Here is a 144,179-nt window from a genome sequence, read left to right on the forward strand (position 1 = left end):
TATATCAGCACTAGATAATAAATGCTTAATAAATGGCTCAATGTAAATTGCAAATAGTAAAGGGGATAGCGGGCATCCCTGCCGCATGTCCCTCTGGACTACAAAACAAGCAGATGAACGGCCATTTAGTTTGATTGCAGCTGTTGGGCTCCTATATAGCTTTTGTACTGCCGAGATGAACCTTTGACCGAGACCTATAGAAGACATCGTTGCCCATAGAGCTCCCCAACTTACTCGGTCAAAGGCCTTCTCAGCATCCAACATTAGCATCCGCAGCTGCTGGCCTAATTGTCCCGAGACATCGAATGCCGCAATCGCAGTATTAATATGTGCAGCCGTGTCTCTTCCGGGAACAAAACCATGTTGCTGTTCTGAGACTAATAAATGAATGATGGGGGCAAATCGCATAGTGAGAATTTTAGAAAAAAGTTTTGCGTCAGTATTTATCAGAGCTATCGGCCGGTAAAAGTTCATTTAATCTATGTGGTTCCCCTTTTTAGGAAAAACGACAATGTTCGTAACGTTCCAAGAAGGAGGAACTTCCTCGCCTTGCATAGCTCGAGGTAAATTGGGGTTAGTGTACTTTTGAGAACTTTATAAAATTACAGCGGGATCTTATCCCCGCCGACTGCCTTGCCAGCAGGCTGAGCCTTAATTGCTTCATCGACCTCCCTCACCCCAACATCTTTATGCAGAGGCTCGGAAGCACGTTATTTTTTCAGTAGTTGCAGGGTTTTGTCTTTGTGTGCCTCCTTACCCGGAGAGTATATACGTTTTTCACAGGTTGTCCCTTGTTTATGGTGGGGGCAGGACATTGGGTTTTAGTCCCTTTAGTTCTCACTACATGTCTCCTCACACGGAGAGCTCCCTACACGGAGAGCTTATACGTTTTTACTCTGTTGTCCCTTGTTAATGGTGGGGGCAGGACATTGGGTTTTAGTCCCTTTAGTTCACACACGACTTGTCTCTCTACATGGAGGGCATATACGTACGTTGTTGTCCCCTGGTTATGTTGGGGGCAGGATATTGGGTTTCAGTCCCTTTAGTCCACATGACATTTTGATGTATTTTTATTTTCAGTATTTGAGGAGGGGGATGGGTATCGTATTTTGTATCCATCTTTCCTTCTTGTATTTAGTTTCTTTCCCTCTTGTGGTGCGGTGTTCCCGTCATACCTGGGTTTGGGCTTTTGACACTGTTTTAAATAGTTAATTTCCACTTTTATGATGTGGGCTTTGTTTCCATCATCGTTGGGTTGTGGACTATTTATTATTGCTGTATTTTTATGTTTATAGTTTAATGCATTGGTTTTGTTAATTTTTCTGTTCAATAGGGAAGAGATATGTAGTATTCTTGCATGATGTTTTATTCCCTATGTTTCTCTGCCTTAGCTGCTCAGCCTGTGGTGTGTCTTCGGTATGGAATGTTGGTGAGTGGACCTTGAGTAGAATGCCTGGGTGACTGGATGAGGAGTCGACAGGGCCTTTTTCAGCTGGAGCAAGAACAAAAGCGCTGTTTAGATCTTGAGCGCCAACATGCTACAGCCATTGCTTTAAAAGATGTCGCTGAACAATCAATTTATCAGCAGGTTATCGAGGCCAGAGCCAAGATAAAGAGGCAGCTAAGAGATCAAGTCGCAAATAGCTAAGGGTGTCTTATGCACGCAGGGAACTACAATCTGCATCAAAATCTATCATGCGGCACAAGGTGTCTTACGCACGCAAGGAAAGTGTCTCCTTCCAACATGTTTAGCAAAAATGGGACCATGACCTAATGTACCAACCCTGCGTAAGGGTTAAACGTAATGTTAAACCCCAAAAACATACCCCATGCAAAGGTTACCAAAAACGAACTTGGATAAATGGATACAGAATCTATGAACTTACCCCTGTGTAGGGATCAGAAAAGGGACTGTAACCCCATGTCAACCCCCATGTAAGTAACACTGTGAATATACACCACACCATAGGAAATCTACCAAAGGATGAGAAAGCGTTGACAGTGGCATCACAAAACAAATCAATAATACATTAATAAACTGTGGACTCACCGGTGAGCAACCTCTGACCCGAGCAAATATGCACAAAGCACACCCACTTGACAAAACAACACCCCCAGATGAATCACATTTTTCATAAGAAAACATACATTAGAGGCACAGGACTGTACGTAACACTGGTCTCTCCAGAAAACATCCGTTCCGTCGTAACTTTGGATGAAGAGAGAAATACCTTTTGTCACAAATGTCTCCAGTAAACATCCGTTCCGTCATAAATTTGTGTGAAGAATGAAGTACCTGTAAATATCTGCTTGAGGATAGAACAAACCAAGACATGTAAGCAGAGATGAAATGCAGCCGATCTGCACCTAGCAACGTTCCAGCACAGCCTCAACAATCAATTAACTTTATCGGCACAGCAATGTTCCAGCACAGCCTCAACCATCAATTAACTTTATCGGCAGGACAACGTGGTTGGCAAAAACGTACAAAGCGCCAAACCCAAAATGGCGGCACGCACCATTGGCGTCACGCCGGATGACTCCCGGCATCACGTGCTCCAAAACGTTTGAGAGAATCCCCGGAGCTGAAGAACTTATGACTGTCACAGTGGAGATTCGGAAATGGACGCAAGACTCATCGCAGGAGAATCTGCACGCGACCATGAAGTTAGACTCAGGTAAGCGCGTGCGTTACTTGACACGCGCCACATTTTTTAAAAGTTAAAGCAGCAGTTGAACTGCCAATAGTCCAGAGGGCACCCGGGGACCAACATAAAACTAAAGATTGAACTTGCCCTCAAGTTCGATCCTTTACCAACCGGCCACCAAACCAAACCGGCATTGTTTGAGACACAAGCGCAAACAGTGTCCAAAGTGTCCACAGCTGGGAGAAATGTGAAGGCCCAGTGCTCATCCATGGACTAAAACACACATTATAGACATCTTCCTTGCAGCTTGTAGTGACGATTAAAAGTCCATGAAAATCTGTGCGCTACATCAGGTCTCAGAAAAGTCCAAAAATCAAGGACAGATCTAGTCTCAACTCTCTTTGTCCCCAAGAACACGAAAGACATTGCTGCTGTGTGGCCTCAAATACATCCTTATACTTGTTACCGTTCTATCAGCCACTGATAGTGAAATCACATGCTGCAGTTCGTACACTGCGCAGCATCCATGAAAAAAAGTAGTGGCTAACTGTACTTGAAGGCTCACTCTGCGCAGCATCCATGAAGTAAAAGAAGTGGCTGACTTTATTTAAAATCTCAGAACTTGATGTAGTTGCCACTTGAGACTTAGTACAGCACGCTTGAGTAGGCGCAGCATCACACCAAACAAATGTCCTTGAGCAGCGTTCATATGATTTAATTGAGACAAATACAAGTAAAAAGATGACGCTTACTTCTCTTGAATGCGCACATTGTGTCTATATGTGCCAGGTGAACACAACACAACACGCTTGGGATGGTCTGTCCGATGTAAATGGACCCTGGTGGGGCTGCTTGGCATGCTGTTCATGTTCCCTTTGTGGCTCCTTAAGTTTCTGTGTTGCATCTTGTGGTTCATGCTTGTTGCATCTTGTTCCTGTTGTCTGCGCCTGTCATTTTCTCCCTGTTGTAGCGTCTTCCCAACACGTTGAAGAAGGCATCTTGAATCTCCTCAGGCTACTTGTACCAACTGTAGATCGTGGGAGGTCTCCAACTCGTCACCAAAACTAATGTAGTAATGATGACATGCTGTAACTTGTAATCCAAGTAGGTTTATTTACAGGTAGGATCAGTAAGTCCTTATCAATAGGTAGGTCATCATTAACAGGTATATAAGTCCTGTAGGGCAGCCTGTAGGTAATAAATAACCGCCCCACCAGGAGCAGCCTGCTAGCTGCACAGCCCCTCTCACCAACTGTCACTCCCCAACATTCCATACAGCAGAAACACCACAGGCTGAGCAGCTAGAGAAGAGAAACATAGGGAATAAAACATCATGCAAGAATACTACAAATAGCTTTTCCACATCTCTTTTCCTGAAGTCAAAATATTTTTGTCTGACACTCTTGGCCTTTCCAACATTCTGCCTTGCCAGCTCATCCACACCTTCGCCCACCTCGACATCCACCCTGGACATATTTTGGAAAAAGGTTTTCTTCCCCTCAGCCATTCGAATGGGGAAACCTTAGTGGAAGAATGTGGAGTGGTACGGTAAAACAAAGGCATTGAACGCACAGCATTTTGTACCACACACTTACTTGCAATGGCCCACTGGACACAGTTGTTCAGCACTCTATTCATTTGCTCTACAAGTTAGTTTGTTTGAGTATGTTACCACGAGCATTTGAAATGGTCAATACCTCCTTGTTGTAGAAATGTTTGAAATTCTACGCTGACAAATTGGACTCCGTTGTCAGACACAATGGAAGTTAGAAAACATTCTCTCAGAAAATATCTTTAAGAAAATCTATAACACTTCTTGAAGTTGGTTCACTTAAAAACCGAAACGTCATACGGAATGTAATTGAATAGTAATCGATGACCACCACAGCAAGTTGAGAAGATGGAGGCAACAAGTTAAAAGGACCACCCAAGTCAATGCCTACCTTTCTACCTTTTCCCATGGTCTAGTGGGAAGTTCTATTGGCTGCATGGGGGGAGTTATTACCTTTTAACCCTTTTTCTGCATTTGTACAAACCATGCAATCTCCCACAAGATCATCCACATCCTTATCCATTAGTGGCCACCAGAAAGCCTCACGCACCCTACGTTTAGTCAATGTCTTGCCCAAATGTCCTCCATGTGCACCACACACCAATCTTACTCTTAAACATTCGGGTGGTATCAGTCTATCACCATGCATCAATATGCCATCTACCACAGAAAATTCCAGTGAAACTTTAACAAAGGTTTGATACTAGTATGTTGCATTCTTTTCCTTTGACCAGCCATTCTTTATAAACCTCATGACTTTAACTAGTAATTCATCCTTGGCTAACTCACTCCTCAACTCCACTTCACTTATATCCCAAATGTCTTCCAAATCAATGGATGTAATAAAACATCTATCATGGTTGTCGTCTTCATCTAATCCTATTTCCTCATCAACAACAGGACATCTCAATAAAAAAATCAGCTTGTTACCTGGCAAATATGACACTTCAATATCATATTGCAAAAGTGTGGTAGACAACCTGGTGATTCTTGGTGTGTGCTCTTTGATTTTACTCCCAGAAAGGATAGAAACCAAAGGACTGTGGTCTGTGCGCAGGATAAAATGATTTCCCCAAATGTAAGAGTGAAAGCCCACCACCAGGCCAACAGTTATTTCTCAATGACTGAGAAATTCATTTCTGGACCTCTTAAAACTCTCGAGGCATAACCCAAGGTATTCTCAACACCCTCCTTGTTCTGTGTGAGGATTGCACCCAGACCAAACCCACTGGCATCAACAGTGATATGTACTTAACCTTAGGATCAAAAGGTTTCAAAATTCTCGGACCAACCAACTGAGACTTCATCCATTCAAAAACGTCTTGACAAATGTTGTCCTATATGAACGGTACATTTTTTTAAACGTGTTAGTGAGAGGTTGAACTCTGGACATGTAATCTGGCACAAATCTGGAATAAAATTCACAAAGACCTATGAAAGACTTCAACCCAACCTTGTCAATAGGGGCTGTAGTATTAACAATGGCTTTTACTAAACCTGGTCTAGGTTCAACACCATGCTCTGACAGCACGTGTCCCAACTATTCAACCTTTTCTTTTAGGAAAAGACACTTCTCATTCTTAAGTACAACACCCTTTTCCTGCATAACGGTTAGAACTTGGAATAATGTTTTGTCATGGCGCTCCTTGGTTTCTCCGTATCAGGACATCATCCTGAAAGACAGCAATACCACTGACCCCCTTCAACATGTGGCACATAATCTTTTGAAAAACAGCCGCTGCTGACGCCAGTCCGAACAGCATTCTACAGTATTGGAATGACCCGATGGGAGACACAAATGCTGTAAGGTAGCTTGAAGATGGGTCCAATACCACCTGGTGGTAAGCTGGGACCAAATTTATTTTGTTGAACCATTTGACGCATTAATAATTGTCAGCAGCTCTGAAATCTTTGGCAGTGGATGAGAGTCCGCCCAAATGTTTTTATTCAGGCTGCGTAAATCTACGCAAACATGCAAATCCCCATTTTATTTTCTCGCAACAACCAAAGGTAAAGCCAAAAGGATGACTACATCGGTTCTATTATGCCCTTCGCACATTGCCCATTAAGTTCTTGTTCCAAATGGTCCTTAACGCTAAACAGAACACTTTTAAGCCTGAGTTTGACTGGTATGGCACCATCTTTCACTTTAATCTGATGTGAAAAACCTTTAATCATCCTAAATGGTCACTAAAAATGGTGGGAAACTGGTGTAGAATGTTTTCTGCATAGGCAGTAAAGTTGACAATGGAAACTTGTTCTTTAGTTTCGGGCCTAAGGACCATTTGAAATAAACCCTGGTGGAACAATCTCAGAATTGACAACCCCTTGATAGCTACATATACTTTAACAAGTATTTTCCTGCCTTTGAACTCAAAGATTTCCTCAAAAAATCCAGCCAGTTCTTTTTTCCGCCCTTCATATGAGACAGGAGCCCTGTCAGGCGGTTCCAAAGGTCGCTCACCCCATGTTTTCTCAAACAACTTTGTGATCATGGGTATTCTCGCACCGGAATCTACTAACAAATTCACTTTTTGTCACTAATTCCAGTCTCTACATAGGGATCCCCGCATTCAGAGGTATCACCTATAAAGACAGGCTATTCACTCACAACCATAACCATTTCTCTCAACTCATCTTGAATATTCTGGATACTTTGTGAATTTTCATGAACCAGATAAGACACATTTGCAATGCCAGTTGTATTGCCAAAACATTTGCTCGACTGAGCAACTCCCCGACCACGTTTTCCACTTTGGCATACTCTTGCGAAATGGCCTATTTTGCCACAACCCCTGTACATCACAGTCTTTGCTGGACAGCCTTTGCTGCCCTTGACATAAGAAAAATTGCCAAACCTAAAACAGATGTTGGTTTGCTTAAAGAAAGCTCTACTTTCTGTACGTGGACCTATGTTAAACTTGAGTTATTTGGTCTTAAATGCAGCCTCACAACTTTTGTCTACTAACTCTTTGACAGATGCTTTGGATAATTCTATACTCTTTGCAGTAAGGATAGTTTCTGCAAGAGACAGGTTTCCCATAGATATCAATTTCTGTTGGATAGACTTATCTGAACACTTACAGATATATTGGTCTCTGACCAATTGCTCTGTGAAACCATCAAATTGACAGTCTGCACTCAATTTCCTAAGTGCTGAAACAAAGCGTCCACATCCTCCCCTGACTTTTGTTCTCTGTTAACCCCTTCGCAGCGTAGGGGGGGTTTGGGGGGTTTGCGGTGCCGCTATGCACATGACGGAACCACGCCGTCATGAGTCACGGCGAGCTGTGCTCATGATGGCGTGGTTCCGTCCTGACTCCACCCACTTGCGCTAATCGCCCGCACAGGCGGGGAATTAGCGCCGCGTATGCGGAGCGGCCGCCAATGGCCGCAGCATGACGGAACCACTCCATCATGAGCACACGGTGCCCGTGGCTCATGACGGAGTGGTTCCGTCAAGGGCATGCAAGGGGTTAAAGAACTTATGTCTGATGACAACTAAACTAGGCAGAACATCAAAACGTAACTCTAGTTTCTTTACAGTTTCCACTTCCTCCTCAATATCTTCTTCACCCTGACCTCTCACCAACAGTGGTAAATGTTTGAAGACCGATCTGCCTTCAAATTGTAGAGAATGTAATAATAAAACGTTATCCTCTCCAGTCTATAACGTGAAGCTCCTATTGCTCCCACATTTGGCACAAAGCATTATATCAGTTTTTACATGCAATAGGAGGATTATCAGGTACCTCAAGGAAAGGTGGCAGTGGTGGTGCTACTGACGAATGATGTAGTGTTGACTAGGCCAAAAAAAAGATGAAAAGGAAATAAAATAAAAAATAATAATAATGATAATGGTGGTACGATACAGCCTAACGTAAAAGCAAAAATGAGAAAAACAGACTCTGATGATCAAGGTGACTGACAAGTGAGAAGCAAATTTCAATAACAACTAGGTGTGCGCATCACCGCGCTGGACAAGAGTTAGAATACTCAAATAATGGAGTACGTGTCACTGTGGATGTATACCTGGTAGAACGCACCTGAATGTACGGAGGAGTGTGTGTGTCACTGTGCTGATTCGTAAAATGCCCCGGATAACCAAGGTGTGTTCATAACCGCACTTAAGATCAGTCGTGACACACACCTTTTGACATTTTCCAGGAAATAAGGGTGTGCGCATCACCATGCACACTTAAACCCGCAGACTTTGGACTGTGGGAACTGCACTGTGACGAATGACAGCTGTAGGCATATGCACTTTCATTGCGTGAGACAGAAGAAAAAAAATCTTCTGTAGTGCGCGCGATGTGAGTGCGTCCGATCTCTGACGCGAACTGGGCTGTAATACTCACACTCAAATCCATAGAATTGTTAGAAAAACAAAACCGCTGCAAAGTGTGGTACATCCGCTAGACAGCAACTGCACGCCTCCTCCCAACACGGAGGATCTGCGCACTGACCGTAACCTTTTGTTTCTGTCGGGTTTCCCTATTATTTTTTGCATACGATGCTTAATACTTCCCGACCTCTATGACAAGTTGGAACTTCTTGATGACTTTCCTTAAGATGCATCATTGTCTCGGAAAATTCTCGTCTAAAAGGAAGGTGACACTGCGCGGACTCCAGGTGGCCTCGTGAGTTCTGCAGTCACCTGTCAGGCATTTCTATCATATTTGTAGTAAGGAAGGACACTACAAATACATGCAAAGGTAAGATTGTAGGTTTATTGACTCGAACAGGGACTGTGCAGCAGTCTGCATAAAAGCGTCAGTCAGCCCAACTGTGGCTTCAAACCCCTACCCAAGTGCATTCTAGCATGGAACCCATGACACGACAAGGGGCATTTAACTACAGTAGGTTTATGCTCTTTTCTTTGTATAATATTTAGAAGTTGCGAACAAACATTCGCCTTAATTGGGTTTACTATGAGATGACAAAACATAGAAAACATATGCTCATACACCCTAGCCTGGTTTCCCATCTCTTATCTCTATTCTGGAACATGTAACGCTGTCTCATTTGGTGAAGACTTGGGGGGATAGGGCTTACAAGAGTTTTTTCCCAAATGGTACCTTGCTAGAGTGCACTCTCTGCAAGTAAATGACAACAGGCAAATATCAGGTAGCCCCTTCACAGGTGAAAAGCCAAGCGGAAATGTCGGGTGGTTACATAGGCCGAGGTACAAACACTTCCATTTTAATGCTCATGTTTAAAGTTTACATCTTTTGAGACGATTAATTTTAACACACATTTGCTTGAGCAGTTATAGTACTCAAAATTGGTTTTGCTTACAGTTACACTGCTTCTTAGGCACATTGTCAGTCCTTACAACATTCTGTATACAAGGTTTTAGTACACCGAGCGAAATGTTGTTTGTTGTCCGTTTGGTGACAGCCCTGTATGGATAAAATAAACAATGAAAACAGGACCGAGACTCAGGCACGGAACAAATGGATCACATTTACTATATACACTGTGGCAGCCTTTGTTTAGGCAGAGTAGCATCTCGATGAATTGTCAGAGGTTGCCCATGCGTGAATTCTAGCCCAGCTGAATTCCAAAGCCATCCAGAAGAGGACGGTAGCCTGTTCCACATCAAGGCTGGCTGCCAGATGACACACGCCCACAGGTAAATGGAAAGTTAGACCACTTTGAGGTATTCTGGCAGACAGGCTCTAGGGCGGTGTGACTGGTGCTGCCAGCAATTTTCAGGCATCAGTAAAAATGTCAAGATAATCCCGGTGATTAATGTTCTTCCTCGAGTAGTGTCTAGTAAAAGTTTTGACTCATCATAAGGTAGCGCAGAGGGTTATTATGCCTGCTGCAAAGAACGTGCACCATGCAGATCACAAAGTGCATATAATGTAAATAGGTCAGTGGGTTACTGCTTTTTTCAGAGAGATCCTTTTTGACTTGCAGTTTATATGTTAAAATCCTAATGAACAACAGTGAGCTATTAACTGTCATGAAAGAGCTGCATGCAAACTGCAAGATATATATTAGAGCTATACTTTTTTTGCCTAGACTTTCATTATCCTAATCTTGCAAAAAAGGTTTACCTGGGCAGAAATCAATTCTTATTATTAAAGAGAACCCCTTGTAAAGGTATTAGTTTTTAATTTCTGGATTTGTGCTTTTCCACACCAAGGACTCAAACTATACTGCCTACCAGTATGGATGACGTGACTCCTACACCTTGTAGTCCTCTGTCTTATGTAACGTTTCCTATACACTGATTTACACACGTATGATTGTCTCTGGGCAATGTGTATGTTATGTGAAGTGCTCTGACGCCTTACAGTGGTATAACTGGTGCTATAAAACTAAATTAATCTAAGAAGGATTGGCTATGGAGACTTGAGAGGCACTGGTAAATGGTAGTAGTGAGGGAATCCGTGACTGAGGTGGTCCTCGGGGGGCGCCAACAAACATTATCGCACAGAGCGACATCTATGCTAATGCCGGCCCTGTTGGCAGACCCGCATACTCTATGCTTTATAGGATAGGCAGTGCTAGGTAAGAGTGCAATTTTATGTATGCATATAATCCAATGCAAAGGCAGAATGGTTGAATTATTCATTCTGTTCACCATTCTTGTAATGCTGGCAACATTATTTTCCTCCATTCTAATAATATTGCAGCACACGTGTTTTACACAAGAGTACAATTGCTTCAATACATTTTTGAAATGTCAATTTGGATATTTTTTACGTCTCCCTTTGGGCATGCCTGAGTTACTAACAAAAGGGTATAATCTGTTTCCACGATTTTCTTGGGGGGATTAGGGTTGTCATGTTCTGAGGATGCAGACACTACCCGGTGCCCTGTCAGTTCAGGGGCACAGATGGTGCACTGTGAGTTAGCCAGGAATTAAGTCAACATATCCTGGTAGAGTGCACTGACTCAGACCCGCATAGTTTAGATGTTTATGCTGCCTAAACGCACAGTCTTACTGAGAAAGTAGGAAGCATAGGACAGGAAGATTATATAGAAAACCCACTAAGAGAAAATGGTGCATCAGGTGACTCACCAACAACTGAAGGCACTTAGGTAATAGCCAACTGGGATATGCACACAAGACCCCCACCCAGTGCTTAATTTGTGTAATCAAAAACAAAAGAAAAGTGCGAGGGCCCTCATGAGGAGGCCACTGCAACTTGCATGACCAATGCGCCTGCCAGTGCTGCTGATGACAGAACCGGCACAACTACTAACCATCATACTCCTACACTTGTGATAATTCACAATATGCCAGGCCCCCAAAGCTATTGTAATGGCTTGGGAGAAAGGAATTACTCTGTTGTTCTGCTCATCTTTAAATTGGACAAATAGCGCTACCATATGGCAGACTGTCATAAGTGCAGGTGCCACGCACCACAAGTCACTGGTTCAAATTAAGCACTGCCCTCACCTGTGTTGGAGATCAATGTAGGGAAACCTCCAACAGGAAAAAGCACACCTGGTATCCCAATGAAAAAGAAAAATGTCGCAGGGAACCCGCCAACAGTGAGACACATGCTAGGAAACCACCAACAGGAAACAACACTCAAGAAATTGTAACCAAGAAGGAAATCTGTGCTAGGAAGAACACAACCAGGTGGTTTTCATGGAGTGGGGACAGTGGCTGGTAGCACTGTCTCTACACTTGTTTGGTCACGTGTAGTGCTGGTGCCAATGCTCATTAATTCATTGACAAAAAACAAAGAGACCAAAAGGGGGTTCAGATGCTTCACAGTAACCCCAAACATTATATCACATGAGCAGACCGAAAGCTGTGTGGAAAGAGCTAGGATTGGCTAGACAACTTAAAAATCTGTCATAGGTCATCTCACACAGGGTGGCCTCAATCTAGGTGGCGTTATTGCCTGCAGTACTGGAACTGGGGGTCAAGTTGTGACAGTAGAATAGGAGTGGAGTCACGAGGGGCTGAGTCATGAAATCTGGAGTCTGACAGTCAACATATACATTTATTAAATACTCTGTCACAATGAAATTGGCAACAAGGACAAAGGTGACAGTAAATCACTTCCGTCTTAGCAAATCTTCAGAGGAATCCTAGTAGTGCATACATGCATGTTTTTCTATATCCTGAAAACCACTTGACTGAATTCATGAGGCAGACACTGGATTGGACATGAAGGTTTGGAGGATTTTTCTAATAACAGATGTCTAATTATTTGTGGATGAAAATTGACGTAACTAGGTAATTTATAAGATAGAAAAAAACGTACTTCTGAGTTAGTTTCAGCCGTGAATTTGTAGTCACCAACATACCCACCTCCCCCACCACCACCCCCGCCCTTGCTTAACCGTACGAAATCAAACAGAAACCCCACCATTCCTAGGCACGCCACTATATCCATACACTGGGTTAATTTCAACAGGTGTCTGCCGGAACGCTTATCAGCAAAAAGTATTCAAACATGCAAATTGCCGGGTAAAACATAAACCATCCCATAGCACAGTTTATAAATGGGCCCAGTGACACTACACCACCTTTACTAGCTAGACATCTGTATTTTACTAAAGTCATTTAAACACTCTGTAGAGTGTATAGCAGGGGATGGGGAGAGTAAACAATGTTGTAATTCCCAAACTTTTGATATACCAACCCTTTACTGTATGTATATTGAGGACATTAAATGGAATGAAAAAATTGACGAGTGTCTCAAAAGGGATAGTGAAGCTGAGCACCGGTAAAACCCGGACCACTTAAACACCTACGTATATTCAGCAAAGGGACACAGCCTGACAATTAGTATCACTTATAATCACATGTAGTTTACTAATGTCAAGAAAGTCATACAGAAAATATACCAAACATTTTCATTTCTTTTTTATCTCTCACACATTTATAAAACATCTCTTCTAATGAAACACTCCCCAACCACTTCTATTTCATAAGAACAGACAATCATTAATACGTTTACTACCATATATTTTAGTATATCTACCTTTTTATTATTCACTAGTCAGAAACTACTAAAACTATTAACTATACCCAAATGCAAACCAGAAACCATGTTCATATTATATCTCAACCTATGATCAAATGATTCAAACTATGCGTACATATAAAAGGAACGTATCACTTTTACTATCTCCATCTCCTCTCCATTTAATCTCCAAACACTGTAGACGGCCTCACAGTACAACAACCTACTTAGGCTTATATTCAAATCTACCTCTCAGTGTCAAAAATGAGACCACAACCTGTCCACATAACATTTCTGGGTTTGGTTTTATCGCTTTTAACTTAATAACACATACATCTCCTACCCCCCCTTCCCCACTATTTCTACTGAAAGTATAATTTTCAAACGTGGGACATTTTATGTATCCCACCTGAATACATTAGCAAACCCAAATTAACGCTGTACCTCATTTTCAAATCCATACAGTCCTTTAAAGATGACAAACTACACTTCTTCTTTGTGGAAAATTCCTAAACATATATAAAGTACTTATTTAACAACAGGTCAAACTGTATGCATATTTTATAACCAATATGAAACACCACACTTTACTACAGTATATTATTTTGAAATAAAAAATATTTTCGAACTTTAAAAAGATCACCTCAAATACTTAATCACTACTACAGAACACATAACACACCTTGTTCATTTCTACTTCACCTTTGTAGTTGGTATGCAGCTTTCAAATGTCACACACGCATGCAATTTTTTCTTTGTCACACAGTACATGTAATGCACCGCTTTCATCAAGAATGGAACCAGTAATGGCACAATTTCTCTGTCGCTCCACATATAAATACATGTAAAGAACCAATCAGAATACTTCATTCCTTCATCGACATTCCAAAACTTATCTCCATTGGTTATTTTTTAATTTTCCATATGAAAAGCTTCTTGATATTCCGCGCCACATACAGGACAGAAGTTCAACCTATTTTATCACCACACTTTCTGAAACATTCTACGAAACCTGCAGGTTAAAAGTTCATAATTTTTTTTAATGTAAGGTTTTTTTTTCTTCAGCATATTCTCGAACATTTAACAGCACCTGCGGGTTAAAAGTTCACCATTGTTTTAAGTTCCAAATGTATCTTCCAAATGCAAGTAGCACTTCTGGTTGAGCTGAGCACATTTCATCCTATCGTATGTATACCACGTTTAGACTGCTCTTTATTACCAATGACAAACATGCTTTTTCACGCAACTAATATGCACCCTAGTTTTTAGTACCCAATGCTTCTTATCTTCCAATCAATTATCATTTTCTGTGGAAAAAAAAAAGATTTTTCCCCATCTTTAAACATATCTCTTAATCTACGAAGAAACTGCATGAGCTACAGACATTTTTGCATACCTTCCAGCCATACCTTCAAAATGCTAGTGTGGATCATAGGACATAGCTATGTTTTCTGGTGCAAGAGGTATGCAAAACAGAGGTGTATTGACTTATAACTAGGTTTACAAAATGTGGACATTAAATGGTTTGCAGAGAGAAGATTGAAGTGGCACCAATTGCTACCTTTGGTTACAACCTCTTTGCATCTTCCACACCCTGACCGCATGATTGTGCATTGTGGTGGAAATGACCTAGGCACATTGACTGGGGGTAGGTTTGGAAATGCTTATGAAGGACACCTTTGGACAATTGATGTTGCTTTTGCCTCAAACTGTTTTTTAATATTCCAATATATGCCAAAGACAGAAGTGGAAATGGTCAAGCCAATTTTGTCCTCAGATTGAAAAATCTAAAAAGAATGTCAGCAAAGCTCTGTCTGCATACCTCAGAGACCATAGAATGGGGTGGATCTACAACAACAACATATGTTTTGATATGCCTCATATCTACAGAAGTGATGGAGTACACTTCACAGATCAAGGAAACAGAGTTTTTCTGAATAACCTAAAGTTGTGCATCCGCACCTACATGTAGCTCCAACTAATGAACACAAGGGCTCTTTTTAGAGCCACCCTATAACTGACAACTTAGGCCCGATATTTTATGGTCAGGTAACGGCAACTCCCGGACCCTCTCCAAAATTTATTCTCCACACAGCTGTGGCACAGCGACCAGACCATCTGACTTAGGAGCACAGAGCTCGTGCTTTGATCACCGGTTCTAGCGACAGCTCAGGATAGCACCATGTGACTCTGGGCAATAGCTCACTTTATTTCCACGCCGGCCCCCAGCGCCTGCAGACCCGTACGAGTGAGTAGTTTGCACTTTACAAATACCAGATTGATTCGAAACAGCAGAATTGAAATTCACACTCCCTCTGTAGCACCCCCAATCACCCTACAGACATCACACTGTTTAAAACAAAAGTTCCTCCTAGTACGTATGCACACATGCTGACACTACTTGGACAAGTGTGCCGCAGCGTCCAGAAAACATGAGTTCAGAGCACAGGGCTCACGGTTTAATCCCCTGCTCCAGCAGCAGCTCAGCTCAGCACCATGTGACTCTGGGCAATAGCTCACTTAATAGCTCACATAATTTCCACGCCGGCCTCCATGGCCTTCAGACCCATAGGGGTGAGTAGTTTGAGCTTTACAAATACCGCATTGATTTACCTTCGCACTCCCTGTATAACACCACCTAAGCACCATATACAAGTTACCGTGTTCCAAACAAAACTTCCTCCTACTACGTATAAAATATTGCTGATACTACTTGGACAGGTGTGGCACAGCGCCCAGAGCACATGACTTCACAGCATAGGACACACAGTTTGGGCTCACGGTTTCATCCCCGAGTCCAGCAGCAGCTCAATTTAGCAGCATGACACTCTAGGCAATACCTCTCTTAATTACCGTACCCCACACTTTCAGACCGGTAGGGGTCAGGGGGTCAGTAGTTCAGCGGCTTTATCCCCGAGCCCGGCAGCAGCTCAACTTACGCCCCAGCGCCATCAGACCCGTAGAGTGAGCAGTTTGTACTTTACAAATACCGAATTGATTTGATACGCGCAAATTTATCTTTGCACTCCCTGTATAACACCCCCTAAGCACCATACACAAGTTACAATGTTCGAAACAAAAGTTCCTCTGAGTAGGTATAGCTACATGCTGACACTACTTGGACAGATGTGACACAGTGGCCAGAGCACAAGACTTCACAGCATATGACACACAGATTAGACTCACGCTTTCATCCCCGAGTCTGGCAGCAGCTCACCTTAGCAGCATGAGACTCTAGACAATACCTCACATATTTTCCGTACCCCAGCACTTTCAGACCAGTAGGGGTCAGTAGTTCATCCTAGTAGGTATAAACACATGCTGACACTACTTCCACAGGTGTGGTACAGCGGCCAGGGCACATGACTTCACAGTATAAGACACACAGTTTGGGCTCACGCTTTGATCTCCGAGTCTCGCAGCAGCTCACCTTAGCAGCATCAGACTCGAGGCAATACCTCACTTAATTTCCATAGCCCAGCACTTTCAGACCGGTAGGGATGAGTAGTTCGCTTCGCACCCCCTCTATAGCACACCCTAAACACCCCACAGAGGTTACAATGCTCCTACCCTCCTCTTTCCTACTTTTCTTGCCCTTTTTTCCCCTTACTCGCTTCAACAGAATCACAAAATGGCTGCCAACAATTCCTAGTTGCAAACGCTCGCACCGCTCGCAGCCAATAAGCAGCAAGCTTGTGTTCATAACGCCTCAGCCAATCAGATGGCAGAATTCCCAAATAATGATATCTGTAAATTTCGATATTTCTCCAAAACTACTGAACAGATTTACACCAAATAAACAAAAGTGTGCTTTCTAGACCAAGACCCTTCTCCCTGCCAAATTTGGGGTAATTCCGTTCACCCGTTCGACCTGTAGCCTTGTCTCCTTGTTTCCTATTGAAATTAACATGGAGCAAACACGTTTTGAGACCTCTTTTTTTCTTGGGCCCCCTTGATGAATCGCCCCCAAAGTTTCAACATAGGAGCTGATATGAACAAAGAATATGTTTGGAGAAATGTCATGAAGATTCATCAAACGACGCCAAAGTTCTAAGCAGAACAAAAAATGCTCTTCCTATGGAAACTTGGTCCTAACTATAACTACCTACTGGCGACCGCCAGTAGGTAATATATATATATATATATATTCACTGAAAAAACCATAGGTTTCACACACGTTATAGTTAGGAATTAGCATTTAAAAAACCTCGCAAATTCAATGAAAAAACCAAAGGTTTCACACATGTTATAGTTAGCTGGACATTTCACTCGTAAAAAACCAATGAAATTCCCCCGTTATAGTTAGTTAAGCTAACTATAACTCGCGCACCCGCAATCCACTGCTGATAACGTCACATATTACATCACTCATGACATGGTCAGTGACATCACTCATGACATCACTGATGACATCTCAAATGACATCACTGATGACATCATCCAGTGAATGTGTATTTTTCTGAAAATTAAATATGTTTTATATATGTATATCTCATGGACGATGGAAGAATAAATGGGTATATAAGTGTCTAAATGGATGATTTGTTTTTGAAAAATTGATTGTATAACTGACTGATTAAGTGTATCTTAGTGAATACATGGCTTACTGAGTAATGTTTAAATATGTAAATATCTTTATCAGTCTCTCACTTTGTGTATAAGTGGCTGCATGGGTTGGTGAGTAGCTACATGGGTGTTTATATAGGAAATTAGGTGGTTTTTTGAGTATCAGTGTGAGTGTCTGCATGGTTCGGTGGGGGGTATTACGTAGTGCATAGGTGCATGAATGAGTGACTCACTGTTTGCATGTGTTGAAGACAGCATGTGTGCAGGACTGTATGGGTGGATGAGTGTGTGTATGGGTGTGTTAGTGAGTGAATGACTGTCTCAATAGTGTCTTTATGAGTAACTACATATGTTTTAAACTAGTATATGTGACTATTGGTGTATATAAGTGAGTATATGTGAGAGTGAGTGATTGAAAGAGTTCCTGTATGAATAAGTATTTTGTTTCTATAAGTGATTGTTAAAAAGACTAAGTATGTGTAAGTTTCCGTAGAAGTAAGTGTGGTGGTGTGTGTATAACTGTATATGCAAATAAATCTATGTTTGATTCTTTATTTTCATGAGTGAGTATGTGTGTCAGTAACTCTGTGGATGAGTGGCATTGTGTAGCAGGATGTATAGGTGTATGAGTACATATGATGAGTGAGTACATGTATGAGTGACTGTACAGGACTGTTGGTGAATGAGTGGATGTGTATGTGGATCTTAGAATTACTCAAGAGGTTGTTGTAACTGGTATTGGTATGTCCATTTTTTTGAAAATTTTAGTCTCTATTTTTGAATGTGTGTTTCAAAGGTTATATTAGGGTGAGAGGAGGTCTGCCACTCTGTCACAAGGATGATGTCATCAGTGATGTCATTTGAGATGTCATCAGTGATGTCATGAGTGATGTCACTGACCATGTCATGAGTGATGTAATATGTGACGTCATCAGCAGTGGATTGCGGGTGCGCGAGTTATAGTTAGCTTAACTAACTATAACGGGGGAATTTCATTGGTTTTTTACGAGTGAAATGTCCAGCTAACTATAACATGTGTGAAACCTTTGGTTTTTTCATTGAATTTGCAAGGTTTTTTAAATGCTAATTCCTAACTATAACGTGTGTGAAAACTATGGTTTTTTCAGTGAATTTGCAAGGTTTTTTAAATGCTAATCCCTAACTATAACGTTTTTGAAACCTTTGGTTTTTTCAGTGAATTTGTATGGTTTTTTTATATGCTAAGTTATGTATTTTTAATTAAAGATATTTTTTTTATTAAAATAAAATTACTATATATTCATTTATATATTATCTGTATTTTTTTATAAATTATTTAAAAAAAAAATTCAATTAGGATATTTTTTTTTTTTTTTTTAAATTATTTTATGTCCACTTTTTTTTTTTTTTTTATAAATTCTTGGGGTGCGCGCTCCTAGTACTATTTCGTAAGTTTTTTATGAATTCCGGCGTACGTTATTTACGTGCGCAAATATACTTCATGGTGCGCGCTGGGAGCGCGCACCCAGTACGTATGCGTACGTACGTACGCATGCGTCCTATGCGCTCGACGCGGTTTACTTCCGCATACGCTAAAATTATGCGCAATAACGGTCACGTATACGCGTGTTCAACGTATGCGCGCTAGGTACGCGCATATGACGTATGCACCTGCGCGTTTACGCGTTCGTGCATACGTCATCACGGGGTGCGCGCTCGGAGCTTGCGCAGTGCGCGCACCTCGGGTTTATACATAATAAAACAATATTTCTTATTGGTTATCATTACTTTCAGTTTCTAATTGTTTCAATACCACACCCAATCCCCTCATGGCAAGTCATGTGATCAAGAATCATCACTTTTGATTGGTTTGAAGTACTTTCTGTTCCAGATTCTTCCCAAACCACACCTACTCCCCTCATTATTAGTTCTGATTCCTTTGGAGAAGGAGCTATTCTGTTGTTGAGAGACAATGGCTGAACAGCAACCTACTTCAGACAGTGACCAGGACACTCTTGAGAGGCAGAGGAACAGGAAGCAGAAAGACCGCTTTATATGGCAGTTTTTCTCTTTTCCAGATGGTGAGAAAAAGGTAAATGCACCGAAAGTTACATGTTTACTTTGTAAAAAAGTCTTATCTCGTGGGAATCCTAACAAGAAATATTCTTTTAGCATTCACACTATGTTGAGACATGTTTACAAAATGCATCCAGTAACTTATCGTCGAGCTTCTGGAGAAAACCCTCCACCTGCTCAGCCGACGACATCAGCAGCAGCTCAGCCGAGCACATCTTCGGCAGCTCAGGGGAGCACTTCAGCTGCGATGGTGCCTTCACCTGTTTCTATACCTCTTGTTGGTCCACCTTGTTTGGCGAGGTTGTCTACACGGTGCACTGATTGCGGTTCTCTTATTTCTGTGGGGGAGACCAGTCTTGATCTCCTTCAGAGAAAATTTGATGCGCATCCGTGCACTAGGCCATAGATGTTTTTTCTTTTTTTGCGTTTTTCTCTTCCTGTTTCCCTCCATTAACTCAAGGGCTCTTTTAAGAGCCACTTATAAACGTAACCAAACAAATTTTTTTTTTAGAAATTTTTTTTGAAATTTTTTTGAGGTGCGCGCTCCCTGCGCGCACCCAAGGTTTTTTTTATTTTTTTGAGAGACTACAATTAAAAATTGAAAATGTGATTGTAGAGAAGTAGAAAAAAAGGAACCATGATATTGGTGACTTACCATACCCACTCAAAAAAATATTTTTTCATTTATTTTTCTAAAAAATTGCTTTAAAAATGGTTCTAGTTTTCGAAAATTTTCTATATCAATCTGAAAAAAAGAAAAAAGTATTAATATTTTTTAATACATTTTATAATACAGTACACATATTTACATATTTATCAAAAAATATTTTTGCCTTATTTTTGCTGTTTTCAGAATATATTGCATTTCACTATAAATTGTGAAAGCAATTCCATTCATCATTTAACAGCGGGCAAAAAAAAATAACAATCTCAAAGATTGTATTAAAAAAGCCCAGAATCTCTTCTCACTTAAACTTAACATTATAGAAATGCATAATATTCTAAAAAAATATCATCTAAAAACAATACTTATTTATTTAAAATACCGTCTGATATTTTTGTTTCAGAAGTATAATCACAATATTATATCTCAAATAACTCCACAATACATCTGATTCCATTTCCTTTAGGCCAAATAGTAATTTTAAAATTCTTTTTTGATTAAATTCCCAATGGTAATCCAATAAAATTCTAAAGTTAAATTTGTACAGATCTCACCGATTCTCTGTAACATTTTGGTTCCCGAAAGATTTATTAATAATTTAATAGGTCCACAATAGAATTGGTTACTTTTCCGCATGGCCAAATAGTAATTTTAAAATTCTTTTTTGAAAAAATTTCCAATGGCACTCCAATAACATTCCAAAATTTGAATTGTGCAGATGTTACCAATTTTATCTAAATTTTTGGTTTTTGAAAGTTTCATAAAAAATTATAAAAGTCCACATTACAATTGGTTATCTTTCCATTAGGCCAAATGATAATTTAAAAAATCTTTTTTTTGAAAATTCCAATGGTAATCCAATAAAATGGTTTTATTGTTTTGTCCAGATTTTGCCAAGTCTCTCTAAAATTTAGGTTTCAGGAAGATTAGATAGGAATTTGCTAAATCAAAAGGCAAACGTTGCTTAAAAACCAATTGGGAATCATTACACAGTGTCCAGCCTTTCTCACATTTAAGATAAACTGTGTAATGTCCAGAAGTAACAGTAGGTCCTTCATGGAAAATTATTGCAACAGTTACAAAAGTTTTTCCTGAAATTGATAATTGCTGTCCTGTAAACTTCTTTATTAAAGTATCCAATTTTGAACCATCAGCTCTACATCGTTGCATCATTAAAATTACATACTGTCCGTATTCCTTTAAAATTAATGTTGAAAACATGTCAGATTGACACTCACCGCATTGCATGCTATGATTAGCATCTTTAACTAATTTAGCAAAAGTGACTGTTTTACTCTCTGGTAATGTCAAATAAATAAACCTTTCATTATCAACATTAGAGCCACATATATTATAACAGTTTTCACAAGTATGTTCCCATTTATAAGAGAGACCAAATAAAATATCAATTGCAACTTCTTCTTCTTCCAGTACTTGAAGAAAATACATCAAAAATTCATGTGCATCTTGCTGTTCATTTTGAGAAAACTGTGTTCGTCCTGAACATACATCTAAAAGTTTTCTAATTTCAGTAGCACTTTCTATTTGACTTTTATCATTACTCAGCTTATGAAAAAGGAGACTCAGCTCAGAACAGAATCTTTTTCCCTGATTTACTATTATCTGCTCTTGCAAACTTTCAAGATAAAATGCAACATTCAGCACTACATTAGCGTAGCAGTTGACACCAGAGCTATTTTCAAAATGACATCCTACAACCTGTTCTTCATTTTCCTTTTTCTTTTTGCTTGCAATTACATCACTCCTCTTTTTTTTCCTCCTCTCTACATCTTCATTACAGATATTCTCATTTCTCCTTTTACGAGAAACTACATGTTTCTCCAACACAGGATACTGACCTAAATGAGGAGCATAGGTTCTTCTTAATCTATTATACTCCTTTACACAATTTGCATCAGCACTAACTTTTGAGTCATCAAAGTCTATCATGAATAAACCAGATAATGTTTTCACTCGTGACAAAGCTACATAAGCCATACCTTCTTTGAACACAGTTGAACCAATGTTCACAAATGCACAATCTACAGTCAATCCTTGAGACTTGTGAATAGTTACAGCATATGCTAGAGAAAATGGAAACTGCTTTCTACGTACATATAAGTCTTTCACAAGCATGAAACGAACTGAACAACGACAAATATCTTTAACTTCTTCTATCTGATCACATTTTATTTTTAAACATTCAATTCCATCTTTTTTCTGATAATTAATAAAACCCACAACTCTTCCCATAGCTCCATTAACTAAACCTTTTTCAACATCCAAATTTCTCCTTAAAAATACTCTACAGTTCATGCAAACATATAGATTTTTTTCTAATCCAGCTGTTTTGGAAATGTTCTTCTCTAGTGAATTCAATTTATTTTTCAGTGTGCCTGTTACTGTGACAGTAATTCTTCCATCCTCAATTTTGTCAACTGCTTCCAATTTCCTGATCTCCTCCTTTTCCAATTTCAAAAGCTCCTCATTGAATATTGAGCATTCACGTAGAGTTGGCATTAAGCAGATGACACTTTTGTTTTCTGCAATGTTCTTGTATATCTTCTCTGCAACTATTTCTTCCTTTGGAAATAAATTATGTAGCAGCCGACTCTGTAATGCTTTTGTGCCAGCTTCAGTGAGTAGTCCAATTCTGATATCTTTCAGAATACTTCCATATTCTTCATCGTTTGCTTGCCTCATATTAGTAGTAAGTTCCTTGTACTCAAAGAAGGACCAAATATTTGTATTACCGATGCTTCCCAATGACTTCTTCGTGTCTTCATGTGTGACAGTATTAAACACTGGTTGTCCTTTAACTGGAGTAAGTTGCAAAAGATCTCCAAAAACTGACGTGTTTTCCACCAACAACATGTCATAGTCTGTCTTCAAAATTTGCTGCATTCTTAAATGCACAAAGGCAAGCATTAAGTTTGATACCATGCTCACCTCATCAATAATGAGAACTTTCATCTTCTTCAATACTCTTGAAACTTCCAAGGATGCTTCTCCAGTTAGCTTGTTGTATTGTATTTTGTTCTCATGCTCCACTGGTAACATTAGCAAATGATGTAAAGTGATTCCTTTTATGTTATATGCTGCTAACCCAGTTGGAGCAGTTACCACACAAGACAAAGTAGAATCCGTTTTTTGCTGTAGGTAGCTTCTGATGACTTTTATAAGGAAACTTTTCCCAGTTCCAGCTTGTCCGCTTACATACATCCTGATTGGATGAAATGATGTGCATGAGCACTCTTTTTTTTCATGTTGAAATCCGTGATCAATTTTGCTTCTGATCTCTTCATAAATTTGTTGCTGCTCTTCATTCAGTTGTCTTTCCAAATTTTGTAAGTCTATAAATTCTTCTTGAGCTTGATTCATAGCCGTTTCCACTTCATTCATGGCTATTGATGCTTCATTTTCAACGATTGGTTGTCCTAGGGGATCTTGACTGAGTGTTCCTGAACTTTGGCTGTCTTGAGAACTGTCTCTAGCTACTTCTGCTGCAATTGTAGTTTCCTGTTCAATTTCTTCATTTAACATTTGCAGATAAGTTGTGAATGTACTGCATTGTATGCTGTCTTTGCAAGCATTAAAAGAATCTTCATAGCTTTGAAATTCTCCCAGTAGTTCGTCCTCTGAACGCCATGGTTTAAACAGCTGTAAAAGAGCCAAGTAGTAAAATTCCTTTTTGTCAGTAGTGTCGCAACTCAGCTTCCTGTGATTTATCAAACTTCCTTTTGTTTGCTTCACCAAACATCCTTCCTCACCAATCACTTTATATTTTCCATTGTTGATGTCTTCTGCGGCTTTCCGTGAATAAATGTAGTTCTGCAGCACTTCATAGAGACACATGTTCTCCAGATGTTGACTTCTTTTTGGATAATATGTGTCCAACATGTTTGATTTCAAAATATCTGTACTTTGTGGGTCATTCTCAGCCAAATATTCAATTTCTCCAACAGATTTCAGTACCCGATTTCTCATTGCTGCAAGGCCTAAACTTGCCCAAATTCTTCTTCTTGATTTCGAGTAGAGACTTGCAGAAGATAACCTATCTGAACATTCGTAGGATCCAATTTCTCGATGCGATAACATCTTCAAACTGAAACTGTACAGCTTCTTACTGACAGTCTTCTCGTGAGAAATCTCTTCCCACATTTCCTTCAATTCTGTTTTTTCTGATTTCGTAATGTAAGACGTTACATATCGAGCAACAGCAATGGAATTGTCAGCTACATACTGTATATCCATGTTAGCGTTCCACATGGATAAAATGACTGGGTTGTAGTCATTTATATTTTTTGATTCTTCTTTTCTTTTTAGGTTGTAGGTATTCTTGGGTGATTTTCTTGTGATAGTATGTCTCACAGCTGACATAAAACTGTTTACTCTTCCATTTGAAAGAACAGGTCTAGGAAATCCAAATCGACATTTAGTGTAGTATTTATCTTTGCTCTTGTATTTCCGTCGACAGTACTTTCCACACCGATGACTTTGGAAACGTAAAACTTGCTCCTTTAACTTTTTCCCTTCTGTGCTTTTTGGTATAGCACATGTTGCATATTCTTCAATGTAAGATAACACTGCTTCATCAGCATCTGTTCCAAACTTTGGGGCATCCTTGATCCACAACAGCATATGAATATGAGGAGCACCTCTTGCCTGGTACTCTTTTCTCCAAAAGAAATCTACAACTTCTCCAAGAGGTGGATTTTTTTTATTGCAGATGAAGGACATCATAGCCTCAAATCTATGATTGAAATATCTGCAAACATTAACTGGATCCAATGAGCACAGTTCTCCTGCTGTTTTGTATTCGATGTTTTTAATGTTTGAATTTGCCTCTCGTAGAAAATCCAGTAAATCATCCCAAGCGTACTCGGCACAGCTTAGGGTAAGGAACCATGTTGGTGTTCCTAAATTCCGTAACATGCATTTTAATTCACCATGGCGTCGGTACCAATATTCATTTGTCCCACGCTGACAAGCCATCAGATTGATCAGTTGTGTTTCCAAATGATCATCTCGGTGCTGCACTTTCTCCATAAAATCCTTAGCAGACACATTTTGTAAATGTACTCCACTTTTTAAAATGTGATTTACTGCATAAGACAGTGCAGACAAGTCGCTTTCAAATAAAAGATGGAACAAATAAGGAATACTTTGTCGAAATCTGGGATCTTCAGCATATAGTCTTGTAGTCCGATACTCAGAAGCTGGAATCTGTTCCGGACGTTCATCGTATCGTCCTCCTTTTCCTTTAGGAAACAGCTGGGGAAAACATCGAGCTTCCAAGCTCTCCTCCCATACACTCACGGGAGTTCCTTTTGCTTTCTTCATCTGAAACAGATCAATATTGTCTCCCATAACTTCTTTTGAATGGAGAGGATGTATGCTAAAATGTTCATATATTTCTTCTTCCTTTGACTTGTCCACTTTTTCAATTTGTCCAGTTGGTGTTTCTGTGTCTTCTTGTAAATCTTCTTCTTCTTCTTCTTCTATATAAATTGATTCATACCATTTGTTATTCCTTTTCAAATACAAATTTGCTCTTTGTACTTTCCGCACATCTACCAGCTCCTGCCAAATCTTCTTATTCTTTGTAGGTACACCATTAACCAGAATAATTAATGGTTCAGTTTCCAAAGTATCCGCATCAATAGTTTCCATATTTTTTTTCAAATCCAAGGGCAAATACACCACTCTACCTTTTAAACCTCTCAGTAAATCTGAAGGAGGTAATTTACCAGTTTTGGGCTCCATACGTACTATGGTCTGGAACGGATGAACACATTGAATGAGCATAGACTCATATGTATTTAATTCAGAAAGTTCAGCAGGAATAGCATCCAATTCTAAATTATTATGTACAGCTCTGGTCGGCATTCTATTTTCCTCTAACTTGTTGTAACAGTATTTACAAATACGCTGATCTTCACCCAAATCAAAACAATTTTCAAGAAATATATATGTGGCAAAATCCTTCCACTTATAATTATCTTCATTTTCACTCTTTCTGTAGAGATCAACATTCCTAGTTTGTTTTCTATAATGAGTTCTGCGGCAACAAATACAAGTAAAATTTGGTCTTTCATTAGAGATTATTGCAAATTTTGTTATGTGATCATTAAATGTGTTACTTACAGAGGGTTCTACATTCTCTTCCACTTATTCCTCATTTACTGTGTCCTTCTCTGCACTGTTTTGTTCAGGACCAAAGTAACAAAACTGAATTTCATCAACCACCTTCTCTACATCTGATACCGTTCCTCGGAACAGAGCCCTATTCAATTCATTTAACTTTATTGCTGGACTTTTTGCAAAATACAACCGTCTCACAAACTTTCTCATTTCAGTATGATGAACAGCCAGCATCCTAAAATGATGGAAAACACTATTACACACTTTTCTAGAGAGACAAGCCAGAGAATGACCCTGCAAACCAGTATTCTCTCTCACTCTGCATGGATCCAGACTTTGAAGCACCTTAATCTTCTGTTTTATACTTTTTTTACTATATTCTCTTAGAAACTCACGAAATTTGTCAATAGATTCCTGACGCACAGTGCAAATACTACTACAATTCCAAGTGTACACTGGGGCTTTAGGACGTCTCCCCATAGCCTCATCCGCCATCACTTGTACCTCATCTCTTGGAACCATTATCTCCTTCTCCATTATGCAACCATTTGTCACTTCGTAACCACGACCTCTGGTGTCAACTGCATGCAGCAAACTATTACTTTGAAAATAGCTCTCTTCATTAAAAAAAGGTTCACTACTTGAACTATGCATCCACTTTCCTAAAAACACTTTACAAAAGTTTGTTCTGTTCACTACTCTTTTCCTTTTGCTATGTGATTTCAGTACATTAACCATTTTGTCTAATGTACGCATCCTATTCAAAATTAAAATGAATAGTTTCCTTTTTAATTCTAATGCCTTTGCTGCAATGACTTCAATTTCTTTTTTTCTTTTATAAAACTTACTCTTTTGCTTATATTTCTTCACATCCTTTATCAAATTGGACATAACTCTTCTCTGAAACATTTTTCTACGTATCTCTTTAAACGCTGTTTTTCTGTTTATGTAAATCTTTTCAGTTGCAGAAGGTATATTTGCATTAACTAAATTCTCAATTTTTTCCTGTCCTTTTCGTTTCATAACATTCTTTCCAGTACAGACATTTTGTACATTTTTCCTTCTTTTGAATATATTTTTAAGAAATTGTTTTTTCTGCTTACCAGAAGATTTTTTCTTTTTCCCAACATGAGCATCTTCTACTAACTTTGGTCCTCCAGTTGTCTTCAAATATACGTTTTTTTCTGGGTTTTTTTAACTCTGGATTTTGTAGGCATCTTAAATTTTGTTCACTGCTCTTCAGCAATACCTGAAAAAAACTAAAAAAAAAATCCTTTATTTTATTTAAATATACTACTACATTTCTTTTCACATTAGTCACAAAACGAAATTTCTTTGCCAATTTCAAAGCACACTTACTGCTCTTTTTTTTTTGACAAGTAATAATCACTTTTACAGACTGACACATTATGAATCCACTTTTCAGATTTTTTAAAAAGCCCATGTCCAGACTGCTTTTTCAGACCACCACCATATGTATGCTGGGTGACTGCCTACACTCCAGCAAGGGCAACCAGCCTTAGTGATGCTGAATGTATTTGCATTACAGACTGAAACCTCAAACCCCACTCGCTTGTGAATACTGTGCATGATTATACATGGAAAGGAGCTGGGTGTGTGCTAAGAGTCTGCTTCTGCACCAAAAAAACGCTCCCCCTTTTTCCTACTAATGCAACTGTGAAATCACCAGAGCAAAACGCAATAAATCTCTGCCTGTAATTCCTATTTGCACACAGAGTCATGTTTTCACATTAGTCACAAAACGAAATTTCTTTGCCAATTTCAAAGCACACTTACTGCTCTTTTTTGTTGACAAGTAATAATCACTTTTACAGACTGACACATTATGAATCCACTTTTCAGATTTTTTAAAAAGCCCATGTCCAGACTGCTTTTTCAGACCACCACCATGTGTATGCTGGGTGACTGCCTACACTCCAGCTTGGGCAACCAGCCTTAGTGATGCTGAATGTATTTGCATTACAGACTGAAACCTCAAACCCCTCTCGCTTGTGAATACTGTGCATGATTATACATGGAAAGGAGCTGGGTGTGTGCTAAGAGTCTGCTTCTGCACCAAAAAATGGTTCCCCCTTTTTCCTACTAATGCAACTGTGAAATCACCAGAGCAAAACGCAATAAATCTCTGCCTGTAATTCCTATTTGCACACAGAGTCATGTTTTCACATTAGTCACAAAACGAAATTTCTTTGCCAATTTGAAAGCACACTTACTGCTCTTTTTTTTTTGACAAGTAATATTCACTTTTACAGACTGACACATTATGAATCCACTTTTCAGATTTTTTAAAAAGCCCATGTCCAGACTGCTTTTTCAGACCACCACCATGTGTATGCTGGGTGACTGCCTACACTCCAGCAAGGGCAACCAGCCTTAGTGATGCTGAATGTATTTGCATTACAGACTGAAACCTCAAACCTCACTCGCTTGTGAATACTGTGCATGATTATACATGGAAAGGAGCTGGGTGTGTGCTAAGAGTCTGCTTCTGCACCAAAAAATGGTTCCCCCTTTTTCCTACTAATGCAACTGTGAAATCACCAGAGCAAAACGCAATAAATCTCTGCCTGTAATTCCTCTTTGCACACAGAGTCATGTTTTCACATTAGTCACAAAACGAAATTTCTTTGCCAATTTGAAAGCACACTTACTGCTCTTTTTTTTTTGACAAGTAATATTCACTTTTACAGACTGACACATTATGAATCCACTTTTCAGATTTTTTAAAAAGCCCATGTCCAGACCAATACACCTTAATTTATCGTGAAAACATAGTCCATATTATTTTACATGTTCCTCACATTTAAATTTCTCCCAAAACAGAAAATAATAAACACAACTTCAACAAAAAGAATTACATTTCTATTATTCATTTCTTAATTTACCATATACATCTCCTCTCAAACTCTAACCTCACCTTTAAAATTAGTTAGTTGTGATAGAAATGTGGCACTCAAACAGCAGATTATCAGAGCCAGGACCTCTGTTCTCTACACCTCTCTCCTCTCAGCAGAACCAGATAATGGCAAACTTTCCCTCTCTTTTTCCACACATATACATGTTAATTTCAAATCTCAGTGCTTCCCCCTTTTTTTCAAATGTAATCACACATTTCTATTGGTTGAAAACCAACCCTTTTCCAAAAGTACCCTTCCCCCTACTTGACTTCTGCCTAGTACCCTTCCCCCAACTTGACTTCTGCCTGCTACCATAGCAACAGCTCATGGAACACTGCTGTGTGGAGTTAGGTCAGAAGTTCGCCACACAATGTTTCAATTCCACAGAGCAAGAGTGCTTGACTTTTCAAACCTTACAGCAAATCCATAGTACTGTTCTTTGGTAACACATTTTTCTGTACCAATACAAAACATGCTTCTATTATTTTACACATACAGCCTAGTTTTTAGTGTAGAATGGTATGAAACAGCCAATCAGTTCTTTTTTTTTATAAAAAAATATGTATGCCTCCATTTCCAAACTGTCTTTCATTTCTTTTTACCATTCTACTGAATTACACCTCCTGAGTGCATCCAGATCTCCTTTGAAGATGTTCACAGTGTGGATTGTAGGACACAGCTATGTCTTCTGGAGTGAAAAATTTGCAGAGAAAAGAGGTATGGTGAGAGACCTTGCTTTGCCAAATGTAGACATCAAATGGATTGGTCAGAGAGGGTTAAAGTGGCACCAATTAATGCCTTTGGTGAAAACCTTTCAACATCTCCCACAGCCTAACCTTATTATTGTGCACTGTGGTGGTAATGACCTAGGCACTTTAACTGGGGTAGGTCTGGAAATGCTTATTAAGGACACCTTTGTGCAATTGATGTCGCTTTTTCCACAAACTGCCTTTGTATATTCGAACATATGCCAAAGGCAAAAGTGGAACTGGTCCAACCAATTTTGTCCGCAGATTGACAAAGCAAGGAAGCACGTCAACAAATCTATTTCTGCTTTCCACAGAGACTATGGTATGGGTTCCATTTACCACAACAACTTGCGTTACGACATGCAAGACATTTATAGAGGAGATGGTGTGCACTTCAATGATGAAGGGAACAGAGTCTTCCTCTTGAACCTCAGACTCTGCATCGGTACTTACTTGTAGGTACCAAAAAACAAACAATAAACACAAGGGCTCTTTTTAGAGCCACCTTATATCTAAACACTTAAATGCGATTTTTTTTTTAAATTTGTTTTATTAAGTTTTTTTTCGGGTGCGCGCTGGGTGCGCGCACTCGGCGATATTTTTTAACAAAATATTAATCTTTTTTTTTTGCCCTACAAGGTCCTACTTTGACCCCCTTACAATGCCTACTGGGTCTATTTCTACCCACTCTGCCCCCTTTTCAAGTTCTCCCCCTTTGTTTATCACCCCCTCTTTATGCGATAGACAAAATGGCGGCCGCCGCTTCCTGATTTCCACCGATTCGAATGTTTACTAAGATCTAACAACCAATCAGAATTGCGCACGGCGAGGTGCGCGCACCCAGCGCGCACGGAGCGCGCTTAGATATATATATATTGATTTAAAGGCTATTTTCTCATAATCTACTGAACAGATTTACACCAAACCTACAAAAGGCACTTCCTTGACCTGGGGACTACCTCTCTGCCAAATTTCTAGTAATTATGTTCAGCCGTTCGGGCTGTAGCCCTGTCTAAAGGTCCTATGGAAAAATGCATGGGGAAAACACGTTTTGGGACCCCCCCTTTTTCTCAGCCCCCGCTGGACGAATCCCCCCCGAGACTTTCAGGGTAGGAGCGGAGCGTAGCGCCCCACCTATTTTGAAAAATTCGCGAGGATTCGTCGACCGGCGCCAAAGTTATTCAAAATAGAATGTTGAGGTTTTCCTATGGAAACGTGGTCCTAACTATAACTACCTACTGGCGACCGCCAGTAGGTTTTATATATATATATATATATATATATATATATATTACCTACTGGCGGTCGCCAGTAGGTAGTTATAGTTAGGACCGTGTTTCCATAGGAAATCCGCAACATTCTATTTTGAATAACTTTGGCGCCGATTGACCAATCCTGGCGAAATTTTCAAAATAGGTGGGACGCACCGCTCCGCTCCTACCCTGAAAGTCTCGGGGGGGATTCGTCCAGCGGGGGCTGAGAAAAAGGGGGGGTCCCAAAACGTGTTTTCCCCATGCATTTTTCCATAGGACCTTAAGTCCAAGCTACAGCCCGAACGGCTGAACAGAATTACTTGACATTTGGCAGAGAGGTAGTCCTCAGGTCAGGGATGTGCCCTTTGTAGGTCTGGTGTAAATGTGTTCAGTATTTGCTGAGAAAATAGCATTTAAATCAATATATATATCTATAAGCGCGCTCCGAGCACGTACGGTAAGCTTACCGTACGCGCACGGTGCCGTTCGCGAGCTTAATTCTGACTGGTGGTTACATGACTGTAAACATTCGAATCGGTCGAAATCAGGAAGTGTCGGCCTCCATTTTGTGTGTCTCACACTGATAAACAAAGGTGGAGAACGTGGAAAGGGGGCAACGAAGAGAGTTGCAGACCCCCTAGCGTTTGTCAGGGGGTCCAAGAAGGTCATAAAAGTATGAAAAATACATTTAAATTTTATTTTTTTTTAAACGCGGGGTGCGCGTACGGTAAGCTTACCGTACGCGTACGGTAGAAAAAAAAACAATAAAAAAAATAGAAGTAAAAAACAAATTTAAGTGTTTAGATATTAGGGGGCTCTAAAAAGAGCCGTTGTGTTTATGAAGTGTTTTTGGGTACCTACAAGTAAGTACCGATGCAGAGTCTAAAGTTCAAGAGGAAGACTCTGTTGCCTTCATCAGTGAAATGTACACCGTCTCCTCTATAAATGCCTTGCATGTTGTAACGCAAGTTGTTGTGGTATATAGAACCCATACTATAGTCTCTGAGGAAAGCAGAAATAGATTTGTTGACGTGCTTTCTTGCTTTGTCAATCTGTGGACAAAATTGGTTGGACCAGTTCCACTTTTGCCTTTGGCATATGTTAGAATATACAAAGGCAGATTGAGGAAAAAGCGACATCAATTGCACAATGGTGTCCTTAATAAGCATTTCCAGACCTACCCCAGTTAAAGTGCCTAGGTCATTTCCACCACAGTGCACAATAATAAGGTTAGGCTGTGGGAGATGTTGAAAGGTTTTCACCAAAGGCAATAATTGGTGCCACTTTAACCCTCTCTGACCAATCCATTTAATGTCTACATTTGGCAAAGCAAGGTCTCTCACCATACCTCTTTTTTCTGCATACTTTTCACTCCAGAAGACATAGCTGTGACCTACAATCCACACTGTGAACATCTTTCAAGGAGATCTGGATGCACTCAGAAGGTGTCTTTCAGTAGAATGGCAATATGAAATGAAAGACAGTTGTAAAATGGAGGCATACATATTTTTTTTAAATAAAAAGTCCTCATTGGCTGATTCAAATCTTTTTACAGTAAAAAGGAGGCTGTATGTGTACATTTTTAGAAGCATGTTTTGTATTGGTTCAGAAAATTGTGTTCCCACAGAAGATTAATTTGGATTTGCTGTTAGGTTTGACAGGTGAAGCACTCTTGCTCTTTGGATTTGAAACTTTGTGTGCTGAACTTCTGACCTCTCTCCTCACAGCAGTGTTCCATGAGCTGTTGCTATGGTAGCAGGCAGAAGTCAAGTTGGGGGAAGGGTACATTTGGAAAAGGGTTGAAGTTTTCAACCAATAGAAATGTGTGATTTCATTTGAAAAAATGTGGGAAGCACTGAGATTTGTAATTACCATTTATATGTGTGAAAAAAGAGAGGGAAACATTGCCATTTACTGGTTCTGGAGAGAGGAGAGAGGTGTAGAGCTCTGATATTCTGACTCTGATAGTATGCTGTTTGAGTGCCACATTTCTTTCTCAACTAAGTAATTTTAAAGGTGAGATATGAGTTTGAGAGAGGATGTATGTGGTGATTTTTGATATAAATATTAGAATTGTGATTCTTCTTTAAAAGTTATGTTTTACATTTTGTGGTTTGGGAGATATTTAACTGTCTTTAACTAGTTAAATATTATGGAGTGTGTTTTTACCATAAGTTAAGGTGTACTGGTATCACTGAGGAAAACTGTTGTGTGCCTAGAATCAACCCGTGAGTATGTGTGCACACAGGAATTGTTGTTAGAGATTTTAATAGTGATGGTCCGGTTCTGTAAGAATGGCATTTGTAGGAAAGGGGCAGCTTTCTTTTTGTAAATATGATGGTTTCCATTCAGCATAAATCAGTAAGACACAAATGGGAGGCAAATGCTAACACATTTGAAATTGAAATCGCAGATTTTGCTTCTAATCATGCAATTGCTGAGCTTGGTCATACATATACAAAACTGCAATTAAACCTTGCCTCACATGTACTTTTACATACATTACTACAATGTTTAAGCTGTTATGGATGCATGCATGAATATGTCTCTTGCAACTGAAAATACACAGTCTAAATAAGCAGACTGTTAGCACACATCCAGCAGTTTATCCTGTACAATCATGCTTAGTATTCACAAGTGAGTGGTGTTTCAGGTAGCAGTGAGTAACGCAAATACATTCAACATCACTAAGGCTGATTTGTTTTGCTGGGGTGTAGTCAGTAACCAAGGTCACACATGTTCATGGTCTCAAAAAGCTGTTTGCACATGTGCTGTTTTCTGTTTCTGAAAACTGTAATGAAAATGTATCAGACTATTAGAGTACTTATCACTTGCAGAAAAAAACAGCAGTAAGTGTGCTTTCAAATTGGCAAGCAAATTTTGTTTTCTGACAAGAATCACAGCATGAGTCTGTGAGCACACAGGAATTTTTGTCCGAGATGTATTTCGTGTCACTCTGGTTCTTTTAGAATTGCATTGGTAGGAAAGGGGAGGTTTTGAATGTTGTCAGAGATTTTATTTCTGTTGGCCTGGTTGTGTAAGAATGCCATTTGTATGAAAGGGTCAGCTTTTGTTTGGGTACTGTGATGGTTTCTATTCACTATAAATCAGTATCAGACAAATAGGAGGCAAATGATAACACATTTGAAATAGATATAGCAGATTTTGCTACTAAACATGGAATGGGTGAGGTTGGTCCTACATATACAAAACTCCAATTAAACCTTGCCACACGTGTACTTTTACATACATTACTACAATGTTTATGCTGTTATGGATGTATACATGCATATGTCTCTTGTAACTGAAAATACACAGTGTGCATAAGCAGACTCTTAGCACACACCCAGCAGTTTATCCTGTAGAATCATGCTTAGTATTCACAAGTGAGTGGTGTTTCAGGTAGCAGTGAGTAACGCTAATACATTCAACATCACTAAGGCTGATTTCTTTTGCTGGAGTGTAGTCAGTCAGCAAGGTCACACATGTTCATGGTCTCAAAAAGCTGTTTGTACATGTGCTGTTATCTGTATCTGAAAACTGTAATGAAAATGTATCAGACTGTTAGAGTACTTAACACTTGCAGAAAAAAACAGTAGTAAGTGTGCTTTGAAATTGGCAAGCAAATTTCGTTTTCTGCTTAGCATCACACCATGAGTCTGTGAGCACACAGGAATTGTTCTCAGAGATCTATTTCGTGACACTCTGCTTCATTTAGAATTGCATTCGTATGAAAGGGGAAGCTTGTTTTCTGGAAATGTGATGGTTAGCATTCAGCCCAAAACAGTATCTCAAATAAGAGGCAAATGCTAACATATTTGAAATCAACATGGTAGATTTTTCTTCCACTCTTGCAATGGGTCATGTAGTTGCTACATGCTAAAAACTCATATTAACCCTTACCACACATGTAGTCTTACATACATGTTTACAGTGTTTAAGCAGTTATGTAAGGGTCCATTCAAGTCTCTCTTGCACCTGACAGTAGACAGTCTCCAGAACCACACTCTTAGCAGAGAGCTAGCTGTTTTTCCTGTACACTCATGCTTACTAATCAGCACTGTGTGGTGTTTTAGGTAGGAGTGAGGAACGCTAATGCATTGAACATCACCAAGTCTCATTATCTTTGCTGGAGTGTAGTCAGTCAGCCAGGTTACACATGTAAATGCTCTGAAAAAGCTGTTTGGACATGTGCTCTTTTCTGCCTCTCTAAACTATAAAGAAAATGTGTCAGACTGTTGGAGTAATTAACAGTTGCAAAAAAAAAAAGTAAGTGTGCTTTTGAATTGCAAATCAAATATCGTGTTCTGCCTAGAATCACACCAAGAGTCTGTGTGCACACAGGAATTGTTCTTAGAGATTAAATTCGTGTTGGTTTTGTTGTGTTTTTCACTTGTAGGAAAGGGGTAGATAGTGTTATAAGATTAGAAAAGATCATAACAAATATGGTAATATATTTAAATTACAAAAAGGTATTTTTTTTAGTTTCTTTCAGGTATTGCTGCAGAGCAGTGACGAAAATATAAGATGCCTATAAAATCAAGAAAGCGAAAACAACAGAAAAAACATGTATATTTGAAGACAACTGGAGGACCCAAGTTAGTTGAAGATGCTCATGTTGGGAAAAAGAAAAAGTCTTCTGGTAAGCAGACAAAGGAATTCTTTAAAAATATATTCAAAAAAAGGAAAAATGTAAAAAATGTCCCCATTGGAAAAACTGTTTCAAGTAGAAAACAACAGGACAATAGTGAGAATTTACTAAATGCTAATGTACAAGCAGAAGCAATAAAAATTGACTTGAAAAGAAAATCAGCATTTAAAGAGATCCGTAGGAAAATGTTTCAGAGAAGAGTGATGTCCAATTTGCTAAAGGATGTGAAAAAATATAAGAAAAGAGCAAAATTTTACAAGAGAAAAAAAGATATTGAAGCCATTGTAGCTAAGGCTTTAGAATTAAAAAGAAAACTATTCATTTTAATTTTGAACAGGATGCGTACATTAGAAAAAATAGTCAATGTAATGAAGTCACAAAGCAAAACGAAAAGAGTAGTGAAAAGAAATAACTTTTGTAAAGTGTTTTTAGGAGAATGGATGCATAGTTCAAGTACTGAACCATTTTTTAATGAAGAGAGTTATCTTCAAAGTAATAGTTTGCTGCATGCAGTTGACACCACTGGACGAGCTGATGAAGTAAAAGATGGTTGTATAATGGAAAAGGAGAAAATGGTTCCAAGAAATGAGGAAGTAGTGATTGCGGATGAGGTTATGGGGAGACGTCCTAAAGCCCCAGTGTATACTTGGAATTGTAGTAGTATTTGTACTTTGCGACAGGAATCTATTGATAAATTACGTGAGTTTTTAAGAGAATATAGTAAAAAGAGTGTTAAACAGAAGATTAAGGTGCTTCAAGGACTAGATCCATGCAGAGTGAGAGAGAATACTGGTTTGCAAGGACACTCTCTGGCTTGTCTATCTAGAAAAGTTTGTCAAAGTGTTTTTCACCATTTTAGGATGCTGGCAGTTCATCGTACTGAAATTAGAAAATTTATGAGAAGATTGTATTTTGCTAAAAGTCCAGCACTAAAGTTAAATGAGTTGAATAGGGCTCTGTTCCGTGGAACTGTATCAGATGTTGAGAAGGTTACTGATGAAATTCAGTTTAGTTACTTTGGTCCGGAACAAGAAAGTGCAGGGAATGATAGTTATTGAGGAAAATGTGGAAGAGAATGTAGAACCCTCCGTAAATAAATTTGAAGATCAAATAACAAAATTTGCTATCATCTCTAATGAAAGACCAAATATTACTTGTATTTGTTGCCGGAGAAGCCATTATAAAATCCAAACAAGGAATGTTGATCTCTACAAAAAAAGTGAAGAAGAAGATAATTATAAGTGGAAGGATTTTGCAACATATATATTTCTTGAAAATTGTTTTGATTTGGGTGAAGATCATCGTATTTGTAAATACTGTTACAACAAGTTAGAAGAAAATAAAATGCCAGCTCGAGCTGTACATAATAATTTAGAATTGGTTGAAGTTCCTGCAGAACTTTCTGATTTAAATACGTATGAGTCTATACTCATTCAATGTGTTCATCCATTCCAGACCATAGTACGTATGGAGCCAAAAACAGGCAAATTACCTCCTTCAGATTTACAGAGAGGTTTAAAAGGAAGAGTTGTCTATTTGCCGTTGGATTTAAAAAAAAATATGGAAACTATTGACACAGATACTTTGAAAACTGAACCATTAGTTATTCTGGTTAATGGTGTACCTACAAAGAGTAATAAAATTTGGCAGGAGCTGGTAGATGTACGGAAAGTACAAAGAGCAAATTTATATTTGAAAAGGAATAATAAATGGTATGAATCAATTTATATAGATGAAGAAGATTTAGTAGGAGACACAGACACACCAACTGGGCAAATTGAAAAAGTGGACAAGTCAAAAGAAGAAGAAATTTATGAACATTTCAGCATACATCCTCTTCATTCAAAATAAGTTATGGCAAACACTATTGATCTGTTTCAGATGAAGAAAGCACAAGGAACTCCCGTGAGTGTATGGGAGGAGAGCTTGGGAGCTCATTGTTTTCCCCAGCTGTTTCCTACAGGAGAAGGTGGACGATACGATGAACGTGCAGTCCAGATTCCTGCTTCGGAGTATCGGACTACAAGATTATATGCAGAAGATCCCAGATTTCGTCAAAGTATTCCTTATTTGTTCCATCTTTTATTTGAAAGTGACTTGTCTGCACTATCTTATGCAGTAAATCACATTTTAAAAAGTGGAGTACATCTACATAATGTGTCTGCTAAGGATTTTATGAACAAAGTGCAGCAGCGAGATGATCATTTGGAATCACAATTGATCAATCTGATGGCTTGTCAGCGTGGGACAAATGAATATTGGTACCGACGCCATGGAGAATTGAAGTGCATGTTACGGAATTTAGGAACTCCTACATGGTTTCTCACCCTAAGCTGTGCTGAGTGCGCTTGGGATGATCTTCTGGATTTTCTTCGAGAGGCAAATTCAAACATTAAAAACATCGAATACAAGACAGCAGGAGAACTGTGCTCATTGGATCCGGTTAATGTTTGCAGATATTTCAATCATAGATTTGAGGCTCTGATGTCCTTCATCTGCAATAAAAAAAATCCACCTCTTGGAGAAGTTGTGGATTTCTTTCGGAGAAAAGAGTACCAAGCAAGAGGTGCTCCTCATATTCATATGCTGTTGTGGATCAAGGATGCCCCAAAATTTGAAACAGATGCTGATGAAGCTGTTTTATCTTTCATCGAAGAATATGCAACATGTGCTATACCTAAAAGCAGAGAAGAGAAAAAGTTAAAAGACCAAGTTTTACATTTCCAAAGTCATCGGTGTGGAAAATACGATGGAAGTACAAGTGTGAAGATAAATTCTACACAAAATGTCAATTTGGATTTCCACGACCTGTTCTTTCAAAAGGAAGAGTCAACAGTTTTATGTCAGCTGTGCGACATACCATTACAAGAAAATCTCCAAAAAATACATACAACCTAAGAAGAAAAGAAGAGTCAAAATATATAAATGACTACAACCCAGTCATTTTATCCATGTGGAATGCTAACATGGATATTCAGTATGTGGCAGACAATTCTATTGCTGTTGCTCGGTATGTCACATCGTACATTACTAAATCTGAGAAAACGGAATTGAAGGAAATGTGGGAAGAGATTTCTCACGAGAAAACTGTCAGTAAGAAACTATACAGTTTCAGTTTAAAGATGTTATCGCATCGAGAAATTGGATCCTACGAATGCTCAGATAGGTTATCATCTGCAAGTCTGTACTCGAAATCCAGAAGAATAATTTGGGTAAGTTTAGGCCTTGCAGCACTGCGAAATCGGGTACTGAAATCTGTTGCAGAAATTGAATATTTGGCTGAGAACGACCCGGAAAGTACAGATATTTTGAAAACAAACATGTTGGACACGTATTACCCAAAAAGAAGTTGTCATCTTGAGAACATGTGTCTCTATGAAGTGCTGCAGAACTACATTTTTTCACGGAAAGCCACAGAAGACATCAAAAATGGAAAATATAAAGTCATTGGTGAAGAAGGATGTTTGGTGAAGCAAACAAAAGGAAGTTTGATTAATCATAGGAAGCTGAGTTGCGACACTACTGACAAAAAGGAATTTTACTACTTGGCACTTTTACAGCTGTTTAAACCATGGCGTACAGAGGACAAATTACTTGGAGAATTTGAAAGCTATGAAGATTCCTTTAATGCATGTAAAGATACGATTGAATGCAGTACTTTCATAAATTATGTCCAAATGTTAAATGAAGAAATTGAACAGGAAGCAACAATTGCAGCTGAAGTAGCTAGAGACAGTTCTCAAGACAGCCAAAGTTCTGAAACGCTCAGTCAAGATCCTCTAGGACAACCAATTGTAGAAAATGAAGCTGCAATAGCCATGAATGAAGTTGAAACAGCTATGAATCAAGCTCAAGAAGATTTAATAGACTTACCAAATTTGGAACAACAACTGAATGAAGAACAACAACAAATTTATGAAGAAGTCCGTAAAAAAATTGATCACGGATTACTACATGAAAATAAAGAGTGCACATGCACATCATTTGAACCAATCAGGATGTATGTGAGTGGACAAGCTGGAACTGGAAAAAGTTTCCTAATTAAAGTCATCAGAAGCTACCTACAGCAAAAAACAGATTCAACTTTGTCTTGTGTTGTTACTGCTCCAACTGGGTTAGCAGCATATAATATAAAAGGAATCACCTTACATCGCTTGCTAATGTTACCAGTGGAGCATGAGAACAAAATAGAATATGACAAGCTTACAGGAGAAGCATGCTTCGAAGTTTCAAAAGTTTTGAAGAAGATGCAAGTTCTCTTTATTGATGAGGTAAGCATGGTATCAAACTTAATGCTTGCCTTTGTGCATTTAAGAATGCAGCAAATTCTTAAAGAGAGACTATGACGTGTTATTTGGAGGAAAACAAGTTATAGTTTTTGGGGATCTTCTACAGCTTACTCCAGTTAAAGGACAACCAGTGTTTAATACTGTGACACATGAAGACACGAAGAAGTCATTAGGAAGCATTGGTAATGCGAATATTTGGTCATTCTTTGAGTACAAAGAACTTACTACCAATATGAGGCAAGCAAACGATGAAGATTATGCAAGTATTCTGAAAGATATCAGAATTGGACTACTGACAGAAGTTGGCAGAAAAGCATTACAGAGTCGGTTGCTACATAATTTATTTCCAAAGGAAGAAATAGTTGCAGAGAAAATATACAAGAATTTTGCAGAAAAAATGACTGTAATCTGCTTAATGCCAACACTACGTGAATGCTCGATATTCAATGAGGAACGTTTGAAATTGGAAAAGGAAGAGATTAAGAAAATGGAAGCAGTTGACAAAATTCAGCATGAAGGAATTACTATTACATTAACAGGCAAACTGCAAAATAAATTGGATTCTCTAGAGAAGAACATTTCGAAAACAGCTGGATTCGAAAAAAATCTATATCTTTGCATGAACTGTCGAGTATTTTTAAGGAGAAATTTGGATGTTGAAAAAGGTTTAGTGAATGGAGCTATGGGTAAAGTTGTGGGTTTTGTGAAATACCAGAAAAAAGATGGAATTGAATTTTTAAAAATAAAATTTGATCAGATTGCAGAGATTAAAGATATTAGTCGTTGTTCAGTCCGTTTTTTGCTTGTAAAAGACTTATATGTACGTAGGAAGCAGTTTCCATTTTCTCTAGCATAAGCTGTAACTATTTACAAGTCTCAAGGATTAACTGTAGATAGTGCTTTTGTAAACATTGGATCTACTGTGTTCAAAGAAGGTATGGCATATGTTGCTTTGCCACGAGTGAAAACATTATCTGGTTTATTCATGATAGACTTTGATGACTCAAAAGTTAGTGCAGATGCAAATTGTGTAAAGGAGTATAATAGATTAAGAAGAACCTATGCTCCTCATTTAGGTCAGTATCCTGTGTTGGAGAAACGTGTTGTTTCTCGAAAAAGGAGATTTGAGAATATCTGTAATGAGGATGTAGAGAAGAGAAAACAAAAAGAGACTCATGTGATTGCAAGCAAAAAGAAAAAGGATGTTGAAGAGGTTGTTGGTTGTCATTTTGAAAATAGCTCTGGTGTCAACTGCTACGCAAATGTAGTGCTAAATGTTGTATTTTATCTTGAAAGTTTGCAAGAGCAGATAATAGTAAATCATAATAAAAGATTCTGTTCTGTGCTAGGTCTCCTTTATGAGAAACTGAGTATTGATAAAAATTAAATAGAAAGTGCTAATGAAATTAGAAATCTTTTAGACGTATGTTCAGGATGTACACAGTTTACTCAAAATGTCCAGCAAGATGCACAGGAATTCTTGATGTATGTCCTTATGGTACTGGAAGATGAAGGCATAGATATTGAGAATATGTTCGGTCTCTCTTATAAATGGGAACATACTTATGAACACTGTTTCTACACATGCAGCTCTAATGTTGATTCAGAAAGGTTTATCTATTTAACATTGCCAGAAAGTAAATCAGTGAGTTTGAGTAAATTAGTTAAAGATGCCAATCATAGCATGGAATGCTATGAATGTAAATCTGACATGTTTTCAACGTTATTTTTAAAGAAATATGGACAGTATGTAATTTTAATGATGCAACGTTGTAGAGCTGATGGTTCAAAATTGGACACTTTAATAAAGAAGTTTATAGGACAGCAATTATCAATTTCAGGAATTCCATGAATATATACATAGGTAGAATAGTGTTTAAAGGAAAAAATAAAATGGAAAAAAATGATGTAAAAAAGAAAAAAAATCAATAAAAAATCATACGTTTCACACACATTATAGTTAGGAAATAAAATTCAAAAAACCATGCAAAAAGAAAAAAAAATATAGCTTTCACACGCGTTATATTTAAAAATTAGCTTTTAAAAAACCTTGCAAATTCACTGAAAAAACCATAGGTTTCACACACGTTATAGTTAGGAATTAGCATTTAAAAAACCTTGCAAATTCAATGAAAAAAACCATAGGTTTCACAAATGTTATAGTTAGCTGGACATTTCGCTCGTAAAAAACCAATGAAATTCCCCCGTTATAGTTAGTTCAGCTAACTATAACTCGCACACCCGCAATCCACTGCTGATGACGTCACATATTACATCACTCATGACATGGTCAATGACATCACTCATGATATCTCAAATGACATCACTGATGACATCATCCTTGTGATAGAGTGGCAGACCTCCTCTCACCCTAATATAACCTTTGATACACACATTCAAAAATAGAGACTAAAATTTTCAAAACAATGGACATACCAATACCAGTTACAACAACCTCTTCAGTAATTTTAAGAACCACATACACATCCACTCATTCACCAACAGTCCTATACATTCACTCATACATGTACTCACTCATCATATGTACTCATACACCTATACATCCAGTTACACAATGCCACTCATCCATAGAGTTACTCACACACATAATCACTCATGCTAATAAAGAATCAAACATACATTTACTTGCATATACAGTTATACACACACCACCACACTTACTTTTACAGAAACTTACACATACTTAGTCTTTTAAACAATCACTTATAGAAACACATACTTATTCATACAGGATGTCTTTCAATCTCTCACTCTCACATATACTCACTTATATACACCAATAGTCACATATACTAGTTTAAAACATATGTAGTTACTCATAAAGACACTATTGAGACAGTCATTCACTCACTAACACACCCTTACACACACTCTTCCACCCATAGAGTCCTGCACACATGCTGTCTTCAACACATACAAACAGTGAGTTACTCATTCATGCACCTATGCACTACGTAATACCCCCACCGAACCATGCAGACACTCAGACTGATACTCAAAAAACCAACTAATAACCTATATAGACACTCATGTAGCTACTCACCAACCCATGCAGCCACTTATACACAAAGTGAGAGACTGATACAGATATTTATATATTTAAACATTACTCACTAACCCATGTATTCACTAAGATACACTTACTCAGTCAGTTATACAATCAATTTTTCAAAAACAAATCATCCATTTAGACACTTATATACCCATTTATTCTTCCATCGACCTTGAGATATACATAGATAAAACATATGTAATTTTCAGAACAACACACATTCACTGGATGATGTCATCAGTGATGTCATTTGAGATGTCATCAGTGATGTCATGAGTGATGTCACTGACCATGTCATAGGTTTCACACACGTTATAGTTAGGAATTAGCATTTAAAAAAACCTTGCAAATTCACTGAAAAAACCATAGGTTTCACACACGTTATAGTTAGCTGGACATTTCACTCGTACAAAACCATTGAAATTCCCCTGTTATAGTTAGTTCAGCTAACTATAACTCGCGCGACCGCAATCCACTGCTGATGACGTCACATATTTCATCACTCATGACATGGTCAGTGACATCACTGATGACATCTCCAATGACATCACTGATGACATCACTGATGACATAATCCATTGAGTATGTGTTTCTGAACAGTTTTAATATGTTTAATATATATAGGGAAAGGCCTGTTGAAGAATAAGTGGGTGTACAAGTGTGTGAATGGATGATTTTCTAGGTGCGTAACTGACTCTATAAGTGAGTCATTAAATGTATCTTACTGCAGACTAGTGACTAAACTGTGTGAATGTCTGTATGTGTCTGTGTGTTGGTGTATAAGTGGCTGCATGGTTTTGTGAATAGCTATATGAGTGTCTATATGGGTTATTGATTGGTTGTCTGAGTATCTGTATGGGTGCCTGAGTGTTTGTGTGGGTAGGGTGTGTGTGACCTGATGTGTGAGTGGGTGATTCAGTGGGTGCATGATTTTAAGAGTGCATCTGTGATGGACTGTATGTAAGGGTGACTGTATGTAAGGGTGTGTTAGTGATTGAATGTATATCTCAGTTGTACATGTGTCAGTAACTACATATGTGAAACGCAGTGTATATGTGTGTAAGAGTATATAACTATCTATTTGTGAGAGTGTGTGATTTTGGGAGTGGCTGTATGCGCCATAGTGCAAGGATATCTGTGTCATGTGCTGTTTGTTTTTCTGCAGGAAGACACAGAATTTGTTAGTATTTTTATGAGTAAGTGAACTTGAGTGTGTTTAACTGTATATGTGAGTAAATTGGACTGTGATTAATTATTTGCATGACTGACTAGATGTGTCAGTACCTCTATGGATGATTGGCGGTGTGTGAGTGTCTATATAGGTGTATAAATGCACAGAGTGACTGTAAGTATGAGTGACTGTACAGGTGAGTGATGGACATGTATGTAGACCTGAAAGTCAATGAGTGGGTGTGTAGTTATTGGTATTGGAGTATCTATGGTTGTCAAAATGGCCGTTTGAAATTTTGAGTCGGTGTATCAAAGGTTATATGAGGGTGTGAGAAGGTGCACTGATTTATCACATGGATGGCGTCATCAGTGATGTCATCAGTGATGTCATTTGAGATGTCATCAGTGATGTCATGAGTGATGTCACTGACCATGTCATGAGTGATGTAATATGTGACGTCATCAGCAGTGCATTGCGAGGGCGCGAGTTATAGTTAGCTGTAATGTGACGTTTACGTGCTTCCATGATGCGTCAGCTGCGTCTATGACGCGGTGGGTGCGCAGATCCCGCGAAGTATTTAACATTTAAAAAAACATATTTATGTATTTCATGTGAATATTAATTGAAGACAAACTCTAAACTAGTCTTAAAATTAATATATTTTGACATCTAATCCTATATTTCTTTTTAATTCAATTTTGCAGATGCGCGCTGGGTGCGTGCTGCGTAAGCGCACGGTGCGTGGATCCCATGTGACCTGCAAAAAAAGAGATTTGATTGGTTCATTACACTTCCTGTTCTAACTACTGAAAGACCCCACCCATTTCAATCATTCTTCTTTGAGCTTCTTTGGAGAACCACCTCTTTGGAGAGAAGAAGATTTTTTAGACTAAGTTTAACTTAGCTCTAACTTTTTTCAACCAAAAATGGCTTCAGGGCAGCAGGCATCACCTGTATCACCTCATACTTCTGAGGATGAATTTTTGCCGGAGTTACCACGCAAAGAACGTTTCTCTTCAGTGGTAGGGAAATTTTTTACTTTTCCCGAGGGGCAGAATAAAACCAATGCCACCTTGGTCACATGCAAGATTTTCAAAAGAGTCCTATCGAGAGGGGATCCTAACAAGAAATACTCTTGCGGCACGGCAAGTATGATGAAGCACATGAGGACCCTTCATCCAAACAATCTTGCAAAAGAAGAGTGCCGACGGATGAGAAACGCTTCTGCTCCTGTGCCATCCACCTCATCGCAGCCGAGCACATCAAGAGTGCATCCATCAGACCAAACCTTGGACATCCGTCCTCAATTTCAATTTTTAAAAGTGCTCTGCACTAAGTGCAATAAGACTTTGTGCTATGGCGAGCAGTTGATCGATCTGATCTGCCGCCGCCAAGAAAGTCATATTTGCTAGTTTTTTTTTGTTTTATTTTATTGTTCCCTGAAGTTCATTCTTTGGGTTCTCCTGTTTTGTTTTTTGTTTTTTTGTTTTTCAGAAAAACCAAAAAAATCACAAAATTGTTAGAAAAACCAAAAAAAATATAAAAGAAGAAAGAAGAAAAAAAAAGTTCTTGTAAGAACTAACTTTCCTGGTTTAAAAAAAGAGCTAAATTTCTTTGTTAGTGTGTGAAAGTTTAGATGAATGTATGTGTAGTACGTAATTGACGGAATGAATGCATTAGTAGCGTATGGTGAATGTATAAGTGCAGAACTATAAGGAAGTGCTGCAGCATCACACAGTAACCTCTTTAACTGCAGTGTGCTGTAGTACTTCCGAAGCACAGGGATGCAACATATGTACATAAATATGTTGCAAATCTATGCTTCTGTCTGCACGGCTGCTTAAACTGCAGCCATGTGGTGACACAGGCACCCTTGCACCATAGTGCAAGGATATCTGTGTCATGTGCTGTTTGTTTTTCTACAGGAAGACACACCTTCCTGCACAAAAACAATGAGAACATGCATTTTTCTCCTTCAATGTATGATGAACATTTCAGCATGCATTGAAGATATAAAAATGTGGAGAAATTAAAACAATTCTCTTTGTTGTGCTTTCCTACACCAATTGTAAAATGGTGCACCATTCACACACATATCGAAATTTGTGATTTATGATAAATCTAGACATGTGTCTTGTTCTATGAGTATTAAGTGCAATCATGCACAACAACACTTATAGAACACCCTTTCAACACAAAGTAGTCTAAATGATGAGGTTGTATTTACATGGAGTATAAAAAGTGCACAGAGTGCCTTTTCCTCTCTTTGTAAATATAAAAGAGTATCTTGCACAATAACTATGTTACAAAAAGTGACATATTTCCGTTTTTAAATTTCCTTGTGAATGATTAAAGTAAGCACAGAGTTTTGTCTGCAAAGATGTTCAAAGAAGAATGATTGAAATGATTGCGGTCCTTCAACAGCTAAAAACGTGAAATATTATGAACCCCTCAAATCTCTTTTTTTGCAGGTCACATGATATCTGATTATGGTCAGATTTCAATACTACATAAACAGAGTGTTTTTAGAAATGTGTTTCAACTTTGTAGCTTCTTGCAGGCCTCTTCATTCTGCATATTGAGACTTAGTTAAACTTACCTTCACAGTAATAGGAATAAGAAATGGTATTAATTTTTTGCTGTTTTTCATTCAAATTTAAATTGTTAAAAATTGCTTATTTTAAAATTTGGATCTGTGAAAGAAAAAAAATAATAATTATAACATATAATAATACATTTTTTACAACACAACATAATTTCCACAAAGTAATTTGTTTGCCTTTTTTGCTTTTCACAGAATATATTGAATTTTACTAGAAATAGTGATTTCAATGGTACTCATCACTTAACAGCGGGCAAAAAAAAACAATCAGTAAGATTGTTAAAAAAAAAAAAACATACTATTCTCAGTAAAATACCAGAAAATACAAATCATACATATATGAAATGCTTACAGATTACAAAATGTTATAACTTTAACTTATAAAAACTGTAAATGTTGCCGCATTAAAATAATCACCGAATAAATGACCACCAAAAAGTCCATAATTCAAAAATATATCTTTCCTTGAGGCCAAATGGTATTTTTGCACTTCTTCTTTATGTAAATTGTCAAATGGTAGTCCTATTAACTTATAATAATAAATTCCTCAGAGAGTGAATTATCTTCCTAAAACTTTGGCTTTAAAAATATTAGGTAGGAATTTTGTAATTCCCTAGGCAAACGTTGTTTGAAAACCAACTGGGCATCATTACAAAGTGTCCAGCCTTTGTCACATTTTAGATAGGTAGTGTAATGTCCAGAAGTGGTGGAAGGACCATCATGGAAAATTATTGCAATTGCTACAAAAGGCCTTCCTGATATTGATACTTGTGTTGCTACAAACTGCTTTATTAAAGTCTCCAATTTTATTCCATCAGCTGTACAACGTTGCATCATTAAAATAATGTATTTTCCATATTTTGTTAAGAATAATGTGGATAACATTTCTGATTTACATTGGCTACACTCCATATTTTGAATTGCACCTTTCACTAATTTAAAGACACTGATTTACAGTCTGGTAATGTTAAATACAGAAATCTCTCAGTGTTTACATTGGTGCTACATGTATACATGCAATTTTCACAATAATGTTCCCATTTGTAAGAAAGGCCAAAAATATTTTCTATTTCTACACCTTCATTTTCAAAAGTTGTAAGCATATACATTAAAAATTCCTGAGCATCTTGTTGGATATTTTGTGTAAATTGTGTAGAACCAGAACACACATCCAAAACATTACGAACATCTGAAACAGATTGTATTTTACTTCTATCTGTTGTCAATTTTTCATAAACAGAATGCAACAGAGAACAAAATCTTTTTTCCCGATTCTGCATAATTTGTGCTTGCAAACCTTCCAGATATAAAACAACATTGACCACTACATTAGCATAGCAGTTGACACCAGAACTATTTTCAAACTGATAACCAACAATCTCTTCAACAGTGTCCAATTTCTTTTTACCTGCAATCGCAACATTATCTTGTTCTTTTCCCTTCTTGACATCTTCAGTACAGATATTCTCTAACCTTCTTTTTCAACCAACCACACGCTTTTCAAATACAGGATATTGACCTAAATTTGGAGCATACACCCTTCTTAACCTATTATACTCTTTTACACAGTTTGCATCTGCAGTAACCTTTGTTTCATCAAAATCAAACAAAAACAAACCAGATAATGTTCTGACTCGCGACAAAGCAACATATGCCATACCCTCTTTAAATACAGTAGATCCAATGCACTGTCTACACTTAATCCTTGAGAATTATGAATAGTCACTGCATATGCCAGAGAAAATGGAAATTGTTTCCTACGGACATATAAATCTTTAACAAGCAAAAAACGAAGTGAACAACGACCAATTTCTTTAACTTCATCAATCTGATCAAATTTAATTTTTAAAAAACCAATTCCTTCTTTTTTCTGATAATTCACAAAATCCACCACTTTACCCATTGCACCATTAACTAAACCTTTCTCTACATCCAAATTACGCCTTAAAATTACCCGACAGTTTACACACACATACAGTGTCTTTTCCAAACCAGCAGTTTTAGATATTTTATTTTCTAAACAATCTAGTTTTGATCTCAACTTACCCGTCAAAATAATAGTGATTCCTTCATGTAGTATTTTATCGATGGCTTCCATTTTAACAATTTCTTCACTTTCCAATTTCAATAATTCTTCGTTGAATATTGAACACTCACGCAGTGTCGGCAATAAGCAAATCACTGACTTATTTTTAGCAATTTCCACGTACACTTTTGCAGCAACTGCATTTTCATTTGGAAAGACATTGCAAAGTAATCGACTCTCCAAAGCTTCTTTCCCTTTTTTTGAAAGAATTCCAATTCTTATATCTTGAAGAATACTTCCATATTCAGCATCATTTGCCTGTCGCATATTTGTTGTCAGTTCTTTGTATTCAAAATTATTCCAAATGTTCACATTACCAACACTGCCAAGAGACTTTCTGGTATCTTCATGGGCAAGTGTTTTAAATACCGGTTGTCCTTTTACCGGTGTCAGTTGCAGTAGATCTCCAAAAACTATGACGTGTTTTCCTTCAAATAACACGTCATACTCTGTTTTAAGAATTTGCTGCATTCTTAAATGCACAAAGGCAAGCATCAAGTTTGAAACCATGCTCACCTCATCAATAATGAGAAGTTTCATTTTCTTCAGCACTCTTGAAACTTCACAACAAGCTTCTCCAGATAGCTTGTGGTATTCCAATTTGTTCTCATGCTCTACTGGCAGCATTAGTAAACGATGTAAAGTAATTCCTTTAATGTTATGTGCTGCCAACCCAGTTGGAGCAGTGACAACACAAGACAAATACGACTCAGTTGTATTTTGCAGATAAGTTGTAATTACTTTAATTAAGAAACTCTTTCCTGTTCCAGCTTGACCACTCACATACATTCGGATAGGTTGAAATGATGTACATGAGCACACTCTCTCTTTTCATGAAGTAATCCATGGTCAATCTGCTCTTTCAGTTGCTGATATATTTGTTTCTGTTCAACATGTAGTTGCTCTTCCAAGTTTCCTAACTGTATTGCATCTTCTTGTGCTTGATACATTGCTGTTTCCACCTCATTCATTGCAATCGCTGCTTCATTTTCAACAATTGGTTGTCCAAGTGGATCTTGACTCAGTGCAGCAGAACTTTGACTGTCTTGAGAACTGTCTCTAGCAATCTCAGCTGCAATTGTAGCTTCTTGATCAATTTCATCATTCAACATTTTCACATAATTTGCGAAAGCACTGCATTGTATGCTATCTTTACAAGCATTAAATGAATCTTCATAGCTGGGAAAATCTCCAAGTAATTCCAGTTCAGAACGCCATGGTTCGAACATTTGCAAAAGGGCTAAATAGTAAAATTCCCTTTTGTCAGCAGTGTCGCAGTTTTCTGTGATTAATTAAATTTCCTTTCCTTTGTTTCACCAGACATCCTTCAGAACCAATCACTCCATATTTTCCATTGTTGATGTTCTCTGTAATATTCTGTTTAAAAGTGTAGTTTTGCAGCACTTCATAGAGACACATGTTCTCAAGATGATGACTTCTCTTTGGATAGCATGTGTCCAACATATTGGTTTTCAAAATATCTGTACTTTCAGGGTCATTTTCTGCTAAATATTCAATTTCTTGAACAGATTTCAGTACCCGATTTCGCATTCCTGCAAGACCTAGACTCACCGAAATGATTCTTCTACTTTTGGAATATAGACTTGCAGATGATAACCGATCTGAACATTCATATGCTCCAATTTCACGATGCGATAACATCTTCAAACTGAAACTGTATAATTTCTTAGTTAGAGACTTCTCGTGAGAAATCTCTTCCCACATTTCTTTCAATTCAGTCTTTTCTGATTTAGTAATGTAAGACATTACATATCGAGCAACAGCAATGGAATTGTCCGCAAAATACTGAGTATCCATGTTAGCGTTCCACATGGATAAAATAACTGGATTGTAGTCATTTATGTTTTTTGATTCTTCGCTTCTTCTTAAGTTGTAGGTGTTTTTCGGAGACTTTCTTGTGATGGTATGTCGTACAGCTGACATAAAACTGTTCACTCTTCCTTTGGCTAATACAGGACGTGGAAATCCAAAACGACATTTGGTATAGAACTTATCCTTTGACTTGTACTTTCGTCGACAGTATTTTCCACACCTATGGCTTTGAAATCGTAAGACTTGTTGTTTTAAGTTTTTCTCTTCTCTGCTATTTGGAAGAGCACATGTAGCATAATCTTCAATGAAAGACAAAACAGTTTCATTTGAATCTGTTCCAAATTTGGGGGCGTCCTTGACCCATAACAACATATGTATGTGAGGAGCACCTCTTCCTTGATACTCCTTTCTCCAAAAGAAATCCACAACTTCTCCAAGAGGAGGATTCTTTTTATTGCAGATGAAAGACATCATAGCTTCAAATCTATGATTGAAAAATCTGCATACATTGACAGAATCCAAAGAGCACAATTCTCCAGGTGTCTTGTATTCAATATTTTTTATATTTATATTTATATATTTTATATTGGAATTTACCTCTCGAAGAAATTAAAATAAATCATCCCAAGCATACTCAGCACAGCTTAGTGTAACAAACCATGTAGGAGTTCCCAAGTTCCGTAGCATGCATTTCAGTTCTCCATGTCGACGGTACCAATATTCATTAGTCCCACGCTGACATGCCATCAGATTTTTCAACTGAGATTCTAAATGATCATCTCTCTGATGCACTTTATCCATAAAATCCTTTGCAGTTACATTTTGAAGATGCATTCCAGTTTTTAAAATGTGATTTACTGCATATGAAAGTCCAGACAAGTCACTTTAAAACAGAAGATGAAACATATAAGGGATACATTGTCAAAATCTTGGATCTTCTGCATATAATCTTGTTGTCCGATATTCAGATGCAGGAATCTGCACAGGATGTTCATCATATCGTCCACCTTTTCCTGTTGGAAACAACTGAGGAAAACAACGAGCTTCCAAGCTCTCTTCCCATACACTCATGGGACTTCCTGTTGCTTTTTTTATTTGAAACAACTCAATTGTATTCCCCATCACCTCTTTGGAATGAAGTGGATGTACACTGTAATGTTCATAGATCTCTTCACATCTGGACATGTCCACTTTTTCAATTTGTCCACTTAATGTTTCACTATCTTCTGCTAAATCTATTTCTTCTTCTCCAACAAACACATTTCTATAGTACTCATTATTTTTTAACAGATACAATGATGCCTTTTGCACTTTTCTAACATCCACCAACTCTTGCCAGATTTTCTTATTCTTAGTAGGAACACCATTAACTAGAATGACTAGTGGCTCATTTTCTGCATGATCTACACCAATAGTTTCAACATTTGTCCTTAAATCTATTTTTTATTATTTTTATTGAACAGGCTGGTGAGTAAAACATACATTAATACATGTGTTTGTTCACAAAAGGGAAGAAAAGAAAGAAAAGAAAAAAAAACCAAACCGATAGACAAAATTAAGCTCAAAGGAGGAGCAGCACTATTCCATGAATGAACCCCAATTCTTTTCGTGTTTCATCAAGGACCGGGTCCCCCTAAGATTGGCTAGTGAAGCTTCCATTGAGTAAATCTCAGTTACCAATGTCCACCAATCCCACACCGATGGTGGATCAGGGCGAGTCCAGGCTCTGGCCAAAGTTAATTTAGCACAAGACATGAGGATTGAAGCCAGAGCATCCTGGGAAGAAGGGGTGGGATTGATATCTAATAGAACAAAGGAGGCGGAGAATAGGGGGACCTGGATTGACCTGATTTCAAGAACCTTACGGATGTCTGACCAGTAATCCTTAAGAGTGGGACAAGAGAACAGCATGTGTACCAGATCAGCTGCATGGGCCGAGCATTTGGGGCATTTAGTATGGTCATTCGTAGTGTTGTTAAGAGACCATCTGGAAATGATTTCCGGTGTGTTATATAGCATGCAAGTCGTTCTAAATTGCTGTAGCCTCAGGCTAGAAGAGTGGACACTGCTGTTAATATTAGATAGGGAACGTTCTATGTCTTTCAAAGTGACATTTGGTCCTAGCACCCTACCCCATTTGGCAGCTAATTTAGAACAGTCGTTTAGTTTGAAGTTGATTAAAAGACTATAAGTGTTACTTATTGCTGATTTAGTTGTTGAGGAGTAAAAGTGAGTCCAGATATCGCAGTCGGTAATCTCAAATAGTCGTTTTTTGTTCACCAGATAATCATGTATCTGTCGATGTTTATATCTCATAGATTCCGGGAGGCCATAGAGTAGTTTAAGTGTATTAAAGTCTAAAAAGCCTTGCATGCCGTATAAGTCCCCTAAATGCCTAATACCCCATCTTGCCCAGCTTTGAGCGTTGTGTTCGTTAAAAATTCCCGGAAGACCCGGGTTGCCCCACAACAGTAGTTTTGAATGAAAAAAAGTAGTTTTGCAAAAAATAAGTATGTTAGCCCATATCTTTGCTATATCTCTTGCGGTCTTGAATTTTACTCTTTTAAAGTAATTGGGGTCATTGACTCGTAATAAGAACATATTAGCATCTTGTTTTAACATAAAAGAATGAAAAAAAGATGCTCCACCCTGGTTTAATAACGAACGAATACGAGAAACAAAAGCAGACCAAAAATATAATTTAAAATCGGGAAAATTAAGCCCTCCCAAGTTTGTTATTTTTCAAAGAATTCAATGACCTCCTCGCTTTTTTATAGCCCCATATAAAGCTACTAAATGCGTCGTCTAGTTGTTTGAAAAACAAATTGTTTAGGGCCAACGGAATAGAGCGGAATAGGTACATGAATTTGGGTAGTACCTTCATCTTGATTAAGTTAATTCTGCCGATGATATTCAGTGGTAATCTGTGCCATTTCTTTAATAGTGAGATGGTAGATTTAACTAGTTCATTGTAGTTTATGTTGTTGATTTCTTGAATTTTAGCCGTTAGCTTAACACCTAAATAGGTGGCGCTTTTACAAATCTCAGGAACTGGGACGGCAGGAGTATAGTTGGTTATGATTTGGGTCTTCTGTAAGTTGAGCCTGTAACCGGAGACAATCCCGAATTTTTCGGCCTCAGAAGCTATGCCTTGGAGTGCCGCCACAATATCCTGTGAGTAAACCGCGATATCGTCGGCATATGCGGTTATTTTTAGTGTTTGATTGCCTGACCTGAAAGGAACAATTTGGGTTTGTAACTGGAGAGCATGTAGGAATGGTTCCAATGAGAGGGCGAATAAAAGAGGCGAGAGAGGGCAGCCCTGGCGAGTACCTCGTAAAATTGGAAACTCTTGAGAGGACAGGCCCCCATAGGATGTATAGGCTGTTGGGTTATCATACAGAGCCTGTATAGCTCGTAAGAATTGCCCCCCGAAGCCCAGCTTAGAGAGGACACACCAGAGGTAGTCCCAGCCCACTCGGTCAAAAGCCTTCTCGGCATCTAATAGAATCATGCCGAGCGGAGTGGATTCTATCTCTGCTACGTCAAATGCCGTGATAGCCATATTTACATGTGCTGTTGTGTCCCTCCCTGTTATAAACCCGTGTTGTTGGGGGTTAACAATTAAAGGCAGGAAGGGAGACAGTCTTATAGCTAGTATTTTAGCAAATATTTTAGCATCGGTATTGATCAACGATATAGGTCGGTATGATCCTCTCTCCTCCTTTGGTTTGTTCTTTTTCAGAAAGAATATTATTTTTGCCCTGTTCCATGATTTTGGGGCCTTTCCATTACGACCAACAGCTTGTATAACCTCCAGTAACAAAGGCCCCAGTTCGGCTATGCAAATTTTGTAAATCTCCAAAGGGATTGTGTCCTCCCCTGCAGCTTTCCCTGCTGGTAGTAGTTCTATTGCCTGGTGTAATTCAGCTCCTGTAATAATGTCTGACATCGATTCTTGCATTGTGTTAGACTCTGGATTGGTTAAGAACTTATCAACGTAGTCCTGGATTGCTTCTAAATTGGGAGTGCTTTCTGGAGTGTATAATGTGCTATAGTAATCCGCGAATTGTTCTACTATTTCTCTCTGTTGGTTGAAAATTTTACCATTGCTGCCCCGGATGCTTGTGATCAGTGTATGGGCTCTATCCTCAGCAACCTTATAGGCAAGAATTTTGCCAATCTTGTCTCCGCTTTCATATTGTGAAATCTTGTATTTGTGAATGTTTGCGCTGCTCTTTTGGATGAATTTCTTTTTAGCCTCGTTCTTAAGTGAGCAAAGTTTGAGGCTGATGTCTGTAATCCCAGGTGAATTTGATCGAAGTGCAGAAGCCAAGGTTTCCTCTTGGGATGCAATTTTTGAGATGATCTGTGCCTTGTGCTTTCTGTGTTCGGTGTTTTTCCTGATCACATAAGCTTGGGTGAAACCCCTAATACCCGCTTTGCAGGCATCCCAGACCATGAGACAAGAAGTAGTTTCGATGTTAATATAGAGAAATTCGGTCAGGTGTGATTTAAGCTGTGACACATATTGTGCGTCTGAAAGTAAGTACCTGGGGAAGGAAAATGGTCTGGGAGGGACCCTGATATGTGGTATAGTGATTGCTAAGATTATTGCGTTGTGATCCGATGAGATTCGAGGACATAGGGTCATCGTGCTATGTTTTAGTAGGTTGTCACTAATTAATGCCATGTCCAGCCTAGAGCAAGATCTATGTGGTGCCGAATAGTACGTGTATCCTGGTGTGTTCGGATGTAGATATCGCCAAGCATCCTTAATATTGTGAATACGACAGATGTCATATATGGATGACCTAGTTTTGCGCATCCTATGAAAGCTTCCTGGATAAGTTGAGTCTATTTTATAATTCATTATGCAATTAAAATCCCCCATAATAATGGGTTCCCCGTCCCAATCCAGGAGTTTTATGTTCAGTAAATCGTAGATACTTGGATCATCTGTATTAGAGCCGTATACTACACAAAGGACATACATATAATTATCGAAGCGAAGTTGGACCATCGCCAGTCTTCCGTCTTGACTATGAAAGGTCTGCAGTGTTTCAGATTTGAATCTTGTCTGTGAGGATAGCCACCCCTCTTGTGGAAAGCCCAAAAGTAGAGCAAACCAGAATATGGTAACCCAATTGTTTAAGTAGTTTTTTGTCCTTGCCGGCAATGTGCGTTTCTGAGAGTAAGGCAAAATGAGGGTTGTGCAATTTGAGTTCTTCTGAAATCAACATTCTCTTATTCTTGCTGTTGAGCCCTGCTACGTTCCAAGCCAGTATCTTTATTTCATGCATTTGTGAGTGATTAGATTTTTCAGCCTAAAAACAGGCATCTTTAAGTGTTCATTGTTACTCGTATGTGAGGTCATGTATAAGGACCGAAGGGACAGATCTGATTTGTCCTCAAAACACTCTTTCTCAGCAGCCTGAAACATATTTTTATTGATTTTAACCCACCCAAACCCCCCCACTCCCCCCCCACCCTGATTCTCACCCCAAAGGGGGAAGAACCGCCCTTGAGTAACAGCTGCCGCTGGAAGGGCAGCGCACAAAACAGGACAGCCAAGAGTGCCCCCCCCCCACAAACCCTCTCCCCCAGTGCTTTGCCGTATAGCCTACAGCATTTCTACAGAAAACCGGGCCTGCCAAGTGCAAACAGATTTGCTAAGACATTGCAGGATCTAAACCGTGCCAAATCTAGAGATGTATGCTTCAGCTTCTTTGGCATCGTTAAAGAATTGAGTATGCCCATTTTTAATAACCTTGAGGCGGGCCGGCTCCTGTAGAAAAGCCTGGCCCCCTCAAGATTTAATGGGATCTATCAGTTTACGTAGCGACCATCGCCTGTCCATTGTTTCCTTGCACAAATCTGATCGGACAAAAAATGAAAACTCCCCTACAGTTACAGGGGCGTTAGGGCGGGCTCTCTGCCAGACAGCTTGGCGTAAAAGAAAGTTGCCAAAAAAAATTATAAGGGGCCGTGGGAACTGGTTTTCTCTCTTTCTATTTCTCATAGCCAAGGGAAGACGATGGGCACGTTGAATTTGTGAAGATGGCGGAGTGAGGATCTGAGCTGAGCAGTTCACCAAGAGGCTCGCCCCCTCTCTCCCTCTCCTTCTACCGAAACGCCTGTAAACGCCTGTAAACTCTCAATCGAGTATGCCTCCACTCGACTTAGCACATACTGAACTTAAAAATTAGACTTAAAACGCTGTCAAACCTTCAGACTTTCATATTCTGTATCCTGCCTCTGTGGACGCCGTAATTTTGCTACACAGCTACGGGGAAAGAAACAGTGGCCGTTTTCCATGTTGGAGCTCCCGGGGACGACTCGAATCCTGCGGCGGATCATACAAGGATTGCTACGGAGCTCGGGGGTCAATTGGTTTGGTCTGTATTTTCGGACTGTCTTTCGTCCTCTCCCCCCGGCTTCCCAGATGAGCAAGATGCCTGCGAAACACCAACCTCGCGCAACCCGACACAGCAAGCACCCGACCGGAGTCCTTCCAGCCGGAGCTGCTCGGGAGACAGGAGCGACGATCTCTGGGCTTCCCCAGACTGCCGCGACCTACGCTGACACCGATGAACCTGCGAGCAACGGCTGTCCCACTCCGGAGCGCGTAATGACTGAAGGGGCGAGCAAACAGGTATTGAGACCGCCGACTTTGCTTGTTGATTCTCGTTCTAAGGGGACTAGCAAAAACCTTGCTACAAATCTGGCTAAGCCCTCGGACAAAAGCGGGGTGGCTGCTACAGGCAAAAACAATCATTCATTCCCGTCAATCCTAGAACATATTGTCCAGGACGCTCCCATCGATTCTGAAGGGATACTTTCTAGCGGCAGACAAATTAGTAGCATGCTGGGGGCTGAGCAACCGAAACACCGACAGCCCTTAATCTGTGATACTTCTTTGGGTCACAGCATGATATCCATTAATTCTTTGACCAAGCTGTCTGCAACGCCTATGCTGTCTGTGTCTGTGTCTGAAACTGATATTGGAGCTACATTAGAAACTGCGGCAGTCACATGTAGCTCAGACTTAGCTTTGCCCATTCCGGGCTCCGCTTGCTACTGCATCCACTATCACCCCGTCCGGAGGCCCACAACTACCCATAGTAAAGACATGCCCCACCAAAAGTCTTAGCCCTAATAAACTCATGGTTCCTCCAGATATAACGGTACACACGGAATATATTGAGATCAACGAACAAAATCTTCTCGAGGACTCTGATGCCGAGATCAGTACAGAGGATGAGGCCATGTCTGAAGACGACTTAGGGGGAAAATTATCAAACGGGCCCCGCGACCTTAAGACAAAATCCCGAGCAGGGAAAGCCCACAAACTTAAAAGTAAGGTTCGAGTCAAAAGAGGCCGCAAAACAGCCCTATTAACTCGACCCCTCTTAAACAACATTTTGGATCCAAAAAAAGGCTTTCGTGGACAAAAGTCCCCTAAGAAAATGGATTGTAGCAAAAGGCTTAGTCAAGAATCTGTCACAGAGACTATCAGGTGCCAGCTTAATAGAAACCTCCGAGCCCTCAGACTTGTCTATTCTACCAGCTACGTCTCCTCCTTCGGATACCCTCGGCTCCGCGGAGAACAATGCCTTAACTGCTCCACCTAAATCGCCATCACTAGTTGGGCTAGAATGTCAAGAACCTATCTCGACTCCTTCCACTGAGAGTCCTTCTAACACCATCACCTCTGCTCCCCCTCTATCTCACCAAAAGGAACACTTAGGTGCTTCCCCCAAAAGCATACCCGGGTCAGGGCAAATGCCAGCAGATCCCGCCTCAGTAGACACTATACTACAGATTCTGAGAGATCAACGTGCTGAAGCTAAAGAACACTATATTCAACTGAGGGTGGATAACAGCAAAATGCATACCTCACTGCAAGAACTTGCTTCCAAATTAGGCGGGATTACCCAAGACATTGTGGGACTTCAGCAACGTGTGGTTGAGATCGAGGAGGCTAATCTAAACACAACTGCTTTAACAGAGAAACACGACACCCAACTGCTGGCACTACAATCTAAAGTTGAAGATTTGGAGAATCGACAAAGACTGTCCAACCTGAGACTTTTTGGGATTCCGGAGGGCTCTGAGGGGTCTGACCCGAGGTCTTATCTAGTGGGGCTGTTTCAAAAGGCTTTTCCAGATCTAGCAGACTGGGACTGGGATTCACAAATTCAACATTTGTCCTTAAATCTAATGGTAAATACACAACTCTTCCTTTCAATCCTCTTTGCAACTCTGATGGAGGTAATTTACTTGTTTTGGGCTCCATAAGAACAATAGCCTGAAACGGGTGAACACATTGTATCAGAATAGACTCATACGTATTTAAATCAATCAGCTCTGGAGGAATAGCAACCAACTCTAGATTATTATGAACAGCTCTAGCAGGCATTTTATTCTCATCTAATTTATTATAACAATATTTGCAAATACGCTGCTCACATCCCAAATCAAAGCAATCCTCTACCAACAAATAAGTTGCAAATTCCATCCACTTATCATTATCTTTTATCTCACTTTTTAAATACAGATTGACACCCCTAGTCTGATTTTTATAGTGACTTCGCCGACAACAAATACAAGAAACATTTGGTCTTTCACCTGAAATTACCTTAAACTTTGTGATTTCATCCTCAAATTTTTCTGTAATTACAGGTTCTACATTGTTTTCAACATTTTGTTCTACTAATGTGTCAGTTTCTTCACTCTCTTGCTGAGGCCCAAAGTAACAAAACTCAATATCCTCACAGACCTGCTTCACATCTGAAACTGACCCACGTAAAAGAGCACTGTTCAACTCACTTAACTTTAGTGCTGGACTTTTTGCATAATACAACCTTCTCACTAACTTCCGCATTTGAGTATGATGTACTGCCAGCATTCTGAAATGGTGAAAAACACTTTCACAAACTTTCCTAGAAAGACAAGCCAGAGCATGACCTAGCAAACCAGTATGTTTTCTCACTCTGCAAGGGTCTAGTCCTTGCAACAGCTTAATCTTTTGTTATACACTTTTTTTAGTATAGACTCGTAAAAAAACTACATAATTTTTCAATAGATTCCTGTCGTACACTACTGCAATCCCAAGTGTACACAGGGTTTGTAGCACGTCTCCCTAAAACTTCATCAGCTATCACTTCTTCTGCATTTCTTTCAACCATTTTCTCTTTCTCCATTGGACAACCATCACTAACCTTATAACCTCTACCACTGGTGTCCACTGCATACAATAATTTTTCACTTAGTGAATAACTCTCTTCATTAAAAAAAGGCTCTGAACTAGAACTGTGTTTCCATTCTCCCAAAAAAACATCCTACTTTTGGCCTTCATTACATATATTGGTTTATCTAGTGATCGAATAAAATAAACAGTTTCCTTTTTACTTCAAAAGCCTTTTCCACAATGCTTTCAATATGCTTCTGCTTTTTATAAAATAAAGCACTCTTTTTATATTTCTTCACATCTTTCAGCAAATTATGCACTACTCTCTTGTAAAATATTTTTTTGCGTAATTCCTTATACTGATTTTGTCTTCTTTTACCATACTTTATCTCCTTTGACTGAACATTTGCTTTTTTACTTTTCCTCTTATTTTGATTTTTTTTCTTACTTAAAAAAATTTCTGAAGTTGCAGCATTCTCTACATTCTGTTTGCTCCTACAAACATTTTTAATAAATTGCTTCGTGATCTTACCAGAATTTTTTTTCCTTTTAGCCACATTATCTTGTTCATTCAATACTTGTGGTTGATGTTTCTTCAAATAATCCTCCTGTCTCTGTTCTTTTCTTTTTCTTTTTTTTCTGGCATAATTTCTCGATTTTAACGTTGAAAAACAGTATCTTCAAAAAAGAATCACAAATAAATGTATATTAATAACTTTCAAATTTACAGTATTACTGTACAAACACATTTTATATAAAAACAGACTAAGAAACTATAGCCCTGAACCACAAGTGTGACGATGATTAAAAAACTCCATACATAGTGCATACTACTTTGAAGCAGTTCATGCCCTAAAGCCTACCTCACTAAAAGACTACATGCTAAGTGACTGAATGATTACACTACTAAAAGGAGACACACTGGGTGAGTAACAGGGTGTTTGCTAGAAGTATATGAATACTAACTGGGGAATTGAAGGTGCGAAAGACAACTGCGTAGCTGATTTGAGAACTGAATGCATACTGGATAGGCATTTAAAGCAGTCCATGTGCTAAGGCCCGGCTCACTGCATGAGTACTTGGGTACTGACTGAATGATTAGACTACAGCAAGGAGACTGCCTGGATGAATTTATAAGTGGTACGCTTTTCGCACAGGGAATGGATTAGTACTTGGTACTGAATGGGTCACTAGAAGAGTGCAAAGGGAGTGACAGGATGTTTGCTGGACTATATGGATACTGACTAGGGAATTGAAAGTGTAAAAGACAAGTCTGTAGGTGGTTAGAAGACTACAAGCATAGTGCATAGGGGTTTGAGGCAGTCCATGTGCTAAGGCCTGGCTCAGTGCATGAATACTTAGACAGTGACTGAATCTTTAGAGTACTGTAAAGAGAGTGCCTTAGTGAATTTATAAGTGTTTGGGTTTTGGCACAGTGAATCGATTACTACATGGTGCTGAATGGGTCACTAGAAGACTGCAAAGGCACTGACAGGGTGTTTCCTAGAAGTGTATGGATACCGACCAGGGAACTGAAGGTGTGAAAACACTTGTGTAGGTGGTTAGAGAACTACATGCATACTGCATAGACATTTGAAGCAGTCTATTTGGTAATGAATGGTTCACAACATAAGTACTTAGAAACTGGCTAAATCATCAGACTACTTCTAGGACAGTGCCTGGGTAAAAATTTTAAATGTTCATTTCTGGTGCAGTGAAGACAATACTACACTTTAGTGTCAAATCATGACTCATTTTATCAATGCATAAGCAAACACTGGCTTCTAATGCTACTAAAACTTGACAACATGACATGTTTTATAACAGTTATCTGTCAGCAAACACACGATGTTACCAAACGCTTCTCTCACAGTGGTTCCCAAATGCACACAGACTCACAGTGTGATTCTAGACAAGCAGCACAATCCCTAGGAGTTTACCAAAACTCATTCACTACAGTGGAAGAGGTAAGGGAACTGCACACAATCTACATATTTCACGACTGCACTTTAGTGTCAATGCCTGACTCATTTAATCAACACATAAGCAAAGACTGGCTTCTAATGCTACTAAAAGTTGACAACATGACAGGTTTTAAAACAGTTATCTGTCAGCAAGTACACGATGTTACCAAACACTTCTCTCACAGTGGTTCCAAAATGTACACAGACTCACAGTGTGATTCTAGACAAGCATCACTATCCCTAGGACTTTACCAAAACTCATTCACTACAGTGGAAGTGGTAAAGGAACTGCACACAATCTACATATTTCATGACTGCACTTTAATGTCAATGCCTGACTAATTTAATCAACGCATAAGCAAAGACTGGCTTCTAATGCTACTAAAACCTGACAACATGACATGTTTTAAAACAGTTATCTGTCAGCAAATACACAATGTTACCAAACGCTTCTCTCACAGTGGTTCCCAAATGCACACAGACTCAGTGTGATTCTAGACAAGCACCACTATCCCTAGGAGTTTATCAAAACTCATTCACTACAGTGGATGAGGTAAGGGGACTGCACACAATCTACATATTTCACGACTGCACTTTAGTGTCAATGCCTGACTCTTTTAATCAACGCATAAGCAAAGACTGGCTTCTAATGCTACTAAAACTTGACAACATGACAGCTTTAAAACAGTTATCTGTCAGCAAATACATAATGTTACCAAACGCTTCTCTCACAGTGGTTCCCAAATGCACACAGACTCACAGTGTGATTTTAGACAAGCACCACTATCCCTAGGAGTTTACCAAAACTCATTCACTACACTGGAAGTGGTAAGGGAACTGCACACAATCTACATATTTCACGACTACACTTTACTGTCAATACTTAACTCATTTAATGGAAGCATAAGCCATAACTGTCTTCTAATGCTACTAAAACTTGAGAACATGACATGTTTTAAAGCAGTTATCTGTCAGCAAATACACAATGTTACCAAACGCTACTCTCACAGTGGTTCCCAAATGTACACAGACTCACAGTGTGATTCTAGACAAGCACCACTATCCCTAGGAGTTTACCAAAACTCATTCACTACAGTGGAAGAGGTAAGGGAACTGCACACAATCTACATATTTCACGACTGCACTTTAATGTCAATGCCTGACTAATTTAATCAACGCATAAGCAAAGACTGGCTTCTAATGATACTAAAACTTGACAACATGACATGTTTTCAAACAGTTATCTGTCAGCAAATACACAATGTTACCAAACGCTTCTCTCACAGTGGTTCCCAAATGCACACAGACTCACAGTGTGATTCTAGAAAAGCACCACTATCCCTAGGAGTTTATCAAAACTCATTCACTACAGTGGAAGAGGTAAGGGAACTGCACACAATCTACATATTTCACAACTGCACTTTAGTGTCAATGCCTGACTCTTTTAATCAACGCATAAGCAAAGACTGGCTTCTAATGTTACTAAAACTTGACAACATGACAGGATTTAAAATAGTTATCTGTCAGCAAATAAGCAATGTTACCATATGCTTCTCTCACATTGGTTCCCAAATGCACACAGACTCACAGTGTGATTCTAGACAACAACCACTATCCCTACGAGTTTACCAAACCTTATTTACTACTATGGAAGTGGTAAGAGAACTGCACACAATGTGAATATTTCAAAAGTGCACTCTTGTATCATTGCCTGATTAATTTAATCAACGCATAAGCAAACACTGGCTTCTCATGCTACTAAAACTTGACAACATGACAGGTTTTAAAAGAGTTATCTGTCAGAAAATACAAGATATTACTAAATGCTTCTCTCACAGTGGTTCCCAAATGCACACAGGCTCTCTGTGTGATTCTAGACAAACAACACTATCCCTTGCACTATACCAAAACACATTTCTTCATCTACAAGGAGTACTACATTTTAGTGCAGAAACATAACTCATTTCACAAATTCATAAAAAATGACTGGTTTCCAATTCTACCAAAATATAAAAACTGCATAGTTATCTGTCTACAAACTCATGAAAAAAACATATCCTTATCACAAAATGGTTTCTACATGCACACACACTGTCAATAAGATTGTAGAGAAAAAAAAGTACTCCCTACACTTTAGCAGAAGAAATACATTAGTCTGATTAAAATAAAAATAGTCTACATACATTCCCTCACAATTAAATAACTCACCTTTCAAGATGTTTTGTAGATTAAGAAGTATATCAGTCACACACCAGATATCAGTCACACATCAGATTTTCTTATACAGAATCTCTGCACTGTGCATCTGTCAGCAGAACCAAAGAATGGCAACATTTCCCTCTAATTTTCCACACATATACATGTAAACATCAAATCACATTCCTTCCCACATAAATTCAAAAGCAAACACGCATTTCTATTGGTTAAACATTTCAACCCTTTCCAAATGACATAAACTTCAACCCTTCCCCCAATCTGCCTTCTGCCCGTTACCATAGAAACAGGTCATGGAACACTGTCCTGAGCACACAGGTCACAAGTTCAGCACACACAATGTTGCTAATCAAAACAGCAAGTGTGCTTGACTTCTCAACATATCAGCTTATCATATATAATGTTCCTTTCACGCACTTTTTGTTAACCGATAAGAATCATGCGTTTAAAAAAACAGAAACATGCACCCTACCTTTCAGTGTAGAAGGTTGTTAAACAACCAATGATTTCTGTCTTTTTTCAAAATTTCATCTTAGCCACCATTTTAGTAACATCTTACTTTCCAAACTGCCATTTCATTTACAGAGACCATCTGAGTGCATCCAGACCTCGTTACAAGATGCATACAGTGTGGATTGTGGGACACAGCTACATTTTCTGGAGCCAAAGGTATGCAGAAAACAAATGCATTCAAAAAGACCTAGGTTCGCCAAATGTAGACATTAAGGTGCCGATTCCGATCCGGTAAAAAAAAATACCGTACGACTCGCATCCGTATTTTTTTACGTACGAGTCGCACAAGTACCGTACAAACTGCCAAGTACGATTTGCATGGGACAAACTCCATACGAATCACATCCGGAAAACTCCCCCACACGTCCTCGGGTCGGAAAATGTGTCCGACACATCCCCGGACGATTTACCGTACGAGTCGGAAAAATGAAATCCGACCGCGCTAGTACGATCACTCCCATCCTTTAGATTTTACAACTGTATGCAAAAAACACCGTACGGACCGAACTCCCACAGCAAGCATGGAGACACGTGTCCGCATACGCGCCGAACACCCCACCACAGACCCCGCATGTACGCGCAAAATGCCCCCGGCTGCGGATGTACGCGCCCAACCCCCACCGCACCCGTGCATGTACGGACCGTACCCCCACCCCACCAGTGTATGTACGGACCGTACCCCCACCCCACCAGTGTACGTACGGACCGTACCCCCACCTGTGTATGAATGGAGCGTACCAACACCCCACCAGTGTATGTATGGACCGTACCCCCCACCCGTGTAGGTACGGACCGTACCCCCACCCCACCAGTGTATGTACGGACCGTACCCCCCAACCGTGTATGTACGGACCGTACCCCCACTCCACCAGTGTATGTACGGACCGTACACCCAACCCACCAGTGTACGTACGGACCGTACCCCCACCCGTGTATGAATGGAGCGTACCAACACCCCACCAGTGTATGTACGGACCGTACCCCCCACTCGTGTATGTACGGACCGTACCCCCACCCCACCAGTGTATGTGCGGACTGTACCCTCACCCCACCAGTGTACGTACGGACCGTACCCCCACCCGTGTATGAATGGAGCGTACCAACACCCCACTAGTGTATGTACGGACCGTACCCCCCACCCGTGTATGTACGGACCGTACCCCCACCCCACCAGTGTATGTACGGACCGTACCCCCACCCCACCAGTGTACGTATGGACCGTACCCCCACCCGTGTATGAATGGAGCGTACCAACACCCCACTAGTGTATGTACGGACCGTACCCCCACCCATGTATGAATGGAGCGTACCAACACCCCACCAGTGTATGTACGGACCGTACCCCCACCCCACCCGTGTATGTACGGACCGTACCCCCCACCCCACCAGTCTATGTACGGACCATACCCCCACCCCACCCGTGTATGTACGGACCGTACCCCCACCCCACCAGTGTATGTACGGACCGTACCCACACCCCACCCGTGTATGTACGGACCGTACCCCCACCCCACCAGTGTATGTATGGACTGAACCCCCACCCCACCCGTGTTCGTACGCACCCTACCCCAGGCCCACACACCAGCACCCTCACCCAACATCGGGCATGTACGAGTCATACTAAGCCATAGCAAAGGACAGCACTGTACAACAACATGGCCCATGTACGCACCGTACAGATGCAAAAAACACTCCTACTGAACCATAACTAACCAAAAAAACACAAGGACAGTCAATCCGAGGCACACAACACCATAAAACATATCCAACAAGGCCAAATACATCCTCTACACTGACCTGCAACTGACAAACAGATAAACAGAGGCCCAAACCACTACCACTCCTTATAACACACCCACCCAAAGTTCAAACACAGCCACACCCACAAATGGACCAATAAAAAGGCCCAACACACACAAACCATGATCCTTTGCAACAGATCCACTGCTGCCAGACCCCAGAGACAACGCACTGCACCATACTTCAACCATCAATACACCTTACACTTGCACTCCTTCACACAACCACCATCACAAACACACCCTCATCACATTCACACACACACACACCCACACACCCACAATCATCCACACCCACACAACCATCCACACCCACACCCCACACCATGCCCACCAACAAGAATCCAAAGTTCACAAAGGACGAGCTGGAGGCCCTTGTCGATGAAATCATCAGAGTCGAGCCACAGCTCTTCGGAACATTGATCAGACGGACCAGCATATCAGAAAAAACTGCCATGTGGGAGAGGATAGTCAATTCCGTGAATGCTGTTGGGTCCACCAGAAGGACCAGGCATGAGTGCCAAGCCAGGTGGTACGATCTGCGGAGGACGGTCCGCCGCAAAATGACGGACGAGCACAACCAGGCCAACATCACTGGAGGAGGGCCATCCCGCAGACCGGTACACTACCATCCCTGGGAGGAGAAGGTGATGACCACGCTGGAGCCGTTGGGAGTAGACGGACTAGAAGGAGTCTGAGAGCCTGGTGAGTACACAAACAACTCACCTCACATGGGGGAACGCCATATACAACCCAAATACCAATCATGCACGCAACCCCCACAAAGCCAGCACCGGACACAACCACACTCCAAAAACACACACATGCCACTAGCGCCTCCATGCACCATGCACCATGCCCCAAGCAAGGCCAGGCCAAGTCACAGGCCACACAAAACACAAACACAAGACAGGATGTCCCCGATTCCGGGAGGGTGGGCCTCAAAACTAACATAGAGCAACTCTGAAGCACACAACAATGCCCTCAGCCCATATGGCTTAGGGCACAGCCATACCAACAGTGTGTCCCCACACAGTACTGTTTTGCCTGCTAATGGTGGCCGCGTTGCAGGACAACATGGGTATGAAGGCACAATTTCCACATAACAGCAGCCAATGAAGACGCAGCACACTGAAAGAGTGTCAGCACACACCGCCACAGCAGCAGTGCAGACTCACACACTCCGCCCAATGGGTGCCCGCAGAGAAGAAACAAAGCCACATGAACAAGCCAATGCCCTTTGCAAGACCTGCAAACTCCGGGTGCCCAGGAAGCTGGGCTGAGGTGACAGAGGGTGACACACAGAGGGAGGGAGAGGGGCAGAGAGAGGGACAGAGACAGAGGTGGACACAGGGAGACAGACAGAGGGAGGGAGGAGGCTGACAGAGGGAGGGAGAAAGGGAGATGGACAGAGGGAGGAGGCTGACAGAGGGAGGGAGAAAGGGAGAGGGACAGAGGGATGAGGCTGACAGAGGGAGGGAGTAAAGGGAGATGGACAGAGGGAGGAGGCTGATGGAGGGAGACGGACAGTGGGAGGAGGCTGACAGAGGGAGGGAGTAAGGGAGACAGAGGGAGACCAAATCACCCTTGGGTGGTGTGGCCATGTCCGCTCGTCAGCAGGTGGATTGTGTGCATGTAGACAAGGTTTGGCAGTGCCTTAACCCCCCCTTCAACCTTTGATAAACACTAGGCCATGTGTCAATCTGTGCACGAGTACATCCGTGCTGCAGGCACAAACAGAACCGTACACCCAGTATACCTACCCACTGTGTTCGTCAGAACCCTGTCACAAATTCTTAAGTTACCTTCCTGCATTCTCAAATAGCATTGAAAAAACACCATTTGGCCACGTACAGTGCAACACGTAAGGCGGCTCTGCATGGCTTGCTACGCCCGCTCACTACACTGCTGACTGCGTTCCCAAAAGATGCATCAACTAAGATTGTGTCACACATAGGTCAAGTGTCGAAAGCTGTGGCCAAGGGACATACCCATGCACAAGTGCACTGTGTGAGGAATGCTAGCCAAATCCAACCACCCAGAGGAACTGTGCCAAATCAAAAAAGAATGAAACATGGATGTCGCATGTAACACAATTAACACTGTCTCTCTCACACACAGGTCAACGTTGTCGATCTCCCCCCAACACTGGGGGGGGGAAGACTCACAGGACCAGGCTCTGCGTGAAGAGGACCCCAACGCCAGCGACGACTCTCACCACTCCGTGGATGACCCAGACCAACCTGGCCCCTCTGGTGTCCAACCACCTGCAGCACCTGCGTCAGGTACAACTGTGCCAACCACCACCCCCATTCCTGCCACATCCCAGGAGACACCCAGGAGCCCTGCCCGCACACAACAACGCAGCCAGTCTGTCCAGGAGGGACAAGGTTCTTCGGGCACCCAGGAGGAGGCAGGCGACACCGCAAATGCCATCCCTCAGGGGTCCCGGAGACTCGATGTGCCCACAACGGCAGGCCAGGTGCAAGTGGGCAGGGGTGGTGGGAGTGGAGGATGGCGGAGGCCCCAACCTGCCCAGTTGGCTCAGGACCCGGCTATGGCACACGTCAGAACCATCCTGGACGCATACCGGCGTGACTCCAGAGGCATCGCCCAGGTAGTGGAGACCCTCAATGAGATGAAGGCCCTGCAGGTTGAGCATCATGCCAGATGGAGGCAAGACATGCAGAGCACTTGGCGGTGCAGAGGGACCTGAGCCAATCCCTCCATCAGATCGCCCAAAGCCTGGCAAACCCTCCCTGTGCCAGCAGGCGTAGAGCAGCACCAGCCCCAGGGAGGGAGGAGGAGGAGGAATCATCTGACGGAGCGTCCCTTGCATCGTCAAGCCAGGCGTCTGAGGATCCCCGCAGGAAGGTGGGTCGTCCACGCAAGAAAATGTGAGAGTCAGCGGAACATCACCATCTCCCAGGTCACCTGGCCTGGCACCTGGCCCTATGGCCCAACAGCAGCACAGCAGCAAAGGACATTCTCTGCCACATGGCCTTGCTGGTCACTGTCTGACCAATGTTGACAAAGACTGTGGCACAGACTCTGATGACTGTCAATGGCAAGGACACCAACTCCCCCTGTGAACTTTGGATTCAACACTCCCGCCAAGCACCTCTTGTCACCCCCCCAAACACGTACCCCAGCACTAATAAAATTCATCACAATCACAAGATGATGCCGTCATTTTGCATTATTCCACTACATGTGTGTGTTGTAAAGTCAAACCATGCCTGATTTCTGAATTGACTCCGAACCACCATACCCTGGGGTCTGAGTCTGGCACAGGACACACATGGGTCACAACGTACCATCCAAGACAGACATGGAGCACCATACTCACCCGTGATGGGCCCAACCAGCTGAGGGGGTGCCCGCACAACTGTGCCCACAGACCTATTTAGAAGAGCAACAGTCATGCGCAGAGGTCAGGGATCATGTGGAGGGTCCTGTGCTGGGAGTCCCAGGTATGTGTAGACACGTGGCAGAACCATGTCCTGCATGCTTGAGTCAGGTGGATGTGGCGAATGGTGGGCCAGCCAAGGTTGGATGCATGGAGATGGCACAATAGGGTGTTGGATCACAGTGCCACAAGGTTGTGTTGTGGGTGTGGGCTGCATCCTGAGGGTGTGCGTGGATTGAGAAGGTCATCCTGCAGCTGGCAGTGATCCACTCCCCCATCTCTGTTTGACGTTGATGTGGCCTGGTCGCCGGATGTAGTAGCAGAGCTGTGCAGATGCACCCTGGATGTGGCCAAGTATCATGGGATTTCTAACGCACATGTCCGTAGAGTGAAGGGTAGGAGTAGACACAGATGTCATAGTTGACCTGGGGGATGGTCTCCCTCTTGCCTAGAGGTGGATGGAACTGGGGATCTAGTGCATGATGCAGAGTGTGCTGCCGCATGAGGCACAGATGCTGCTGATCAGCATAGCACATGTCAGCAAGCAATCCATGATGGACACCAGCTCTTTGCGTGGACACTGGGTGCCCTTGCAGCAGGGCCTGCAGCAGCATGCGCCATGTCAAGGAAACAATGCCACAAGTAGCACACAAAGACAAGGATCTCAGGAAGGAACCATGCAAAAGGTGCATGTCAAGGAAGGAATGTCTGGTTCAACATGGCACACACACAATGGATTCACATGCGGCACAGTGGCCGTCGTGGAGACTGACAGGCCACAAAACCTACACAGCCATGGACATCATGCACAATACAGAATCTAATCCCTGACCAACAGCTTGCATCTTGCTACTCTACACATAGACTCATATGCACCATCTCAGAGAACAATGCCAGACATGCCGCATGCACATTGGCAACAGACCACCATTGACAGAGATGAGGCACCTTGGAGGCAGAGGGACACCTTTATTACTCATGTGTGTCGGAATGCCAATGCAACTCTGTCTACACATACACAGGTCATGTGGATGAAGACATGGGACCAACACTGGCACCCCCCTTAGCACCACAGATGCTGGAAATCCATGGCACTGGCGCACAAGTGACGGGTGACAGCTAAACACCCCCTGCTGCTCTCGGAGAGCCTGCTATACACCATTGAGCCCCTAATGGGGAATTCACACACCATGTCAACCCGGTGCAACCCGTATGTTTCCGAGGCCAGTGTCACACACATTGATGGCTCCATCACAATCCCATTACAGATGACTGTCACCAAGTCTGACCATCAATTCAGGTGAATTCTGCTCCAGGTCATGTGCCCCATGGTGATTCTACATGTATGCCAAGTAACCAAACATGAACAGGAGCAGTGCACACACATTCAAAACAAATACCACTCCCAAAAAGCCGTGCTGCATCCCTTACCCGAAGGAGATTTTCTAACTTGTCCGTGCATGTAACGCTGAATCAGCACATGTTGCTGTGATCATGAGGAATAGCAGGAGCACAACAATGCCACCAGCAGACAGCATGCGCAAGTACCTGTGGATGGGAGACACACCAGAAGTCAGCCAAAAGAAGTACATCCGCATGCATGTGCATGTACTCGACACGTATTAGGTTGTCAACATGCTAGGTGACAATGACGACTCAGGAAAGACATTCTTCTATTGCACCATCACTCGAGTGACACATACAAACACACCTCAGACTCACTTGGAAGACATGCAGATGGACACACACATTGCAACACATGCCACACACAGCCCAATGCGTGCACACTCAGACACTGGAACTCACCACTAAGCAAAGAAGTCGCGTATGAGCCGACTCCGCATGTCCTCAGCCGCCTCCTCCTCCTCCACATCACTTGCCTCGTGCCCAAGCCCTTCATCCTCCACGGGTGGTTGGTCCTGCTCATCCGGATCCAGAATGAGTGGCACAGCTTTCTCCACTGCCATGTTGTGCAGCATGCAGCACACGAGGAATATCTTGCAGACCTTCACCGGTGCATATGGGAGTGTGCCACCGGTCTTGTGGAGGCAATGGAATCGGCTCTTCAGGAGGCCAAACGTCCTCTCTATCACTCGCCTGGTCCGCCCATGGGCGTTGTTGTAGCGGTGATCGGCAGCCGTTCTGGGGTTGCGGAGAGGCGTGATCAGCCATGGCATGTTGGGATAGCCAGCGTCCCCTACATGGAAACATCATGGACAAGAGTGGGTCAGAGAAGCAGTAAGACAGGAAGATGACTGTTGGACCCGGCCTCGTAGAATGGCCCTCCGTGCCCCCGCACCACCGAAACCTGGTACCTACAGCCCAAGCACCCGGCCCAGCCGAACCTCCCCACCAGGACACACGCACCGGCCCGGACATCCCCGTCCCTGGCCTCTCTCCTTTCGGCCACCCCGGGCCCGCGTGCCCACTTCATGCACCAAGATGGCCGCCCGGCCCCAGCGCGACCCGGGCCTAGAGGCGCCACTCCGGCTGGAGGACATCACGCTTCCAGGGGATGAGAGAGGGAGGAGCAGTTTCTATCGCACCTCTGAACTCCCCCGGGACGATGGGTTTCGATCGGCCCTCCGGCCTCCCTGAGAGCTGGCTCCACGCCTGCTGGGTGTCTGGGACTCCTCCCGACCCGGCCCTGAAAGGATCAAAAGACTATAGCAGGAAAACCCGACAAGCGACCCCCAGGTGACAAGACCCCTGCCTGCACAGACTCCGGACATCAAAGAGGGGTCGAACTATAACAAGGGGTGCTCTGGGGCTATCCGGCAGATTCGACGCTGGAACAACGAGAGCCTGCTGACGTGGTCGCGGCTCCTGAAACTGGAACTCACCTGAGCCCTGCTGAGTGACTCGCGGCTCCCTGAAGATCGTAAGACCTCCGAACTTGTACCTGAGCCCTGCTGAGTGACTCGCGGCTCCCCGAAGATCGTAAGACCTCCGAACTTGTACCTGAGCCCTGCTGAGTGACTCGCGGCTCCCTGAAGATCGTAAGACCTCCGAACTTGTACCTGAGCCCTGCTGAGTGACTCGCGGCTCCCTGAAGATCGTAAGACCTCCGAACTTGTACCTGAGCCCTGCTGAATGACTCGCGGCTCCCCCAGACTCTCACGGTCCCGCCGGACCCCAACTCCGACCACGTATCCCCCAGCTCGAGGATTGGGAGCTGTGCGCCGGATACGTCCCTGCTTTGAACCGTTACCAGAGACAGTCCCGCTACCCCCTACCTTTCCGAGACTCTTGAGCCCGTGCTCACCTTGTACATATTTGCAGTGATACCTGTTTGATAAAGCTTGTTCTGAGGATACCCCGTGTGGTCTCTCTGTGTCGTGTGGTGCCAGAAGTACGAACCTAGTTGCGAGATTCCTCCCCCCTGGGGAATCTCCCGCCAGTGCCCGGCTACGATACTTTGAGGGTGGGTCTCAGGGTAGTCAGGACCCCTTTCCGGGCTCCTCTGAGGTCGCCGTCTAACATTGGTGGCAAGCGACGGGATTCGGGCCCATCACCTAGAGATCGTACAGTAAACGACGGACGCACGACCAACAAAGATGGCAGAAGGAAGCGCCACGAGCTCCGCAGAAACCAACGCCAACAGAGTGTTCCAGGTGGAGCATCTGGAAGAATACACACACAAAGAGCTAAAACAATTTTGCAAAGAACTTAAAATCGCTACCACTGGCCTCAACACTAAGGAAGACTTGCAGAAAGCACTGAAAACTTGGGTGGAGACCGGGGCCTCCCGCCCGGAAGGCACGGGGGAGCGCCCCGACGAAGCCGAACCCCCCCAAAGCGAAAGCAGTAGCAATCAGGTGCGAGGCATCGTACCAGACGGGGGCCTATCTCCGGAAGAGCTCGCGGACAGAGAGAGAAGCCGCAGTCATGAACTCGAGTTAGCCAAACTCAAAATCGAGGGCGAATTGAAGTTAGCGGAGAAAAAGCTAGCAGTAGAGCAAATGCGTGTACAAGGCGAACTGGAAGAAAAGAAGCTCCAACGGGAGCACGAAGGAAGAAAGCTCCAACTGGAGCACGAACGGAGCTTAAAGGAACTCGAGCTCAAGGCCCGAAATGAGGACGGGAGGCCCTCGGGGAACCGAGAGACGGCCCCCCCAGCGGAACAGAAGGTCCACATCCCCAAGGATGTGGTCAAAGAATATTATAAAAACGATGACATTCAGCAATGGTTTCGGGCCTACGAGGTCGCCATGACCTCCCATCGGATTCCACAGAAGGACTGGGGGGCAGGGTTGTGGGGACGGTTTCTGAGCGAAGGAAGGGACACCCTGCTCGACCTACCCCTCTCCCTGCAGACCTCCTACAGCCACATGAAAGAGGCTCTCCTCACAAGATACGGCCTCACCCCAGAAATGTACCGCCAACGGTTCCGGGACTGCAGGAAGATCCCGGGCACCACCTGGGTGGAATATGTAAACTTTTTTAGTCGGGCCTTTGGTGGGTGGGTCAAGGGCAGCAAGGGCACCACCCTTGCCGAACTCACTGACCTCATGTTATGGGAACATCTGGCTGCGAACTGCTTCGTAGAGCTACGTCAACATCTGCTGGATAGCAAGCTCACAGATCCCCGGAAGCTGGCCGTGGAGGCCGACCGCTGGACCAACACCCGGGTCTCCCGGGGCATGGTAGGAGAGTACCCCCGAACCAGTCAGGGACCACCCCGCCAGAGAGGGGGAGGGAACCAGGGAGGGCCGAGGGAGTCCCAGCCTAGCCCCCCGAAGACACCACCTCCACCTTTCCCGGCGCCCCCCCCCACCAGTAACAGGGCCCCCTGGGAGACGGGGACACCGGGTGACCGTCACATGTTTTCGCTGCCAGAAACCCGGGCACTACGCCAATGACCCAGAGTGCCCCATGGCCACCCAAGTCACCCCTGCGAGGCAGATAGCCAACGTAGCCCTGGGGGAGGAGGTTGAGGAAGCCGAGGAGTGGGAACCCGCCGCTATGGCCCTAGTATCCCTGGGAGATAGGGAAATGGTCCCTGGTAGCCTCCTACCGTCCAACACACAGAAATATGGGCAGCTCGTCAAGATCAATGGCCACCAGGTAGAGGCCCTGCGGGACACCGGGGCCAGTATCACCGGTGTCCTCAGGCACCTAGTTCCCGAGGAGCAGATCCTCCCCAATGTCTTTTGCCCCGTAATCTCTGCAGACAATAGGGAAAGTCTGTGTCAGGTGGCCCTGGTGCCATTTGAGTGGGGAGGGGTGATAGGTAAACTCAAGGTGGCCGTAAGAACCTCCCAGCCGGTCGACTGCCTCTTAGGGAACGACCTGGAGAGTTCTCCCTGGAAGCACGTAGAGCGCAAGGCCCACCTAGGAATGATGGGACTCCCCGAGTGGGTGTGTGCCACCACCCGATCTATGACAGCCCGACTCACTCCCCGGAGAGAAGTCGAGAGCACCCCGGTCGAAGTAGCCAGCACCGTCCCCGCCGAGGGTCCTCCCGTTCCCCCATCGGAAGGGTCCGTCGCCAGCGACGAACCCGCACCATCCGACCCCGCCCCGGTCCCCGAGTTGGGGGATCTACCCGAGTTGGGCCATTGGCGCCACGAGGGCGGGCCCACCCGAGAAGAATTTTGCCGGGAGCAAGCCACCTGTCCTTCCCTGGTCGGGCTGCGGCGCCAGGCCGAGGGCCAGGCCGCAGGTGACCAGACCGGAACGCACCGAATCTATTGGGAGAATAACGTCCTGTATAGTGAGCAGAAATCAGTGGAGCTGGGATCCGGACGGGTACTGGTGGTACCTCTCCGCTTCCGGGATTTCCTCCTGGGCTTAGCCCACGATGTCCCCCTCGCCGGTCACCTGGGTCAGGACAAGACCTACAGCCGTCTCGTGACCCATTTTTATTGGCCTAAGATGAAAGCAGTGGTAGAGGCCCACTGCAAGTCCTGCCCCACGTGCCAAGCCAGTGGGAAGAGTGGGGGGAAGCGCAAGGCTCCCCTCCAACCCTTCCCGGTCGTCAGTACCCCCTTCGAACGAGTCGGGATCGACATCGTGGGGCCACTGGACCCCCCCACCTCCCAAGGTCACCGTTTCATCTTGGTCCTAGTGGACCACGCCACCCGCTACCCAGAGGCTATTCCCCTACGCACCATTACGGCCCCCGTGGTGGGCCGGGCCCTGATGGGGATCTTCTCCAGGGTGGGTTTCCCCCGCGAGGTCGTGAGCGATCGCGGCACTAATTTTATATCCAGGTATATGACGTCCCTGTGGCAACAATGTGGGGTGTCCTATAAGTTCACCACCCCGTACCATCCCCAAGGGAACGGCCTAGTAGAGAGGTTTAATAGGACTTTGAAAGGGATGATCGCTGGCCTAGAAGAGCCCCTCCGGCGTAAGTGGGACGTCCTGCTCCCCTGCCTCTTGTTCGCTTACCGGGAGGTCCCCCAGAAGTCCTTAGGGTTCAGCCCGTTTGAATTGCTCTATGGGCACCCCGTCCGAGGTCCCCTCAGTTTAGTTAAGGAAGGGTGGGAGGCAGCACCCCAGACCACCCCCCGAGATGTGTTCCAGTATGTCCTGGCCCTCCGGAACCAGACCAGGAGGTTCCGAGAACTGGCCGAGGCCAACCTGGAGGCGAGTCAAGAAGAAATGAAGCGCTGGTACGACCAGAATGCTACTCTGGTCGAGTTCCAGCCGGGCCAGCAGGTGTGGGTCATGGCCCCCGTGAAGCCTGGCGCTCTCCAGGACCGATGGACTGGGCCCTACAAAGTGGTCGAGAAGAAGAGCCAAGTCACCTACTTGGTGGACGTCCAGTCGCCTCGGGATCCCCTCCGGGTCCTGCACGTGAACCGCCTCAAGCCTCACTTCCAGCGGACAGAACTGAGCCTCCTGCTGGCCACCGATGACGGGGCCGAAGATGAGTCGGATCCCCTCCCGGACCTCCTGTGTATCAAGGAGCAGGATGGCTCCGTGGAAGGAGTGAACCTCTCCCCAGCCCTCACTGCCCAGCAACAAGCGGACTGCCGCCAGCTCCTAAGACAATTTTCTGACCTCTTCTCCCTGACCCCCCGGGTCACCAACTGGTGTGTTCATGATGTGGACACCGGGGACAGCCCGCCGGTGAGACATCGAGCCTACCGGGTTCCTGACCGGGTCCGGTCCTGCATTCAAGCGGAGGTCTCGAAGATGTTGACCCTAGGGGTGATCGAGCCCTCTGACAGTCCCTGGGCCAGCCCCGTGGTCCTGGTCCCGAAGGCAGTGGCCCCCGGTGTCGCCCCCGAGCTCCGCTTCTGCGTGGACTACCGGGGGCTCAATGACGTTACCCGAGCCGATGCCCACCCCATTCCACGAGCCGACGAACTCATTGACCGACTAGGGGCAGCCCGGTTCCTCAGCACATTCGACCTCACCTGCGGATACTGGCAGATTGCGCTCACCGAAGGGGCCAAAGAGCGGTCCGCTTTCTCCACCCCCGATGGACACTACCGCTTCCGCGTAATGCCCTTCGGGATGAAAAATGCCCCGGCCACTTTCCAGCGACTGGTGAATAGGGTCCTGGCCGGGCTAGAACAGTTCAGCGCGGCATACCTGGACGACATCGCTGTCTTCAGTTCAGAGTGGAGTGAGCACCTCCCGCACCTCCGAAGGGTGCTAATCGCCCTGCGCCAGGCAGGCCTCACAGTAAAAGCCAGCAAGTGCCAGATCGGGCAAGGATCCATGGTTTACTTGGGGCACCAGGTCGGGAGTGGCCAGGTCGCCCCTCTACAGCCAAAGATCGACGCCATCCTGGCCTGGGAACCACCCATCACCCAGACGGAGGTCCGAGCCTTTCTGGGACTCACGGGCTACTACCGAAGATTCATTCGGGGGTATGGCAGCCTTGTCGGCCCTCTCACAGAACTCACGTCTAAAAAACAGCCAAAGAAAGTGCAGTGGACGGCTGCCTGCCAGGAAGCTTTCGATGCCCTAAAAAGGGCCATGTGCACGGCCCCCATCCTCCAGGCTCCCGACTACGCCAAGGAGTTCATAGTCCAGACCGATGCCTCCGAGCATGGCATTGGGGCCGTCCTGTCCCAAGTAAATGACCAAGGCCTAGACCAGCCCGTCGCCTTCCTCAGTCGGCGGCTGTTGGCCCGAGAACAAAGATGGAGCACCATAGAGCGCGAAGCCTTTGCCGTGGTCTGGGCACTCAAAAAGCTACGACCCTACCTGTTTGGCACCCATTTCAGAGTCCAGACTGACCATCGGCCCTTACGCTGGCTCATGCAGATGCGAGGAGAAAACCCCAAGCTACTGCGGTGGTCAATCTCCCTCCAGGGGATGGATTTCACCGTGGAACACCGCCCTGGTACGGACCACGCCAATGCTGACGGCCTCTCCCGGTTCTTCCGCCTCAGCGAAGAGAACCCCCCAAGCTGATGGGCAGTTCTCTCCGGCTTTCAGCTGGGGGGGACGCGTGTTGGACCCGGCCTCGTAGAATGGCCCTCCGTGCCCCCGCACCACCGAAACCTGGTACATACAGCCCAAGCACCCGGCCCAGCCGAACCTCCCCACCAGGACACACGCACCGGCCCGGACATCCCCGTCCCTGGCCTCTCTCCTTTCGGCCACCCCGGGCCCGCGTGCCCACTTCATGCACCAAGATGGCCGCCCGGCCCCAGCGCCACCCGGGCCTAGAGGCGCCACTCCGGCTGGAGGACATCACGCTTCCAGGGGATGAGAGAGGGAGGAGCAGTTTCTATCGCACCTCTGAACTCCCCCGGGACGATGGGTTTCGATCGGCCCTCCGGCCTCCCTGAGAGCTGGCTCCACGCCTGCTGGGTGTCTGGGACTCCTCCCGACCCGGCCCTGAAAGGATCAAAAGACTATAGCAGGAAAACCCGACAAGCGACCCCCAGGTGACAAGACCCCTGCCTGCACAGACTCCGGACATCAAAGAGGGGTCGAACTATAACAAGGGGTGCTCTGGGGCTATCCGGCAGATTCGACGCTGGAACAACGAGAGCCTGCTGACGTGGTCGCGGCTCCTGAAACTGGAACTCACCTGAGCCCTGCTGAGTGACTCGCGGCTCCCTGAAGATCGTAAGACCTCCGAACTTGTACCTGAGCCCTGCTGAGTGACTCGCGGCTCCCCGAAGATCGTAAGACCTCCGAACTTGTACCTGAGCCCTGCTGAGTGACTCGCGGCTCCCTGAAGATCGTAAGACCTCCGAACTTGTACCTGAGCCCTGCTGAGTGACTCGCGGCTCCCTGAAGATCGTAAGACCTCCGAACTTGTACCTGAGCCCTGCTGAATGACTCGCGGCTCCCCCAGACTCTCACGGTCCCGCCGGACCCCAACTCCGACCACGTATCCCCCAGCTCGAGGATTGGGAGCTGTGCGCCGGATACGTCCCTGCTTTGAACTGTTACCAGAGACAGTCCCGCTACCCCCTACCTTTCCGAGACTCTTGAGCCCGTGCTCACCTTGTACATATTTGCAGTGATACCTGTTTGATAAAGCTTGTTCTGAGGATACCCCGTGTGGTCTCTCTGTGTCGTGTGGTGCCAGAAGTACGAACCTAGTTGCGAGATTCCTCCCCCCTGGGGAATCTCCCGCCAGTGCCCGGCTACGATACTTTGAGGGTGGGTCTCAGGGTAGTCAGGACCCCTTTCCGGGCTCCTCTGAGGTCGCCGTCTAACAATGACGTTAAATACAGGACTGGCAGAGTATACCCACCAACAATGCATGCTCGTTCGTTGCGCAGCTGCAGCATCATTTCAGGCACCCTGCTACGCCTCATGATGTACGCATCGTGTGCTGATCCTGGAAAACGAGCACAGACATGTGAAATCACCATGTTGGCAAGACACACCGCAAGGGCATTAATGGAGTGGTAATGCTTGCGGTTACGGAAGGCTACCTCCTGTGCCTGTGGTGGTACCAAAGCCACATGTGTTCCATCTATGGACCCAATGACATGGGGCATCCCTCCCAGGGCATAGAACTCACGCTTGACAGCTGTCAACTGCTCAGGAGTTGGGAATTTAATGAACTCATCAAGGTGCTCCAACATGGCCTCTAAAAAATCATGCAGAGCACGGCTCAACATGGTTTGGGACATCCCACCCACATGGGCAATGGTATGTTGAAAGGTACCCGTGGCCAAGAAATGTAGGGCTGCCATCACCTTCACCTTGGGTGTCAGTGCACCAGGCTACCTGTGTAGCGGTTGGAGGTGTGCTGCCAGCCATGTCGTCAAGTCCTCAATCAAACGTTGGGGGAAGCGGTAGCGGCGTATACAGTCATTTTCACGCATGTCAGCCAAGTCCGGAATTGCTTGAGGGAGAGGCGGAGCCCTGCAGTGAATTAGAAGGGACAACAAAGAGTGAGTACAGTACACCACCAATGTCAATGTACTCAGAACATGGTCAACAGGCAATACACATATGCTACATACAGAGTCAGGTCTGTGCAATATGCCCTGGACACGTATGGCAGCCATGTGACACTCCTACCAAGAGACAGCTCCAAACGTTTATTCTCAACCTCATAATGCCATGTGTGCGTAAGTCCCCTGTCATGTGGGTGAGTGCATATGTGGAGTGTAGCACCCCAGCTGCATGAGGGATGGATATACCCTGCCCATCTGATGGGAGCAGGGAGCAGTGCTGTGTGTCTGCGGTGATGGGCCAGCCCCACACCTGTGACACCCCCCAGTCTAGTGGCACATGTGCAGAGTGAGGTGTGTAGCTGCAGTTGTCAATGGCAGGTGATTGTCCTGTGGCTGTGTGTGTCTGTGTACTCTGCTGAGGGCGCCTCAGTGGCCTGTGGCATGTGACTGCTTTGATGTGCTGCACATAATCCTGGTGTCGCTTGTGATGCACAGTGTGAGCCTGGATGATTGATTGTGTCGTACCCCTCATGCCACCTGTGTACTCTACAATGCCACCTAGTGCTTTTTGCCTTCCACAGAGGAAAGTGTCCCTATGACACAGGTGTAATGAGTTTGATGCATTCTATGCCCTGTTGAAACCAGCCAAATTGTTCTAATGTGTGTCTCTGTGACATATCGCAGGTGTATTGATGTTGTCTCACTTTTTCACCCTCACAGGTAGGCGCCTGTGCCAAGGAGCAGATCTGGAAGGACGCCGTCAGTGCCGTGAGACAGACGGATGGTCGGAAGCGGCGCCTAGCCCAGGTGAGGAAACGCTGGCAGGATATCCGGTGCTGGACGCGGAGGATCGCACGGGTCCTGCTGGGGGACTCACCTGTGAGCCAAAAGAACCATGGGCGCCGCCGTCTGACCAACATCCACAAGCGTGTGCTGGCCGTCGTGTTCCCTGACATGGACAGGCGCTTACGGGAAAAGCAGCAGCAGGAAGGGGGTAGGTACATGTGTGTTTGTTGTGTGTCACCAGCATTTGTAAGTGCACAGTTGCATGGATACACTGCCAGGATTTACATGTGCAGTGCAGTTCCTGGTCCCCAAAGTGTAGCGGTGCTGTCCTTCCTCCCTTCCCCTCCTTGGCATGTGTACCCTGGTCTGTGTGTAGTCACACTTGCACAAGGTTATCTAGGCTGCCAGTTTATCGATGTGCCCAATGCTTGCAGCTTCAGTTGTGGGGGTGGTGTGTAACAGGTTTTGGGACCTTGCCTTTGCCCTGTCCAGTTCAGTACTTGTGGGGTCCATGTCAGTTGTCACTGATGCTGAGTCCAGACATAGGAGTGTGTCTCTAAAGTGTATTGCTTTACAGCATGCATGTCCTATTTTGTGGCCTGTGACATGATGTGCATGAGGGTGAGATATGCAGAGTGCAGGGATGGTGGCTTGTGTTGCAGTCAGTACCATTCAGGAACGTGGAGTAGTGTGGCCACTACCGTCCCCTGGGGCATCTTTTCCTAGGTATCATGTGTGTAATCCAAAAATCTCGACGATCCCTGTGTCTCCAGCATAGGTTGTGCTCTGTGCCATTGTACCCTGGCACCATTTGTGTCTACGTAAACTCGGCTACATGTGTCCACTGTACAGGCTGACCAAATGTCCCTTGTTCATACTCACGGGGGCCAGTGCCTGTGTGTAATGGTAAAATGATCTGATGATGGCCATTTGTAGATGATGTATTTGTACGGGCGCACCAGGGGTATTTTGTGTCCAATCAGGATTTCTTGCAGGCCATGTGTTTTTATTCCAGACTAAGAGATGTAAGTGCTTCCTGTGTCTCAATAAATTGTCTCATGTAGGGGGTGGTTCGTGCGGGCAAGGCCTACATGTCTAGACCTGAAGTCTCCTTGCTAGGTCTGGCCAGTGTGTGATGTTTGTGTGGACATACACTCAAGGTGCAGTGACCCTTTAATGTTGGGCATGTTTTTAAGTATTGCCTTTGCAGCATGTGCCTACAGTTAATAGACATGGTTCCTGCTCATCCCTTTTTACGCCAACGCTGTGTGCTGCACATGCTGTGCTGGATTGTCCCCAGTGCCTGGCTCCTCTGTCCAAATCCATATCATGTTATTTGCAATTGTGTCATGCTCTCCATAGTTGTTCAGTGGCATGGTGGGTCAACCAACTGTGTGTTGCAGGGCCTACATATGTGCCTTGTATTGTAGATGTTACTCATGTTGCTTTTCAGGCTATTCACTGTGACCTATGTGGATTTGACTCATGTGACATATGTATACAGGTGTCTGATTATTTCCTGTCTCTTCACCTTGCTCACAGCATCGTCGGGGGACACCGAGGGAGACACTGGCACGGACTGTGAGGAGGGATCGAGCACCAGTGCCATCAGTGCAGAGTTGTCTGGCACATCGAGTGGTACGGAGGCCGACGGGAGTGCAGCGAAGGACCTGTCCAGTCAATCCACCACCGACTATGACGCAGACTGGTCCGAGGCTGAGCACTCCGAGGGGGCCGAGGCTGGTCCCACAGCTGACACCAGCACTCCATCACTACCCGCCCCCTCCATTCCGATCACCGGCCTCCCACTTGCTCGTGTCCCTTCCCGCCGTGCTCGGTCAGCACGTGTCTCCTTCTTGCCAGGCACCGCACCCCCTGCCCCTGTCTCCACTGCTGCCACCAATGCCGAGTCTGTGGACATCCTGCGGCAGTTGCGGGTTGGTCAGACTGCGACGCTTAATGTCCTCCATGGCCACAGCCAAGTGCTGAACCAGATGGAGGCATACTTGGAGGGCATTTCAGCCGCGCAGTCTGACCAACGCAACTTGCTGAGGTCCACCGACTCGACACTGACTGCAGCAGTGGGTCTCCTGCAGCGCTACGTCCCACCCCCTACCACTGCCCCATCCACACTTCCCACTCCCATGCCTGTCCCACGTACACCCAGACGTCAGCATGCACGCACACCACCAGACACAGGCACCACACCAGCAGGGCAGGGCAAGCGCACACCTCCTGGCACGCACACACAGGGTGAGGTAGGCACACCCACTGGGGGGGGGGCAAACATAAGTCACGCAGCCAGAGTGGGAGCCGCATTCCGCAAAGTCCACTCCCTCCAAATCCACTCCCCTCAGCTCTCCTGGCCACGAATCCAGCAAGGATTCCTTCATGGCCGCTCTGTCCCTGAGCCCAACAGTGACACCACCCAGCAAGCGGGCAAAGGAGTCCCCGGTCAGGGTAGTTGAGTGCCCCCCCCTGTCCACACCCTCCCCCAGTGGCGCTGCGACCCATTTCTCCGCCCCCCCTCCTTGGGGCCTGTGGTTCCTTCGGGTGCAGGGGATACGCTGGGGGTCCTTGCTGACGTGTGCAGCGCCATCCTCACCACCTCCTTTGGCGCTGCCCCACCCCCTGTGGTGGAGTCCTCCGTCCCTGCACCCACAATGCCTGCCCTTGCCCCTCCTGTCCCTGCGGTGCCTGGTCCTTCCCCCCCACATGATGCCCCCCCCCCCCTGTGGAAGACAGGGTGGTCTGAACCGTGCATTAAAACAAACGCCGGACAGTGGATCAATAGAGCAACAGGCACCAATTCCAAACAGTAGACCAAAATGTATTTACTTTTAACCAATAAGTCCAATACTTTGTGTGCAAAACTCACAAAAGGCTCTTGCTGTCCAGAAGAGCCACCCTGTAAAACAAGGTCAATAAAGCAAAAAGACAAATGTTGTGGTTGCACCACTGGTGATCAATGTACTCGAAAAGTTCACAGTCAGTCCATGAATTATTTAATTGTCCATCTTTATTATTGTATCTTCTTCTTTTTGGAAAAACACAGCCAACGCGTTTCGTTCTCAACAGAGAACTTCTTCAGGGATGTAGAGTTAAAACATGGATAAAAACATCGTTGTTTGTGACATACATACAAATATATACATAACATTTATACACATACAGTAACAAATTCAGGTTATAAAAGCCAAATAAAGTCATCGCATAAACAACGAACACAAAAGCGCCACTAATATTCTTGTATATCCTAAATATGGTGAGAATTGACACAATCGATTTCAACGGAAATTGACAAATGTATGACCATACAAGACAAATAAACTCCCCAAATTAATACCAACATACCCAAGGCAAAATGAAACCTCAAAAGCCCCTAGATAGAGAGAATCTGAGACTCTGAGGACCAACAAATGTAAAAAGACATCCATCCATATAAGTATAAAATTATGCATACCTAAATGTTTGTATCAGAAAGTAAAGGAGCACTAAAATAAAATGAAAAATAAATAAAAAAGCACTAGCAAAAGAGAGAGGCAAAAAACGAAAGAGGAGGTAACCAGAGATAGAATAGTCAGTAAAAGACAAACAAAGCGACAAAGCACAGCTAACATCAAAAGGACATACCATTCTTAATATCCACGAAAGTTCCGATTGTAAAATCTATGACCATGTTGTCTTAAGTCCGGAACGTGTTTTCAGCACATTGAATTTAGGTCCGCTAAAAAAAGTCCAACAACAAACCAAATAGCAAAATCTAAGTCAAAGCCAACGAAAGCCGCATGCCACATTTATGCATGTTATGACCATCCATCCCCATTGGGCACCAATATCCAACCTACCTTCTATTTGGTAAGTGTTAGAAATGGGATTTCTGGTTGGCTAAGGCTTGCGCCAAAGTCAGGCAGAAACCACCACTCTAGTCAGGGCTGGGGAGTTACACGCCAAAGATAACCCCTGCTCACCCCCTTGGTAGCTTGGCCCGAGCAGACAGGCTTATCCCTGAGGCGATGTGTAAAGCGTTTGCGCGCGCCCCCAGCAACAACACCCAAGGCCCACCACAAATGAAACTCCACACAAGGTATTCTATAAAAAATAGCCTTTGTATTATGCACAACACATCAGATAAAAACACACACTCTACAATGTGCCAACAGGCACGGGCAGAATTTACAAGGGATTATATATACAGGGGACAGGGCCACCTGGACCACTGTCAGGAATTAGCACTTTTTAGAAATAGCACTTAGAACATAGGAATAAAACTTTAGAACATAGCACATACAATCACTGTAGTATTAAAAATAGAACACGTAGCACACAACCAGTAACTACTGGTATCAGAAAGTACCACCTACGCACCCCTAACCACCTTTAGGAATATCACGCAGGGAACTAGGACCTCACTAGTACCACCTGTACTAGGGAGAAAACAACCACCTAAGTATCACAATACCTGTAGGGGTCTAAGCACATAGACACAGGATGCATAAAATACATTCAGAGGTGCAGGGCAAAGCACATGACGCATAAACACATTCAGAGGTGCGGGAAAGGTACAATGGCGCAAAAACTCACATTAGCCACTATCTGTGGCAGTCCCTGGGCCAACTGGCCTTGAAGGGGCAAGGACGCCCTGTCCCAGTAAAGCTGCGCCAGCCAAAATGTAAATTATCCCCAACCTAAACGTGGCAGTTGCCCACTAAGTGCTGGGCAACTGGAGAAATGCTGGGGCCAACGTTGGAGCCTCCCAGGGCTCTGAAACAAATGAAATGCCCCCTAGAGCCTCGCAGGCTCTAAATAATACTGTGCTCTTCGTTGGAGCCTCGTGGGCGCAAGGGAAAATATTGGCCCCGTCGTTGGAGCCTCTCAGGGGCTCGAGAACGTAATGCTGCGACGTGGGAGTCCCTCTGGACTCTACAAAACAATGTGCCCTGTTGGAGCCTCACAGGGCTCGTGCTCTTAATAAAAATGCCCCCAAGAACGTGTGAGCCTCACTGGGCTCGTGCAACAAATAATGCCCCCGTAGAGCCTTCAAGGCTCTCAATGAGAATGCTCCAGCAGTTAGAGGGAGGGGGGGCCTCGTTGGAGCGGCTCGCGCTCAAAAACAAACGCGGCCTCAGTCGTTGGAGCCTTCTCGGGGCTCTGCACGGAGGAGAAACCGGCGGGGACACCCCCCACTTACCAGACTGGCGCGCGGCTCCTCCGGTTGGGTCTTCTCTCTCCGTGAAGACCTGCAGGGCTCCCTCCACACACGGGGGCCCTGCGCGGGGAGCCGCCGTCCTCACTCTCCCGATCGTCTTCTGCGGAGCAGACGTGCTCCTTACCCTGGGGACCCGGGACCTTCTCCCTGGAGCGCGGGGAGGCGGGGTAGGCTCCCGCCTTCCTATTTCCTGTTCCTCGTTGTCCCGGTTGCCCGCCCCCGGCCCGCCTGACTTCCGGTTCGCCCAAGGGCCGCGGCGGTGATTTTTCTCCGCAATAAGAGGGGTAGGCTCCCTCGCGATGTGGAATATACGGCGGGGTGGGCACCCGCCGTGGAATTACGCCAAATAAGCGGGGTGGGCACCCGCCAACGACCCCGGCAATGTCCCTGGCAGGGTGGGCACCTGCACGGGGAATTCGGAATCTGAAAAGACGGGGCAAACGCCGGGTGGGCACCGGCTTTCAGAAATAAAGCACTCCGGCGCTAAACGGCAAATAAAAGCGCTTCCAGGCGCTTGAGGGACACAAATAAAGCGCTCCCAGCGCTTAGGCATAAAAAAAGCACCACAAAGTTCAGCAAAGTTCTTCCCTGCATGCAGCAGGGCAGGGGTGGGGGGCAAGGCTGGACCCAGAGCCAGCTCACTGGGCCTCCAGGCAGGGAGGTAATCCAAGTGGCGGTCCTCTGGTCCAGCAGCAGCAGCAGCCCCCCTCAGGTAAGATCCTGGCAGAGAACAGTTTCTGTGGGGTCACAGCCCCATTTTTATACAGCAAACCCCTTTGTTCTGGGTTCAGGGTGAGGGGGAAAACCAGTCGCAGCTGGTTGGGGAGCACCCTTGATGTGCTCAGCCCCTCACTCTATTCACTGGCAGGGTTAGGGTCGTCAGTCGCACCACAGGGGGCGGGGCCAGCATTGTGTGTGGAAAACCCTGTCCTATTCAGGACCCAGGTGTACTCCTCCCACCCATCTAGCTGCTGATCTCCCCATTCACCACTGGGTGACTCATCCTGACGCTGGGGAATCCCTAGCCCGTCACATGACATGACAAGCCAATCACGCGACAGACACACTGCACACAGAAGTGCCCACCTCTAGAAGTGGCACTTCCACACTAGGTACATGCACGCCGCACACATCATCGCGCAGCATTCACTCCCACGAGTCCGCACATACCAAACTCGGGCCTGCACACCCCACGCATCAGGAACTACTAGGGACACATACATTCCCCATGCATTCCTATGGGAGGGCAGGCCTATCTCACCACATGCACTCAGAGCACGCACACACTTTACCCTGGGACACAGGGAAAGTGCGCAGAGACCAAAAAATTACCACACCAAGTCACCAGTAAAAAGCAAAAAAGTTCAGGGGTGAACCTGCCAGAAGGGCCAAGTCCAACACAACCCCCTTCCAGCCAAAACGCAGGGCAGCCCAATCACCACCGTGATGGACTTCCCTGCTTGGGGCGATAGAACACGGACGCGGGCCCGCAACTGCAGGGACACCCTCCGGTTCTACGCCACGGTGAACCCATGGAATTCTTTCTAACACCACTGTCTGGACCAACTGGGCTACCCCACTGGTACTCCCAAGCTGTCCGCGGCCAAGACCAGGCCCTAGGCCACCCAGGTGCCACCGGTCTTTGCCTAATCACAGAGTGGGGGGTAGTAACCCCTGGCACATAGCGGCCATTCTCCACTCTTCCTCTCTGCAAGACAGGACTAGACTGCCACTGGTTCTCCAGCCTAGGGTCTACACCCTCAGGCGGACCAGGAGTCTCAGGGAAGGCTCTCCTCCCCCCACCTCTTCTCCTAGGGTTCCTCCTCCTCCGGCAAGTGGTACACCTAGAACGCCATTCCAACCCAGGGTTTAACCCCTCAGGTTGTACCGGGGCCAGAGGTGGGCTCTCCCACCCTCTGCACCCCCTTCCAGAACCCTGCTCCCTACCAACTGGGGCGGTACCTCTGGAAGAAGAACTGGTCGGGACGCTGGTTACAGACGTCCCACCCTTCAGGTCAGGCTGATCCTGAACCTGGCCTTCCAACCTCCGGCCTAGAACCTTTGGTGGAATAATTGCCTGGCACTCCAGGACTTTTGGGGATTTCCACTCCATCCCCCTGATGCTATCAAATGACACATATGTCGAGCGACTGTCTGTCTGGCGTTGATCTCCCGTCCCCTGTCCACCTGACAGTGCGCGGAGATCCCCCAGAACAGAAGTGGTGCCACCCTGGCCACTACACGGGATCCTAGCCCAACTGGGTAGTCCCTGACCCACAGGCTCTTCCACTGGGGAACTCATCCCCCAATCACTCACGCTGGACTCCTGTACCCTCCCTACCGGAGCGGTACTGCCAGACTCCAGAACCACAGGAGCCCTGGTTACAGGTGCTCCAGGTCCTCTACTCACCAGGAGATCTTCCTCAAATGGGCTAACAGGACAGCCTAGGTCCCCAACTTGGTGTTCCCTCATGGAACCATCCAAGTCCTGAGGCAGGGTTTCGTACGTCCGGGGACCCTCGGTCACCCTCTCACTCCTGCTCCACTGAGCCAGGCAGTGAGCCCCTACACCCTCCTCGCTATCCTGGGACCTAGCTGGGCTACACTGAGCCTCTTCCACCACGCTGGGCTGGAAGATACCTGACCCACTACTTTTGGAGTCACTCCCTAATGACTCTAGAGAACCTCTAGCCCTTTCCCAGCGCTCTGCCTCATCCGCAAGGTCAAATGGCTCAGACAATCCACACCCCAACAGGTGTTGGCGCAGCCCCGGCACAACTGAGCAGGTGTTCTTTGAGAACCAGATCAAACAGTTTATCAAAATCAGTTTCTGCGGGAATTCTTATCCAATCAGCCAGTGCATCCTCACATTTATCCACAAACTCCTCCCAAGACTGGTGAGACAGTTTCCTACTGCCCCTGAATTTCAACCTTAACTCCTCCTCCTGGGAAACAGGTACCAGACTGGGGGAACTGGGACTGGGATTTCCTACACTGGAATCTATCTGGCTGCTACCACTGGACTCAACCCTCCCTGGGGAGTCCAGAAAACCACAACTGCGCTCAGGGGATAACCTACCCTCCAGAGCTAGCTTCTCTCTGGCAAAGGCCCTCTCAGCCTCCGCCATCTGTCTTTTGACCTCCAGCTGCGCCATAGCCTGGGCATGCTGCAACCTGAGCTTTTCTAACGTCAGCTGGTGCTCCCTTTCTTTCCTCCTATCTTCCCACTCCTCTGGGGACAGGGAAAGGGATGAGGCGCTGCCTCCTACTCTGGACTCAGCAAGGGACTCCCTACCTATGGGGTCCTCACTCTCTACTGGCGTCCAGGTATTGTCATCCTCTTCCTCCTCTTCTGAATCTTCAGGGCTCCCCACAGACCCACCACCCTCCAGGTGTGAGGCCCGGGCCCTTTCCATACTGTGCTCAAGATCCCATGGACCCTTTTGCCATAGGACCAGGTGGTCCTGAAGTTCGTACAGAGTGTCGGACTCTCCCTCTGTACAGTACCTTTCTAACTCCTGCCTTTGGCGCCAAGCTAGCTCATAGGGATCACAAGCAAGCTCCATTCTGGCGGACGTTATGGTGAAAAGATCACACAGGGAACCTAGGGGTCTGCGTTTAACAGGAGCACAACATTCACAAAAAGATTCAGCAAGCTCTCTAACCCAGAGAACTCACACTCACTTGCCTAGTGCCACACACCATCCATCCACACACACAACCCTCCCCTCGGACTGGTAAGGCAGTTTCTACCACCCCTGATTCCTCAACCTGACCACCACGTGACACAGGTACCAACTCTGGGCGCAGGGCGGGGGACAAATGTACTGGACACTATTACGCTGCCACCACTGGATCCCACCCTCTGGTGAATCCAGAAAACACAATGCACTTAGGGGGATGATCTACCCTCACGAGCTAGGGACACCTAACTCACAGTGCACAAAAACACATTTCCAAAGAAATGACAATTAAAAACAATCTTAAAACAATAATCCCTATACCATGTGATTTATCTAAATGCAGAGTTTTGTAGTGCGGCCAGTTGCCGCTGCGGTACAGCGCAAACGCAAGTCCAAATCCCACCGCTGATCACCAATGTTAGAAATGGGATTTCTGGTTGGCTAAGGCTTGCGCCAAAGTCAGGCAGAAACCACCACTCTAGTCAGGGCTGGGGAGTTACACGCCAAAGATAACCCCTGCTCACCCCCTTGGTAGCTTGGCACGAGCAGACAGGCTTATCCCTGAGGCGATGTGTAAAGCGTTTGCGCGCGCCCCCAGCAACAACACCCAAGGCCCACCACAAATGAAACTCCACACAAGGTATTCTATAAAAAATAGCCTTTGTATTATACACAACACATCAGATAAAAACACACACTCTACAATGTGCCAACAGGCACGGGCAGAATTTACAAGGGATTATATATACAGGGGACAGGGCCACCTGGACCACTGTCGGGAATTAGCACTTTTTAGAAATAGCACTTAGAACATAGGAATAAAACTTTAGAACATAGCACATACAATCACTGTAGTACTAAAAATAGAACACGTAGCACACAACCAGTAACTACTGGTATCAGAAAGTACCACCTACGCACCCCTAACCACCTTTAGGAATATCACGCAGGGAACTAGGACCTCACTAGTACCACCTGTACTAGGGAGAAAACAACCACCTAAGTATCTCAATACCTGTAGGGCATAATGTGAGCCATATATGAACAGTGCAGGCAAGCTAGGGGACACGCGACCCACTGTGTCCCCCATCCAGCTGTGACTCATGGACTGCCCTATGGGCTTTGTAAATATTGAACATTATCCACACACACTTTATTTGATAATGCTGAATAAAGCCTTTTTTTCCCTTAGGACACTACTGCTTTTGTGGTATTGCTGTTGGTGGGGCTGCTACATGATTTTGGGTGGTGATCATGTGTTGGGTGTGTGGGAAATGTAGTAGTGTGCTGGTCATAGGGGGTACCCTGGTATCTGTGTGCCATCACAAGGTGTTAGCTAAGATTCTCTGTTCATGTAAGCAGTTACTGCATGGTGAAATTGTCCCAAGGGGTGTTCCTTCCTCTGTGTACCCTGACATCTTCCCTGCAGGGTGTTCCCAATATGTTGCGCTGAGCTGTGTCTACATTAGCTGGGTGTGTGATGGACCCCTTCAACTTTGGCCATGCATGCAGAGCGATGTCTCCAGCTGCATCATTCGTGGCATCCTTGGTGATCACTGTACTTGTGTATGTAGTCTGTTGACATGACTTCATGTGGACATGTTCCCTTTTAGGCTGTATGCATGTGTGTACTCCCAGCCTCGCACACATGTGTTACATGTTGTTGGACAGGCCACACAGAGGGCTGGCTCCCCCCCCGCACGACAGGGCCCGAGCTCCGGCCCACCCAGCATACCCCCGTGACAAGCCCCTGTACTCCGTCTCCCGACGGACCCTCTGCCCTCGGACCCCTACTCATCACGGGGTCCAGCCCCACCGGCTTCCCCGGCCAGGTCAAGCCGCCATCTTGGGCCCTGCACCACGCGGCCGCGTGGCCTCACCTCGACCCTAACCCCGGGCCTGGCCGGCCCCGACATCCCGGCACCACCATCCACCCAGGAGGTGAGCGGACCACTTGGCAGGTCAATGGGAGAACGAAGCGTCAAGAGCTCTTCCCCCGCCAGGTGCCGATCGCCTCCAGCAGCCCCCAGGCGCTGGCTCCACCCCCTGCTGGGTGTCTGGACACCTTCATCCCGGACCCTCCGACCTCCAAGTGCGAGGGTCCGGACATCAAAGGGCACCAGCCCTATAACTAAGACAGCTCCGGAGCAGGAAGGCAGTTGTATCCTGGAGTCGAGAGACACCGAGTGAACTCAACCCTGACGGTCTACTGGCGCTGCCGTAGCCCGCTCTTGTGAACCATCGTCCTGCCTGCTGGCGCTGCCGCGGCCTTCTGCAACCTTCATCTTCCTGGGACCTGCTGGCGCTGCCGCGGCCCGTTGTACCGACCATCCTCACCGGGACCTGCTGGCGCTGCCGCGGCCCTCTGCAACCTTCATCTTCCTGGGACCTGCTGGCGCTGCCGCGGCCCGTTGTAACGACCATCCTCCCCGGGACCTGCTGGCGCTGCCGCGGCCCTCTGCAGCCTTCATCTTCCTGGGACCTGCTGGCGCTGCCGCGGCCCGTTGTATCGACCATCCGCACCGGGACCTGCTGGCGCTGCCGCGGCCCATACCACCTAACCACCAAGCTCGAGGATTGTGAGCTCATCACCATCTCATCCGAATTACCTGATTGGTAAATAGACTGTCCCGCTACCCCCTTCCCTACCTTACGAGACTCTAATCGAGGGGACCCCTGAGTCCAGACCTCCTTGTACCCTTTTACCGTACCTTAAATAAGTGTCGATAAAGATCACTGAACCTTATCCGTGTGTGATATCTGTCTGTGGGGGGGAAGTTACTTGTCTGTACGATCGCTGGAGACGGCTCTCCCCGGAGACCTCTCCTCCTGACCCCGGCCGACCCTCCCGGTCCGTCTACCTTTTCTAACATTGGTGGCCAGCGGCGCGATCCGAATCAACGCGTAATCGTACAGAGAGTAGCTCACCCCACGACAAAGCACGATGTCGACCAAAGATAGCAGCTCCACCGAGAAGTTCCAAATGGAGAAACTAGAGGAGTACAACCACCGCGAACTGAGACAATTTTGCATAGAACTTGGCATTGCTACCACTGGCCTGAGTACCAAGGATGACCTAAAGCACGCCCTTGAGTCGTGGACAGAAACGGGGGTCGCAAGACCCTCCGACCAAAACAGCGTCACACCAGAGGGGAACGCCACGACTCCCGAGGAACGGGGAACGGGCCGATCACCGGAGGAGATACGAGAAAGAGACAGAGTCAGACTGCACGAATTAGAGATGGCACGACTCAAGATGGATGGGGAGCTCAAGTTAGCTGAACAGAAACTCAACCTCGAGCAGATGCGGATTCGAGAGGAGCGAGAAGAAAAACAGAGACAGAGAGAGCTGGAAGAGAAAAAGATAACGCTCGAGCACGAGCGCCAATTGGCAGAGATAGAACTGCGCAAACAGCATAAGGACTTGGGGGTGCCTGAAAGACCACACACCCCGGGACCAACTGAGAAAAAAGTTCACATCCCCAAGGATGTGGTCCGCGAGTATGTCCGAGAAGACGACATACAACAATGGTTTAAGGCCTATGAGTTCGCAATGACCTCCCACCGGATCGACCGGAGTGATTGGGGAGCCGGACTTTGGGGGAGATTTATCAACGAGGGTCGCGATGCCCTGCTGCAGCTCCCCGATCACCAAATGTCGTCCTACGACCACATGAAGGCTGCCCTCCTCACCCGCTACGGCCTCACGCCCGAGATGTACCGCCAGAGGTTCAGGGATTGCACCCGGATCCCAGGTACCACTTGGGTGGAATACGTGAACTATTTCAGCCGGGCCTTCGAGGGTTGGATCAAGGGAAGTCAGGTCACCACCTACGAACAGCTCTTCAACCTCATGGTATGGGAACACCTGTCAAACAACTGCTTCGTCGAGCTCCGGCAGCATCTACTCGACAGTAAGCTGACTGACCCCCGGCAGCTCGCCGCCGAAGCTGACCGGTGGGAGAGCACCCGAGTGGGCCGGAAAGGGCCACACGACCAGAACAGAAGCAACCAAGGCCAGCACCGTCCTCGGGGAGGAGGAGGAGGCCAGGGGCGGGGGAGAGACGCCTTGCCAGCAACAACCGTGGCCAGCACCCCGCCGCCGACCGGCCGGGGCAACCCCCCGTTGCGGCCTGGGTACCGAGCCAACGTCACGTGCCACAGATGCCAGCGACTAGGCCACTACGCCAACGATCCGAACTGCCCGCTGAACCAAACGCCCAAACCCCGCCAGGTAGCTGCCGCTGCCCTGGGGGAGGAGCAGTCGTTGGAGGGTCCCGAGGAGTGTGAGCCGGACCAGCAAGGGTGGGAACCGGCCGCCATGGTCCTGGCATGCTTAGGGGGAAGAGACATGGTTCCGCGGGCTCCCCTACCCGCCAACACCAGGAAATACGGTCAGTGGGTGACCATTAATGGACAGAGAGCTGAGGCCTTGCGCGACACCGGCGCCAGCGTGACGGCCGTCCGCTGTCACCTGGTGAAGCCCGAGCAGATCTTGCCGAACATTCTCTGCCCCGTCCGCTCGGCAGATAACTCTGAAAGCATGTGCAAGATGGCCTGCGTCCCGTTTGAATGGGGAGGGGTCTCCGGCCTACTGAAAGTGACGGTCCGGGACGATGCCCCCGTGGACTGCCTCCTGGGGAATGACCTCGAGAGTTCCCCGTGGGCCACCGTCGAGAGAAGAGAGCACTTGGGGATGCTGGGCCTCCCGGACTGGGCCTGCATAACCACCCGATCCATGGCCGGCCGGGCCGCCCCCCGATCAGAAGAAACCGAATGGCCGGCACCTCCGCCCCCGGTTGCCCCCGTAGAGGACAACGGCGAGGCCGACCTCCCAGACCCGGCCCCCGAAGAAAACGCGCAACCCCAGGACCTTCCGGATCTGGCTCAGTGGCGGCAAGAAGGGGGGCCCACCCAAGAACAGTTCCGCCAGGAGCAAAAGACCTGTCCCTCCCTCGAGGGGCTTCGCCAACAAGCCAGCACCCAAGCCGCCGGGGACACCACCGGAACCCACTGGGTCTACTGGGATAACGACCTGCTCTACAGCGAGCAAAGAATCGCCGAGCTGGGGGCCAGTCGAGTTCTGGTGGTACCGCTCCGCTTCCGAGACTTTCTACTCAACCTAGCCCACGATGTCCCCCTGGCTGGGCACCTGGGCCAAGATAAAACGTACAGTCGACTGGTGACCCACTTTTTCTGGCCAAAAATGAGGAATGACGTCCTGAACCACTGCCGATCGTGCCCCACATGCCAAGCAAGCGGGAAGAGTGGCCGGAAGCTTAAGGCTCCTCTACAACCCTTCCCGGTGGTCACCACCCCGTTCGAGAGGGTGGGGATAGACATTGTGGGGCCGCTGGACCCTCGCACGGCACAAGGACACAGGTTCATCTTGGTACTAGTGGACCATGCCACCCGCTATCCCGAGGCGGTGCCCCTACGGACCGTGACCGCGCCAGTGGTTGGCCGGGCCCTGATGGGGATCTTCTCCCGGGTAGGCTTCCCCCGAGAAGTCGTCAGCGACCGAGGTACGAACTTCATATCGAAGTACATGAAGTCCCTCTGGCAACAATGCGGGGTCACATACAGATTCACGACCCCCTATCACCCCCAAGGAAACGGACTAGTGGAGCGGTTCAACCGCACTCTCAAAGGGATGATTGGGGGATTAGAAGAGCCTCTCCGTCGCCAGTGGGATGTACTGCTCCCGTGCCTCCTCTTCGCCTACCGAGAAGTACCCCAGAAGTCCCTCGGCTTTAGCCCCTTTGAACTCCTATACGGACACCCTGTGCGAGGGCCCCTCAGCCTCGTGAAGGAGGGCTGGGAGTTGGCCCCCCTAACGACCCCTCCAGACGTCTTCAAATACCTCCTGGCCCTACGAAACCAGACCCGGCGCTTCAGGGAGATGGCCAAGGCGAACCTCGAGGCCAGTCAGGAGGACATGAAAAGGTGGTATGATCACAATGCCTCCTCCGTTGAGTTCGAGCCTGGGCAGCAAGTATGGGTGATGTCCCCCACCGAACCATGTGCCCTGCAAGACAAGTGGACGGGGCCCTTCAAAGTGGTCGAGCGTAAAAGCCCCGTCACTTACCTCATCGACATGGGGTCCACCCGGAACCCCCTGCGGGTCCTCCACACCAACCGGCTCAAACCACACTTTGTGCGCTCAGAACTAAGCCTCCTGATGGCGACCGACAGTGGTACAGAAGAAGACTCCGAGCCCCTCCCGGATCTCTTAAAGACTCAGGAGAAGGACGGCTCCGTGGATGGGGTCCGGCTCTCCGACGCCCTCACTTCGGAGCAACGCCAGGACTGCCGGGACCTCCTGCTGCAGTTCGCTGCCCTGTTCTCACTCACCCCCGGGGTCACCCCTTGGTGTTTGCACGACGTAGACACCGGGGACAGTCCCCCTGTCCGGCACCGGGCCTACCGCGTACCAGATCGGGTACGGACCTGCATACAGGAGGAAGTGGCCAAGATGCTCACGATCGGGGTCATCGAGCCCTCGGACAGTCCCTGGGCCAGTCCGGTTGTATTAGTTCCCAAGGCCGCTGCCCCCGGCACCGCCCCTGAACTGAGATTCTGCGTCGACTACCGGGGCTTGAACGCTGTCACCCGGACCGACGCTCATCCCATCCCCCGAGCAGACGAGCTGATCGACCGGCTGGGGGCCGCCCGCTACCTTAGTATCTTCGACCTGACGGCGGGCTACTGGCAGATCGGCCTCACACCCAGGGCTCAAGAACGGTCAGCCTTCTCCACCCCCGATGGCCACTATCAATTTAAGGTCATGCCCTTTGGCATGAAGAATGCCCCCGCCACATTCCAACGTCTTGTGAACCAGGTCTTGGCAGGGCTCGAAGAATTCAGCGCTGCCTACCTGGACGATATCGCTGTATACAGCCGCCACTGGTCCGACCACCTCCGTCACCTCCAAGAGGTCCTCCAAGCCCTCCAGCGGGCCGGCCTCACCATTAAAGCCGGCAAGTGCCAAATTGGCCAAGGGTCTGTGACCTACCTGGGGCACCAAGTGGGAAGCGGGCTGGTGGCCCCACTACAACTTAAGATTGCTGCCATCCAGTCCTGGCAGCCCCCCGTCACCCAGACCGAGGTCCGAGCCTTCTTAGGGCTCACCGGCTACTACCGGCGGTTCGTGAAGGACTACGGCAGCATCGTGGGGCCCCTCACGGGACTCACATCCAAGAATCAACCGAAGCGGGTCCACTGGACTCCTGATTGTCAAGCGGCCTTCGAAGAGCTGAAGGCCGCCCTGTGCACCGCCCCGGTGCTCCAGGCCCCCGATTACAGTCGGGAATTTGTAGTACAGACCGACGCCTCCGACCACGGCATCGGGGCCGTCCTCTCTCAGCTGAACCCCGAAGGCCATGACCAGCCGGTGGCCTTCATCAGTCGACGTCTCCTGGCCCGAGAACAGCGTTGGAGCACAATCGAGAGGGAGGCATTTGCAGTAGTGTGGGCCCTCAAAAAGCTCCGGCCCTATCTCTTCGGTACCCACTTCCGGGTACAAACCGACCATCGACCCCTGCAATGGCTGATGCAGATGCGGGGGGAGAACCCAAAACTCTTGCGCTGGTCCATTTCCCTGCAGGGAATGGACTTCACTGTGGAGCACCGGCCAGGCCAAGACCACGCCAACGCGGACGGCCTGTCCCGCTTTTTCCGCCTCGACGAAGAGAGTCCCCAAGGAGATGGGTGACTCTCCCCGCCTTCAGCTGGGGGGGACGCATGTTGGACAGGCCACACAGAGGGCTGGCTCCCCCCCCGCACGACAGGGCCCGAGCTCCGGCCCACCCAGCATACCCCCGTGACAAGCCCCTGTACTCCGTCTCCCGACGGACCCTCTGCCCTCGGACCCCTACTCATCACGGGGTCCAGCCCCACCGGCTTCCCCGGCCAGGTCAAGCCGCCATCTTGGGCCCTGCACCACGCGGCCGCGTGGCCTCACCTCGACCCTAACCCCGGGCCTGGCCGGCCCCGACATCCCGGCACCACCATCCACCCAGGAGGTGAGCGGACCACTTGGCAGGTCAATGGGAGAACGAAGCGTCAAGAGCTCTTCCCCCGCCAGGTGCCGATCGCCTCCAGCAGCCCCCAGGCGCTGGCTCCACCCCCTGCTGGGTGTCTGGACACCTTCATCCCGGACCCTCCGACCTCCAAGTGCGAGGGTCCGGACATCAAAGGGCACCAGCCCTATAACTAAGACAGCTCCGGAGCAGGAAGGCAGTTGTATCCTGGAGTCGAGAGACACCGAGTGAACTCAACCCTGACGGTCTACTGGCGCTGCCGTAGCCCGCTCTTGTGAACCATCGTCCTGCCTGCTGGCGCTTCCGCGGCCTTCTGCAACCTTCATCTTCCTGGGACCTGCTGGCGCTGCCGCGGCCCGTTGTACCGACCATCCTCACCGGGACCTGCTGGCGCTGCCGCGGCCCTCTGCAACCTTCATCTTCCTGGGACCTGCTGGCGCTGCCGCGGCCCGTTGTAACGACCATCCTCCCCGGGACCTGCTGGCGCTGCCGCGGCCCTCTGCAGCCTTCATCTTCCTGGGACCTGCTGGCGCTGCCGCGGCCCGTTGTATCGACCATCCGCACCGGGACCTGCTGGCGCTGCCGCGGCCCATACCACCTAACCACCAAGCTCGAGGATTGTGAGCTCATCACCATCTCATCCGAATTACCTGATTGGTAAATAGACTGTCCCGCTACCCCCTTCCCTACCTTACGAGACTCTAATCGAGGGGACCCCTGAGTCCAGACCTCCTTGTACCCTTTTACCGTACCTTAAATAAGTGTCGATAAAGATCACTGAACCTTATCCGTGTGTGATATCTGTCTGTGGGGGGGAAGTTACTTGTCTGTACGATCGCTGGAGACGGCTCTCCCCGGAGACCTCTCCTCCTGACCCCGGCCGACCCTCCCGGTCCGTCTACCTTTTCTAACACATGTACTTCAGGGTCTTTGTGCACCTGACTGACAATTGTGGCAATTGGATCTGTGGGTACTCCACCTTTTTTCCATGGGCACTGCTGGGGGCCTCTGCACCCACCCCTCCTGTGTCTGGGCACTGCTGGGAGGACTCTGCACACACCCCTCCTGTGTCTGGGCACTGCTGGGGGGACTCTGCACACACCCCTCCTGCGTCTGGGCACTGCTGGGGGGACTCTACACCCACCCCTCCTGTGTCTGGGCACTGCTGGGAGGACTCTGCACCCAGCCCTCCTGCGTCTGGGCACTGCTGGGAGGACTCTGCACCCACCCCTCCTGTGTCTGGGCACTGCTGGAAGTGATAGGCACCCACCCCTCCTGTGTCTGGGCACTGCTGGGAGGACTCTGCAACCACCCCTCCTGCGTCTGGGCACTGCTGGGGGGACTCTACACCCACCCCTCCTGCATCTGGGCACTGCTGGGACGACTCTGCACCCACCCCTCCTGTGTCTGGGCACTGCTGGAAGTGATAGGCACCCACCCCTCCTGCGTCTGGGCACTGCTGGGAGGACTCTGCACCCACCACTCCTGTGTCTGGGCACTGCTGGAAGTGATAGGCACCCACCCCTCCTGCGTCTGGGCACTGCTGGGAGGACTCTGCACCCACCCCTCCTGTGTCTGGGCACTGCTGGAAGTGATAGGCACCCACCCCTCCTGTGTCTGGGCACTGCTGGAGGACTCTGCACACACCCCTCCTGTGTCTGGGCACTGCTGGGAGGACTCTGCACCCACCCCTCCTGCGTCTGGGCACTGCAGGGGGGACTCTACACCCACCCCTCCTGTGTCTGGGCACTGCTGGGAGGACTCTGCAATCAGCCCTCCTGCGTCTGGGCACTGCTGGGAGGACTCTGCACCCACCCCTCCTGTGTCTGGGCACTGCTGGGAGGACTCTGCACCCACCCCTCCTGCGTCTGGGCACTGCTGGGGGGACTCTACACCCACCCCTCCTGCGTCTGGGCACTGCTGGGAGGACTCTGCACCCACCCCTCCTGTGTCTGGGCACTGCTGGAAGTGATAGGCACCCACCCCTCCTGCGTCTGGGCACTGCTGGGAGGACTCTGCACCCACCCCTCCTGTGTCTGGGCACTGCTGGAAGTGATAGGCACCCACCCCTCCTGTGTCTGGGCACTGCTGGGAGGACTCTGCACACACCCCTCCTGTGTCTGGGCACTGCTGGGAGGACTCTGCCCCCACCCCTCCTGCGTCTGGGCACTGCTGGGGGGACTCTACACCCACCCCTCCTGTGTGTGGGCACTGCTGGGAAGACTCTGCACCCAGCACTGCTGGGGGGACTCTACACCCACCCCTCCTGTGTCTGGGCACTGCTGGGAGGACTCTGCACCCAGCCCTCCTGCATCTGGGCACTGCTGGGAGGACTCTGCACCCACCCCTCCTGTGTCTGGGCACTGCTGGGAGGACTCTGCACCCACCCCTCCTGCATCTGTGCACTGCTGGGGGGACTCTACACCCACCCCTCCTGCATCTGGGCACTGCTGGGAGGACTCTGCACCCACCCCTCCTGTGTCTGGGCACTGCTGGAAGTGATAGGCACCCACCCCTCCTGTGTCTGGGCACTGCTGGGAGGACTCTGCACCCACCCCTCCTGTGTCTGGGCACTGCTGGAAGTGATAGGCACCCACCCCTCCTGCGTCTGGGCACTGCTGGGAGGACTCTGCACCCACCCCTCCTGTGTCTGGGCACTGCTGGAAGGGATAGGCACCCACCCCTCCTGTTTCTGGGCACTGCTGGGAGGACTCTGCACACACCCCTCCTGTGTCTGGGCACTGCTGGGAGGACTCTGCAAACACCCCTCCTGTGTCTGGGCACTGCTGGGAGAACTCTGCACCCACCCCTCCTGCGTCTGGGCACTGCTGGGGGGACTCTACACCCACCCCTCCTGTGTCTGGGCACTGCTGGAAGTGATAGGCACCCACCCCTCCTGTGTCTGTGCACTGCTGGGAGGACTCTGCACCCACCCCTCCTGTACACCTCTCCTGTGTCTGGGCACTGCTGGGAGGACTCTGCACCCACCCCTCCTGTGTCTGGGCACTGCTGGGAGGACTCTGCACCCACCCCTCCTGCATCTGTGCACTGCTGGGGGGACTCTACACCCACCCCTCCTGCATCTGGGCACTGCTGGGAGGACTCTGCACCCACCCCTCCTGTGTCTGGGCACTGCTGGAAGTGATAGGCACCCACCCCTCCTGTGTCTGGGCACTGCTGGGAGGACTCTGCACCCACTCCTCCTGTGTCTGGGCACTGCTGGAAGTGATAGGCACCCATCCCTCCTGCATCTGGGCACTGCTGGGAGGACTCTGCACCCACCCCTCCTGTGTCTGGGCACTGCTGGAAGGGATAGGCACCCACCCCTCCTGTTTCTGGGCACTGCTGGGAGGACTCTGCACACACCCCTCCTGTGTCTGGGCACTGCTGGGAGGACTCTGCACCCACCCCTCCTGCATCTGGGAACTGCTGGGGGGACTCTACACCCACCCCTCCTGTGTCTGGGCACTGCTGGGAGGACTCTGCACCCAGCCCTCCTGCGTCTGGGCACTGCTGGGAGGACTCTGCACCCACCCCTCCTGTGTCTGGGCACTGCTGGGAGGACTCTGCACCCACCCCTCCTGCGTCTGGGCACTGCTGGGGGGGACTACACCCACCCCTCCTGCGTCTGGGCACTGCTGGGAGGACTCTGCACCCACCCCTCCTGTGTCTGGGCACTGCTGGAAGTGATAGGCACCCACCCCTCCTGTGTCTGGGCAGTGCTGGGAGGACTCTGCACACACCCATCCTGCGTCTGGGCACTGCTGGAAGTGATAGGCACCCACACCTCCTGCGTCTGGGGACTGCTGGGAGGACTCTGCACCCACCCCTCCTGTGTCTGGGCACTGCTGGAAGTGATAGGCACTGTTGGACAGGCCACACGAAGGGCTTGCTCCCTCCCCGCACGACAGGGCCCGAGCTCCGGCCCACCAGGCATAACCCACGAAAAACACCTGTACCCCGTCTCCCAACGGATCTTCTGCCCTCGGACCTCTACTCATCACGGGGCCCAGCCCCACCGGCTCCCCCGGCCGGTTCAAGCCGCCATCTTGGGCCCTGCACCACGAGGCCGCGTGGCCTCGGCCCGACCCTAACCCCGGGCCTGACCGGCCCCGACATCCCGGCACCACCATCCACCCGGGAGGTGAGCGGACCACTTGGCAGGTCAATGGGAGGACGAAGTGTCAAGAGCTCTTCCCCCGCCAGGTGCCGATCGCCTCCAGCTCCCCCAGGCGCTGGCTCCACCCCCTGCTGGGTGTCTGGACACCTTCATCCCGGGCCCTCCGACCTCCAAGTGCGAGGGTCCGGACATCAAAGAGCGCCTGCCCTATAACTGGGGCAACTCCGGAGCAGGAAGGCAGTTGTATCCTGGAGTCGAGAGACACCGAGAGAACTCAGCCTTGACGGACTACTGGCGCTGCCGTAGCCCGCTCTTGGGAACCATCGTCCTGCCTGCTGGCGCTGCCGCGGCCTTCTGCAACATCCATCCTCGTCGGGACCTGCTGGCGCTGCCGCGGCCCGTTGTAACGACCATCCTCACCGGGACCTGCTGGCGCTGCCGCGGACCGTACATCGACCATCGTTCCGGGACCTGCTGGCGCTGCCGCGGACCGTGTACCGACCATCTCGACCGGGACCTGCTGGCGCTGCCGCGGCCCGTACCCACTAAACCACCAAGCTCGAGGATTGTGAGCTAGTCATCATCTCATCCGAACTACCTGACTGGTAACCAGACTGTCCCGTTCCCCCTTACCCTGCATTGAGAGACTTGAATCGAGGGGACCCCTGAGTCCAGACCTCCTTGTACCATTCAACCGTACCTTAAGAAGTGCTTATAAAGAACACTGAACCTTATCCGTGTGTGGTATCTGTCTGTGGGGGGGAAGTTACTTGTCTGTACGATCGCTGGAGACGGCTCTCCCCGGAGGCCTCTCCTCCTGACCCCGGCCGACCCTCCCGGTCCGTCTACCCTTTCTAACATTGGTGGCCAGCGGCGCGATCCGAATCAACGCGTAATCGTACAGAGAGTAGCTCACCCCACGACAAAAACACGATGTCAGCCAAAGATAGCAGCTCCACCGAGAAATTCCAAATGGATAAGTTGGAAGAATACAACCACCGCGAACTGAGACAATTCTGCATAGAACTTGGCATTGCTACCACCGGCCTGAGTACCAAGGATGATCTAAAGCACGCCCTAGAGTCGTGGACAGAAACTGGGGTCGCCGGACCCTCCGACCAAAGCAGCATCACACCAGAGGGGAACGCCACGGCTCCCGAGGAGCGGGGAACGGGCCTCTCGCAGGAGGAGATCCGAGAAAGAGAAAGAACCAGATTGCACGAGTTGGAAATGGCACGACTCAAGATGGATGGGGAACTCAAGTTAGCTGAACAGAAACTCAACCTCGAGCATATGCGGCTCCGAGAAGAACGAGAAGAGAAGCAGAGACAGAGAGAGCTGGAGGAGAAAAAAATAACGCTCGAGCACGAGCGCCAACTAGCGGAGATAGAACTTCGGAAACAGAATAAAGAACTGGGGCTGCCTGAGCGACCACACACCCCGGGGCCAATCGAGAAAAAAGTCCACATCCCCAAGGATGTTGTCCGCGAGTATGTCCGAGAAGACGACATACAACAGTGGTTTAAAGCCTACGAGATCGCCATGACCTCCCACCGGATCGACCGGAGTGATTGGGGAGCCGGACTTTGGGGGAGGTTTGTCAACGAGGGTCGCGATGCCCTACTGCAGCTCCCAGATCACCAAATGTCGTCCTACGACCACATGAAGGCTGCCCTCCTCACCCGCTACGGCCTCACACCCGAGATGTACCGCCAGAGGTTCAGAGATTGCACCCGGATCCCAGGTACAACTTGGGTAGAATACGTGAACTATTTTAGCCGTGCCTTCGAGGGTTGGATCAAGGGGAGCCATGTCTCCACCTACGAACAACTCTTTAACCTTATGGTATGGGAGCACCTGTCGAACAACTGTTTCGTCGAGCTCAGGCAGCACCTCCTCGACAGTAAGCTAACTGACCCCCGGCAGCTCGCCGCCGAAGCTGACCGATGGGAAAGCACCCGGGTGGGCCGGAGGGGGCCACACGAACAGAACAGAAGCAACCCAGGCCAGCACCGTCCTCGGGGAGGAGGAGGGGGCCAGGGGCGAGGGAGAGACGCCTTGCCAGCAACACCCGTGGCCAGCACCCCGCCTCCGGCCGGCCGGGGCAACCCCCCGTGGCGTCCTGGGTTCCGAGCCAACGTCACGTGCCACCGATGCCAGCGAGTCGGCCACTACGCCAATGACCCGAGCTGCCCGCAGAACCAAACACCCAAGCCCCGCCAGGTAGCTGCCGCCGCCCTGGGGGAAGAGCGATTATCGGGGGAACCAGAAGAGTATGAGCCGGCCCAGCAAGAGTGGGAACCGGCCACCATGGTCCTGGCGTGCTTAGGGGGAAGAGACATGGTCCCACGGGCCCCCCTCCCCGCTAACACCAGGAAATACGGTCAGTGGGTGACCATTAATGGACAGCGAGCCGAGGCCTTGCGTGACACAGGCGCCAGTGTGACGGCCGTCCGCTGTCACCTGGTGAAGCCCGAGCAGATCCTGCCGAACATTCTCTGCCCCGTCCGCTCGGCAGACAACTCTGAGAGTATGTGTCAAATGGCCTGCGTCCCGTTCGAATGGGGAGGGGTCTCCGGCCTGTTGAAAGTGACGGTCCGGGACGATGCCCCCGTGGACTGCCTCCTGGGGAATGACCTCGAGAGTTCCCCGTGGGCCACCGTTGAGAGAAGAGAGCACCTGGGGATGCTGGGCCTCCCGGACTGGGCCTGCGTAACCACCCGGTCCATGGCCGCCCGTGCCGTCCCCCGATCAGAAGAACCAGAATGGCCAGCACCTCCGCCCCCGGTCGCCCCAGTAGAAGACAACGACGAGGCCAGCCTCCCAGACCCGACGACCGAAGGGGACGCGCAACCCCAGAACCTTCCTGACCTGGCTCAGTGGCGTCAAGCAGGGGGGCCCACCCAAGAACAGTTCCGCCAGGAACAAAAGACCTGTCCCTCCCTCGAGGGACTCCGCCAACAAGCCAGCGCCCAGAACGCAGGGGACTCCACCGGAACTCACTGGGTCTACTGGGATAACGACCTGCTATACAGCGAGCAAAGAATCGCCGAGCTGGGGGCCGGTCGAGTACTGGTGGTACCTCTCCGCTTCAGAGACTTTCTGCTCAACCTGGCCCACGATGTCCCCCTGGCTGGACACCTGGGCCAGGACAAAACGTACAGCCGCCTAGTGACCCACTTTTTCTGGCCGAAAATGAGGAACAACGTCCTGAACCACTGCCGATCTTGCCCCACATGCCAAGCCAGCGGGAAGAGTGGTCGGAAGCTGAAAGCCCCTCTGCAACCCTTCCCGGTGGTCACCACCCCGTTCGAGAGGGTGGGGATAGACATTGTGGGGCCTCTGGACCCCCGCACGGCACAAGGACACAGGTTCATCTTAGTACTGGTGGACCATGCCACCCGCTACCCCGAGGCGGTGCCCCTACGGACCGTGACAGCTCCGGTGGTTGGCCGGGCCCTAATGGGGATCTTCTCCCGGGTAGGCTTCCCCCGAGAAGTCGTCAGCGACCGAGGCACGAACTTTATATCCAAATACATGAAGTCCCTCTGGCAACAATGCGGGGTCACCTACAGATTCACGACCCCCTATCACCCCCAAGGGAACGGACTAGTGGAGCGTTTTAACCGCACTCTCAAGGGGATGATTGGGGGATTGGAAGAGCCCCTCCGTCGCCAGTGGGATGTACTACTCCCGTGCCTCCTCTTCGCCTACCGAGAAGTTCCCCAGAAGTCCCTCGGTTTTAGCCCTTTCGAACTCCTGTACGGGCACCCTGTGCGAGGGCCCCTCAGCCTAGTAAAAGAAGGTTGGGAGATGGCCCCCCTAAAGACCCCTCCAGACGTCTTCAAATACCTCCTGGCCCTACGCAATCAGACCCGGCGCTTCAGAGAGATGGCCAAGGCGAACCTCGAGGCCAGCCAGGAGGACATGAAGAGGTGGTATGATCACAATGCCTCCTCCGTTGAGTTCGAGCCTGGACAACAAGTATGGGTGATGTCCCCCACCGAACCATGTGCCTTGCAAGATAAGTGGACGGGGCCCTTCAAAGTGGTCGAGCGCAAAAGCCCCGTCACTTACCTCATCGACCTGGGGACCTCCCGGAACCCCCTTCGGGTCCTCCACACCAACCGACTCAAACCACACTTTGTGCGCTCAGAACTCAGCCTCCTGATGGCTACGGACAGTGGGGCAGAGGAAGACTCCGAACCCCTCCCGGATCTTCTGAAGACTCAGGAGAATGACGGCTCCGTGGACGGGGTCCGGCTCTCTGACGCCCTCACTTCGGAGCAACGCCAGGGCTGCCGGAACCTCCTGCTGCAGTTCGCTACCCTGTTCTCCCTCACCCCCGGGGTCACCCCTTGGTGTTTGCACGACGTGGACACCGGGGTCAGTCCCCCTGTCCGACACCGGGCCTACCGCGTACCAGATCGGGTACGGGCCTGCATACAGGAGGAAGTGGCCAAGATGCTCACAATCGGGGTCATCGAGCCCTCGGACAGTCCCTGGGCCAGTCCGGTTGTATTGGTCCCCAAAGCCGCTGCCCCCGGCACCGCACCTGAACTGAGATTCTGCGTCGACTACCGGGGCTTGAACGCTGTCACCCGGACCGACGCTCATCCGATCCCCCGAGCAGACGAGCTGATCGACCGGCTGGGGGCCGCCCGCTACCTTAGTATCTTCGACCTAACAGCGGGCTACTGGCAGATCGGCCTCACACCCAGGGCTCAGGAACGGTCAGCCTTCTCTACCCCCGATGGCCACTACCAATTCAAGGTCATGCCCTTCGGCATGAAGAATGCCCCCGCCACGTTTCAACGCCTCGTGAACCAGGTCTTGGCGGGGCTCGAAGAGTTCAGCGCTGCCTACCTGGACGATATCGCTGTATACAGCCGCCACTGGCCCGACCACCTCCGTCACCTCCAAGAGGTCCTACAGGCCCTCCAGCGGGCCGGCCTCACAATTAAGGCCGGCAAGTGCCAAATTGGCCAAGGGTCTGTGACCTACCTTGGGCACCAAGTGGGGAGCGGGCTGGTGGCCCCGCTACAACTTAAGATTGCTGCCATCCAGTCCTGGCAGCCCCCCGTCACCCAGACCGAGGTCCGAGCCTTCTTGGGGCTCACCGGCTACTACCGGCGGTTCGTGAAGGACTACGGCAGCATCGTGGGGCCCCTCACGGGTCTCACGTCCAAGAACCAGCCGAAGCGGATTAACTGGACCCCCGATTGTCAAGCGGCCTTCGAGCAGCTGAAGGCCGCTCTATGTACCGCCCCTGTGCTCCAGGCCCCCGATTACAGTCGGGAATTCATGGTACAGACCGACGCCTCCGACCACGGCATCGGAGCCGTCCTTTCTCAGTTAAACCCCGAAGGTCATGACCAGCCGGTGGCCTTAATCAGTCGACGTCTCCTGGCCCGAGAACAGCGCTGGAGCACCATCGAGAGGGAGGCCTTCGCAGTGGTGTGGGCCCTCAAAAAGCTCCGGCCCTATCTCTTCGGTACCCACTTCCGGGTACAAACCGACCATCGACCCCTGCAGTGGCTGATGCAGATGCGGGGGGAGAACCCAAAACTCTTGCGCTGGTCCATTTCCCTGCAGGGAATGGACTTCACTGTGGAGCACCGACCAGGCCAAGACCACGCCAACGCGGATGGCCTGTCCCGCTTTTTCCGCCTCGACGAAGAGAGTGCCCAAGGAGATGGGTGACTCTCCCCGCCTTCAGCTGGGGGGGACGCATGTTGGACAGGCCACACGAAGGGCTTGCTCCCTCCCCGCACGACAGGGCCCGAGCTCCGGCCCACCAGGCATAACCCACGAAAAACACCTGTACCCCGTCTCCCGACAGATCTTCTGCCCTCGGACCTCTACTCATCACGGGGCCCAGCCCCACCGGCTCCCCCGGCCGGTTCAAGCCGCCATCTTGGGCCCTGCACCACGAGGCCGCGTGGCCTCGGCCCGACCCTAACCCCGGGCCTGACCGGCCCCGACATCCCGGCACCACCATCCACCCGGGAGGTGAGCGGACCACTTGGCAGGTCAATGGGAGGCCGAAGTGTCAAGAGCTCTTCCCCCGCCAGGTGCCGATCGCCTCCAGCTCCCCCAGGCGCTGGCTCCACCCCCTGCTGGGTGTCTGGACACCTTCATCCCGGGCCCTCCGACCTCCAAGTGCGAGGGTCCGGACATCAAAGAGCGCCTGCCCTATAACTGGGGCAACTCCGGAGCAGGAAGGCAGTTGTATCCTGGAGTCGAGAGACACCGAGAGAACTCAGCCTTGACGGACTACTGGCGCTGCCGTAGCCCGCTCTTGTGAACCATCGTCCTGCCTGCTGGCGCTGCCGCGGCCTTCTGCAACATCCATCCTCGTCGGGACCTGCTGGCGCTGCCGCGGCCCGTTGTAACGACCATCCTCACCGGGACCTGCTGGCGCTGCCGCGGACCGTACATCGACCATCGTTCCGGGACCTGCTGGCGCTGCCGCGGACCGTGTACCGACCATCTCGACCGGGACCTGCTGGCGCTGCCGCGGCCCGTACCCACTAAACCACCAAGCTCGAGGATTGTGAGCTAGTCATCATCTCATCCGAACTACCTGACTGGTAACCAGACTGTCCCGTTCCCCCTTACCCTGCATTGAGAGACTTGAATCGAGGGGACCCCTGAGTCCAGACCTCCTTGTACCATTCAACCGTACCTTAAGAAGTGCTTATAAAGAACACTGAACCTTATCCGTGTGTGGTATCTGTCTGTGGGGGGGAAGTTACTTGTCTGTACGATCGCTGGAGACGGCTCTCCCCGGAGGCCTCTCCTCCTGACCCCGGCCGACCCTCCCGGTCCGTCTACCCTTTCTAACAGGCACCCACCCCTCCTGTGTCTGGGCACTGCTGGGAGGACTCTGCACACACCCCTCCTGTATCTGGGCACTGCTCGGAGGACTCTGCACCCACCCCTCCTGTGTCTGGGCAGTGCTGGGAGGACTCTGCACACACCCCTCCTGCATCTGGGCACTGCTGGAAGTGATAGGCACCCACCCCTCCTGCGTCTGGGCACTATTGGGAGGACTCTGCACCCACCCCTCCTGTGTCTGGGCACTGCTGGAAGTGATAGGCACCCACCCCTCCTGTGTCTGGGCACTGCTGGGAGGACTCTGCACACACCCCTCCTGTGTCTGGGCACTGCTGGGAGGACTCTGCACACACCCCTCCTGGATCTGGGCACTGCTCGGAGGACTCTGCACCCACCCCTCCTGTGTCTGGGCACTGCTGGAAGTGATAGGCACCCACCCCTCCTGTGTCTGGGCAGTGCTGGGAGGACTCTGCACACACCCCTCCTGCATCTGGGCACTGCTGGAAGTGATAGGCACCCACCCCTCCTGCGTCTGGGCACTATTGGGAGGACTCTGCACCCACCCCTCCTGTGTCTGGGCACTGCTGGAAGTGATAGGCACCCACCCCTCCTGTGTCTGGGCACTGCTGGGAGGACTCTGCACACACCCCTCCTGTGTCTGGGCACTGCTGGGAGGACTCTGCACACACCCCTCCTGCGTCTGGGCACTGCTGGGGGGACTCTACACCCACCCCTCCTGTGTCTGGGCACTGCTGGGAGGACTCTGCACCCACCCCTCCTGTGTCTGGGCACTGCTGGAAGTGATAGCCACCCACCCCTCCTGTGTCTGGGCACTGCTGGGAGGACTCTGCACCCACCCCTCCTGCGTCTGGGCACTGCTGGGGGGACTCTACACCCACCCCTCCTCCGTCTGGGCACTGCTGGGAGGACTCTGCACCCACCCCTCCTGTGTCTGGGCACTGCTGGAAGTGATAGGCACCCACACCTCCTGTGTCTGGGCAGTGCTGGGAGGACTCTGCACACAACCCTCCTGCGTCTGGGCACTGCTGGAAGTGATAGGCACCCACCCCTCCTGCGTCTGGGGACTGCTGGGAGGACTCTGCACCCACCCCTCCTCTGTCTGGGCACTGCTGGGAGGACTCTGCACACACCCCTCCTGTGTCTGGGCACTGCTGGGAGGACTCTGCACCCACCCCTCCTGCGTCTGGGCACTGCAGGGGGGACTCTACACCCACCCCTCATGTGTCTGGGCACGGCTGGGAGGACTCTGCAATCAGCCCTCCTGCGTCTGGGCACTGCTGGGAGGACTCTGCACCCACCCCTCCTGTGTCTGGGCACTGCTGGGAGGACTCTGCACCCACCCCTCCTGCGTCTGGGCACTGCTGGAGGGACACTTACACCCACCCCTCCTGCGTCTGGGCACTGCTAGGAGGACTCTGCACCCACCCCTCCTGTGTCTGGGCACTGCTGGAAGTGATAGGCACCCACCCCTCCTGCGTCTGGGCACTGCTGGGAGGACTCTGCACCCACCCCTCCTGTGTCTGGGCAGTGCTGGGAGGACTCTGCACACACCCCTCCTGCATCTGGGCACTGCTGGAAGTGATAGGCACCCACCCCTCCTGCGTCTGGGCACTATTGGGAGGACTCTGCACCCACCCCTCCTGTGTCTGGGCACTGCTGGAAGTGATAGGCACCCACCCCTCCTGTGTCTGGGCACTGCTGGGAGGACTCTGCACACACCCCTCCTGTGTCTGGGCACTGCTGGGAGGACTCTGCACACACCCCTCCTGGATCTGGGCACTGCTCGGAGGACTCTGCACCCACCCCTCCTGTGTCTGGGCACTGCTGGAAGTGATAGGCACCCACCCCTCCTGTGTCTGGGCAGTGCTGGGAGGACTCTGCACACACCCCTCCAGTGTCTGGGCACTGCTGGAAGGCACCCACCCCTCCTGTGTCTTGGCACTGCTGGGAGGACTCTGCACACACCCCTCCTGTGTCTGGGCACTGCTGGGAGGACTCTGCACCCACCCCTCCTGCGTCTGGGCACTGCTGGGGGGACTCTACACCCACCCCTCCTGTGTCTGGGCACTGCTGGGAGGACTCTGCACCCAGCACTGCTGGGGGGACTCTACACCCACCCCTCCTGTGTCTGGGCACTGCTGGGAGGACTCTGCACCCAGCCCTCCTGCGTCTAGGCACTGCTGGGAGGACTCTGCACCCACCCCTCCTGTGTCTGGGCACTGCTGGGAGGACTCTGCACCCACCCCTCCTGCGTCTGGGCACTGCTGGGGGGACTCTACACCCACCCCTCCTGCGTCTGGGCACTGCTGGGAGGACTCTGCACCCACCCCTCCTGTGTCTGGGCACTGCTGGAAGTGATAGGCATCCAACCCTCCTGTGTCTGGGCACTGCTGGGAGGGCTCTGCACCCACCCCTCCTGTGTCTGGGCACTGCTGGAAGTGATAGGCACCCACCCCTCCTGCGTCTGGGCACTGCTGGGAGGACTGCACTCACCCCTTATGTGTCTGGGCACTGCTGGAAGGGATAGGCACCCACCCCTCCTGTGTCTGGGCACTGCTGGGAGGACTCTGCACACACCCCTCCTGTGTCTGGGCACTGCTGGGAGGACTCTGCACCCACCCCTCCTGCGTCTGGGCACTGCTGGGGGGATTCTACACCCACCCCTCCCGTGTCTGGGCACTGCTGGGAGGACTCTGCACCCAGCCCTCCTACGTCTGGGAACTGCTGGGAGGACTCTGCACCCACCCCTCCTGTGTCTGGGCACTGCTGGGAGGACTCTGCACCCACCCCTCCTGCGTCTGGGCACTGCTGGGGGGATTCTACACCCACCCCTCCTGTGTCTGGGCACTGCTGGGAGGACTCTGCACCCAGCCCTCCTACGTCTGGGAACTGCTGGGAGGACTCTGCACCCACCCCTCCTGTGTCTGGGCACTGCTGGGAGGACTCTGCACCCACCCCTCTTGCGTCTGGGCACTGCTGGGGGGACTCTACACCCACCCCTCCTGTGTCTGGGCACTGCTGGGAGGACTCTGCACCCACCCCTCCTGCGTCTGGGCACTGCTGGGGGGACTCTACACCCACCCCTCCTGCGTCTGGGCACTGCTGGGAGGACTCTGCACCCACCCCTCCTGTGTCTGGGCACTGCTGGAAGTGATAGGCACCCACCCCTCCTGTGTCTGGGCACTGCTGGGAGGACTCTGCACCCACCCCTCCTGTGTCTGGGCACTGCTGGAAGTGATAGGCACCCACCCCTCCTGCGTCTGGGCACTGCTGGGAGGACTCTGCACTCACCCCTCATGTGTCTGGGCACTGCTGGAAGGGATAGGCACCCACCCCTCCTGTGTCTGGGCACTGCTGGGAGGACTCTGCACACACCCCTCCTGTGTCTGGGCACTGCTGGGAGGACTCTGCACCCACCCCTCCTGCGTCTGGGCACTGCTGGGGGGATTCTACACCCACCCCTCCCGTGTCTGGGCACTGCTGGGAGGACTCTGCACCCAGCCCTCCTACGTCTGGGAACTGCTGGGAGGACTCTGCACCCACCCCTCCTGTGTCTGGGCACTGCTGGGAGGACTCTGCACCCACCCCTCTTGCGTCTGGGCACTGCTGGGGGGACTCTACACCCACCCCTCCTGCGTCTGGGCACTGCTGGGAGGACTCTGCACCCACCCCTCCTGTGTCTGGGCACTGCTGGAAGTGATAGGCACCCACCCCTCCTGTGTCTGGGCACTGCTGGGAGGACTCTGCACCCACCCTTCCTGTGTCTGGGCACTGCTGGGAGGACTCTGCACACACCCCTCCTGTGTCTGGGCACTGCTGGGAGGACTCTGCACCCACCCCTCCTGCGTCTGGGCACTGCTGGGGGGACTCTACACCCACCCCTCCTGTGTCTGGGCACTGCTGGGAGGACTCTGCACCCAGCCCTCCTGCGTCTGGGCACTGCTGGGGGACTCTACACCCACCCCTCCTGTGTCTGGGCACTGCTGGGAGGACTCTGCACCCGCCCCTCCTGCGTCTGGGCACTGCTGGGGGGACTCTACACCCACCCCTCCTGCGTCTGGGCACTGCTGGGAGGACTCTGCACCCACCCCTCCTGTGTCTGGGCACTGCTGGAAGTGATAGGCACCCACCCCTCCTGTGTCTGGGCAGTGCTGGGAGGACTCTGCACACACCCCTCCTGCGTCTGGGCACTGCTGGAAGTGATAGGCACCCACCCCTCCTGCGTCTGGGCACTATTGGGAGGACTCTGCACCGACCCCTCCTGTGTCTGGGCACTGCTGGAAGTGATAGGCACCCACCCCTCCTGTGTCTGGGCAGTGCTGGGAGGACTCTGCACACACCCCTCCTGCGTCTGGGTACTGCTGGAAGTGATAGGCACCCACCCCTCCTGTGTCTGGGCACTGCTGGAAGTGATAGGCACCCACCCCTCCTGCGTCTGGGCACTGCTGGGGGGACTCTACACCCACCCCTCCTGTGTCTGGGCACTGCTGGGAGGACTCTGCACCCAGCCCTCCTGCGTCTGGGCACTGCTGGGAGGACTCTGCACACACCCCTCCTGCGTCTGGGTACTGCTGGAAGTGATAGGCACCCACCCCTCCTGCGTCTGGGCACTGCTGGGGGGACTCTACACCCACCCCTCCTGTGTCTGGGCACTGCTGGGAGGACTCTGCACCCAGCCCTCCTGCGTCTGGGCACTGCTGGGAGGACACTGCACCCACCCCTCCTGTGTCTGGGCACTGCTGGAAGTGATAGCCACCCAACCCTCCTGTGTCTAGGCACTGCTGGGAGGACTCTGCACCCACCCCTCCTGCATCTGGGCACTGCTGGGGGGACTCTACACCCACCCCTCCTGCGTCTGGGCACTGCTGGGAGGACTCTGCACCCACCCCTCCTGTGTCTGGGCACTGCTGGAAGTGATAGCCACCCAACCCTCCTGTGTCTAGGCACTGCTGGGAGGACTCTGCACCCACCCCTCCTGCGTCTGGGCACTGCTGTGGGGACTCTACACCCACCCCTCCTGCGTCTGGGCACTGCTGGGAGGACTCTGCACCCACCCCTCCTGTGTCTGGGCACTGCTGGAAGTGATAGGCACCCACCCCTCCTGCGTCTGGGGACTGCTGGGAGGACTCTGCACCCACCCCTCCTGTGTCTGGGCACTGCTGGAAGTGATAGGCACCCACCCCTCCTGTGTCTGGGCACTGCTGGGAGGACTCTGCACACACCCCTCCTGTGTCTGGGCACTGCTGGGAGGACTCTGCACACACCCCTCCTGTGTCTGGGCACTGCTGGGAGGACTCTGCACCCACCCCTCCTGTGTCTGGGCAGTGCTGGGAGGACTCTGCACACACCGCTCCTGCGTCTGGGCACTGCTGGAAGTGATAGGCACCCACTCCTCCTGCGTCTGGGCACTATTGGGAGGTGTTGGACTTGGCCCTTCTGGCAGGTTCACCCCTGAACTTTTTTTGCTTTTTACTGGTGACTTGGTGTGGTGATTTTTTGGTTTCTACGCACTTTCCCTGTGTCCCAGGGTAAAGTGCGTGCGCGCTCTGAGTGCATGTGGTGAGATAGGCCTGCCCTCCCATAGGAATGCATGGGGAATGTATGTGTCCCTAGTAGTTCCTGATGCGTGGGGTGTGCAGGCCCGAGTTTGGTATGTGCGGACTCGTGGGAGTGAATGCTGCGCGATGATGTGTGCGGCGTGCATGTACCTAGTGTGGAAGTGCCACTTCTAGAGGTGGGCACTTCTGTGTGCAGTGTGTCTGTCGCGTGATTGGCTTGTCATGTCATGTGACGGGCTAGGGATTCCCCAGCGTCAGGATGAGTTACCCAGTGGTGAATGGGGAGATCAGCAGCTAGATGGGTGGGAGGAGTACACCTGGGTCCTGAATAGGACAGGGTTTTCCACACACAATGCTGGCCCCGCCCCCTGTGGTGCGACTGACGACCCTAACCCTGCCAGTGAATAGAGTGAGGGGCTGAGCACATCAAGGGTGCTCCCCAACCAGCTGCGACTGGTTTTCCCCCTCACCCTGAACCAAGAACAAAGACTTTTACTGTATAAAAAGGGGCTGTGTCCCCTTACAAGTTGTTCTCTGACAGGATCTTACCTGAGGGGGGCTGCTGCTGCTGCTGGACCAGAGGACCGCCACTTGGATTACCTCCCTGCCTGGAGGCCCAGTGAGCTGGCTCTGGGTCCAGCCTTGCCCCCCACCCCTGCCCTGCTGCATGCAGGGAAGAACTTTGCTGAACTTTGTGGTGCTTTTTTTATGCCTAAGCGCTGGGAGCGCTTTATTTGTGTCCCTCAAGCGCCTGGAAGCGCTTTTATTTGCCGTTTAGCGCCGGAGCGCTTTATTTCTGAAAGCCGGTGCCCACCCGGCGTTTGCCCCGTCTTTTCAGATTCCGAATTCCCCGGGCAGGTGCCCACCCTGCCAGGGACATTGCCGGGGTCGTTGGCGGGTGCCCACCCCGCTTATTTGGCGTAATTCCACGGTGGGTGCCCACCCCGCCCTATATTCCACATCGCGAGGGAGCCCACCCCTCTTATTGCCGAGAGAAATCACCGCCGCGGCCCTTGGGCGAACCGGAAGTCAGGCGGGCCGGGGGCGGGCCACCTGGACAACGAGGAACAGGAAATAGGAAGGCGGGAGCCTACCCCGCCTCCCCGCGCTCCAGGGAGAAGGTCCCGGGTCCCCAGGGTAAGGAGCACGTCTGCTCCGCAGAAGACGATCGGGAGAGTGAGGACGGCGGCTCCCCGCGCAAGGCCCCCGTGTGTGGAGGGAGCCCTGCAGGTCTTCACGGAGAGAGAAGACCCAACCGGAGGAGCCGCGCGCCAGTCTGGTAAGTGGGGGGTGTCCCCGCCGGTTTCTCCTCCGTGCAGAGCCCCGAGAAGGCTCCAACGACTGAGGCCGCGTTTGTTTTTGAGCGCGAGCCGCTCCAACGAGGCCCCCCTCCCTCTAACTGCTGGAGCATTCTCATTGAGAGCCTTGAAGGCTCTACGGGTGCATTATTTGTTGCACGAGCCCAGTGAGGCTCACACAGAGCACATTGTTTTGTAGAGTCCAGAGGGACTCCCACGTCGCAGCATTACGTTCTCGAGCCCCTGAGAGGCTCCAACGACGGGGCCAATATTTTCCCTTGCGCCCACGAGGCTCCAACGAAGAGCACAGTATTATTTAGAGCCTGCGAGGCTCTAGGGGGCATTTCATTTGTTTCAGAGCCCTGGGAGGCTCCAACGTTGGCCCCAGCATTTCTCCAGTTGCCCAGCACTTAGTGGGCAACTGCCACATTTAGGTTGGGGATAATTTACATTTTGGCTGGCGCAGCTTTACTGGGACAGGGCGTCCTTGCCCCTTCAAGGCCAGTTGGCCCAGGGACTGCCACAGATAGTGGCTAATGTGAGTTTTTACGCCATTGTACCTTTCCTGCACCTCTGAATGTGTTTATGCGTCATGTGCTTTGCTTTACACCTCTGAATGTTATGCATCATGTGTTTATGTGCTTAGACCCCTACAGGTATTGTGATACTTAGGTGGTTGTTTTCTCCCTAGTACAGGTGGTGCTAGTGAGGTCCTGATTCCCTGCGCAATATTTTCCTAAGGTGGTTAGGGTTGCGTAGGTGGTACTTACCTGATACCAGTAGTTACTGGTTGTGTGCTACATATGTTATTTTGTACTACAGTATTATTCCTATTCCTAAAAAGTGCTAATTCCTGACAGTGGTCCATGTGGCCCTGTCCCCTGTATATATAATCCCTTGTAAATTCTGCCCGTGCCTGTTGGCACATTGTAGAGTGTGTGTTTTTATCTAATGTGTTGTGTATAATACAAAGGCTATTTTTATAGAATACCTTGTGTGGAGTTTCCTTTGTGGTGGGCCTTGGGTGTTGTTGCTGGGTGCGCGCGCAAACGCTTTACACATCGCCTCAGGGATAAGCCTGACTGCTCGTGCCAAGCTACCAAGGGGGTGAACAGGGGTTATCTTTGGCGTGTAACTCCCCAGCCCTGACTAGAGTGGTGGTTTCTGTCTGGCTTTGGCGCAAGCCCTAGCCAACCAGAAATCCCATTTCTAACAGGAGGACTCTGCACACACCCCTCCTGTGTCTGGGCACTGCTGGGAGGACTCTGCACACACCCCTCCTGCGACTGGGCTCTGCTGGGGGACTCTACACCCACCCCTCCTGTGTCTGGGCACTGCTGGGAGGACTCTGCACCCAGCCCTCCTGCGTCTGGGCACTGCTGGGAGGACTCTGCACACACCCCTCCTGTGTCTGGGCACTGCTGGAAGTGATAGCCACCCACCCCTCCTGTGTCTGGGCACTGCTGGGAGGACTCTGCACCCACCCCTCCTGCATCTGGGCACTGCTGGGGGGACTCTACACCCAACCCTCCAGCGTCTGGGCACTGCTGGGAGGACTCTGCACCCACCCCTCCTGTGTCTGGGCGCTGCTGGAAGTGATAAGCACCCACCCCTCCTGTGTCTGGGCAGTGCTGGGAGGACTCTGCACACACCCCTCCTGCGTCTGGGCACTGCTGGAAGTTATAGGCACCCACCCCTCCTGCGTCTGGGGACTGCTGGGAGGACTCTGCACCCACCCCTCCTGTGTCTGGGCACTGCTGGGAGGACTCTGCACACACCCCTCCTGTGTATGGGCACTTCTGGGAGGACTCGACACCCACCCCTCCTGCGTCTGGGCACTGCTGGGGGGACTCTACACCCACCCCTCCTGTGTCTGGGCACTGCTGGGAGGACTCTGCACCCAGCCCTCCTGCGTCTGGGCACTGCTGGGAGGACTGCACCCACCCCTCCTGTGTCTGGGCACTGCTGGGAGGACTCTGCACCCACCCCTCCTGCATCTGGGCACTGCTGGGGGGACTCTACACCCACCCCTCCTGCGTCTGGGCACTGCTGGGAGGACTCTGCACCCACCCCTCCTGTGTCTGGGCACTGCTGGAAGTGATAGGCACCCACCCCTCCTGCGTCTGGGCACTGCTGGGAGGACTCTGCACCCACCCCTCCTGTGTCTGGGCACTGCTGGAAGTGATAGGCACCCACCCCTCCTGTGTCTGGGCACTGCTGGGAGGACTCTGCACACACCCCTCCTGTGTCTGGGCCCTGCTGGGAGGACTCTGCACCCACCCCTCCTGCGTCTGGGCACTGCTGGGGGGACTCTACACCCACCCCTCCTGTGTCTGGGAACTGCTGGGAGGACTCTGCACCCAGCCCTCCTGCGTCTGGGCACTGCTGGGAGGACTCTGCACCCACCCCGCCTGTGTCTGGGCACTGCTGGGAGGACTCTGCACCCACCCCTTACTGCGTCTGGGCACTGCTGGGGGGACTCTACACCCACCCCTCCTGCGTCTGGGCACTGCTGGGAGGACTCTGCACCGACCCCTCTTGTGTCTGGGCACTGCTGGAAGTGATAGGCACCCACCCCTCCTGTGTCTGGGCACTGCTGGGAGGACTCTGCTCCCACCCCTCCTGCGTCTGGGCACTGCTGGGAGGACTCTGCACCCACCCCTCCTGTGTCTGGGCACTGCTGGAAGTGATAGGCACCCACCCCTCCTGCATCTGGGAACTGCTGGTAGGACTCTGCACCCACCCCTCCTGTGTCTGGGCACTGCTGGAAGTGATAGGCACCCATCCCTCCTGTGTCTGGGCACTGCTGGGAGGACTCTGCACACACCCCTACTGTGTCTGGGCACTGCTGGGGGGACTCTACACCCACCCCTCCTGTGTCTGGGCACTGCTGGGAGGACTCTGCACCCAGCCCTCCTGCGTCTGGGCACTGCTGGGAGGACTCTGCACCCACCCCTCCTGTGTCTGGGCACTGCTGGGAGGACTCTGCACCCACCCCTCCTGCGTCTGGGCACTGCTGGGGGGACTCTACACCCACCCCTCCTGCGTTTGGGCACTGCAGGGAGGACTCTGCACCCACCCCTCCTGTGTCTGGGCACTGCTGGAAGTGATAGGCACCCACCCCTCCTGTGTCTGGGCACTGCTGGGAGGACTCTGCACCCACCCCTCCTGTGTCTGGGCACTGCTGGGAGGACTCTGCACCCACCCTCCTGTGTCTGGGCACTGCTGGAAGTGATAGGCACCCACCCCTCCTGTGTCTGGGCACTGCTGGGAGGACTCTGCACCCACCCCTCCTGTGTCTGGGCACTGCTGGGAGGACTCTGCACACACCCCTCCTGTGTCTGGGCACTGCTTGGAGGACTCTGCACCCACCCCTCCTGCGTCTGGGCACTGCTGGGGGGACTCTACACCCACCCCTCCTGTGTCTGGGCACTGCTGGGCTGGGAGGACTCTGCACCCAGCCCTCCTGCGTCTGGGCACTGCTGGGGGGACTCTATACCCACCCCTCCTGCGTCTGGGCACTTCTGGGAGGACTCTGCACCCACCCCTCCTGCGTCTGGGCACTGCTGGGGGGGACTCTACACCCACCCCTCCTGCGTCTGGGCACTGCTGGGAGGACTCTGCACCCACCCCTCCTGTGTCTGGGCACTGCTGGAAGTGATAGGCACCCACCCCTCCTGTGTCTGGGCAGTGCTGGGAGGACTCTGCACACACCCCTCCTGCGTCTGGGCACTATTGGGAGGACTCTGCACCCACCCCTCCTGTGTCTGGGCACTGCTGGAAGTGATAGGCACCCACCCCTCCTGTGTCTTGGCACTGCTGGGAGGACTCTGCACACACCCCTCCTGTGTCTGGGCACTGCTGGGAGGATTCTGCACACACCCCTCCTGTGTCTGGGCACTGCTGGGGGGACTCTACACCCACCCCTCCTGTGTCTGGCCACTGCTGGGAGGACTCTGCACCCAGCCCTCCTGCGTCTGGGCACTGCTGGGAGGACTCTGCACCCACCCCTCCTGTGTCTGGGCACTGCTGGAAGTGATAGCCACCCACCCCTCCTGTGTCTGGGCACTGCTGGGAGGACTCTGCACCCACCCCTCCTGTGTCTGGGCACTGCTGGGAGGACTCTGCACACACCCCTCCTGTGTCTGGGCACTGCTGGGGGACTCTGCACACACCCCTCCTGCGTCTGGGCACTGCTGGGGGGACTCTACACCCACCCCTCCTGTGTCTGGGCACTTCTGGGAGGACTCTGCACCCAGCCCTCCTGCGTCTGGGCACTGCTGGAAGGACTCTGCACCCACCCCTCCTGTGTCTGGGCACTGCTGGGAGGACTCTGCACCCACCCCTCCTGTATCTGGGCACTGCTGGAAGTGATAGGCATCCATCCCTCCTGTGTCTGGGCAGTGCTGGTAGGACTCTGCACACACCCCTCCTGCGTCTGGGCACTGCTGGAAGTGATAGGCACCCAACCCTCCTACGTCTGGGCACTGCTGGGAGGACTCTGCACCCACCCCTCCTGTGTCTGGGCACTGCTGCAAGTGATAGGCACCCACCCCTCCTGCGTCTGGGCACTGCTGGGAGGACTCTGCACCCACCCCTCCTGTGTCTGGGCACTGCTGGAAGTGATAGGCACCCACCCCTCCTGTGTCTGGGCACTGCTGGGAGGACTCTGCACACACCCCTCCTGTGTCTGGGCACTGCTGGGAGGACTCTGCACCCACCCCTCCTGCGTCTGGGCACTGCAGGGGGGACTCTACACCCACCCCTCCTGTATCTGGGCTCTGATGGGAGGACTCTGCAATCAGCCCTCCTGCGTCTGGGCACTGCTGGGAGGACTCTGCACCCACCCCTCCTGTGTCTGGGCACTGCTGGGAGGACTCTGCACCCACCCCACCTGCGTCTGGGCACTGCTGGGGGGACTTTACACCCACCCCTCCTGCGTCTGGGGACTGCTGGGAGGACTCTGCACCCACCCCTCCTGAGTCTGGGCACTGCTGGAAGTGATAGGCACCCACCCCTCCTGCGTCTGGGCACTGCTGGGAGGACTCTGCACCCACCCCTCCTGTGTCTGGGCACTGCTGGAAGTGATAGGCACCCACCCCTCCTGTGTCTGGGCACTGCTGGGAGGACTCTGCACACACCCCTCCTGTGTCTGGGCACTGCTGGGGGGACTCTACACCCACCCCTCCTGTGTCTGGGCACTGCTGGGAGGATTCTGCACCCAGCCCTCCTGCGTCTGGGCACTGCTGGGAGGACTCTGCACCCACCCCTCCTGTGTCTGGGCACTGCTGGGAGGACTCTGCACCCACCCCTCCTGTGTCTGGGCACTGCTGGGGGGACTCTACACCCACCCCTCCTGCGTCTGGGCACTGCTGGGAGGACTCTGCACCCACCCCTCCTGTGTCTGGGCACTGCTGGAAGTGATAGGCACCCACCCCTCCTATATCTGGGCACTGCTGGGAGGACTCTGCACCCACCCCTCCTGTGTCTGGGCACTGCTGGGAGGACTCTGCACACACCCCTCCTGTGTCTGGGCACTGCTGGGAGGACTCTGCACCCACCCCTCCAGCGTCTGGGCACTGCTGGGGGGACTCTACACCCACCCCTCCTACGTCTGGGCACTGCTGGGAGGACTCTGCACCCAGCCCTCCTGCGTCTGGGCACTGCTGGGGGGACTCTACACCCACCCCTCCTGTGTCTGGGCACTGCTGGGAGGACTCTGCACCCACCCCTCCTGCGTCTGGGCACTGCTGGGGGGACTCTACACCCACCCCTCCTGCATCTGGGCACTGCTGGGAGGACTCTGCACCCACCCCTTCTGTGTCTGGGCACTGCTGGAAGTGATAGGCACCCACCCCTCCTGTGTCTGGGCAGTGCTGGGAGGACTCTGCACACACCCCTCCTGCGTCTGGGCTCTGCTGGAAGTGATAGGCACCCACCCCTCCTGCGTCTGGGCACTATTGGGAGGACTCTGCACCCAGCCCTCCTGCGTCTGGGCACTGCTGTGAGGGCTCTGCACCCACCCCTCCTGTGTCTGGGCACTGCTGGAAGTGATAGCCACCCACCCCTCCTGTGTCTGGGCACTGCTGGGAGGACTCTGCACCCACCCCTCATGCGTCTGGGCACTGCTGGGGGGACTCTACACCCACCCCTCCTGCGTCTGGGCACTGCTGGGAGGACTCTGCACCCACCCCTCCTGTGTCTGGGCACTGCTGGAAGTGATAGGCACCCACCCCTCCTGTGTCTGGGCAGTGCTGGGAGGACTCTGCACACACCCCTCCTGCGTCTGGGCACTGCTGGAAGTGATAGGCACCCACCCCTCCTGCGTCTGGGGACTGCTGGGAGGACTCTGCACCCACCCCTCCTGTGTCTGGGCACTGCTGGATGTGATAGGCACCCACCCCTCCTGTGTCTGGGCACTGCTGGGAGGACTCTGCACACACCCCTCCTGTGTCTGGGCACTGCTGGGAGGACTCTGCACCCACCCCTCCTGTGTCTGGGCACTGCTGGAAGTGATAGGCACCCACCCCTCCTGTGTCTGGGCAGTGCTGGGAGGACTCTGCACACACCGCTCCTGCCTCTGGGCACTGCTGGAAGTGATAGGCACCCACCCCTCCTGTGTCTGGGCACTGCTGGGAGTACTCTGCATCCACCCCTCCTGTGTCTGGGCACTGCTGGAAGTGAGAGGCACCCACCCCTCCTGTGTCTGGGCACTGCTGGGAGGACTCTGCACCCACCCCTCCTGTGTCTGGGCACTGCTGGAAGGCACCCACCCCTCCTGTGTCTTGGCACTGCTGGGAGGACTCTGCACACACCCCTCCTGTGTCTGGGCACTGCTGGGAGGACTCTGCACCCAGCACTGCTGGGGGGACTCTACACCCACCCCTCCTGTGTCTGGGCACTGCTGGGAGGACTCTGCACCCAGCCCTCCTGCGTCTGGGCACTGCTGGGATGACTCTGCACCCACCCCTCCTGTGTCTGGGCACTGCTGGGAGGACTCTGCACCCACCCCTCCTGCGTCTGGGCACTGCTGAAGGGACTCTACACCCACCCCTCCTGTGTCTGGGCACTGCTGGGAGGACTCTGCACCCACCCCTCCTGTGTCTGGGCACTGCTGGAAGTGATAGGCACCCACCCCTCCTGTGTCTGGGCACTGCTGGGAGGACTCTGCACCCACCCCTCCTGTGTCTGGGCACTGCTGGAAGTGATAGGCACCCACCGCTCCTGCGTCTGGGCACTGCTGGGAGGACTCTGCACCCACCCCTTCTGTGTCTGGGCACTGCTGGAAGGGATAGGCATCCACCTCACCTGTGTCTGGGCACTGCTGGGAGGACTCTGCACACACCCCTCCTGTGTCTGGGCACTGCTGGGAGGACTCTGCACCCACCCCTCCTGCGTCTGGGCACTGCTGGGGGGACTCTACACCCACCCCTCCTGTGTCTGGGCACTGCTGGGAGGACTCTGCACCCAGCCCTCCTGCGTCTGGGCACTGCTTGGAGGACTCTGCACCCACCCCTCCTGTGTCTGGGCACTGCTGGGAGGACTCTGCACCCACCCCTCTTGCGTCTCGGCACTGCTGGGGGGGACTCTACACCCACCCCTCCTGCGTCTGGGCACTGCTGGGAGGACTCTGCACCCACCCCTCCTGTGTCTGGGCACTGCTGGAAGTGATAGGCACCCACCCCTCCTGTGTCTGGGCACTGCTGGGAGGACTCTGCACCCACCCCTCCTGTGTCTGGGCACTGCTGGGAGGACTCTGCACACACCCCTCCTGTGTCTGGGCACTGCTGGGAGGACTCTGCACCCACCCCTCCTGCGTCTGGGCACTGCTGGGGGGACTCTGCACCCACCCCTCCTGTGTCTGGGCACTGCTGGGAGGACTCTGCACCCACCCCTCCTGCGTCTGGGCACTGCTGGGGGGACTCTACACCCACCCCTCCTGCGTCTGGGCACTGCTGGGAGGACTCTGCACCCACCCCTCCTGTGTCTGGGCACTGCTGGAAGTGATAGGCACCCACCCCTCCTGTGTCTGGGCAGTGCTGGGAGGACTCTGCACACACCCCTCCTGCGTCTGGGCACTGCTGGAAGTGATAGGCACCCACCCCTCCTGCGTCTGGGCACTATTGGGAGGACTCTGCACCCACCCCTCCTGTGTCTGGGCGCTGCTGGAAGTGATAGGCACCCACCCCTCCTGTGTCTGGGCACTGCTGGGAGGACTCTGCACACACCCCTCCTGTGTCTGGGCACTGCTGGGAGGACTCTGCACACACCCCTCCTGCGTCTGGGCACTGCTGGGGGGACTCTACACCCACCCCTCCTGTGTCTGGGCACTGCTGGGAGGACTCTGCACCCAGCCCTCCTGCGTCTGGGGACTGCTGGGAGGACTCTGCACCCACCCCTCCTGTGTCTGGGCACTGCTGGAAGTGATAGCCACCCAACCCTCATGTGTCTGGGCACTGCTGGGAGGACTCTGCACCCACCCCTCCTGCGTCTGGGCACTGCTGGGGGACTCTACACCCACCCCTCCTGCGTCTGGGCACTGCTGGGAGGACTCTGCACCCACCCCTCCTGTGTCTGGGCACTGCTGGAAGTGATAGGCACCCACCCATCCTGTGTCTGGGCAGTGTTGGGAGGACTCTGCACACACCCCTCCTGCATCTGGGCACTGCTGGAAGTGATAGGCACCCACCCCTCCTGCGTCTGGGGACTGCTGGGAGGACTCTGCACCCACCCCTCCTGTGTCTGGGCACTGCTGGAAGTGATAGGCACCCACCCCTCCTGTGTCTGAGCACTGCTGGGAGGACTCTGCACACACCCCTCCTGTGTCTGGGCACTGCGTGGAGGACTCTGCACCCACCCCTCCTGTGTCTGGGCACTGCTGGAAGTGATAGGCACCCACCCCTCCTGTGTCTGGGCAGTGCTGGGAGGACTCTGCACACACCGCTCCTGCGTCTGGGCACTGCTGGGAGGACTCTGCACACACCCCTCCTGCGTCTGGGCACTACTGGGGGACTCTACACCCACCCCTCCTGTGTCTGGGCACTGCTGGGAGGACTCTGCACCCAGCCCTCCTGCGTCTGGGCACTGCTGGGAAGACTCTGCACCCACCCCTCCTGTGTCTGGGCACTGCTGGAAGTGATAGCCACCCACCCCTCCTGTGTCTGGGCACTGCTGGGAGGACTCTGCACCCAACCCTCCTGCATCTGGGCACTGCTGGGGGGACTCTACACCCACCCCTCCAGCGTCTGGGCACTGCTGGGAGGACTCTGCACCCACCCCTCCTGTGTCTGGGCACTGCTGGAAGTGATAGGCACCCACCCCTCCTGTGTCTGGGCAGTGCTGGGAGGACTCTGCACACACCCCTCCTGGGTCTGGGCACTGCTGGAAGTGATAGGCACCCACCCCTCCTGCGTCTGGGGACTGCTGGGAGGACTCTGCACCCACCCCTCCCGTGTCTGGGCACTGCTGGGAGGACTCTGCACACACCCCTCCTGTGTCTGGGCACTGCTGGGAGGACTCGGCACCCACCCCTCCTGCGTCTGGGCACTGCTGGGGGGACTCTACACCCACCCCTCCTGTGTCTGGGCACTGCTGGGAGGACACTGCACCCAGCCCTCCTGCGTCTGGGCACTGCTGGGAGGACTGCACCCACCCCTCCTGTGTCTGGGCACTGCTGGGAGGACTGTGCACCCACCCCTCCTGCGTCTGGGCACTGCTGGGGGGACTCTACACCCACCCCTCCTGCGTCTGGGCACTGCTGGGAGGACTCTGCACCCACCCCTCCTGTGTCTGGGCACTGCTGGAAGTGATAGGCACCCACCCCTCCTGCGTCTGGGCACTGCTGGGAGGACTCTGCACCCACCCCTCCTGTGTCTGGGCACTGCTGGAAGTGATAGGCACCCACCCCTCCTGTGTCTGGGCACTGCTGGGAGGACTCTGCACCCAGCCCTCCTGCGTCTGGGCACTGCTGGGAGGACTCTGCACCCAGCCCTCCTGCATCTGGGCACTGCTGGGAGGACTCTGCACCCACCCCTCCTGTGTCTGGGCACTGCTGGGAGGACTCTGCACCCACCACTTACTGCATCTGGGCACTGCTGGGGGGACTCTACACCCACCCCTCCTGCGTCTGGGCACTGCTGGGAGGACTCTGCACCCACCCCTCCTGTGTCTGGGCACTGCTGGAAGTGATAGGCACCCACTCCTCCTGTGTCTGGGCACTGCTGGGAGGACTCTGCTCCCACCCCTCCTGCGTCTGGGCACTGCTGGGAGGACTCTGCACCCACCCCTCCTGTGTCTGGGCACTGCTGGAAGTGATAGGCACCCACCCCTCCTGCATCTGGGAACTGCTGGTAGGACTCTGCACCCACCACTCCTGTGTCTGGGCACTGCTGGAAGTGATAGGCACCCACCCCTCCTGTGTCTGGGCACTGCTGGGAGGACTCTGCACACACCCCTCCTGTGTCCGGGCACTGCTGGGAGGACTCTGCACCCACCCCTCCTGCATCTGGGCACTGCTGGGGGGACTCTACACTCACCCCTCCTGTGTCTGGGCACTGCTGGGAGGACTCTGCACCCAACCCTTTCATGCGTCTGGGCACTGCTGGGAGGACTCTGCAACCACCCCTCCTGTGTCTGGGCACTGCTGGGAGGACTCTGCACCTACCCCTCCTGCGTCTGGGCACTGCTGGGGGGACTCTACACCCACCCCTCCTGCGTCTGGGCACTGCTGGGAGGACTCTGCACCCACCCCTCCTGTGTCTGGGCACTGCTGGAAGTGATAGGCACCCACCCCTCCTGTGTCTGGGCACTGCTGGGAGGACTCTGCACCCGACCCTCCTGTGTCTGGGCACTGCTGGGAGAACTCTGCACACACCCCTCCTGTGTCTGGGCACTGCTGGGAGGACTCTGCACCCACCCCTCCTGTCTTGGCACTGCTGGGGGGGACTCTACACCCACCCCTCCTGTGTCTGGGCACTGCTGGGAGGACTCTGCACCCAGCCCTCCTGCGTCTGGGCACTGCTGGGGGGACTCTACACCCACCCCTCCTGCGTCTGGGCACTTCTGGGAGGACTCTGCACCCACCCCTCCTGCGTCTGGGCACTGCTGGGAGGACTCTGCACCCACCCCTCCTGTGTCTGGGCACTGCTGGAAGTGATAGGCACCCACCCCTCCTGTGTCTGGGCAGTGCTGGGAGGACTCTGCACACACTCCTCCTGCGTCTGGGCACTGCTGGAAGTGATAGGCACCCACCCCTCCTGCGTCTGGGCACTATTGGGAGGACTCTGCACCCACCCCTCCTGTGTCTGGGCACTGCTGGAAGTGATAGGCACCCACCCCTCCTGTGTCTTGGCACTGCTGGGAGGACTCTGCACACACCCCTCCTGTGTCTGGGCACTGCTGGGAGGATTCTGCACACACCCCTCCTGTGTCTGGGCACTGCAGGGGGGACTCTACACCCACCCCTCCTGTGTCTGGGCACTGCTGGGAGGACTCTGCACCCAGCCCTCCTGCGTCTGGGCACTGCTGGGAGGACTCTGCACCCACCCCTCCTGTGTCTGGGCACTGCTGGAAGTGATAGCCACCCACCCCTCCTGTGTCTGGGCACTGCTGGGAGGACTCTGCACCCACCCCTCCTGCGTCTGGGCACTGCTGGGGGGACTCTACACCCACCCCTCCTGCGTCTGGGCACTGCTGGGAGGACTCCGCACCCACCCCTCCTGTGTCTGGGCACTGCTGGGAGGACTCTGCACACACCCCTCCTGTGTCTGGGCACTGCTGGGGGACTCTGCACACACCCCTCCTGCGTCTGGGCACTGCTGGAGGGACTCTGCACCCAGCCCTCCTGCGTCTGGGCACTGCTGGGAGGGCTCTGCACCCACCCCTCCTGTGTCTGGGCACTGCTGGAAGTGATAGGCACCCACCCCTCCTGTGTCTGGGCACTGCTGGGAGGACTCTGCAACCACCCCTCCTGCATCTGGGCACTGCTGGGGGGACTCTACACCCACCCCTCCTGCATCTGGGCACTGCTGGGAGGACTCTGCACCCAAACCTCCTGTATCTGGGCACTGCTGGAAGTGATAGGCACCCATCCCTCCTGTGTCTGGGCAGTTCTGGGAGGACTCTGCACCCACCCCTCCTGTGTCTGGGCACTGCTGGAAGTGATAGGCACCCACCCCTCCTGTGTCTGGGCACTGCTGGGAGGACTCTGCACACACCCCTCTTGTGTCTGGGCACTGCTGGGAGGACTCTGCACCCACCCCTCCTGTGTCTGGGCACTGCAGGGGGGACTCTACACCCACCCCTCCTGTGTCTGGGCACTGCTGGGAGGACACTGCACCCAGCCCTCCTGCGTCTGGGCACTGCTGGGAGGACTCTGCACCCACCCCTCCTGTGTCTGGGCACTGCTGGAAGTGATAGCCACCCACCCCTCCTGTGTCTGGGCACTGCTGGGAGGACTCTGCACCCACCCCTCCTGCGTCTGGGCACTGCTGGGAGGACTCCGCACCCACCCCTCCTGTGTCTGGGCACTGCTGGGAGGACTCTGCACACACCCCTCCTGTGTCTGGGCACTGCTGGGGGACTCTGCACACACCCCTCCTGCATCTGGGCACTGCTGGGAGGACTCTGCACCCAAACCTCCTGTATCTGGGCACTGCTGGAAGTGATAGGCACCCATCCCTCCTGTGTCTGGGCAGTTCTGGGAGGACTCTGCACCCACCCCTCCTGTGTCTGGGCACTGCTGGAAGTGATAGGCACCCACCCCTCCTGTGTCTGGGCACTGCTGGGAGGACTCTGCACACACCCCTCCTGTGTCTGGGCACTGCTGGGAGGACTCTGCACCCACCCCTCCTGTGTCTGGGCACTGCAGGGGGGACTCTACACCCACCCCTCCTGTGTCTGGGCACTGCTGGGAGGACACTGCACCCAGCCCTCCTGCGTCTGGGCACTGCTGGGAGGACTCTGCACCCACCCCTCCTGTGTCTGGGCACTGCTGGAAGTGATAGCCACCCACCCCTCCTGTGTCTGGGCACTGCTGGGAGGACTCTGCACCCACCCCTCCTGCGTCTGTGCACTGCTGGGAGGACTCCGCACCCACCCCTCCTGTGTCTGGGCACTGCTGGGAGGACTCTGCACACACCCCTCCTGTGTCTGGGCACTGCTGGGGGACTCTGCACACACCCCTCCTGCGTCTGGGCACTGCTGCAAGTGATAGGCACCCACCCCTCCTGTGTCTGGGCAGTGCTGGGAGGACTCTGCACACACCCCTCCTGCGTCTGGGCACTGCTGGAAGTGATAGGCACCCACCCCTCCTGCGTCTGGGGACTGCTGGGAGGACTCTGCACCCACCCCTCCTGCGTCTGGGCACTGCAGGGGGGACTCTACACCCACCCCTCCTGTGTCTGGGCACTGCTGGGAGGCCTCTGCAATCAGCCCTCCTGCGTCTGGGCACTGCTGGGAGGACTCTGCACCCACCCCTCCTGTGTCTGGGCACTGCTGGGAGGACTCTGCACCCACCCCTCCTGCGTCTGGGCACTGCTGGGAAGACTCTACACCCACCCCTCCAGCGTCTGGGCACTGCTGGGGGGACTCTACACCCACCCCTCCTCTGTCTGGGCACTGCTGGGAGGACTCTGCACCCACCCCTCCTGCGTCTGGGCACTGCTGGGGGGACTTTACACCCACCCCTCCTGTGTCTGGGCACTGCTGGGAGGACTCTGCACCCACCCCTCCTGTGTCTGGGCACTGCTGGAAGTGATAGGCACCCACCCCTCCTGCGTCTGGGCACTGCTGGGAGGACTCTGCACCCACCCCTCCTGTGTCTGGGCACTGCTGGAAGTGATAGGCACCCACCCCTCCTGTGTCTGGGCACTGCTGGGAGGACTCTGCACACACCCCTCCTGTGTATGGGCACTGCTGGGAGGACTCTGCACCCACCCCTCCTGCGTCTGGGCACTGCTGGGGTACTCTACACCCACCCCTCCTGTGTCTGGGCACTGCTGGGAGGACTCTGCACCCAGCCCTCCTGCGTCTGGGCACTGCTGGGAGGACTCTGCACCCACCCCTCCTGTGTCTGGGCACTGCTGGGAGGACTCTGCACCCACCCCTCCTGTGTCTGGGCACTGCTGGGGGGACTCTACACCCACCCCTCCTGCGTCTGGGCACTGCTGGGAGGACTCTGCACCCACCCCTCCTGTGTCTGGGCACTGCTGGAAGTGATAGGCACCCACCCCTCCTGTGTCTGGGCACTGCTGGGAGGACTCTGCACCCACCCCTCCTGTGTCTGGGCACTGCTGGGAGGACTCTGCACACACCCCTCCTGTGTCTGGGCACTGCTGGGAGGACTCTGCACCCACCCCTCCTGCGTCTGGGCACTGCTGGGGGGACTCTACACCCACCCCTCCTATGTCTGGGCACTGCTGGGAGGACTCTGCACCTAGCCCTCCTGCGTCTGGGCACTGCTGGGGGGACTCTACACCCACCCCTCCTGTGTCTGGGCACTGCTGGGAGGACTCTGCACCCACCCCTCCTGCGTCTGGGCACTGCTGGGGGGACTCTACACCCACCCCTCCTGCGTCTGGGCACTGCTGGGAGGACTCTGCACCCACCCCTCCTGTGTCTGGGCACTGCTGGAAGTGATAGGCACCCACCCCTCCTGTGTCTGGGCAGTGCTGGGAGGACTCTGCACACACCCCTCCTGCGTCTGGGCTCTGCTGGAAGTGATAGGCACCCACCCCTCCTGCGTCTGGGCACTATTGGGAGGACTCTGCACCCAGCCCTCCTACGTCTGGGCACTGCTGTGAGGGCTCTGCACCCACCCCTCCTGTGTCTGGGCACTGCTGGAAGTGATAGCCACCCACCCCTCCTGTGTCTGGGCACTGCTGGGAGGACTCTGCACCCACCCCTCCTGCGTCTGGGCACTGCTGGGGGGACTCTACACCCACCCCTCCTGCGTCTGGGCACTGCTGGGAGGACTCTGCACCCACCCCTCCTGTGTCTGGGCACTGCTGGAAGTGATAGGCACCCACCCCTCCTGTGTCTGGGCAGTGCTGGGAGGACTCTGCACACACCCCTCCTGTGTCTGGGCACTGCTGGAAGTGATAGGCACCCACCCCTCCTGTGTCTGGGCACTGCTGGGAGGACTCTGCAACCACCCCTCCTGCATCTGGGCACTGCTGGGGGGACTCTACACCCACCCCTCCTGCGTCTGGGCACTGCTGGGAGGACTCTGCACCCACCCCTCCTGCGTCTGGGCACTGCTGGGAGGACTCTGCAATCAGCCCTCCTGCGTCTGGGCACTGCTGGGAGGACTCTGCACCCACCCCTCCTGTGTCTGGGCACTGCTGGGAGGACTCTGCACCCACCCCTCCTGCGTCTGGGCACTGCTGGGGGGACTTTACACCCACCCCTCCTGCGTCTGGGCACTGCTGGAAGTGATGGGCACCCACCCCTCCTGCGTCTGGGCACTGCTGGGAGGACTCTGCACACACCCCTCCTGTGTCTTGGCACTGCTGGGAGGACTCTGCACCCACCCCTCCTGTGTCTGGGCACTGCAGGGGGGACTCTACACCCACCCCTCCTGTGTCTGGGCACTGCTGGGAGGACTGCAATCAGCCCTCCTGCGTCTGGGCACTGCTGGGAGGACTCTGCACCCACCCCTCCTGTGTCTGGGCACTGCTGGGAGGACTCTGCACCCACCCCTCCTGCGTCTGGGCACTGCTGGGGGGACTCTACACCCACCCCTCCTGCGTCTGGGCACTGCTGGAAGTGATAGGCACCCACCCCTCCTGCGTCTGGGCACTGCTGGGAGGACTCCGCACCCACCCCTCCTGTGTCTGGGCACTGCTGGGAGGACTCTGCACACACCCCTCCTGTGTCTGGGCACTGCTGGGGGACTCTGCACACACCCCTCCTGCGTCTGGGCACTGCTGGAGGGACTCTGCACCCAGCCCTCCTGCGTCTGGGCACTGCTGGGAGGACTCTGCACCCACCCCTCCTGTGTCTGGGCACTGCTGGAAGTGATAGGCACCCACCCCTCCTGTGTCTGGGCACTGCTGGGAGGACTCTGCAACCACCCCTCCTGCATCTGGGCACTGCTGGGGGGACTCTACACCCACCCCTCCTGCATCTGGGCACTGCTTGGAGGACTCTGCACCCAAACCTCCTGTATCTGGGCACTGCTGGAAGTGATAGGCACCCATCCCTCCTGCGTCAGGGCACTGCTGAGAGGACTCTGCACCCACCCCTCCTGTGTCTGGGCACTGCTGGAAGTGATAGGCACCCACCCCTCCTGTGTCTGGGCACTGCTGGGAGGACTCTGCACACACCCCTCCTGTGTCTTGGCACTGCTGGGAGGACTCTGCACCCACCCCTCCTGTGTCTGGGCACTGCAGGGGGGAATCTACACCCACCCCTCCTGTGTCTGGGCACTGCTGGGAGGACTCTGCAATCAGCCCTCCTGCGTCTGGGCACTGCTGGGAGGACTCTGCACCCACCCCTCCTTTGTCTGGGCACTGCTGGGAGGACTCTGCACCCAAACCTCCTGTATCTGGGCACTGCTGGAAGTGATAGGCACCCATCCCTCCTGCGTCTGGGCACTGCTGGGAGGACTCTGCAATCAGCCCTCTTGCGTCTGGGCACTGCTGGGAGGACTCTGCACCCACCCCTCCTGTGTCTGGGCACTGCTGGAAGTGATAGGCACCCACCCCTCCTGTGCCTGGGCACTGCTGGGAGGACTCTGCACACACCCCTCCTGTGTCTTGGCACTGCTGGGAGGACTCTGCACCCACCCCTCCTGTGTCTGGGCACTGCAGGGGGGACTCTAAACCCACCCCTCCTGTGTCTGGGCACTGCTGGGAGGACTCTGCAATCAGCCCTCCTGCGTCTGGGCACTGCTGGGAGGACTCTGCACCCACCCCTCCTTTGTCTGGGCACTTCTGGGAGGACTCTGCACCCAAACCTCCTGTATCTGGGCACTGCTGGAAGTGATAGGCACCCATCCCTCCTGCGTCTGGGCACTGCTGGGAGGACTCTGCAATCAGCCCTCCTGCGTCTGGGCACTGCTGGGAGGACTCTGCACCCACCCCTCCTGTGTCTGGGCACTGCTGGGAGGACTCTGCACCCACCCCTCCTGCGTCTGGGCACTGCTGGGGGGACTCTACACCCACCCCTCCTGCGTCTGGGAACTGCTGGAAGTGATAGGCACCCACCCCTCCTGCGTCTGGGCACTGCTGGGAGGACTCCGCACCCACCCCTCCTGTGTCTGGGCACTGCTGGGAGGACTCTGCACACACCCCTCCTGTGTCTGGGCAGTGCTGGGAGGACTCTGCACACACCCCTCCTGCGTCTGGGCTCTGCTGGAAGTGATAGGCACCCACCCCTCCTGCGTCTGGGCACTATTGGGAGGACTCTGCACCCAGCCCTCCTGCGTCTGGGCACTGCTGTGAGGGCTCTGCACCCACCCCTCCTGTGTCTGGGCACTGCTGGAAGTGATAGCCACCCACCCCTCCTGTGTCTGGGCACTGCTGGGAGGACTCTGCACCCACCCCTCATGCGTCTGGGCACTGCTGGGGGGACTCTACACCCACCCCTCCTGCGTCTGGGCACTGCTGGGAGGACTCTGCACCCACCCCTCCTGTGTCTGGGCACTGCTGGAAGTGATAGGCACCCACCCCTCCTGTGTCTGGGCAGTGCTGGGAGGACTCTGCACACACCCCTCCTGCGTCTGGGCACTGCTGGAAGTGATAGGCACCCACCCCTCCTGCGTCTGGGGACTGCTGGGAGGACTCTGCACCCACCCCTCCTGTGTCTGGGCACTGCTGGATGTGATAGGCACCCACCCCTCCTGTGTCTGGGCACTGCTGGGAGGACTCTGCACACACCCCTCCTGTGTCTGGGCACTGCTGGGAGGACTCTGCACCCACCCCTCCTGTGTCTGGGCACTGCTGGAAGTGATAGGCACCCACCCCTCCTGTGTCTGGGCAGTGCTGGGAGGACTCTGCACACACCGCTCCTGCCTCTGGGCACTGCTGGAAGTGATAGGCACCCACCCCTCCTGTGTCTGGGCACTGCTGGGAGTACTCTGCATCCACCCCTCCTGTGTCTTGGCACTGCTGGAAGTGAGAGGCACCCACCCCTCCTGTGTCTGGGCACTGCTGGGAGGACTCTGCACCCACCCCTCCTGTGTCTGGGCACTGCTGGAAGGCACCCACCCCTCCTGTGTCTTGGCACTGCTGGGAGGACTCTGCACACACCCCTCCTGTGTCTGGGCACTGCTGGGAGGACTCTGCACCCAGCACTGCTGGGGGGACTCTACACCCACCCCTCCTGTGTCTGGGCACTGCTGGGAGGACTCTGCACCCAGCCCTCCTGCGTCTGGGCACTGCTGGGATGACTCTGCACCCACCCCTCCTGTGTCTGGGCACTGCTGGGAGGACTCTGCACCCACCCCTCCTGCGTCTGGGCACTGCTGAAGGGACTCTACACCCACCCCTCCTGTGTCTGGGCACTGCTGGGAGGACTCTGCACCCACCCCTCCTGTGTCTGGGCACTGCTGGAAGTGATAGGCACCCACCCCTCCTGTGTCTGGGCACTGCTGGGAGGACTCTGCACCCACCCCTCCTGTGTCTGGGCACTGCTGGAAGTGATAGGCACCCACCGCTCCTGCGTCTGGGCACTGCTGGGAGGACTCTGCACCCACCCCTTCTGTGTCTGGGCACTGCTGGAAGGGATAGGCATCCACCTCACCTGTGTCTGGGCACTGCTGGGAGGACTCTGCACACACCCCTCCTGTGTCTGGGCACTGCTGGGAGGACTCTGCACCCACCCCTCCTGCGTCTGGGCACTGCTGGGGGGACTCTGCACCCACCCCTCCTGCGTCTGGGCACTGCTGGGAGGACTCTGCACCCAGCCCTCCTGCGTCTGGGCACTGCTTGGAGGACTCTGCACCCACCCCTCCTGTGTCTGGGCACTGCTGGGAGGACTCTGCACCCACCCCTCTTGCGTCTCGGCACTGCTGGGGGGGACTCTACACCCACCCCTCCTGCGTCTGGGCACTGCTGGGAGGACTCTGCACCCACCCCTCCTGTGTCTGGGCACTGCTGGAAGTGATAGGCACCCACCCCTCCTGTGTCTGGGCACTGCTGGGAGGACTCTGCACCCACCCCTCCTGTGTCTGGGCACTGCTGGGAGGACTCTGCACACACCCCTCCTGTGTCTGGGCACTGCTGGGAGGACTCTGCACCCACCCCTCCTGCGTCTGGGCACTGCTGGGGGGACTCTGCACACACCCCTCCTGTGTCTGGGCACTGCTGGGAGGACTCTGCACCCACCCCTCCTGCGTCTGGGCACTGCTGGGGGGACTCTACACCCACCCCTCCTGCGTCTGGGCACTGCTGGGAGGACTCTGCACCCACCCCTCCTGTGTCTGGGCACTGCTGGAAGTGATAGGCACCCCCCCCTCCTGTGTCTGGGCAGTGCTGGGAGGACTCTGCACACACCCCTCCTGCGTCTGGGCACTGCTGGAAGTGATAGGCACCCACCCCTCCTGCGTCTGGGCACTATTGGGAGGACTCTGCACCCACCCCTCCTGTGTCTGGGCGCTGCTGGAAGTGATAGGCACCCACCCCTCCTGTGTCTGGGCACTGCTGGGAGGACTCTGCACACACCCCTCCTGTGTCTGGGCACTGCTGGGAGGACTCTGCACACACCCCTCCTGCGTCTGGGCACTGCTGGGGGGACTCTACACCCACCCCTCCTGTGTCTGGGCACTGCTGGGAGGACTCTGCACCCAGCCCTCCTGCGTCTGGGGACTGCTGGGAGGACTCTGCACCCACCCCTCCTGTGTCTGGGCACTGCTGGAAGTGATAGCCACCCAACCCTCATGTGTCTGGGCACTGCTGGGAGGACTCTGCACCCACCCCTCCTGCGTCTGGGCACTGCTGGGGGACTCTACACCCACCCCTCCTGCGTCTGGGCACTGCTGGGAGGACTCTGCACCCACCCCTCCTGTGTCTGGGCACTGCTGGAAGTGATAGGCACCCACCCATCCTGTGTCTGGGCAGTGTTGGGAGGACTCTGCACACACCTCTCCTGCATCTGGGCACTGCTGGAAGTGATAGGCACCCACCCCTCCTGCGTCTGGGGACTGCTGGGAGGACTCTGCACCCACCCCTCCTGTGTCTGGGCACTGCTGGAAGTGATAGGCACCCACCCCTCCTGTGTCTGAGCACTGCTGGGAGGACTCTGCACACACCCCTCCTGTGTCTGGGCACTGCGTGGAGGACTCTGCACCCACCCCTCCTGTGTCTGGGCACTGCTGGAAGTGATAGGCACCCACCCCTCCTGTGTCTGGGCAGTGCTGGGAGGACTCTGCACACACCGCTCCTGCGTCTGGGCACTGCTGGGAGGACTCTGCACACACCCCTCCTGCGTCTGGGCACTACTGGGGGACTCTACACCCACCCCTCCTGTGTCTGGGCACTGCTGGGAGGACTCTGCACCCAGCCCTCCAGCGTCTGGGCACTGCTGGGAGGACTCTGCACCCACCCCTCCTGTGTCTGGGCACTGCTGGAAGTGATAGGCACCCACCCCTCCTGTGTCTGGGCAGTGCTGGGAGGACTCTGCACACACCCCTCCTGGGTCTGGGCACTGCTGGAAGTGATAGGCACCCACCCCTCCTGCGTCTGGGGACTGCTGGGAGGACTCTGCACCCACCCCTCCCGTGTCTGGGCACTGCTGGGAGGACTCTGCACACACCCCTCCTGTGTCTGGGCACTGCTGGGAGGACTCGGCACCCACCCCTCCTGCGTCTGGGCACTGCTGGGGGGACTCTACACCCACCCCTCCTGTGTCTGGGCACTGCTGGGAGGACACTGCACCCAGCCCTCCTGCGTCTGGGCACTGCTGGGAGGACTGCACCCACCCCTCCTGTGTCTGGGCACTGCTGGGAGGACTGTGCACCCACCCCTCCTGCGTCTGGGCACTGCTGGGGGGACTCTACACCCACCCCTCCTGCGTCTGGGCACTGCTGGGAGGACTCTGCACCCACCCCTCCTGTGTCTGGGCACTGCTGGAAGTGATAGGCACCCACCCCTCCTGCGTCTGGGCACTGCTGGGAGGACTCTGCACCCACCCCTCCTGTGTCTGGGCACTGCTGGAAGTGATAGGCACCCACCCCTCCTGTGTCTGGGCACTGCTGGGAGGACTCTGCACCCAGCCCTCCTGCGTCTGGGCACTGCTGGGAGGACTCTGCACCCAGCCCTCCTGCATCTGGGCACTGCTGGGAGGACTCTGCACCCACCCCTCCTGTGTCTGGGCACTGCTGGGAGGACTCTGCACCCACCACTTACTGCATCTGGGCACTGCTGGGGGGACTCTACACCCACCCCTCCTGCGTCTGGGCACTGCTGGGAGGACTCTGCACCCACCCCTCCTGTGTCTGGGCACTGCTGGAAGTGATAGGCACCCACTCCTCCTGTGTCTGGGCACTGCTGGGAGGACTCTGCTCCCACCCCTCCTGCGTCTGGGCACTGCTGGGAGGACTCTGCACCCACCCCTCCTGTGTCTGGGCACTGCTGGAAGTGATAGGCACCCACCCCTCCTGCATCTGGGAACTGCTGGTAGGACTCTGCACCCACCACTCCTGTGTCTGGGCACTGCTGGAAGTGATAGGCACCCACCCCTCCTGTGTCTGGGCACTGCTGGGAGGACTCTGCACACACCCCTCCTGTGTCTGGGCACTGCTGGGAGGACTCTGCACCCACCCCTCCTGCATCTGGGCACTGCTGGGGGGACTCTACACTCACCCCTCCTGTGTCTGGGCACTGCTGGGAGGACTCTGCACCCAACCCTTTCATGCGTCTGGGCACTGCTGGGAGGACTCTGCAACCACCCCTCCTGTGTCTGGGCACTGCTGGGAGGACTCTGCACCTACCCCTCCTGCGTCTGGGCACTGCTGGGGGGACTCTACACCCACCCCTCCTGCGTCTGGGCACTGCTGGGAGGACTCTGCACCCACCCCTCCTGTGTCTGGGCACTGCTGGAAGTGATAGGCACCCACCCCTCCTGTGTCTGGGCACTGCTGGGAGGACTCTGCACCCGACCCTCCTGTGTCTGGGCACTGCTGGGAGAACTCTGCACACACCCCTCCTGTGTCTGGGCACTGCTGGGAGGACTCTGCACCCACCCCTCCTGTCTTGGCACTGCTGGGGGGACTCTACACCCACCCCTCCTGTGTCTGGGCACTGCTGGGAGGACTCTGCACCCAGCCCTCCTGCGTCTGGGCACTGCTGGGGGGACTCTACACCCACCCCTCCTGCGTCTGGGCACTTCTGGGAGGACTCTGCACCCACCCCTCCTGCGTCTGGGCACTGCTGGGAGGACTCTGCACCCACCCCTCCTGTGTCTGGGCACTGCTGGAAGTGATAGGCACCCACCCCTCCTGTGTCTGGGCAGTGCTGGGAGGACTCTGCACACACTCCTCCTGCGTCTGGGCACTGCTGGAAGTGATAGGCACCCACCCCTCCTGCGTCTGGGCACTATTGGGAGGACTCTGCACCCACCCCTCCTGTGTCTGGGCACTGCTGGAAGTGATAGGCACCCACCCCTCCTGTGTCTTGGCACTGCTGGGAGGACTCTGCACACACCCCTCCTGTGTCTGGGCACTGCTGGGAGGATTCTGCACACACCCCTCCTGTGTCTGGGCACTGCAGGGGGGACTCTACACCCACCCCTCCTGTGTCTGGGCACTGCTGGGAGGACTCTGCACCCAGCCCTCCTGCGTCTGGGCACTGCTGGGAGGACTCTGCACCCACCCCTCCTGTGTCTGGGCACTGCTGGAAGTGATAGCCACCCACCCCTCCTGTGTCTGGGCACTGCTGGGAGGACTCTGCACCCACCCCTCCTGCGTCTGGGCACTGCTGGGGGGACTCTACACCCACCCCTCCTGCGTCTGGGCACTGCTGGGAGGACTCCGCACCCACCCCTCCTGTGTCTGGGCACTGCTGGGAGGACTCTGCACACACCCCTCCTGTGTCTGGGCACTGCTGGGGGACTCTGCACACACCCCTCCTGCGTCTGGGCACTGCTGGAGGGACTCTGCACCCAGCCCTCCTGCGTCTGGGCACTGCTGGGAGGGCTCTGCACCCACCCCTCCTGTGTCTGGGCACTGCTGGAAGTGATAGGCACCCACCCCTCCTGTGTCTGGGCACTGCTGGGAGGACTCTGCAACCACCCCTCCTGCATCTGGGCACTGCTGGGGGGACTCTATACCCACCCCTCCTGCATCTGGGCACTGCTGGGAGGACTCTTCACCCAAACCTCCTGTATCTGGGCACTGCTGGAAGTGATAGGCACCCATCCCTCCTGTGTCTGGGCAGTTCTGGGAGGACTCTGCACCCACCCCTCCTGTGTCTGGGCACTGCTGGAAGTGATAGGCACCCACCCCTCCTGTGTCTGGGCACTGCTGGGAGGACTCTGCACACACCCCTCCTGTGTCTGGGCACTGCTGGGAGGACTCTGCACCCACCCCTCCTGTGTCTGGGCACTGCAGGGGGGACTCTACACCCACCCCTCCTGTGTCTGGGCACTGCTGGGAGGACACTGCACCCAGCCCTCCTGCGTCTGGGCACTGCTGGGAGGACTCTGCACCCACCCCTCCTGTGTCTGGGCACTGCTGGAAGTGATAGCCACCCACCCCTCCTGTGTCTGGGCACTGCTGGGAGGACTCTGCACCCACCCCTCCTGCGTCTGGGCACTGCTGGGAGGACTCCGCACCCACCCCTCCTGTGTCTGGGCACTGCTGGGAGGACTCTGCACACACCCCTCCTGTGTCTGGGCACTGCTGGGGGACTCTGCACACACCCCTCCTGCATCTGGGCACTGCTGGGAGGACTCTGCACCCAAACCTCCTGTATCTGGGCACTGCTGGAAGTTTTAGGCACCCATCCCTCCTGTGTCTGGGCAGTTCTGGGAGGACTCTGCACCCACCCCTCCTGTGTCTGGGCACTGCTGGAAGTGATAGGCACCCACCCCTCCTGTGTCTGGGCACTGCTGGGAGGACTCTGCACACACCCCTCCTGTGTCTGGGCACTGCTGGGAGGACTCTGCACCCACCCCTCCTGTGTCTGGGCACTGCAGGGGGGACTCTACACCCACCCCTCCTGTGTCTGGGCACTGCTGGGAGGACACTGCACCCAGCCCTCCTGCGTCTGGGCACTGCTGGGAGGACTCTGCACCCACCCCTCCTGTGTCTGGGCACTGCTGGAAGTGATAGCCACCCACCCCTCCTGTGTCTGGGCACTGCTGGGAGGACTCTGCACCCACCCCTCCTGCGTCTGGGCACTGCTGGGAGGACTCCGCACCCACCCCTCCTGTGTCTGGGCACTGCTGGGAGGACTCTGCACACACCCCTCCTGTGTCTGGGCACTGCTGGGGGACTCTGCACACACCCCTCCTGCGTCTGGGCACTGCTGCAAGTGATAGGCACCCACCCCTCCTGTGTCTGGGCAGTGCTGGGAGGACTCTGCACACACCCCTCCTGCGTCTGGGCACTGCTGGAAGTGATAGGCACCCACCCCTCCTGCGTCTGGGGACTGCTGGGAGGACTCTGCACCCACCCCTCCTGTGTCTGGGCACTGCTGGGAGGACTCTGCACCCACCCCTCCTGCGTCTGGGCACTGCAGGGGGGACTCTACACCCACCCCTCCTGTGTCTGGGCACTGCTGGGAGGCCTCTGCAATCAGCCCTCCTGCGTCTGGGCACTGCTGGGAGGACTCTGCACCCACCCCTCCTGTGTCTGGGCACTGCTGGGAGGACTCTGCACCCACCCCTCCTGCGTCTGGGCACTGCTGGGAAGACTCTACACCCACCCCTCCAGCGTCTGGGCACTGCTGGGGGGACTCTACACCCACCCCTCCTCTGTCTGGGCACTGCTGGGAGGACTCTGCACCCACCCCTCCTGCGTCTGGGCACTGCTGGGGGGACTTTACACCCACCCCTCCTGTGTCTGGGCACTGCTGGGAGGACTCTGCACCCACCCCTCCTGTGTCTGGGCACTGCTGGAAGTGATAGGCACCCACCCCTCCTGCGTCTGGGCACTGCTGGGAGGACTCTGCACCCACCCCTCCTGTGTCTGGTCACTGCTGGAAGTGATAGGCACCCACCCCTCCTGTGTCTGGGCACTGCTGGGAGGACTCTGCACACACCCCTCCTGTGTATGGGCACTGCTGGGAGGACTCTGCACCCACCCCTCCTGCGTCTGGGCACTGCTGGGGTACTCTACACCCACCCCTCCTGTGTCTGGGCACTGCTGGGAGGACTCTGCACCCAGCCCTCCTGCGTCTGGGCACTGCTGGGAGGACTCTGCACCCACCCCTCCTGTGTCTGGGCACTGCTGGGAGGACTCTGCACCCACCCCTCCTGTGTCTGGGCACTGCTGGGGGGACTCTACACCCACCCCTCCTGCGTCTGGGCACTGCTGGGAGGACTCTGCACCCACCCCTCCTGTGTCTGGGCACTGCTGGAAGTGATAGGCACCCACCCCTCCTGTGTCTGGGCACTGCTGGGAGGACTCTGCACCCACCCCTCCTGTGTCTGGGCACTGCTGGGAGGACTCTGCACACACCCCTCCTGTGTCTGGGCACTGCTGGGAGGACTCTGCACCCACCCCTCCTGCGTCTGGGCACTGCTGGGGGGACTCTACACCCACCCCTCCTATGTCTGGGCACTGCTGGGAGGACTCTGCACCTAGCCCTCCTGCGTCTGGGCACTGCTGGGGGGACTCTACACCCACCCCTCCTGTGTCTGGGCACTGCTGGGAGGACTCTGCACCCACCCCTCCTGCGTCTGGGCACTGCTGGGGGGACTCTACACCCACCCCTCCTGCGTCTGGGCACTGCTGGGAGGACTCTGCACCCACCCCTCCTGTGTCTGGGCACTGCTGGAAGTGATAGGCACCCACCCCTCCTGTGTCTGGGCAGTGCTGGGAGGACTCTGCACACACCCCTCCTGCGTCTGGGCTCTGCTGGAAGTGATAGGCACCCACCCCTCCTGCGTCTGGGCACTATTGGGAGGACTCTGCACCCAGCCCTCCTACGTCTGGGCACTGCTGTGAGGGCTCTGCACCCACCCCTCCTGTGTCTGGGCACTGCTGGAAGTGATAGCCACCCACCCCTCCTGTGTCTGGGCACTGCTGGGAGGACTCTGCACCCACCCCTCCTGCGTCTGGGCACTGCTGGGGGGACTCTACACCCACCCCTCCTGCGTCTGGGCACTGCTGGGAGGACTCTGCACCCACCCCTCCTGTGTCTGGGCACTGCTGGAAGTGATAGGCACCCACCCCTCCTGTGTCTGGGCAGTGCTGGGAGGACTCTGCACACACCCCTCCTGTGTCTGGGCACTGCTGGAAGTGATAGGCACCCACCCCTCCTGTGTCTGGGCACTGCTGGGAGGACTCTGCAACCACCCCTCCTGCATCTGGGCACTGCTGGGGGGACTCTACACCCACCCCTCCTGCGTCTGGGCACTGCTGGGAGGACTCTGCACCCACCCCTCCTGCGTCTGGGCACTGCTGGGAGGACTCTGCAATCAGCCCTCCTGCGTCTGGGCACTGCTGGGAGGACTCTGCACCCACCCCTCCTGTGTCTGGGCACTGCTGGGAGGACTCTGCACCCACCCCTCCTGCGTCTGGGCACTGCTGGGGGGACTCTACACCCACCCCTCCTGCATCTGGGCACTGCTGGAAGTGATAGGCACCCACCCCTCCTGCGTCTGGGCACTGCTGGGAGGACTCTGCACACACCCCTCCTGTGTCTTGGCACTGCTGGGAGGACTCTGCACCCACCCCTCCTGTGTCTGGGCACTGCAGGGGGGACTCTACACCCACCCCTCCTGTGTCTGGGCACTGCTGGGAGGACTGCAATCAGCCCTCCTGCGTCTGGGCACTGCTGGGAGGACTCTGCACCCACCCCTCCTGTGTCTGGGCACTGCTGGGAGGACTCTGCACCCACCCCTCCTGCGTCTGGGCACTGCTGGGGGGACTCTACACCCACCCCTCCTGCGTCTGGGCACTGCTGGAAGTGATAGGCACCCACCCCTCCTGCGTCTGGGCACTGCTGGGAGGACTCCGCACCCACCCCTCCTGTGTCTGGGCACTGCTGGGAGGACTCTGCACACACCCCTCCTGTGTCTGGGCACTGCTGGGGGACTCTGCACACACCCCTCCTGCGTCTGGGCACTGCTGGAGGGACTCTGCACCCAGCCCTCCTGCGTCTGGGCACTGCTGGGAGGACTCTGCACCCACCCCTCCTGTGTCTGGGCACTGCTGGAAGTGATAGGCACCCACCCCTCCTGTGTCTGGGCACTGCTGGGAGGACTCTGCAACCACCCCTCCTGCATCTGGGCACTGCTGGGGGGACTCTACACCCACCCCTCCTGCATCTGGGCACTGCTTGGAGGACTCTGCACCCAAACCTCCTGTATCTGGGCACTGCTGGAAGTGATAGGCACCCATCCCTCCTGTGTCTGGGCAGTTCTGGGAGGACTCTGCACACACCCCTCCTGCGTCTGGGCACTGCTGGAAGTGATAGACACCCACCCCTCCTGCGTCAGGGCACTGCTGAGAGGACTCTGCACCCACCCCTCCTGTGTCTGGGCACTGCTGGAAGTGATAGGCACCCACCCCTCCTGTGTCTGGGCACTGCTGGGAGGACTCTGCACACACCCCTCCTGTGTCTTGGCACTGCTGGGAGGACTCTGCACCCACCCCTCCTGTGTCTGGGCACTGCAGGGGGGAATCTACACCCACCCCTCCTGTGTCTGGGCACTGCTGGGAGGACTCTGCAATCAGCCCTCCTGCGTCTGGGCACTGCTGGGAGGACTCTGCACCCACCCCTCCTTTGTATGGGCACTGCTGGGAGGACTCTGCACCCAAACCTCCTGTATCTGGGCACTGCTGGAAGTGATAGGCACCCATCCCTCCTGCGTCTGGGCACTGCTGGGAGGA

General features: G+C 50.9%; 1 protein-coding gene across 2 annotated transcripts; it reads left to right on the top strand.

Moving 5' to 3' along the window:
- The first annotated feature begins 2,580 nt into the window (after positions 1 to 2,580).
- On the top strand, positions 2,581 to 84,226 carry LOC146769249 (uncharacterized). 2 transcript variants are annotated; one of them, XM_085640507.1, is made up of 3 exons: positions 2,581 to 2,678; positions 81,343 to 81,616; positions 82,951 to 84,226. In XM_085640507.1, the coding sequence occupies exons 2-3, from the start codon at positions 81,577 to 81,579 to the stop codon at positions 83,874 to 83,876; spliced, it is 966 nt and encodes a 321-aa protein (XP_085496633.1). In that variant the 5' UTR covers positions 2,581 to 2,678; positions 81,343 to 81,576; the 3' UTR covers positions 83,877 to 84,226. The 2 variants fall into 2 exon arrangements, 1 of the variants encoding a protein (XP_085496633.1); XR_014976351.1 differs by lacking the exons at positions 81,343 to 81,616; positions 82,951 to 84,226 and adding exons at positions 35,977 to 36,133; positions 45,380 to 48,102 and having other exon boundaries at positions 2,597 to 2,678.
- Positions 84,227 to 144,179: the final 59,953 nt, after the last annotated feature.

The sequence above is a fragment of the Triturus cristatus genome, unplaced genomic scaffold, assembly GCF_964204655.1.
Source record: "Triturus cristatus unplaced genomic scaffold, aTriCri1.1 SCAFFOLD_159, whole genome shotgun sequence".
Lineage (NCBI taxonomy): Eukaryota > Metazoa > Chordata > Amphibia > Caudata > Salamandridae > Triturus > Triturus cristatus.

Coding starts and splice junctions, on each gene's coding strand:
- LOC146769249 (XM_085640507.1), top strand. CDS start 81,577: ATGGACAGGCGCTTACGGGAAAAGCAGCAGCAGGAAGGGG. Junction 81,617..82,950: donor AAAGCAGCAGCAGGAAGGGG/GTAGGTACATGT, acceptor CCTTGCTCACAG/CATCGTCGGGGGACACCGAG.